General features: G+C 48.2%; 3 protein-coding genes across 3 annotated transcripts in view; 1 reads left to right on the forward strand and 2 right to left on the reverse strand.

Annotated features, from left to right (window-relative positions):
* ITPR1 (inositol 1,4,5-trisphosphate receptor type 1) overlaps positions 1-27067 on the reverse strand; it is a 183029-nt gene extending 155962 nt beyond the window's left edge. Inside the window, exons 1-2 of the mRNA XM_054387579.1 lie at positions 26976-27067; positions 23152-23222 (exon numbers count right to left, since the gene is read on the reverse strand). Of these exons, the coding sequence (XP_054243554.1) occupies positions 23152-23222; positions 26976-27067 (163 nt within the window). The remainder of the gene's footprint in view (positions 1-23151; positions 23223-26975) is intronic.
* Positions 27068-53671: 26604 nt separating this feature from the next.
* Positions 53672-79347, forward strand: SUMF1 (sulfatase modifying factor 1). The gene is made up of 8 exons (XM_054387372.1): positions 53672-53845; positions 57323-57397; positions 67784-67866; positions 69805-69927; positions 70833-70947; positions 72038-72151; positions 75882-75941; positions 78559-79347. The coding sequence occupies exons 1-8, from the start codon at positions 53672-53674 to the stop codon at positions 78667-78669; spliced, it is 855 nt and encodes a 284-aa protein (XP_054243347.1). The 3' UTR covers positions 78670-79347.
* Positions 79348-81192: 1845 nt separating this feature from the next.
* Positions 81193-84480, reverse strand: LOC128971857 (histone-lysine N-methyltransferase SETMAR). Its single transcript, XM_054387580.1, has 2 exons — positions 84142-84480; positions 81193-81990 (listed from the first exon to the last, which is right to left on the reverse strand). Exons 1-2 carry the CDS (start codon positions 84478-84480, stop codon positions 81193-81195), a joined length of 1137 nt encoding a protein of 378 aa, XP_054243555.1.
* Positions 84481-141714: the final 57234 nt, after the last annotated feature.

Here is a 141714-nt window from a genome sequence, read left to right on the forward strand (position 1 = left end):
AGCTCATCCAGTTCCAACCCCCTGCCATGGGCAGGGACACCTCCCACCAGCCCAAGTTGCTCAAAGCCTCATCCAGCCTGGCCTTGCACACCTCCAGGAAGGGGACAGCCACAGCCTCCCTGGGCAACCTGTGCCAGTGGCTCCCCACCCTCACTCTCAAGGTTTTCTTCCTCATCTCCAGGCCTGATCTGCCCTCTTCCAGCTTCAATCCATTCCCTCTTGTCCTGTCGCTACAAGCCCTTGTAAAAACAGTTTGCCTCTGCTCAAACTGCCCGCAGCAGCGCACCAGCCTGTCACAGCAGGGAATAAAACCCCCCAAGCACTTCTCAATCACAGTATTCCAGCTGAAGAACACTGAAGAGTTAAACTGGGCCAGCAACACTGACTGAAACTCCATCTATAGCTTTGGAGATCAAAAACGAAAGTGGAAAGAAGTCCCTAAACTACCAAACCAGCCCCTTGCAGGAAGAGCTGAAGAGCTCTGCTTGACCAAATAAGGCAAGTGGGAGCTGGAAGCCAAAGCAGCAAAGCCAGGCTGGATTAGAACAGCCAGACAGCTGGATAATAGAAACGTGGAGAAGGCAGCTCCACTAGACCGGATTGCCAAGGGGAAGAACAAACGTTCAGCGACCACGAGCGGAAGCAGAGCCTGCCAGGAGAGGCCTGGAGGCATTCCTCCCAGCCAGCACCAGCCACAGCTCCTTCCTACTGGGGTTTGCTGTTTAATGCAAGGCCATGGTATCATTCTGAACAGGCAACACCACCACCACAGATAGTGCCTGGAAGGGGATGCTGATGGGGGCACTTATCACCTGAGTGCAGGCAGCATACAACCCCAGAAAGATAAACCACAGAATGCCAGCACTGGGGGGGCTGGAAAGGACCTCTGGGGATCACAGAATGGCAGGGGTTGGAAAGGACCTCTGGGGATCACAGAATGGCAGGGGTTGGAAAGGACCTCTGGGGATCACAGAATGGCAGGGGTTGGAAGGGACCTCTGGGGATCACAGAATGGCAGGGGTTGGAAGGGACCTCTGGGGATCACAGAATGGCAGGGGTTGGAAAGGACCTCTGGGGATCACAGAATGGCAGGGGTTGGAAAGGACCTCTGGAGGTCAGAGAATGGTAGGGGTTGGAAGGGACCTCTGGGGATCACAGAATGGTAGGGGTTGAAAGGGACCTCTGGAGGTCAGAGAATGGTAGGGGTTGGAAAGGACCTCTGGGGATCACAGAATGGTAGGGGTTGGAAGGGACCTCTGGGGATCACAGAATGGTAGGGGTTGGAAGGGACCTCTGGGGATCACAGAATGGTAGGGGTTGGAAGGGACCTCTGGAGGTCAGAGAATGGTAGGGGTTGGAAGGGACCTCTGGAGGTCAGAGAATGGTAGGGGTTGGAAGGGACCTCTGGAGGTCAGAGAATGGTAGGGGTTGGAAGGGACCTCTGGAGGTCAGAGAATGGTAGGGGTCTCTTAAAGGTCTCTTCCAACCAAAACAATTCTGTGATGCTACACAGAATGCCCCAAGGCATTTGCATTGCCAAGGGAAGCACCAAAGAGGTATGGTAACACCTCACCCTGAATGCATGACCACTGCCACCACAACATAGATTCCTATCTGTCTCTCTGAACATTCTGCAAAGAAATACATTCAAAGTGCTGCATAAATTTGAAAAGTTCCCTTTTCCATCAAGAACAATAATTAGGTACTTTCAGTGTTGTAAGTCAGCTTTCAAGCTGCCTTATTGACAGCAGGATAACAAATCAATCAGTGCAGGGGAAAGCCAGACTCCAAGTGATGGATGGGCTGGTGAGAGCTATTCAATAACACCAGCTGCATGGCTGTCTGAACACATCCTACACTCACATCCACACACAGCCAGCAAAGACAGTCCTTAGGATCAGGAAAGCCACCCTTGCCAGAAGCCTCAGAGCAGCAACAGCCTTGGCAGTTGACAAGGCTGCACTGAAATCTTCTCTTAACACAGAATGGTTTGGGTTGGAAGGGACGTTAAAGATAGGCTGCCCAGGGAGGCTGTGGATGCTTCCTCCCTGGGGGTATTCAAGGACAGGTTGGAGGAGGCCTTGAGCAGCTGAGTCTAGTTGAGAGGTGTCCCTGCCCACGGCAGGCAGGTTGGAGAAGATGATCTCTGAAGTCCTTTCCAACCTGAGCCATGAAGCAGATCTGAGCTATGAAACAAAGATTATTTCAGGAAGTGGTAAATGAAGCCCAGCCACTGATGCTATCCAAAGGATTCCATGGAAGGTGCCAACTGCACTGATTAAATCTCTGGGTCTCATTCAAAGCTAAGTGGTACAAGCAGAACAAAACTCCTCTCGAGCCTTCTGAGGATATGTACACTGCACAAAACAACCCAGGTGATAAAGATGTGAAAAGATGATGATTTCCTGATGTAATTTCCTGAGCTTTTAGATCTGGATGACCACCTGGGATTTGCCTCACTGCCTTCCAATTTTACTTATTCACTGCCAGTGCTTTAAATTTACTTGTCTGCCACAGCTCTGGGTTTTGAGAGGTGAACTTCAAGATGCTAAGCACATCTTCTCTCTGCCCTTGACAAAGCATCCCAACAGCCTGCAGCTTCTGCAGTCAAATTGGATGTTCTCAGGCACAAATCCATTGTCCTCTTACAAGCATCAGGGCACTACTCATAACACATTAAGTTAAATGAACTTGGGGTTGTTCAGCCTGGAGAAGAGAAGCATCATGAGAGAACTTCTGGTGGCCTTGCAGTGCTTAAAGGGGACAATCAGAAAGCTGGGGACAGACTTCTGAGCAGGGCCTGTGGTGACAGGGCAAGGAGTGATGGTTTGAACTAAGAGAGGGAGATTCACACTGAAGAGAAGAAAGAAATTTTTGACACCAGGGGTGGGGAGAGGCTGGCCCAGGGAGGTGGGAGATGCCTCATCCCTGCAACCACTGCAGGTCAGGTTGCCTGGGGCTCAGAGCTCCAGTTGCAGATGTCCCTGCTGACAGCAGGGGAGTTGGACTGAATGAACTTTAAAGGTCCCTTCCAACCTAAAGCATTCTGTGATTGAACTCAAAGAAAGAAAGATTATGGGACTTAGCCAAAAGATATTTGGCTGGTACAGACCCTTCAGCAGTCAATAATATTTCCATGATCTTCTCCTGTTATAGAAACAGAGGACTATTAAAGACCTTAAGTGGTCATTAGTGCCTTGCATCCTCCTGTGCTGTGGCAGCACTGAAGCACTTCCACTTAGTAGTTTTTCCCCTCTTGGTCATTCAGACAGCTCTGTAGGCTTTTATAAGGTGAGGCCATTTAAAATATGGTTAAAAACATTACATAGATTCAATATTTAAGGAGAAACAGATGAGCTGCTCAAGAAAAGCACTGGAGAATTGTGTGCACAGCAGCAAGTTTCTGAGCCAAAAAAAAAAAAAAAAACAGGAGTAATTACATTTTTTTAGAAGGAAACATTCAAAGATTCATAGAATGGGTTGGAAAGACCTTAAAGATTATTCAGTTCCAACCCCCTGCCATGGGCAGGGACAGATCCCACCAGCCCAGGTTGCTCAAGGCCTCATCCAGCCTGGCCTTGAACACGGCTAGGTGTCAAGAGGGAGGGGACAGGCTCTGCTCAGTTGCACCCTGTGATAGGACAAGGGGCAATGGATATAAGCTACAGCACAGGAGGTTCCACCTCAACAGGAGGAGGAACTTCTTGACTGGGAGGGTGACAGAGCCCTGGAGCAGGCTGCCCAGAGAGGTTGTGGAGTCTCCTTCTCTGGAGACTTTCCAGCCCTGTCTGGATGTGCTCTGTGTGCCCTGTGCTGGATTCTATGGTCCTGCTCTAGCACGGGGGTTGGACTCGATCTCTAGAGGTCCCTTCCAACACCTAACATCCTCTGATCCTGTGACCTCCAGGAAGGGGGCATCCACAACCTCCTTAGGCAACCTGTTCCAGAGTCTCCATACCCTTACTGCCAAGAATTTCTTAATTTTGACTGTTGAGGCTGGAAGGGTGATTGGGAGGTCACAGCACACGACCCACCAGAGTAAAGATGTAACTTGCACTACTAGAGACACAGCCAAATACAGTGTTTATACACATCCTCTCCACTCCTTCCCAGTAATGTGTCTTGAAGGTTGTCATCAGCCAGCCCACGCTGCCTGCCAGCCCACGGCTGAGGACAGGAATGACCGCCACCAGCAGCAAGCCTGCAGCCTGCACTGGAGAGCTGCCCACAGAATGCTAATTCACTTCATCAACCTCAAGCTTCTTCCTGAGAAGAAGTTTTTCTTGTCAAACATTCCCAGTGTGGTACTTCTGCTAATAAATACATCCCAATAACTGCTGAGGAGGAGCCTTAAGCCATATGCTTGTTATGTATAGAAATCAGCTCCTTATTTTACTAAAAATATTTGAACTGAGGCTGCTGATAAGCTCCACTGGGATGTAGAATCTCATCCCTTTACCTCTTGCTGACCACTGAGCAGTTTCCCTCTGGGGCTGCTCTTCTCCAGGCTCTCAGCCTTTGCTCCTCACAGAGCTGCTCCAGGCCTCTCAGCATCTCTGTAGCCTCCACTGAAAACACTCCAAACTTTCTCTCCCTTGACCCAGAACTGGATGCAGTACTCAAAGTCCTGTTACATCTGTAAACTCTTTCCTCCCAAGCAGTGCAGAAGTCCATTTCCTCTCTTTAAGAGACCCACCCTTCCCTACCTGCCTTCAAAGCTCTTCCATAACCAAGCCACCCAACAGTCAAGAAGTTCCTAGGACTGTTTGCAGGAGCAGGCTTCATGCATTATCCTCCCTCAGTCTTCCTCCCAGTGTGGCCCTAAAGCAGCTGGTTGCTGCCTACTCCCACCCCACGCTCTCCTCCATGGCAACACTTCTGTGTATCAACAGGGGAATACACAGAAAGAAGAAGAGATTATTTCTGCGTCCTCACTTCTAGCACCAGCATGCTGCTGGTAATCAGGAATCATTGCAAAGCAAGATGTCCACTTCAGCAATTCAGGCAAGTTGCAAACGTTTTTTCATCCAGATGTTGGACTGGCTCCATCTGAATCTCAAAAGCCCAACCTGACAGCTGGTTGTGCCACAGCCCAGTAAGCATAGAAAACCCACACAGGATGCTGCCTGAGGAAGCTCAATCTCAGACTATTCAAGAAGTTCTCCTGTAGACCACTACATCTCATGGAAGGGCTACTCAATTCAACAGCTTCTCTTCATCATTGCAAATGTCACAGAATCATAGAATGCTATGGAAGGTTGGAAGGGACCTCCAGAGGTCGAGTCCAATCCCCCTGCCAGATCAGGGTCACCAAGGGCAGTCCACACAGGAACGCATCCAGGTGGGTTTCCAAGGTCTCCAGAGAAGGAAACTCCACAACCTCTCCGGGCAGCCTGTTCTAGTGCTCCATCACCCTCACTGTGAAGAAGTTTCTCCTCATGTTGAGGCGAAATCCTCCCTGTTCAAGTTTGTATCCATTGTTCCTTGGCTTATTACTGTGCACCACTGAACAGAGCCTGGCCCCCTCCACTTGATACCCACCCCTCAGATATTGATAGACATCGATCAGATCCCCTCTCAGCCTTCGCTCCTCTACCTGCTTGCTAACATCAATTCATAGAATGGGTTGGAAGGGACCCGACAAAATCAGCCAGTTCTGACCCCCCTCCCATGGGCAGGGACACCTCCCACTACACCTCATCCAACCTGGCCTTGGTCACCTCCAGGGAGGGCACAGCCACAGCCTGCCTGGGCAACCTGTTCCAGTGTCTCACCACCCTTACTTGTCAAGAATTTCCTCCTCATCTCCAGTCTCAATCTGCCCTCCTCAAGCTTCAATCCCTTCCCTCTCATCCTATCCCTACAAGTCAGATTGAATGTTTTGTTTGGGTTGAATCAATGAACACTATCAGCCCTAGAGAAGAGATCTCATCCAGGATTATACTGCAAGGCCAGCACAAGCCAGCATTGTTTCTGGACACTCACTTTCAAATGTAGAACAAAAGACTTAGATAAAATTAGTTTTCCATTGACAAAATAACGATTATCTATAAACAAAATGTTCTCCTTCCCACCTCCCAACATCAGGCTACCTTGCCTTGATGCTTTAAAAATCTTAAATATTTCAAGGATGCTTAAAATTAGCACAGTGCAAAAGATACTTCCAATGAAGTTCCCACCAATAAAAACCATCTTTGGAGGTGGGAGAAAAATAATCTTAGGGCTTCCAACACGAGCCACATGGTAACTGAAGAGATATTCAAAGTAGCTGAGTCACTGTGGGCTTCTGAAAGGAGCCTTAAACCACGAGGTGGAGGAAGGAACATTACTTGTCAGGCACTTCAAAAAAAAATCTCTGAAGGCTGAAAGTTTTCATTTCAAAGTTCAGGAGTTCAAGGCTGCAATTCCTTTCCTAACACTTTCTTTCCCCCTCTCTTCTCTTTATTTGTGAGTACTTTGCTCTCTAGCCCCCAAAGCAATCTATTCACTTCAATCCTCTATCAGCCCTAAGTTAAACCTTACACCGATGTCACATTGCTCTTTGGAGTAGCTAATTCTTTGGGATCTCACAGGATCCTCTAGGCTGGAAAAGACCTGGAAGTCCAACTACCAAGCCAGCACTGCCCAGTCCACCACAAACCCATGCCCCTCAGGGTCAGCTCTACAGGTGTCTCAAATCCCTCCAGGGATGGTGACTCCATCTCTGCCCTGGGCAGCCTGTTCAGGAGTTAGCAACCCTTTTAGAGATGAAACCTTTCCTTATGTCCAACCTAAACCTCCCCTGGTGCAACTTAAAATCATAGAATGAATCACATCATGAATCAGGTTGGAAGGGACCCTCAAAGGTCATCTTGGCCAACACCCCTGCAGCCAGCAGGGACACCTCTAACTAGATCAAGGGCAACGGTTTGAGGTTAGAGAGGAGGGGATTTAGATTAGATGCTAGGAACAAGTTCTGCACCATGATGATGCTGGAACATTACCTGCAACAGGTTGCCCAGCGAAGTGGTTGAGGCCCCATCCCTGGAATTATTCAGGGGCAGGCTTGACCAGGCTCTGAGCAACCTGATCTAGTGGAGGATGTCCCTGCTGACTGCAGGGGGGTTGGACTGGATGAGAATTGGAGGTCCCTTGCAACCCAACCCATCCAATGATATCAGAACTTCAGTGTTCTCAGATTCTTTTCAATAAAAGATTCCTGGAGAAGCTAGAATATTTTTCCAGCTGTATTCTGAACATTGAGCTACTTTCTCTTACTTAAAGAGTAAGAATCACACATGAATTTCCTATCTTCCCTAAGGTCTTATCCCTTTCTTCGGTCCTACCCCCTCTCCTCACCCCTTCTGCTTCCCATTTTATGGATGCTTAGCTTGGGGTAAAGAAGCAGCACAAGTGAATTGGAGCATCTCTCTAGACAGACTGAAATGAGTTTAGCCTCAGGACTTCCTCTCAATCCAACATTTCAGGCAGGCAAAGCACCAATTACATTTGGTCCCTTTGTGGCTTTTTCTGCCTTCAAGGTCTTGAAAACTACTATTGAGCTCTGAGGGTTGTGAAGACTGAACAACTATGGTGACATCTTTTGCCCTTTCAAGGTCACTTCAGCTAAATGCTGAAAACAAAAACAGGAGAAATCTTCACCTTTTTGTATCAGATCAAAATTAACATTCAAATGGCAAACAGAATATTAAGGTTAGAAGAAGATGCCACAACATATTAATGTCCCATCATAAGAAGGGCAGATCTGTTGGAGTTAGCCCAGAGGAGGCCAAAGATGCTCCAAGGGCTGGAGCAGCTCTGCCATGAGCACAGGATCAGGGAGATGGGGGTGTTCAGCCTGGAGTGGAGAAGACTCCAGGAGGACCTTAGAGCTGCCTGCCAATAGCTGAAGGGATCCTGCAGGAAGGCTGCAGAGGGACTTTCCGTGAGGGTGTCTGAGACAGGCCAAGGGGGAATGGTTTGAAGTTGAGGCAGAGCAGGGTTAGACTGGATCTCAAGAAGTAGTTCTTCAGTAGGAGGGTGGTGAGACTCTGGAATAGGCTGCCCAGGGAGGCTCCTGCCTGGGGGTGTTCAAGGCAAGGCTGGATGAGGCCAAGAGCAGCTAAGTCTAGTTGAGAGGTGTCCCTGGACATGGTGGGGAGGTTGGAGAAGATTAGCTCTGAGGTCCCTTCCATCCTAAGCCATTTTATGATTAGTGACTAACCATAAGTTATTGCAATTAAATGTACAATAATCACCTACGCTGCACTCCCTTCTCTTGCTATTTTTGTGTCCATACAAACACAAACAAGTAAACCCCTAGTAAGCAAACTAAGAGTAATAAGCTGTTAAACTCCAGAGTTCTCCGCAAACAAATTCTGATCCCACTGCAGAATTCTCAGCTGTCAAAGTTACTCAAACCTTCACAAAACAAAAAATATCTTTCAGCACATGACTGACAGCATATGGAAAATATATATTTATATTTGAAATTCATTCTTGTAGATCATAGCTGATGGATCTTCTCCTCATTGTCATCCTCCACGGCCAAGGCCATCTGTCTGACAAGGAGTGGGAGGCAATAAACTTTTAGCTTATTTTAAAAGCTGTCAATGATAACCAAGAATTATCTGTGAAATCTCTATTGCCTTCAGACTTTACCTTCCACTCCCCAAGGCATGAGCTCCTAAGGGTGCTGCCATTCCTATTTACAGTAACTTTGCAGCAGTAAAAGATGATTTTTGGGTGCATTTCCCAGTCCTGAGCACGCAGAGGGCATGCACTTCCATCTCCAGATGTTCCTACCCCAACCAGCAAAGAGCCAGTTTGTTTCCCAGGAAAATGTGGCAATTGAGTTATTCTTACAGTACCTCAAGTTATCAACTTTGATGGCAATCACAGGAACATGGGATATGTGATATTTTTTTTTTAACCAAAATGGAAAATGCACTTTTGAAAGACAGAACCTTGGAAGTCAACACAACCCCCAGAAACACTGCATGTGCACAGGTGCCCCAGGAAGCACCCTGGCTTAATACTACAGAACCATAGAATTGAGTTGGAAAACACCTCCAAAATCAAGTCCAGCCATCAACCCAACCCCACCATGGCCCCAAGTGCCATGGCCACAGGTTTCTTGAACACCTCCAGGGACAATGACTCCACCACCTCCCTGGGCAGCCTGTGCCAATCCCTGAGCACTCTTGCAGCAAAGAAATCGTTCCTCATCTCCAACCTAACCCTCCCCTAGCACAATTTCAGGCTATTTCCTCTCCTTCTACCACATGATACTAGGAAGAAGAGACCAATCCCCACCTCAATGTAGCATCCCCTTTTCAGGAAATTGTAAAGAGCCATGAGGTCTGCCCTCAGCCTCCTCATCTCTAGGCTGAACAAACCCAGTTAAGCTGTTAAGACCTGAGCACTGGGCAGAGCAGTGCTGCACTTGCTGCTATTGGGAGGAGTTTTGAAAAACACTGAAGCAAATAAATCCCCATCTGAGTCTTTTCTCTGGCCATGTTCTGTATCTCAGCATCATCAGGCTCCACAATTTCCCTTCAGAGGTCTGTAGAGAGGAGACTAAACATTTAACAATATTGAGATTGTTTCTTTGTGCTGAGCTCCTTCCTCAGTCCTGGACACTGCTGGGTCACCACCAACCCATATCACTGCCACTGGTATAAAGGTGAAGCTTGGGGAGGGAAGATTTAGACAGTAGCTTAGGAAGACCTTGTTGCCAGTGAGGGTGGGGAGACTCTGGAACAGGCTGCCCAGAGAGACTGTGGATGCCTCCTCCCTGGAGATGTTCAAGGCCAGGATGGATGAGGCCTTGAGAAACCTGGGCTGGAGGGAGGTGTCCCTGCTCATGGAACTGGATGACCTTGAAGGTCCCTTCTAAGCCAACCCATTCTATGAATCCATGAAAGTTAACTGGTGCTGGCTGGAGATCATGGCCTGCTCTGGTGGGGAGGAAAAGGCTTTTCCTTGTTAGAGCTAAGATTTTTCTGCTTTTCAGGATGGCTGCTCCCTCAACCCAGCTCTCTCACTTCCTCATGCCTACAAAGTTGTGTGTTTGTTTTTTTCCTGGTATAATTTTGAACCTCGATGAGTAAAAGGGCTGACATTCACCAAATGCAAGGTCTAAGTGCTACCAGATTGCTTTTGCAGAGCAAAGCTTTCTGTGTCCTTAATAAAATCTGACTGGGAGGTAATTTGTTCTCATTAAAGCGGGTGAGGAGCCTGTAGCAGCATTTTCCAGCAATGTCACGTTTCTCTGCTGTCAGTAAAGCCTGGAGGTGATTTCTTACTCTCACTGAGAGCTTACAGGAAGACTCTGCAACCAAATCACAAGGAGTTATGTTTTCATTGAACTTGTGGATTATATAATCAAAACAGATGATAATTGCCAACACCAAGAGCTCGGCGCTGATTACTTTCACAAATGAGGTCTGAAGGAAGTGTGAGCCCTAACACATGAGGATCTATCTTACTTGACTGAATAATAAGTGCTTCATTAGGATCAAATTGTCAAGCAACACTGCATTTAGTGTCACTCAGTCTCTAATGGCCATTCCAGAGCTTGACACATTCACAGTAGACCTGCCAATCTCAACACTTGGCTCTTCACAGCGAGCTAAGGGCCTTTGATAGGAGCAACCCAGCTCTGATTCCTCAGCATCTCTGTTGAGCTGCATCCTGACCAGCTGCAGGTAGAGGCACAAATGGCTCCTTCACCAGCTGGCAGAAAGCTTCCACCTGACCTTCCACCAAATTCCTGCCTGCATTTTGTCCTTTGCTGCAAGCACAAAAATCAGGAGTTTAAAAGGCCAAGTGTAACACCCAAAAAACAGCCTCCTACACCTGAGGAAAATCAGCACTGCTGTGTTTACAAACAGGGCTTTCTGCAGGTGGATTTACCCTGCTTGCATTTCCACAAAATGCTAATCCTGGAGGTTTTTTAACTCCTTACCCCAGCCACTCAGTTGGCAAGCAAGGAAACAAACTGATATTTTCCAGCATATTCTTACCGAACCAGTCAGTGATTTTTCAAGACCAACCCCAAAGCAAAAAAAAAAAAAAAAAAAAAAAAATCATTTCTGGCTCACAAAAAAAAACCAGAAAAAAGGCAGCAATACAGTCTTCAGAGTCAAGAACCTTCACCCACACCTGACTTGATTCTTAGCACTGAGATGCATTAAGAGTGAGGCCAGCAAGACAGGGGAGCTTCTCCTTCCCCTCCACTCAGCCCTAGTGAGACCGTATCTGGAGTGCTGTGACCAGTTCTGGGCTCCCCAGTTTAAGAGAGACAGGGAACTATTGGAGAGAGTCCAGGGGAGGCTACAAAGATGCTGAGGGGCCTGGAGCAGCTCTGTGAGGAGCAAAGGCTGAGAGCCCTGGGGCTGAGAGCCTGCAGAAGAGCAGCCCCAGAGGGCAGCTGAGCAATGCTCAGGAAGAGCTAAAGGAGCTGTGGGGGGCAAGAGGCTGGGGCCAGACTCTGCTCAGTGGTGCCCAGGGACAGGACAAGGGGTGATGGGCACACACTGGAACCCAGGAGGCTCCATCTGATTACATACTGAGAATCTTGTCAGAGCCCTGGAGCAGGATGCCCAGAGAGGTTGCGGAGACTTCTTGCATGGAGAGCTTCCAACTCCCCCTGGCCATCATGATCCTGGCAAGCTGCTGTGGGCTCCCTGCTTTAGGAGTGGGGTTGGACTGGATGATCTCCAAAGGTCACTTCTGACCCTCACCCTGCTGGCATTCTGGGACTTGTATCAAACATCAAAAGGTCTAGAGGAAGGCCTGGAGATACTTTCTACAGACAGCTCCCTAATCACAAGCAGCTTGACAGATGAGCACTGGCACCTTAATCTCCACCTAGCAATGGGAAGAATTCAGCTGGAGATGCTATTAAGGCTTCAATAACTGAACAAGAGAAATCACACTCAGGTGTTGACATAGTAAGCACTATACCTCATCTTGAGAGATGAAACCCAGTTCTGCACCAAGAAGGACAGAGTATTCCATCTCCAGCAGCAAGCTGGGAACAGAGGAAGCATCACCCACTGCTCAGTGAAGACAACTGGCAGGGTCTGGCTTTCCTAGCAGCACATTTTCATGGCTGACTGTGCTGGCAGCCTCACCATTTTTCTTCTGACTGCTCTCAGAAGTTCTTACAGCATTACTTCAACTGAGGAGATACCAACACTGCAGTCAGGACCATGGGGACAGGCTGAGACAGTTGGGGCTGTTCAGTCTGGAGAAGAGAAGGCTTCCAGGGCACCTGAGAAGCCTTCTAATACCTGAAGGCGGCCTAGGAAAATGACAGGAAAGGGCTTTTGTCAGGGGCTTGTAGCGAGAGGAAAAGAGGGAAAGGACTGAAGCTTGAGAATGGGAGATTGAGACTGGAGATGAGGAAGAAATTCTGGAGAAAGAGAAGCAGGGGGGTTGGAACTGGGTGAGCTTTCAGGTCCCTTCCAACCCAAACCATTCTTGTTCAAACCTCCACCAAGTATAAGCCAGGTATGGTTTCCTCAAGCTTACTAGAGATGACAGCTGGGTTTACAAAGGAGAAAAATGGAAACCATGAAGCCTAAAGATACTAATTGACTCTGAATTGGAAGATGTAAGAACATGGATCACACCTTCCCATGCCTGTGTGCTGTATGAGGAATCACAAGTTACACATCGCAGAAGCCAAGCCAGGAGAGCCAGGAGGAGCTGCTTGACAGCTCAGCTGCACAAGTGTCAGCACAGTCAGGGTGAAAAATGGTTTTCTGAATCAACCTGCACTCTGTGTGTGTGCTCCTGCACAGCCACAACAGCCCAAAGCACAGGCTCAGGATATTAAGTGAGTTGCATTTGGCTTTGACTAATTGAGGGACTTTAAAACTGCAAGGCACTGTCAGCTGAGGTTACAACTCAGGAGTTACTCTGGTAACAAAAACAAACCCCCCACCAAACTGGCAAGCAGAGAATAGTGGTACGAATGGGAAAGGACTTCTAAAGACTAAGTCTAACCCTCCTGCTAAAGCAGGGTCACCTAGGGCAGGCCACAAAGAAACTCATCCAGATGGGTCTTGAAAGCCTCCAAAGAAGATTCCACATCCTCTCTGGGCAGCCTGTTCCAGGCCTCCAGCATCCGCAGAGGTGGTTTAGATGCTCCTTATCTAAATCTTCTTCCTATGTATACAATATCTCAAGCCTCAACAGTAAAGGAACACCTCAGAAAGCTGATCAGCCATTACAGTTCCCACACTGCCAAGAAACTAACTCCAGGTTAGCACAGTTTGGTAAGGTCCTACCCCTCAGGCCAGGCCAGGGAGCCTCAGCATCACAAATGCACTCTCCAGTCAAGGCTTCTTCTGCACTGCTGGCAATGTTTTACACACCAGACCTGAATCTCCCTGAATCTCTCAAGTTCCTCAACACTTCAGACAACCAGTGAAAAGCTTAAGATGTCTACTACCCAGTACCTTAGAGGCTGCTTCCCTTACAGCTTCTTCCCTACAATCCTCATGACTTGTTCCATCTCTATATGAGCAAGACTGTCTGCAGAGCACTCAGGCTGTGCTCACAAAAAGCACACCACCAGCTCTGAAGTTTATTTGAAGGTCCTCTGGAAGTACTTGGTATTGATGACACTCACCAGCATCTCAATCTTCCCAGCTTCCAAAACAGACTCTGAGAGCTTTCAGAAAGGAACAAAGCGAAGCAAATTGAATGCAGAGAACAAGCCAACAGTGGAGCTATCCACAAATATTAAGCAAGCCACAAATGTTCATAACTTTGCTCTATTAGAAGATCTGCACCAATGTCACCCCACCCCCAGGATTCATCAAGGCATTTCACTCCCTTGGGCTCTTGTGACTAAGTATAATATTGCATTAAATATCCTGTTCATACTGGCTTATGTACCAGGGAACACACTAATTTTAGCCAACTGATTAGCTGTTTTTTTCTAACCCAATGTTATTGTAGCTAAGGTCAGATTTTGCACTGAAACTATGGCAACAAAGCCACAGTACGCTTTTGTCTACAAGGTTGGGGCTAGGTTTATTAACAGGACTGTTCTATTTAACAGCTAAGCACTGCCTTTTTGGCAAGCCCTTCCTCCAGCCTACCTGAAATACCCTGAACTTTCCACAAGGGAAAACAGCTCAGACTTGTGAGAGCTGTTGAAGGCAGAACATTCAAACCAATGCTTTGCTGCATTTTCTAGGACATGGTTGCTACATCTCCCCTGTTGTCCTGCACAGAAATGTCTCATCAGTACCCAACTACTACCCACACATCTCAAAAGAGCAAACCTTGAAAGGCACAGACCATAAAACTTCACACTAGGAGGTCATTAAATCCCTTCTCAATCTTTTGCAGGACCTTCACCAACAGATTGTGTTTTTCATACTATGTTTCAGTTCTGCATATTAATGGCCACTCTCTGTTTCAAAGGGGCTTTGCTCTGCCTTCATCTAGATGCAAAACATCCAAGATGAAAGCACAACCAGGAGCTGGCAGACAGCTGTCTGGCCACAGGACTGTCAGCATGCAAACTCAACCCAGATCTTCCCAGCCTGTGCCTTGAATTCCAAAGAGACCCAGCTCCTCTTCTTGTTGAGTACTGACATTTTTACCACCAACTTAAGTGGATCCTCCTGTAATCTGTGCCATGCAGACCTGGATGGTTGGGGTTGCAAAGGACATTCAAGATCATCCAGTCCCAATGCCCCTGCCATGCATGGGCAGGGACACCTGCCACTAGCCTGGGTTGCTCATCCAACCCAGCCTTCAACATCTCCAAGGAGGGGGCAGCCACAACCTCCCTGGGCAACCTGTTCCAGTGTCTCCCCACCCTCACTGTAAACACCTGCAAGATTACCACATTGCTTAGAGTCTCCAACAGCCTGACCTGGAACACTTCCATCAATCCCCACTGTATCTAACACCTTTCAGAAGTGTCTGGAGATGAGGTGTTCATGGTGTCCCTCTCAAGTCACCAAGGGCCTGCAGAGCAGGCAGTCCATGTTGTCTGCTGCCTGACCTGCAGAGGATGGAGGCTTGGGTGTGCTGATGTTAAGCATTGCATCAACAATTGATTAGTACCTGAAGAGGGCCTACAAGAAGGATGGAGAGAGACTGTTTACAAAGGCCTGCAGTGACAGGACCAGGGGCAATGCCTTCAAACTAAAGCAGATCAGATTTAGACTGGACGTTAGGAACAAGTTCTGCACCATCAGGGGAGCGGAACACTGCAACAGGTTGCCCAGGGAGGTGGTTGAGGCCCCATCTCTGAAGATATTCAAGGTGAGGCTCAACAGGACTCTGGGCATCCTGATCTAGAGGAGGATGTCCCTGCTGAGTGCAGGTGGGTTGGACTGGATGACCTTTGGAGGACCCTTCCAACCCAAACCATTCTGTGACTCCCTCTCCCAGGGGGTTTGCCAAGCTTGAGCAGATCTAAAGCATATTTGCCTACATGCCAACAACTTCTGACTCTTCATTTTCCTTTCTGAAATACCTAAATGCCACAGTGACAATTGGCTGGAACATCTGCTTGTACGTAGGCTGCAGTGGGCTCAAGATCCACATTTCAGAGGCAGCACTCAGGATTTCTTCACCCTATAAAGGGCAGCAAATTCAAATGTGTATGAGCAGTTGGTAGTTTTCTAGTACAGTTCTATAAATACCTAGAATCCTACTAAAGGATTCCTCATCAAAGCAACAAAAAAAAAAAAGTGGTGGGGATATTATAACTAGATCGTAATTCAGCAAGTTTGAAGGATTCTTCCCACACTAAATGGCCAATGCTTCCATTTCAAATAAAGAAATAAGAGGCACAGCAGCAGAAGGTATTTTCAGCATTGTTCTCTTCCATTGTCTCAACCCTAAAGTTGCTTTTGGTTTCACCAGGATCTTAGTATCCCCTTGAAAGGGGATAAGAAACTTTTTTTTTCTTTAAATGGCATTTGGCTCTTAAATTGAGGAAAAACAAGTTCAAGAGGGACTTCTGGCCCACTTCTTCATTTTGGCATTCAGCAAGTACATTTTAGTCTGCCCTGGACACCTCAGAATTGAAAAAGGCAACTTTTCTATTGCAACTCATGTTTTTCTCCTCAAGTTCACCATGCTAAGCTCTGAACTCAGCACTCAAACACCCTCAAACAGTTCTACCACCTGCATGAAAAGCAAATCCTGCTATCTTGTCTGCTAGTCTATGGATACCAGAATGAAAAAAAGGGCCACACTCAGACATTGGTTTAAATATTCCCTCAAGGAGTCTAGGTGATTTAATAATTAATACAGCCAAAGATTTCACCAGCATTAGAAACTCCATGTTCAAAGAGAAAAGGGAGCCTAAACTTGGCCATGCAGCCCAGGTCTACCACCCTTCTTCTCACCACCATTCCAGGAACATGCCTTCAAATCCTCTGCAAAACACCCACTTGATCTCATCTAATGCATGCAGAAAGAGTCCTACCATTCAGACTCCTTCATTTCAGAGTTTAAGCAGCAGTCTAAGCTGCTAAGTCTAAGACCCTCTTGCACCATCATGGATTTGGAGAAGCATGCATGGAGAGCATATGGAAAGCCACAGGATTTGAGGTTAAGCTTAGCAAAGCTGAACACAGGAAACTTCAAGGCTTATATTGCAAGATAGCAGCACTCATTTACCTTATCACCTGGATTTTACCTGCTACCCTTCTACATATCATAGATTCAAAGAATGGGTTGGAAGGGACCTTCAAGATCATCCAGTTCCAACCTCCTGCCATGGGCAGGGACCCCTCCCACCAGCCCAGCTTGCTCAAGGCCTCATCCAGCCTTGAACACCTCCAGGGAGGGGGCAGCCACAGCCTCCCTGGGCAACCTATGCCAGTGTCTCCTCACACCCTCACTGGAAAGAACTTCTTCCTCATCTCCAGTCTCACTCTCCCCTCCTCAAGCTCAAAGCCATTGTTCATCATCCTGTCACTCCCAGCCCTTGTCCAAAAGTCCCTCCCCAGCTCTCCTGTAGCCCCTTCAGGTACTGGAAGGCTGCTCTGAGGTCTCCCCTGAAGCCTTCTCTTTTCCAGGCTGAACAGCCTCAATTCTCCCAGCCTGTCCCCACAGGGGAGGTTCTCCAGCCCTCTGATCTCCGTGGCCTCCTCTGGACTCCCTTCAACAGCTCCATCTCCTCCTTGTGCTGGGGGCACCAGAACTGGATGCAGTGCTCCCAGTGGGGCCTCACAAGATTAGAGGGAGAGGATCACCTCACGTCCTCCTGGTCACTACATGGTACTAATATTGTTCCAGAACTAGCTGGCAAGGGAATCTGAGTATTTTAGTTTCTTTCTTATTCTCAAGCGTTTGGCAAAACTCTGCCTGTGACCCTTCATCTGGAAATTCCCTTCAGCTCCATTGTTATGCCAAACTATGCACAAGGCTGCATTGGCTAAGTAGATAACCCTGTATGTATGCACCATAACTCCACAGCCTCTCCCAGGGCTGCAGGAATGAAATGGTTTCCTTCATGTCAAACAAAACAGGAGTCTGCAGGCCTCAGTTCATCCGTGGCAGAGCTATGACCAACAGAAGAGAACGTTTCTATCTTCTGGACAAGCTGTATTGACTTGGATCAATGCTGAGCACAGCATGAATTTAAGAGAAAGCCATCAAAAGAAGTGAGCTGTGTGGATTGATTTATTTTTTACACCACAAGTTCTCTGTAGCACCCAGCTCATGTCTTATGTCAAAGCCTTTGAAGTACACCTCCATCTGAGACCCTCAGAGCCAAGCCCCTGCCACCACCTCCAAACAGGTCTGACCAGAGGCTCTGTGAAGGCAGCACCCAGAGCACAGAGCAAGGATTAGGATCAAAAGAACAAACAGAATTCAAACTACTCATCGTCTGCTTCACCATGAGGGTATTTTAAGTCTAAGATATGGGTTCATTCCTTGAACATCTTGCCAAAAAAAGAGTGTTGCCCAGCAACTACTAAAACAATGTTCTGCAAGGAGGTAGCTGCTGGACAAATTAACCCAGTAAGTCCCTTTTTTTCCCCCCTTCTGCTTCGTGCAGCTGTTGCAAAGGCTCTGGATCCCTGGCAGGCAGAGCTGCATCCCCAATCAGGAGCTGTAAGGCATTTCCTCAGAAGGCTGTCAGACAGCCTGCTTTGGTGTAGCAGCAGTGTCCCACATGAAGCAAACACAGCTGGCTGGGTGCAGCACTACGTTCTCATGCAAACCTGACCCAGAACCTCTGCAGCAGCACAAACTCACTAACAGAGCTCGGAAGCAGCAGCTACAGCACAAAATTATCAGCCTTGGGCTCTAGCTGCAGCTTTGCCAGGATGGTGCAGTCTGAGTTTAATTTGCCAAGCAGCTATCTGTCTGTGTGTGTTTAAGCAGGAATGATTTTTACTGAAGCACTTGGTGCCCCCAGCCTGGCTGGAGGGTCAGCTGCAGTTCAGCCTTTCCACAGAGCCATGCATATTAAAGGAATGTTCATTTACAGTCACTATGCAGATGCAGAGTCATCCTCAAAGATGGCAATTAGAGCAGTGATTCCAGCTTTGGAAAATACAGAAAAGGGCTGCCTTTTTTTTTTTTTTTCCCTCCTTCCTCTCTCACAGCAGTGCAGATAACCAAGGAGCTGTCACACACAGAGCTTTCTTTTTTTGGACACTCAGCACAAGAAGGATTTTTTCCAGGAATCTCATCTGTACACAGGATATTCAGACCAGTTCACTAAAACATTCTCAACAATTCTCATGTCCTCATGTACAAACCCTAATGACTGTACTCTGAAATCTTAATGTTCTACAAGGTAGTTTTAGAGGACTTCTGAATTAGTTGGAGCTGAAAACATGAAGGGCCAGAGAAACACTGTACATCACCCAAATCATCATGTTTAAAGCAGATTCAGAAAGACAGAACTAAAAAAAAAAAAAATAGAATACATATATACAAAATCCACTGAAACCTCTCACACCATCATCATCATCAACCTCAAACCACTCACTTCAGGTACTATCTACTTTGGATTGGGATGGGGAAAATAAGAATCATAGAATGGCTCAGGTTGGAAGGCACCTCAGAGATCATCTTCTCCAACCTCCCCACCATGCCCAGGGACACCTCTCAGCTAGACTCAGCTGCTCAAGGTCTCATCCAGCCTGGCCTTCAACATCCCCAGGCAGGAGGCATCCACAGCCTCTCTGGGCAGCCTGTGCCAGAGTCTCAGAACCTCCTACTGAAGAACTCCTTCCTCAGCTCCAGTCTAACCCTGCTCTGCCTCAGCTTCAAACCATTCCCCCTTGGCCTGTCTCTAGACACCCTCATGGAAAGTCCTTCTGCAACCTTCCTGGAGGATCCCTTCAGTTATTGGCAGGCAGCTCTAAGGTCCCCATGGAGTCATCTCTTCTCCAGGTGGAACACCCCCAGCTCCCTGAGCCTGTGCTCATGGCAGAGGCACTCCAGCCCTTGCATCATCTTTGTGACCCTCCCCTGGACTTGCCCATCAGCTTTACACCTTCCAATGAGTCTGTATTCTAAAGACTTACAGGCACAAAGGCATTTAATATTTCCAATAACTCCTGGAAGCTCATAGTAACTTGAAAGTGCTGGACTAGTATCTTCCTTCAGAGCTCTTTCCAACTCCAGCAGTTCAGTTTTTTTCCACCTCATACACCCTCCGAATTTACTTTTAGTTTAACATCTGATTTGTACTCTGACACTGCACTCCAAACCTTACCTGAACACTATCCCATCTTACTCTCAGCTTCCTCTTGTTGCACTTCATCCTTTCCAGGACTCCACCACCACTAAATTAATCTCCCAGCCTATTTTTTTCCACAACTTTTGTCAACAGAGCAAGGTGTCCTCAGGATACCTCTGGATCTTCTCCCCCAAGCAGACTGAAAGGTTCTATGACTCCCATCTCCACCTCCACTTGTGCTGCTGCAAACCATGCTGCTCAGCCCAGTTCATCCAAACATACATCGAGCTTCCCCCACTGCATTTTTTCCTCAGAACAACTCACAGCCAACAATTTTATAAGGAGTGACTTCCTAGCACACAAACCCCACCTCTGTTTCAGCTCTGAAATGCCTGCTTTTAGAAACTCCTTCCTCAGCAGGGACTATTTTCACACCACAAGCAGGTTATCAGCATTTAGTGACAGCACACACTCATGGCTGAGTATTGCTGTCAGCTGCCTTTTGCAGGCAAAAGGCTCTCTCCAGAAAGAAAGATGCTGTGTACACACCATCACTGTGCATAGCAGCTCTCTCTACTTCATGGGTCTAAAGCAGAGGAAAGAAAAATCACCACCCTCTAGGGCCAGGGCCTTCCTGCTGCCTGGAGATGCAACTGATGAAGTGTAGCCTAGGCAACAAGACTTTATAAAACCTGAAACACCCATGGTTAAGAAAGAATAAAGAAAGCAGGATGGATTAATTCCACCACTGGATAGAAGCACTTTAGCTTCACACTGAATTTTCTTGGAGTCATGTATGCATAGCTAAGCAGCAAATCTTGCTTCTAGATAGCTCTCAGCACTTTAATTAAGCATGAAAATTAGATTGACAACTGTTTTACATCTGCCTACAGAAGACAGATCTGCACAGAGCAGCTTCCAATTACATAGATTACAAAGATAGTGGCCAGAGTGAGATCCTCAAGACTGGCCTCAAAGTCTCAGTTCAGTGTTCCTCCCAGAACACGATTTCAGATATGACTGAGGTGTGTCTGGACACCTTCAGGAACAGCTCATTTCAACGAGGATTCAGACATAAGTATAAAACAGGTTACAGCACAGAGGTGGTTCTGCAGTCCTGGGTAAAGCTGTAGTGTTAGTCCCTTACCTGGGATTAATTCTGTTCCTGCTCTAGTGAGATTTGCAGGCATTACTCCTCAGTCCCCAGCACCAGTGGTTTGCACCTGTCTGCATTCAAACCAAGACCATGCTGCTCCTCAGGCTTCTAACTGCAGTGATCCTCTCAGCTGTCATGACCAGTAGGGACCACATGACATCACTGAGAACATACATGGGCACCACATACAAGCTGACTGGTTACTAGAACATCAACTGCCATCCCAGGCTGCTGCTGCACCAAAGCTACCTTGTGCTCTTGGTCTGCTGTGCCCATGACACTGCCCAGGGCAACAGAGGCTAAAAATCAAGGATGGTAAATGTAAACTGGGACTACTGAATTGCATCACCAGATTCATAGAATGGTTTGAGTTGGAAGGGATCTTAAAGATCATCCAGTTCCAAGCCCCTGCCATGGACAGGGACACCTTCCCTTAGTCCAGCTTGCTCAAGGCCTCATCCAATGTTGCCTTGAACACCTCCTTAGAGAGGACATCCACAGCCTCCCTGGGCAACCTGTTCAGTGTCTCCCCACCCTCACTCTCAAGAATTTCTTCCTCATCCCCAGTCTCAGTCTCCCCTCATCCTAGCACTACAAGCCCCTGTTGAAAAGTCCCCTCCCCATGGCTGCTTTATATCCCAAATGTAAATGTGGTTGTTTGGATAAATGCACCTCAGGGAAGACCTTGTGTTCCACTCACAGGGGAGGTATTTTTGCAAGGTGTCATAAAAACACCATGGGAGACTGAAGAGACCTGGCTGGAGCTCCTGAGACTTGCCCAGCCAAGCCTCTGGGTGCCTTTGCTTTCTAATAAACCAAGAGGCATGTTCCATTTGTGTTGAAGATGGTGTGATAAACTCCATTATTACTTGTTCTGAACACACTCATTGTGGAAAGCATTTTATCTGAGGCTACACTTCCAAAGCCTGTGTATAAATAACAGAAATGCCTGCTAAAATTTTATGACTTGTTGCCATTTCCCATTAAGCATAAAAACGTCCCCACGAAAGCTTTAGTGGAAGAACTACAAAGGTTGGAAAAGGTTCACACCATTCTTTCTGCATGTATAAATTATAAGTAACATAAGAACATTTACAATGTCTAACCACAATGTTTTATGTCAGACAAATGTCTCCCTGTACTTGCAGTTCCTAAACTGTGCTAGCAAGAACTGCCTTTCTCTCATTCTTTTCTATCTCTCCCCTCCCTGCCTCCTTCTACACCCAGCAGTTGGAGTTAAATGTGGCTTTGATCTTTCATGTGATGTTAACGTCAAGAAATGCCTAGAGTCAGGGCTCTATTTCACCTAACACCATGGTTCTTTTTCTGGAGAGCTTAGCATGCAATGCTGGAACTTCCCCAGGTTGCCTCTTCAGGATTTGAATCCTCAGCCATTGAGTTTTCCAGTACAAAGGGAGAAAACCCAACAATAACCCACAGATTTCAGTAAGATTGTAGGAAGTGCTTCATTGCAGGAGACATCTTTGTGTCATGGCAAAAATTCAAACACCCCAAATAGCAGCAAACAACACTAGCAGTGCAGAAGGTGGTATCTCAAGGCCAGTCCCCTACAGTTCTGGCCAAACCTGAAGAGAATTATGGTAATTCTGAGCCCCTGATAAAGGCAAAGCAAACCCAAGGAAACAAGACTCAAACAACAGTTGCTGCTACATCTGAGAACAGCAATGAAAGGTAGATCAAATGTTCAGAGAGTGTTTGGCTGAGCTCTGCTTTGGGTAAAAGATGCAATCAAGAGGTGAAACGAGGAATTCAAGAAGATTCTTCCAAACAACATCCCAGTTAGTACTTCTCTTCCTGTTTTTTTTCTTAAATCAGACTGAGCCAAGCTGTGCAACGAAGTAGGCATCAATTTCTTATCACTAAAAGCACGAGTTTCCTGGCAGAATGAAAGCAAAGTCAAATGTAGTTAATACCAAATGAGGTCAAACAAGAATAAGCTTTTTCACAAGCGTTTGCTCCTTTTTACTTTCCTCTTCTCCAGGATTGGTACTGGGTAACTAAACGACACACGATAGCATGGAGAGAAAGAAATGAAACTTAGATGGATCTTCTAAGCTTGGGCAGATGTGAAAGCCAACCTCAGCTGCCATCCCCTTCTCCACCTCCTCACAAAGCACTCCTTTTCAGTCACTTCACACAGGCATCCACACTTGCTCCTTCCTCCTGAGGTGCTCTTCACAGAAGATGGCAACAGAAAAACATCATACAGAAAGCGTGAAGGTCGAAAAGAGTTCCAGATGACTGCATAAAACGGAAAGGCACCACATAGCCAGAAGGGTAATGAGCTGCCTAAGGAACTTACCTCTGAATTTTTTGGGTGGGTTGTTAAGATCACCTGCTTCTGGCTGTACAACACACCGATCATCCACAAGGCTGCAAAGGAATGAGAAGCCAAATGAGGTTCTGCTCCCATCCCTCTCACACCCTCCTTAGCAAAACCCAAGTCGTTCACTTGCAGCATTTCATCCGAGTGGCCACTGCAGCAGAAGACATTCCCCAAATGCCAACTTATGCCAAACCTTTCTAAGAAGCATGCAGCTAATTTTTTTCTACTGTTGCCCAGAGCTATGCTCCTGGATAGGTGGGACAATAAATAAGTCATTGCTCCTGTGTACTGCATCATCTTTATGTCCCCTCCTTGAGGTGCAGACAGAACAGCCCATATTCTAGTTAGGTGACATAACAGCCTTAGAACAGAAATTGCCTCTTGGACAGATCTGGGGAATGTAGCAAATGCATTTATAAACAGGGTAGAGAACAGGAAAATGTGATGGCTGTGCAAAAAGGACACTGATCCTATGAGCCCTGAAATATTAAGGGCAGAAACAGCTTGCACAATAAAAAGTGGCTCTAAAGGAAGGCAGAAAGATACCCTCCTGCTCACCAAACACAGAGTAAGTCAAAGGATTGAACTAACTCCTCCTATTCCACCAGGAAGGAGGAGAACAGGACAAGTGAACCCAAGAGATTCCAATCGGGAATGCCAAGGCAGAGCTTCTTGTGGATGCACAGGATAAAGAAAATAGTTAAGAAGAAACAACTAAAGCAAATCTGCCACCACTGCTCTATCCTTGGCATGGATCAAGATGGAATTGCACTTTTAACCACACATTTCTTTCCAAATTGTGCAAGTCTGTTGTTTCTGCTTTGATCCTAAATGGCTCAGTTTGGCCCCCAAAAACCCAATCTGTCAAAGAGGCTTTCTACACAAAAGTAGAAAGTAAAACTCCCAAGGTCTGAAAAGGTTTAAGAGGTCCATTCTCATGCAGAATCAAGTTGAGAAAGATCGAGACCTAGAATATGAGAGTTGTTCCTTGCAGAGGCTGGTTACATGCAGGGAGCATCTTGAGACAACAATTAGGGAAAATAAAGTGCAGGAAAAATTCAGGGATCAGAGAGACTAAGTGGACTCAACAGTTCTAGGCATCTGAAATTTGCATATGCAAACATTCAGAGTAAATTGCTTTTTCCCCATGGATTTTCTCCCTATTATTATATAGCCATATGTGGATGGTAGGGTTAATATTGGAGCTGACTGAAATGTCTGCTTCTAGTGAACAAAGGGCCAAAAATAAAACCCCCAACTCTCCAACCAAATGGGTTCCTCTGATCATCTCCCACAGAGATAACCTCAGTGCAATATATCCCTCTTGTTCTGAGATTCAATTCCAAGGAAAGAGGAACTTCCCAAACTACTAAGAAAAAAAACAAAGAAAAGAAATTTAGAGGGTGAATTCAAACTAAAAGCAGAGAAGAGGATATATCGGACACAGGTAATCATCATGATGACAGCACTGAGTTTGGGAAAACAGCAAGAGTAAAGTCTTGATTAAGCAACAGTCATGTCATAGGAATATTAAATAGCAACACTCTTCAAAAGGTTTAGAACACCATTAGAATGTAGAGTGGGATCTGTTTCTCAGCCATTAACCACATGAACAAGTCATTACACATTGTTATGACATAAGACTGTCAAAACTCCACATGGTATAGAGCACAATTACACCCCAAAAAAATAAAAAAAATCATCTTTCCTTTGCTGCTTTAATTTTCTCCAGGACAAAGACTAAATTAAATATGGGACAAAACTAATTGGATTATGGAGTCTTAAGCTGATAATGCATTTCATGTTTCACATAGCAATTGGGATTTCTGGCTTAAATTAGGCTCAGAAGATGTGTGGCCATTATATAATGCAGTTACCTTAAAACAGCACTAATCAGCTCAAAGAGATGCTTGTAACACTAAGGGATCTTTAGACCTGCCATGAGACCATCTTGTCAAGCCTAGGAAAACAGATAAGCTTATAGGGCCTGTAATGTCTAGAAGGACTACCCATGGTGAAAAACCTCTGCTCAGCAATGCCATCAACAGCCACAGCCACTGCAGGATAGTTCATCATGCACCGTATGGGGATCGACATCACATCACAACTTTCTACTGGGGCTGGAATCATTTACTGCCAAACTTGCTTCAATATTGGGAAGGGGAAAAAAACACAAACAAACAAAAAAAATAGACAAATGTATCATATTGCTCAGGTCATTGTGCCAGTAGATAGTATTTGGCCAGTTACACAGCTGGTTGAGTGCTGCAGAGTGCAGTTGGCATATTTGACCAGTACCTGGGAAATGTGTCAAATACTTTGCCAAATACTATTCGACCAACCCTACTTACTACATCCCTTGCTTTTAGCATACCTTCTTTCCCTTCTGGCAGCATCCCATATTTTCTTCTCTTTCCTATAATAGATCATGGTGCATCTTCAGTGTCTGCTTCCTTTTCTGCCCCCTTATTTTCCACAATCCTAATAGCTAGAGGACTAAACCTACAAGTTAGTTCGGAGTCACTCGGATGAGATTCCAGCCCATCGTTTCCTGATGAGACACTTACCAGGATGCTGTCTCTGTACCCTGCTTGGAAGCTCCATTTATCAGATGCATCTGGACAGTAGGCATCAAAAACTGTGCTGTCATTGTACCCCCCCGAGGCCCTTAGGGCTAGTGGAAATGAGAAAGAGCATGTTGTGTGCGTGCCCACTCACCACGCCGGCAAGCTTCCTGGTTGCTGCTCTGCTACTCATTCAGTACTGAAGTCCCACAGCAGTGTGTCATGCATGCCATTTCCCTCCCTCTAATTTCTCACTGCTTTGAAAGGAGGTGGCAGATGTGCTCTTGCAGCTTCTCATCCAACCCCCTGCAAGGTCTTCCAAGTCAGTACACAGCTCCTCTGCCAGCCTCTGATGATCCAAGAGATTTCTCCTCAGCAGCAGAATAAAACATCCCCTGTCACTCCTCAGAGCTGCAGTTCAACTCCATGGCTTTTCTCTGCCAACTCTTGCTTCTCCTAGGTGAAGGGCTGCTTTTGGGTTAAGGAAGTAGTATGCTCCTTGTACTGCTTAAGAGGCACTCCCCTGCAGAACACCCACACTGATGTGTCTGCAGAAGGAAGTGCAAAGGAGCTCTGCAGGGAAGCATGCCAGGGGCAGGAGCCAGCCAGGATGCTGGCTATTGGCAAAGCTGAAGGTTCAAAATAGGTTCTCCTTGGACTGAAGAAGGACACTTTGTATGAGAAACCTCAAATATTGTCAGACAAAGCTAGTCAGAGTGGTAAGCTGGTGGTAGCCCCATTTGGGAAGGGGGCCAATGAGAAGCCCAATTTGCCTTGGGCCTTCTTTTATATGTGTTTTATTTTACTTTTTAAACTATTGACATCACCTATGCTACATCTTTTTTTCCAGTCAGCAAACTGCACTGGGGTCTATTCACTCCTGACTGGGAAGGGCAGGGAGGGACAGGACGGGACACACAGATGGACACGGGACAAACAACAACATGAAGACCATCTGCTTGCTTTCATTCCCTCTACCCAACACCTTCACTTGACAATCTTCTTCCTCCCCACCAAGGACATCCAAACCACACCACAGCCATCGATGCAGTCTTCATCCTCCTGACATCTATCTGGCTGTACTGACTTGAAGTCACTTCAATTCAGGACCAAATGTGTACATAAATCCACCCTGCTTTACTCAGTCTTTCCTGGGAGCCAGGCTCAGGCTAGCTAGCTGAGTTCTGCTAGGCCTTCCCAAGGATGTTTTCAGTACAAAAGAACAGCTCCTCTTACCCCAAAGTGCTAATAAATCCATTTGTTGAGCCCTCTGCATAGAGAGAACAAATATCTCCAATATGAAGGAAGCTCGACATCTTGTCAGTCATCTCTGGCTTACTGCCCCTAGAAGAACAAAGCACAAGGTTAGCATTCAGCAGGCACAACTTCTCAGCACAAGCTACTGGAGGTTACAACAACAGGACCCTTTGCTTTTGTTTCTTCGTTTGTTTGAAGAACTGAAGGATTTCTTGTGCTGGAATGCCAGGTATCAAAGAAAACACAGCATGGCAAAATGCTTGCTTAGAAAAATAAACTGAAGGACAAAAACAAGCAGCTACTGGCATCCCCTTTGGTGTGGGACTGCTTTATGAGTAGCTGCATCCATCCCAGCAGATGCTCACAGCCATTTCAGTCCAGGCATAAAAATCACAGAATTGTTTCAGCTGGAAGAGACCTCTAAGATTATGTTCAGCTGTTAATCCAACACCACCATGGCCCCAAGTGCCAAAGCCACAGACTTCCTGAACACCTCCAGGGATGAGGACTCCACCATCTCCCTGGGCAGCCTGTTTCAATCCCTGACCACTCTTGCAGCAAAGACATTCTTCCTCATCTCCAGCCTAAACCTCCTCTGGCACAATTTCAGGCCGTTTCATCTCATCCTGTCACTTGCTACTTGGGACAAAAGACTCACAACCACCTGGCTCCAGCCTCCTCTCAGGGTGCTGTAGAGAGCAATGAGGTCTCCCCTCAGCCTCTTCCTCTCCAGACTGAACACCCCCAGGTCCCTCAGCTGCTCCTCACCAGCCCTGTTCTCCAGAGCCCTCAGCAGCTTTGTTGCCCTTCTCTGGACACAGTCTGGCACCTTAATATTTTAACTTCTGAGAGGGAAAGGGGGAAGGAAGGAGGGTGGCCTGCCTAAGACATTATTTGTACCACCTAAAATCACAACACATTTTTTGCCAGGCTCTTTGTCAAAACCCAAGGTATTTTCTAGGTCCTCTGGTGTGCTGGAGTGGAGCTGGTGGGAGCTGGAAGGTTAAAACATTGCCATGATTCATGTCAATATTTTTGGGACACATCAAAAAATATTGACACAGCCAACACCGAGGCAGCCACCTGCTTACAGCTGCACTGCCAAAGACAGCATTAGGTGAAGACCACCAACTACACCTGACTGAAACAGTACTTTGCACATAACATAATCATTAAGATCTTTCACAGTCATCTACTTTAAACCATGTACCAGGCAGGAACACTTCAGTCCTGCTTTTCGAAAAGATTGCCTAAAAATCAGGCTGAGGAGACAGCCACTTGGGTCTTGTAGCTTCCAGAGCATTCAAAACTTACCTACATCATCTTTCAAACCCCAAATTCTAGATCAAGGGATACCTGGCATTTAAATAAATATAGACAGTTGCTGTCTGACACAGCAACAAAGAGAGAGACAAAGAACATGAGTCCAGATAAAAAGAAGCCCCATTGAACAGATGTTCAAAGGCATTTCCAAGGCCATGTTCTGGTTTCTTGGAGATCCTCCTAAGCCAGGCTTTTTGATCACCAAGTTCAAAACGTCAGAAGAGCTTTGCTTGAGGTTTCAAGCAGCAGGCAGCAGCAGAGCTCTTCCAAGATGCTCCTTCTCTGCAAGGTGGCCTGGCCAGTTAACACTGCCCCAGAACAGCCTCCCAGATTTAAAGGAAAAAGAAACTGAAAACCCTTTCACCCTTTCCATCATCACACCCAACTCACTTTTAAATGTTCTACCACCAAGAGAGCTGAGCAGCAGGAAATTATGCTTATTATGGAGCACAGCCCTAACATTGTACAGGGGATAAATGTTCCCTTTCACTCAACATTATCTCGTTTACCAGGAGAGTAAGGGTTGAGTTTATTAAGCAAGGCTGAAGCTCAACAAGGACAGATTCATGAAGATTTAAAAGACATTGATAATGCATTGCAGATATGAAAGTGCAAGCAAAAAACCTGAATCTTCACTGCCTCTCCCTCAAAAATCTTACTGGGGGTGGCAGTAATACTCACAACAGCTTCCATTATTGTTACCTCAAAGCTCATTAGAGACTTTCTCATGCCCATAAATCCCTGTGCCATCTGTAAATTTAAAACAAATTCAGGGAAAACAACAACAAAACAAAGAACAGGTCAAGTTCATGTGCAGGGAAAAGGAGTCTCAACTCCTCTGAAATCAAATCTGTGTGCACACAGAAGCAACCCATTTAGCTTCAGGTTGCTTGTTGGATGCCAAGGCCTTCAGCCCCTGCATATGTTAGCCAGCCCATTCCCATTCTCTCCTGATAAGCAGAGCTGGGTTTCTGTCCACTTATTTTAAGATGTGTACCACAAAACATGCAGAAATACACTGAGGGACTGAATTAACATCACCAGAACTTTCCTTTACTTCCCAACTTGCATGGTAGTTATGAACCTTGTACTACAAACTTTAAAGACCTCAGCCAAGCCTTAAATTAACAGAGCCCAAAGTAAAAAGGCAGCAAGTCAACAAGCAATGCAGATAGTTCCAACTGACCCCTTTCTCCAACAGCATTTAAAGTATCCCGTCTGGGGTGTGAAGGAGATTCCTGGACTACATTTTTCCTTTGGAAGAGGCAGATGTTTGCCACAGCTGTTCCCAAAGAAGGTGAAGGTCAAAGTTATTGACTTCTATTAAAGAGGAGAAGAATTTTTTTCCTGGCGTGAAAAAGAAATTACTTCAGCCCATTGACCAAAAACCAGGCCCAAGGATGGGCACTGGAATCATCTCCCAAGGGTAGCAGTGGATTTCCCTACATGGAGCAGTCCAAAGACTCAGCTTAACACAGTGCTGGGCTACCTGTTTCAACTCCACCATCACTTAAAAGGTTGGAGCAGATGATCCTTGCTTGGGGCCCCTTCCCAAGTGATTAATTTCTACATTACCTTCCAAAACAGAGCCTCAATTTTCTTGGATGTTCTTGAGTGAGAGAGATCCTGACATACACCACGATACTGTAACCCCAACATACCCAAGTAGTGCAAACCCCTAGAATGAGCCCTATTGCAATTCATTGGCACTTCCATGACTGAGCTGCTCAGCAGTTTCCCCTGTAAGCATTTCATGGTTATGGGCAACAGCTCACTTTAAGCCTAGACGTAGTCCAGGCACACAGCAAGATTTCATTTCATTGCTGGTCTCTTCACCAGATCCTTCTCAATTTTCTCTGGGCAAGCTTCTAAATCCATCACTAGGGTCAGATTCTGCTGCTGTGCAGCTCAGGGTGCCTGTAGCACTGCTGATCCCTAGCCTCCCTCTTTGCCTAACAGCAGAGCTGCGCTCCTCATGATTCCTGCTGGTCACCAGCTTTGCTTGAGTTAAGACTTGAAAGGGTTGATCTGGCTACAAGAATCTTAGTTTTTTTTAAAGCTTTTCTTAAGCGTGCAACATTTAGCACCTAAACCCTGGCTCATCCCTTGCCTGTATTCTTCCCGAATCTCCCATTTTACCACCCATCAGCAGGATGTTATCTCCACCATGACGTTATCTCCACCGCAGCAGGATATACTTGGAGCGTGCCTCCAGGCTCTGCTGACGCACACTGCCAATTCCAGCTCTGGGGGGCCTGTCAAATACCTGCTCCTCCTAGGGCTTGCCCACAGCCACAACTGCACCACCTACACTGCAGAATGAATCTGACAAGGAGCGACTGGGGGAGCTGGGGCTGGTTAGTTTGGAAAAGAGGAGGCTGGAGACCTCATGGCTCTCTACAACTACCTGAAAGGAGGTTGAGGAGAGGCTGGTGCTGGACTCTTCTCACAGATAACTAGTGATAGAAGAAGGAGGAATGGCCTCAAGCTGCAACTGGGTAGGTTTAGACTGGACATTAGGAAAAAAATATTTCCCAGCAAGAGTGGTCAGGAATTGGAGGTGGTTGAGTCACCAACCCTGGCATGTGGGTGTGGTGCTTGGGGATATGGTTTAGGGGTGAGTACTTGTAGAGTAGGGTTATTGGTTGCCCTTGGTGATATTGAGGGTCTTTTCCAACCTGAATGTTTCTGTGATGTGTCCATCTTCTTTAATAGCCCAATACCAGAAGTCAGGTCACCCAACATTTATCTTCAACTGTGCTGCTTCTGAGGTTGGCCAATGCTCAGCAACACGCTGGACTGGCAGATGGGAGTGAGGCACTAAATGACCCAACTGATCTCCTTACACACAAGATCTGAAGAGAGTAATTTCTCAGCTGATTAAGTTTAAAGCTGCTTTCATAGTCTCTTCACAAGACTCTTTTGACACCTGGAGACATTCAAAACCTGCCTGGATTCATTCCTGCATGATCCACTCTAGGTGATCCTGTTTTGGCAGGCAAGTTGGACTCTATGATCTTTTGAGGTCCCTTCCAACCCCTAACATTGTGTGATTCTTTTCCCCACCTAACAAAATTGCTCAACTAACTGATCAATTATTTGCTTGAGGTAGCTGATAATTTAGTGTTCAGACTGGCTATTTTCCACTTCTGATGGAAGATATGAGGCAAAAGTCCATCTAGAAAGTTTTCAATAGCAAAGTTCCCAGGTACCCAGTTTGAAAACCTTTTAAAACCATCTCTGTCAACATCTGCTAATCCCCCTGAAACAAGACCTCTCTATGGGCATCTTCAGGTGGAGAACCCAGAAGTTGAAGCACTAAAAAAAAAAAAGAAAAAAAAACAAAAACAAAAACAAAAACTATCAACCTTGGCACATTTATCTGAAGTTCTCAGCACAGGCAGACCACAGGGACTTGAGAGAACAAGTTCCCTCCTGGACACGTCAGCCCAAGCATCCTTGCTTGTCCACTGGACCAGGGAGAGGACGCTTTCTTTCCCACATCACACTGGCCAAAGACATGAAGATGACAACCAGAAGCCCTCTGGAAGCAGAGGGATTCTCACCCACACTCTCAGCACCTGGCTCCTGGGGCTAAAAGCACAATCCCGCTGCTCAGAAAGCAGTGGCCCTCACAACCATCACCCTGCAGTCTGTTTATTTTAGATACACCAGTGCCAAGAGCAATCAATGAATGCTGGAGGGGAGAGCACTAAGAAAACCTTTGCACAATCCCAGCTTTCATGGTTTTTCCACAGGAGGCCTGCAAGGAACCCACCACCTTCCAGCTGCAACACAGTCCTCTCCAGCCCATGAGCATCGCTACCCTGTTCTACTTTAACAGTGGCAGGGGGGAAACAAGAATCCCTCTAGGTAAACTGACTTGACAAATTGAAGATAAGGAAGTTCCCTGATAAGGGAACAAAGGCAGTCTGGTTATACTAGCTCCCAAATGTAGCCAAGTCAGGTTTCTGCAAACCAGCATTATGAGGTTTAACTCAGGTGACAGCAGAAAACACATTCTTAAAAACCTAGAATGGCTCAGGTTGGAAGGGACCTCAGAGATCATCCACTCCAACCTCCCTGCCACAGGCAGGGAAGCCTCTCAACTACACTTGGCTGCTCAAGCCCTCACACAACCTGGCCTTCAACACCCCTCAGGGAGGAGGCATCCACAGCCTCCCTGAGCAGCCTGTTCCAGAGTCTCACCACACTTATTCTGCAGATGATCTCCCTAAGACCCAGTCTAAAATAACCTTTTCCCGCTAAACTGAAGACTGACAGATTAAATTTTTAAGAGATGAAATAGGAACCAAAAGGGGACTGCGCATTAGGAAGCACAGTGTCTAGGACAAAGGGGAATGGTTTGAAGCTGAGGCAGAGCAGGGTTAGACTAGAGCTGAAGAGGAAGTTCTTCAGTATGAGATTGGTGAGACTCTGAAACAGGCTTCCCAGGGAGGTTGTGGATGCCTCCTCCCTAGGGGTGTTCAAGGCCAGGTTGAGTGAGGCCTTGAGCAGTTGAGACTGGTTGACATGGCAGAGAGGTTGGAATAAATGATCTCTGAGATCCCTTAATCCCTAATGTTCTATGACTCTATGCTAAGTAGACAATATCTACCCACAAACATCAAAAAATCACCTGAAACATGAACATATTCTACAGCATTTTTCAAGCCTTGACAGCTTGCATTTTGGTGTTAGTGATGCCTTTCTCATGTACATTAGCCACATAAAACTCAGTGTATCTTTAAATGTTTTATACACTGCCTATTTGCACAGGAAAACAATGCTAAGTCTCTGCAATTCAGCAGGTTTCTCTATTTTTGGAGGTAGCTTCTTCCTACCAAGGTACTGCTTTTCTAAGCCACTTGACAGTCACAGCTCTGCTTTCTGGAATTGGAGCTGAAAATGCATAAGCCTAAACCCAGGCAGTGAATAAAGCCCAGGAAAACTTTCTATTCCTCTGAGGAGTTTCAGGACGTGCCTTTCCCCTCCTACTCCACTCTGCCTTGAACACAAATCTCTATCACAAGACCGTGGGTTTGGTCCTCTGACTGAACAGAAAGTGCTGTAATTATGGGGTTCATTTGTCATTATTTCCTTAGAGATTCTATGCAGATCCTCAAAACGAGCTGCATTTCAGAGAGCAAAACCCAAATGAAAAGAACCCATCCTGAACTGCAAGCCAAGCACTTCAAGAGTGTTTGTACAAAGCCCTTTACCACCATCCCTCTCCAAACCAGAGGTGAAGTTCTGCAGACCCTCCCTCATAACTATTTCAGGCTTTCAGCAAGATTGAAAGGACTCAGGTCACGTTTTAGGGCACAAACAGATTTTATGCTTAATCTGATGGCCCTGGACAGAACCATATGAATGTTAGGGGTTGGAATGAACCTCTGGAGACCATCTCCCTGCCAAAGTATCCCCTAGGACAGGTCGCACAGGTACATGTGCAGACCAGAATAAGGTTGATAGAGTCACTGAAATTCAACTCTGAGATGTTTCAATCCATAGAAAGAAATCCTTTAGAGGGTGGAAAGACACTGGACCTGGTTGCCCAGGGAGGCTGTGGATGCCCCTTCCCTGCAGGTGTTCAAGGCCTGGCTGGATGGAGCCTTGAGCAAGCTGGGCTAAGGGAAGGTGTCTGTGCCCATGGCAGGGGGTTGGGACTGGATGATCCTTAAGGTCCCTTCCAACTCAAACCATTCTATGAATCTATAGTTTGATAAAACTCCACTGCTTAACAGTAGTTGGAAGTAGAATTAACAGTGCAAAGCCTTAGAGATCAAACTGACTGCTCAATACCTTGATGAGACAGCTGCTTTCCCAACAACCCAGAATAGGAAATGCAACTGCTCTGTAAACATTTCACACTAATTTCTCCCATCACTCATCTAAATCTCGATTGCTTCAGAGCAATGCTGAAAGTTTGCTTTCCTTGAAGAACAGAGAGTCAAGGCCCCTGTTTGAAGTCATGTTCCCCCCTTACAGGGACTGTTGGTGACAACATTTCTACAGCCTGCTATTCCTCACCTCAAACAACTGAACTCTGCAAGGCTTTTCAAACTATCTGAAGCTATTTTGTTGTTGATACCACATCTCACATGTCTGCTTTGTGTGGGATTTTAATTCTTCAACCTCTGACTGCAAATTCTATTTGTAAAAACAAACGAGACCAAATATGTCTTATTGCCCACGGTTTGATTTCCAGCAACTGGGATCCAAATTGCTTAAATCTTTTTAAGATGGTTCTAATGTTTGTTTTGAGAGAAGAAAAGAAAAAAGGAAGGAATAAAGCTCCTTGCTGTGCCTCACAGTGCCATGATGTACTCAGCTCTCTATTATCACATTGTCACTGTGGTTTAGTGTTCCATTAAATAGAGACTGGCAATTTTAGATGCATTGTCACAGAAATTGGAGCAGCACTTTCGTGTCAAAGCCTTCTTCATTACTGAGGTTGTTTAGGGAAGATTAGAATCTCAAATCATACTTGGAATCATAGCATTGTTTTGGTTGGAAAAGGTCTTTAAGATCAAGTCCAACCACTAGCTCTACCGAGCCTGATGCTAAACCGTGGCCCTCAGAACCACATCTCTGGGGCTTTTGAACACCCCCCAGGGATGGGGATTCAACCATCTCCCTGGGCAGCTTGTGCCAGTCTTCTGAGAACCCTTGCAGTGAAGTTTCTTCTTATATCCAACCTAAACCTCTACTGGTGCAACACAAGTTCATTTTCTCTTGTCCTATCACTTGTTCCTTAGAAAAAGAGACCAACCCCCACTTCACTGCAACCTCCTTTCAGGGAGCTGTGGAGAGCAATGAGATTTTCCCTCAGCCTCCTCTTCTCCAGGCTGAACACCCCTAGTTCCCTCAGCTGCTCCTCACCAGCCCTGTTCCCCAGACCCTTCACCAGCTTCACTGCCCTTCTCTGGACTTAATGGCTTGAAATTCATTCCTGCAGACAAGCAGCTCTGACATGAAAGATTAATTTTGCTTCAGTTTAACAGAAAAAAGATCAGAGTTTGATAGTAGAGACAACAAAACCAGAGACCTACTTAATGCACAAGCTATTGCCACACTTGTGAAGAGCCATCCACAGGCTAAGTGATATTGGGAACATGACATCAAGACCTGATCAGCTGAGAACCCACAAGACCAGGCAAGTCGGAATCTTTGAATCCAATGGAGTTGGGTCCTTAACAGTAGTAAATTCGGCCAAGCAAGCTAACAATGTTTTAAAAGCACCCAAACCCTGACTCCCTAGATGCAAGTCAAAGCCTACTCCTTACATAATTTGCTAAGCCCAAACTTTATAACAAGATTATCTGGCTGAAAATTTGTCCCTATGGGCTTGACCCAATGTTTCTCCTACCATTTCCCTGATGATTTCCATGGTTTCTTGGATAACAGCCACCCATTCTGTGTCTATTTTCACAGATGCACCTAACTTTTTGAAAAACTGCAACCCAAACCTGATGTTTCCCATCCTTATTCCATAAAAACGGAAGGTTTCCTCCCAGAGGGCTGTGAGAAAGAGGCAGAAGAATCCCATTAAAAGAGGCAAAGTCAGGAGGAAGTGCTCTATTTAAAAGATCCTCTGGTGAATAATCACTCTTCTGGGGCTGCAGGACAAACTGCTGTCATTTGCAAAGCTTCTGACTTAGCAGATCTAAAAGGAGCTCCTTGCACAGAGCAGGGAAAGGCAAAGAGGAGGGATTTTGGGTAGCAGAGGCAGCTGGGATCAGCACCATGCTCCGAGCAGACTCACTCCTCAGCTCAGCACCAAGGCCACAGCAGAGAGAAATCCTGCACTTCTTAACCATCAATGCTGGGATTTTTTTAGGCGGAAAACAACAGCACAGGGCACCCATAGCCAGGTGTTCTCAAATGCTGATCCTCAGCCTCTGGAGTCATGCCAAACCCACCTGGATGCCATCCTGGGCAACCTGCTGAGGGTGACCCTGCTTTAGGAGGGGGCTGTACTGGATAAATGGATTGGTTTAGGTTGGAAGGGATCATTTAGTTCCAACTCCCCCCCTGCCATGGGCAGGGACATCTTCCACTAGATCAGGCCTCATCCAACCTGGCCTTGAACACCTCCAGAGAGGGGCCATCCACAACTTCCTTGTGCAACCTGTTCCAGTGCTTTCCTGCCCTCACTGTCAAAGAATTTCTCCCTAATATCCAGTTCAAATCTGCAGCTCAGGAATCAGGGCTGGTTTTGAGCAGGTTCAGCAGTGCTAATTTTATGCACATGTAGTTAAATTTTAGAGATTACACATTAAAAAAAAAGAAAGAAAAGAAATAGCAGCATGGTCCTTATCTACCACACGATCTTGTTTTCCATTTACTGCAACCTTTCATGTCCAGGGGCCTTGCTATCTGCAGACAAATTGTCATCTGATGAACCGTTAGATTAAAGAGGAGAACTGCACTTTCTCAGAGAAAGTATTTTTCCTCCCAACACTAAGAAGGCAGCAGATTTTTTTTTCCCTACAGTTTGCAGTCTGAAGAAGCAAGATGGAGGCTGTGGGAGAGAGGAAGGAAAGAACAGCTCAGAGCTGTGACCTTCTCAAGGACAAGCAGTGGGTCAGATTCAAAGCCCAGATTTGAATCCAGGTCTCCTGAATCCCCATCCACCACCCACACCGCCCCACTTCTCCCAGGAGGAAAATCACTCTCATTGCACAGCCAATCAAGCATTTCCCTTTTTTCTTGAAGGAAGCTGGAAGAGGCCTGTAAATTCTTACAAGATGATGGCCAAGTTAATTACGTCCCATTCATTTGTCCCATTCATTTCCTACATCAGTTACCACTCCACTGACAGTTAAATTTCAGTTTGTTTGGGTTTTTTTTACCATATCACTGACAACATTATTCAGAAATTACGATTTCATAGGTGTAGAAAAAACAAAGAAACACCAAAAAGCAGCTTAAGAAAAAGGGAGCAAGACGAAGTAACTCATGTTGTTAACTCAAACCTCAATCAATCCCCAGCAGAGGAAAGCAAACGTGCACAATGTCTTTTTCTCCTCACAAGGATGCCTGCTTGGGTTTTTTATTTTCCCAGACAAGCTGGTTACAGAGAATTCAGGTCAAAAGTAACAGACTCATAACAATGTGCCAGGCAGAAGTCACACTTCGACAGGAAGATCTTACACAGCAGCCATCAGACTGATGGGAGAAATGGATCCTATTGACAGGCATCTGCAGAAAGCTAGAAAATGAAAATCTATTAAAGATACTGTCAGGGGAAGGGAAAAAATAGTCATATGTCTTTCAAATCAGCATCCTGACCTGACAGCATTTAATTCCATTAAAAGAAAGAAGCACATCTTGAAGTTAATATGTACTGAAGTTGGTACTTACTGGCTCTAACTCTGATAGGAGAAGGCAGCATAGATGTCAGCCTCTGGATGAGGCCCCTACAAGCACACAAAGTTTTCCAGCACATTTCTAACACACAAAGAGAGTTGGAAGAAGCCAAAAGAACCAGGGCAACCAATGTCATGGGGAAAGAGAGCAAGCTTGCTTTGGATCACCAACTGGAGTTTGGCCGAGGAAGAAAATCGGCCAGGGAAGAAGAGGGCACAGAACAGTCCCAGATTAAGTTTGCATGGCCATGTACCTACTAAGGCATCACCACTGCACAGGTTGCTCCTACAGCCTCAGTCCACAGATGAAGCCTCCAAAATTCCTTCCTCAGAAGATACACACTTCAACAAATGCAAAATTCCCTAAATTTCCCAAAGTATCTTCTTTCTATCCATCTCACTAGCCTCCATCTGCTCATCTCCCTTGGACTCTTCTTGCACAACACTTTCAACTTTCCCATGCCCTACACCTCCCATTTCTCCCTTCACCAATACTGCACCTTGGTGGAGGTTCTCTGTCCTCCATGGTGTCACCGGCGTCGTTTTCCAGGACTGGGCTTTGCACGATGTCTCCTAGGAGCCTTGGGTCCCCACTGGCAATAACGTTAATGCTCTTCTGCCACTAGCAACTCTCTTCTCTTGAAGGCTTGTAAGTCTTCAACACCTTTCCTCTGCTAGCAACTCTTCTCCTGAAGGCTTGCAAGCCTTCAAGACTTTCCTTCCACTAACAATTCCCTTCTACTGAAGCCTTGTAAGCTTTCAACACTTTCCTTCCACGAACAAGTCTCTCCTACCGCAGGCTTGTAAACCTCTTGTCTTCTAGATGCAGCAACCCTTCCCAGGGCAAGCTCACTGCTCTTCCCTCCTAGACACCTCAGCAGGCATCCAGGTCTGCAGCCTAAAACTTAAATGCCTGTGAGAAGCAGCCAAAGAGGAGGAGCCACCTCCAGCACATGATTAGCACATGTGGAGAACCACTGGTGACCAGAGGACCTACTTTGAGCCCTGCTGATCTAAAAAAAACATAAACCCAATGGGCTGGGCTCCTTCACAGATGAAGGCTCCAGTTCCCAGGCTGACTTGTACAGGTTGGCCCCTCAACAGTAATTTTCTAGAATGCAAACAGGAGTCATTCTTCTGAAGCAAAGGTCCAAAATAAAGAGCATTAGCAACTGAACCTACTTAACCCTTACAGAGGAGTGGCCAAGGATTGCTGAGTTCTTTGAATAAGTTTTCAGTTAACCCTTTAGATCAAGCAACCCTGATAAGGATCCACATCTCTCCCTGGAGTGGAATGCAGGCACCCAGAGGTGCGCTATAAACCTCAGATTCATAGAAGAGTTTGGGTTGGAAGGGACCTTCAAGATCATCCAGTTCCAATCACCCTGCCATGGGCAGGGACATCTTCTACCAGCACAGATTACTCAAGGCCTCATCCAACCTGGCCTTGAACACCTCCAGGGAGGGGGCATCCACAACCTCCCTGGGCAACCTGTGCCAGTATCTCCTCACACTAAAGAATTTCTTCCTAACCTCCACTCTCAATCTGCCCTCCTCAAGATTAAATCCATTCCCTGTTGTCCTATTACAAGCCCTTGCAAAAAGTCTCTTCCCTTCCCTCCTTTGTGGGATATTGTTGTGAATGTGGATAGGATGAGCCAAGGTGCACAAGGAATGTCTCTATAGCTTTCATACTAAACAATTCCCATAAATTAAAAAGCAGATCTATTGAAAAGCAAATCCAGAGCCTTTTTTTTGGCCTACTGATCAGGCATGGCTGGTGTCTATCCACACAGACTGTCATCTGACTGCAGACAGCATGCACATGGCAGGGATGAGGAGAAAAGGAACTCTGTGTACATCATGATGTTTGGATCCAGAATCCAAGCCTCCTTCCTGACATCTCAGCATCAGATTGCTCCAAAAGCAGAAGCATTATCTAACACCCTAACCCAGATGTGTGTTTCATCTGCAATTCAGTTTTCCCAGAGCTATTCCCCATCCTTGGATAAGCTGAACAATCAGTGAGCTGGGAACATTCCTCCTGCAGCACTCCTCACCTTGGCATTCCAGCCACATTGCCACAAGCCATTAGTCAGCAAAACACCACACATTTACATGGCATTCCTCATGCATTTTCCTCTCTTAAAGAGTTAATTTGCTCACATCTGACTTTGTACTCCATACAACACAGTTAGGAAGGAAAAATAAGTTCTGATCTAAGTTTTGATAGGCTTAACCAAAACCACAGCTATGAAAACGAAACTCAAAAGTTCAGAATCCACAGCTGAATCCTGCAGCTTTCCTCATTTGAATTATAGTTCCTGTAATTCCCATTTTAACTTTCTTTTTTCCACCCCAAAGGAATTTGGTCTCATAAAACAACTACTCTAAAGGCTTGGAAATGTTCTCTCTCAACAGGTACAGAAGCAGCAAGAGAAACACACGCTTCCCATGGCTGCCTCTGCCAAACCAGTGAGCACTTGCAGCACCCTGGAAAGAATCAAAGAACTGTTTGGGTTGAAAGGGACAACTAAAGGTCATCCAGTCCAACCCCTTCTGCAGTCAACAGGAACATCCTCCACTAGATCAGGTTTCCCAGAGCCCTGATGAGTCTCACCTTGAGTATCTCCTGGGATGGGGCCTCAACCACCTCCCTGGGCAATCTGTTCCAATGTTCCACCACCCTCATGATGCAGAACTTGTTCCTAACATCCAATCTAAATCTGCTCTTCTATGGTTTGAAACCAGAGGGTTCTGCCTCTACACCCAGCCATCACCCATCCGCACCAAGACAGAGAATCAGCAATAATTGCTGTATTGCTTTTGTAGCACTTGTTTGGAACAGAAATCCAAAAGGAATCTTCAGCTAGCCCGAAGCTTGTGCTGTTTGGCATCCTGCCTCCCACAGCAGCCTCTGGGAGATGCATAGGGGAAGAGCACAGGAATCATTTTGAATAGCTACAGACACAAGATTCATAGAATCACATAATGGGTTGCATTGGAAGGGACCTTCAAGATCATCCAGTCCCACCCCCCTACCATGGGCAGTCCCACCAGCCCAGGTTGCTCAAGGCCTCCACCCAGCCTGGCCTTGAACACCTCCAGGGAAGGGGGCATCCACAACCTCCCTGGGCAACCTATTCTAATGTTTCACCACCCTCAATGGAAGGAATTTTTTTCTATTATCCAGTCTAAATCAACCCTCCACAAGATCTGGCTTAGCAGCCCAGAAATACCCTTCCAGCTTTTCAAGTCTAGTCCTTTAGAGCACCCAGCACAGGCCAGTATAAAATGCTCAATGGCTTTTAACTCATCTTTACTGACACACACACAAAAAAAAAAGGCAGAAAACACACTCCAAACCACTGAAGCAACAAAAACTAGTGAAGGTGCTACCTCAGCAGCAGAAAGAAACTCATCTGGAACCTCCCATAATGTTGATTTCTACAAAACCAGATAAATACCACAGCTGCATTGTGACAGCAGCATCACATTTACGTAACCTTCTAGCAGCACACCATTTTCTGCCTCTAAACCTCTCTGGTCTCCATAAGCTGCTTTGGTGAAGCTGCCTTCCCTCACACTCACCCACGGGCGAGCCAGCAGCTCGTCTACCAGCTACTACAGAGCCATTACCCTCATCCCACCTCCCACAGGATCCTGAAATTCCTCTTGTCTTTAAGACACAATCCTACAACTACAACTATCTCAGATTTATGGGGTAATCACGTCTCAAAGACTCCCAGTACACTGCTGCTTGACACTCCAGATACTCTTAAGGAGGATGCTGTGCACTGAGGAGTTACCATGCACAGCATCACAGGGGAGCAGCATGGTCAACAGAACCACCACAACAGGCTGCACCTGCTCTTCTCACTGCTGCACCAAAGGGCAGGTTCAAGAGCTCCAGACACCTGGGTCCTGTTTTAAGCTCACTTTACAGCACTGAAAGACATTTCACATTAAACCATCACCTTACAAGCAGCAGTTAGAAGAAGGTTCTACCTCCAGACTGGGTTTTTGGACCACACCAGTAGGTATCTGATCAGCCACTGGGATTGTTACCTTTTTCCCCTGACTGACACACACAGAGCACTGGACAAGCTGGAGTCTTGTTTGCACATTTGGTCCAAAATCTGCCACCCTGGCAGGTGACAGGTCATCCACTGCCATGCTGCAATGCTCATCCAGCACTGCCTTCACAAGGAGGGTCACTGAAGGGGACCTACAGGAAGGCTGGGGAGGGGCTGTTTAAAAGGGCCTGTGGTGATAGGACAAAGGACAAAGGTTTGAAACTGGAGCAGGGAAGATTTAAACTGGACATCAGGAGGAAGTTCTGCACAGTGAGAGTGGTGAACTACTGGGACAGGCTGCCCAGAGATGTGGCTGAGGCCCCATCCCCAGAAACATTTAAGGCCAGACTTGATGGGGCCCTGAGCAACCTGATCTAGTTGGTAACATCCCTACTCCTTGCACAGAGAGTTGGACAAGATGACCTTTGAGGGTCCCTTCCAACCTGATGCATTCTGCAATTCTATGAAAATTAGACCAACACTTCACACCACACAGCAGCATGGCTTCAGTCTGCAAGGCTTGCTGTGAATTCCAATAGCATATGTGAGCAGCCAGGACTTCACCTGAACTTTAAGTTTCCTCACCTGAACTTGATTTTCCACTTGTTTGCCCCACACAAGCGCAGATCTGTTAAGGTGATGAGAGGATTGATGTTGCCATGAATAATAAGATCTTCTTGCACCCCTGGTTCATAACTAAAGGCCATAATTATCATTTCCACCACCCTTCAACCTGCTCATCAGTCCCAACACATCCTCCTTCAGCCAGACCTGCAGCCCCAACAGAGCTCATCCATTTAGTGTTCTTCACTAGAGCCTCTTCTACCTTCCAGTGCTGGTACTGAGGACTAGCAAATGTCAGAAAAAAACAGACCATTTCCCAGTCTTCACCCCAGGACTGCAAAGGCAAACAGAAGTTACACTCTTGCTTATTTACTTCCTAATTTATGAACCAGATCACTCCCTATTCCAAGGCCTAATCAAGGCTGCAAAACAAGCAGATGGGGGAAAGCACTCATCTAAGCAAACATTTTAATCTCAGGGTGGAATAAGGTATTTTAACAAGAAAAAAACATTGACAAATAAAGAAACAGCTTAAAGAGCACTTTACACATAATCAGCCCAAACAGCTGACATGACAGCACTCCTCTAACTCTTCTAACACTGGAATTGTGGGGTTCATTTCCATGAGGACCCTTTTTGGTTTGGTTTACACACTTGAACCATTTCAGTCTGCAATCTATCTCACATTTGTTTCATCAAGTGTCCTGTTACCACGATTTTTGACCAGCTCAAAGCTTCCAAGTTTTCTCCACTCACTGAAAAAGCAGCACTGGACAATTGAGGCCTTGCAATAAATGTCAGCTTCAGGCACCAGCAAAACCACTCAGCATTTAGAACCTAGAACATTTGCTGTGTGAGGAAACTGACTTCAAGTCAGTGATGATGATGATGCCATGACTGAAACTGAAGTTGAGTGTTCAGATACACACCAATACATCAGTGCCTATTAGCACATTACCTTATCCACAGAGAAACCAGTGAGGGAAAGAAATGGATACTGGTTTCACATCACACCCCACACTCACACAACTGAGCCCTGCAAGGAAAGCAATTTAGGTATGAGCCTTTGGACTGGGCTCCAAGGCAGTGACTCCCTTGGCCCCACAGGTTTGGAAGTCCTGGGATACCAGGCAAACTTCCGAGCGCAGGAAACGAAACTCAAAGGCAAATAACAAAGTGCACACTGAAAAAATAAAACACATGTGCATGTAGTGGTCCTCATGAATAAAACAAATAGCTACCATGCACACACTCTACTCCGTGGATGACTTAGATGCACTAAATCTTCATAAGGAAGGACCTGGATTGTATTAGCCACGTTTTCCCTTCCTGCTGTGCAAGCAGCAACACCACAACCAGATACAACTGCAGCTGAGTAGGTACATGCAAGCTGCTGCACGGTGCAGGAGGTGGAGACGTCTGATGCAGAAGTTCAAACCATTCACCTGTTGGATTTATTTTACACAAACTGCTGAGAGCCAGGCTGAGCCCACACGGGGCAAAGAGGGTTTACACTGGAGGGGAAAGCTTGACCCAAGCCATCACTGCTGCACGGAGCCCATCACTGCCTGCGGCTCTACAGCCAAGGGCAAGGCACCAAGAGCCTGCGGAGCAACAGGCAGCCTCTCCGCGCAGCCAAAGGAACCACAAGGCATCCTCAGCTCCCAAAACCAGCCAGCAGGAACCGAGTTTTTTAGCGTGAGGACATCAAGCCGCTCCAGAGCAATGGCACATCCCACGGACATGGGGAACGCACATGTGCCCCCCCCCACCTCCGGCTGAAGTCCAGCTATTGTAGTCCAGGAAACAGCCAAATATTTGGCCTGTCAGAGCAGTTACCAAGACCCTCAGAAACATCCACCCACAGTTGCCCAGCCTGTGACCATTTAAGAAGAAGCTCGCCCGTGGCCAAGTCCCCATCAGCGCTCCCAAGTGTTTACATAACGCGGAACGTCCCTCACAGCCGTGCCCCGAGCGCGAGGGGAAAACGCGGGCAAAGTTGGCAGCGAACACGCCGCTCCGCCACCACACTCCGAGGGTCCGCGCTCGCTCCTCCGCCCGGCACAGCCCTCTAGCAAGCACTGCAGAACCGGGCTCTGCTCCCCTTCCGAGCTGCCTGGCCGGGCAGGGCTCTGCCCCGCGTCCCGCGAGCTTTCCTGCAGCCGGGCATCCCCGCCAGGCATCCCCACCGAGCACCGCTCCGCCCCAGCACCGGGCTGCATCCCCCGTGCTCCCTTCCGGGCCCCGCAGCCCAGCGGCGGCCTGGGGAACGGGGAGCTGCCCCGACGGGCTCGCCGTTCTCCCTCCATCCTCCTCCTTCCTTCTGCCTCTCCCCAGCCGCTGCCGCAGCCTCTGCCCCTACCCTACCTGTCTCCGGTGACGGCGGGACGGGCTAGAAGCGGCTCGTCAGCCCCATAACGGCGGCGCGGCGCTGCCCGGTCCCGTTAGGTCGGAGACTGCGCCAAGCTACTTCCCTCGGCCAGGGCCAGCTCAGCTGCACATCCACATGGTTACTGCGCTCCGGGCCGGCCGCCGCCGCTTTATATAGCGGTGCGGGACATGCTGGGTAGCGCAGTCCTGCCACCGCCGCGAGCCACCTCGGGGCCCCCTGGCGGGACTGCAATTCCCGGCGTGCACCGCGCCCGCGGGGCGGGAAGGGACCGAGAGCGGGCCCGGGGCTCTGCCGCCGGGGCTACAGAGGGTCCTGGCCTCGCACAGGTCTGTGTAGTCAAAAATCTTCTACATCTGTGGTGTTGAAACTCTGTTTCGTCCCTGGGAGGCTTCGTAAAGAGCCCTAGCAGCAGGCGGGTGAAGGGAGATGGGTGGGACAGCGCTGTCGCGGCGCCCACCTGCAGCTCAGGGGTAGCGGGACAGGCTGAGGCTGGAACCAGCCACCCAAACGGCCACAAAATCGAGCCAGGAGGAAGAAATGTCTGGTAAATGGAGATCTTATCACGGTATGGGAAGCGGAGAGATGATGTTTAAACCCTTGTGCTTAAATAGAGGGGATTGAGGGTGCGCCAGGATACCGCTACAGGCGGCTTTCACTGCTGGGTAATTCCGTTAGGGAAGGTAAGAGCCTTTGGCTGGGAATGGTCAGCTGGAGGGAGCTGTGAGGTGGGGTCCGCTGGCTTTTCTGCAGAATAACAGCTTAAAAGTTTGGAAGCAGTGAGTTTTCTTCGATTTCCTCTTTGGTAAGGCTACCTGGCATCGGAGTGTGCTGACAGTAACTCCTGTGACTGACAACAACGCAGGCCACATTCTCCAGTGGTAATAAGTCAATAATAGTTCCTTTTATTCTTCCATGATGCAATTATGTGCCCTTTAAAATCTCAGTCAAGGTATCTTGTCCAAGATTACACTGTGATTGCCATGCACTCAGTAGGGGGCACACAGGGTGGTGTGGGGCACACAGCACCTTGCAGAAGGGGATGTGATGTTTGTGCTGCAGAACTGCTGGTCACTTTAATTGTCCTGAGGTGAAGAAAAGACTTCCCTCCCCTCACTTCCACCCGCACCTACCTGCTGATAACAGATAGGAAATGGTGTGTGACTGCTGCTGCTGCTGTGCTCATGCCTCGTTTGCCTCCCTGCAGCAGCGCTGCTGGAGACAGAACAAGTCTGGATCAGCCAGAGGGTGGGATTCAAAACATCCTACTGCTGCACTGGTTCTTCATTAACTAGTAACATCACAGCAGTTGGAATTGTGGCTATTAAGAATATGAAGAAGCTGAAGTCCATGACTTAGGATCTGAAGCAAAGGTCACTGAACAGAGAGCTGTGGTTTCCATTAATGGCTGCAGTACTACAAGCCATTACTCATCAGAAATTTGGCAGAGTAATGGTCCCTAATACCATTAGGTAACCCTAATGAATTCTCCTGTAATCAAATCTAATCTCTGGATGAGTTCAGTAGGCTGAGGGCAATGAATGGGTAGTATGTCTGGTGCATGTAGGCAGAGACATAAAGATTGTCACTAGAGCCAGTGGCAAAGAGCTTTGCCAGCTGTTCTGTTCCAGTTCTGGGCTCCCCAGTTCAAGAAAGACAGGGAGCTACTGGAGAACTTTCCATCCTAAATAGTCCAAAGAAGCCAACAGTTAACTGCAAATTCAGCAGCACTGAACAAAATAATATTGTTCTTATTCATGGCAAACAACTTCAAACTTCATCTTAACGTCTTTCATCAATGTTAAGTTCAGATCATTACCACAGATCTTTCCTGTGAGGGTGCTGAAGGCCTGGAGCAGGCTGCCCAGACAGGTTGTGGAGTCTCCTTGTGTGGAGAGCTTCCAACCCCTCCTGGGCAAGCTGCTGTGGGTGCTCTGCTTTAGCAGAGGGGTTGGACTGGATGATCTCCAGAGGTCCTTTCCAGCCCCCACCACGACCACACTTTAGCAGTTATGCCTTGAAATTCCTTCATTACTGAGTGCTAAATCAAGAGCAGCAGCAGCAGTGTGTAAGAAATTTCATGTAATGAAAGCCTGAAAGCCATACTTGGGGGGGAGGAGTCCCACAGAGAGACACTGAATCCCTAGCCACACTCATCCTGACCATGTGAAGTTCTATGAATATGGGCTGCAGAGGAGACCTGGGGACACTCTGCTCTACCCCAGCCTCCAAATCCTCAGTTCACTGTAAAAATCTCTCCATGCATCTCTCCATGCTTCTGTTACTGCACTCATATCTTCTGTCCTGCAGCTCACCGGTCCTCTAATCTCACAGCCTCTCCACAAGGTAGAAGATCAATATTTTCTCTCTCATTTGCTTCTGGGTCTTGGTCTGTGCTTCAAAGGCTGTGAAGTTTGTGCTACTGAAAGCCGTTCAGCCAAAAATATCAAACAAATAGTGCAGAGAACTTGCTAGAGTTGAAGGAGTTTTGGCAAAGAAAAAAATTCATCATGAAAATTTCAAATAGTGGAAGATGTTTCTACTTCTCCTTGGGAAGTTGCTTTAGGATGCTGCTGCTGCAGGCACAGGGAGTTCCTAAGGCTCCTATAATCTTGAAGTTCTAAGAAGAGATGAAGTGGTAGGGCAGCCTAGCAATGAAAAGTTCACACTCAGAAGAGCTGCACAGTTCTTCACTGCATTACTAATGATGTGAACCACAGCAGGTAGCCTCTGAGATGTGGAATAGAGTCCTGTTTGCTCAGTAGCAAACAAGACTGGGCTTAGATCATGCAGACATATACAGAGGGGGCCTGAGGAATGAGAACTGTCTGAGAATTCAGAGCAGAGAGTGACAAAAATACTACTTGGTGAATCCCACTTAAGCCTTCAGAGTGGCCTGATGTTTAGCCCAATCACATCTGTGATTTCAGACAGCAAAACACCTTGCAAGAGATTTATTATTTTTTTATATATATATTTATATAGTTATATTGGAGAAGTTAATTTTCTCCTTTTTGAACCTTATTCTGCTCCATCACTACCTTATTTCACAGAATCCCAGCATGGTGGGGGTTGATCTCTCTGGAGATCATTCAGTCTTCCCCCCCTGCTAAAGCAGGGTACCCACAGCAGCTGACCCAGATCACAATGTCCAGGGTGGGTTGGAGGCTCTCCATACAAGGAGACTCCACAACCTGTCTGGGCTCCAGGCCTCCAGCACCCTCACAGGAAAGATCTGTGGTAATGATCTGAATTTAACATTGATGAAAGATGTTAAGATGAAGTTTGAAGTTGTTTGCCATGAATAAGAACAATATTATTTTGTTCAGTGCTGCTGAATTTGCAGTTAACTGTTGGCTTCTTTGGACTACTTAGGATGGAAAGTTTCAGCTTTCTAGTGGGTTTGCACATTTTTTTGTCCCTTCTGTTGGTTCAGCTGCACAAGCAGCAGCCCCTGAATTAAAATTAGAAGAGATTCCAGGACTCTAAGGATCAAGCTGCCTAATCTTGCTTGTGGCTGGTGTTCATGATGAGGCAGATGATCAGAAAAGCTGTCCATGGCAGCACCAGGAGACGAAAAGCACTAACAACAGGGACAAATGCTAAGCAACCTCTCAGCTGTTGAGCTAAGAGCTGCAAAGTCTCTCATCTCTGCCATATTTTGTGAAATCAGTGTCTTAATCCTGAAGCACAGGGGAAATATTGAACCCTTTGAGCTGCCTGTGAACAGATGACTTAAGAGCACAAACGTGATCAAGAAATGACACCAGAAATGTTCTCTGAAGTCCTCAGCATTACAGACTTGAAGTTGGCTGTTGCTGAGAAGCAAATTGTAATTATTTCCTCTAGTCTCCTGAAAGGACAGAGGAGCAAAAACCTTCCCCATGGAAGAACAGGAATGATGCAGGAAAGAGTTCTAGGAAGATAAGCAATGAAAACGAGTGGGCAGGATACACCAAGAGAGCTTTCCCAGCTGGAAATCAGCAGACTTTCTGGAATTCCATCATTGCCCATTCAGAATCCCGTGGCTTCTGGAAGTTATCCTGGCAGGCTGGGTTTGGTTCTAGAAGCCTGTAGGTTTTGCTGCCACTTCAGAATATGGCAGTGGACATTTGGAAGGAGAAAAGAAGTTACATTTCCTTGGCAGTTTTATAGAGATTCATCATGCATGGGGCTAAGATCAGGGTTTCAACAGCAGGGAAAAAAAAAGAATGTTTCCTTTTGCTGACCCTGAAAGAGAAAGGCTTGATTATGTAATTAAATCTGCATTCTTTTGTTTTCCTGCACTCTGTTGCTTCCCTAAGTATGTCAGAGAGCAAAAGGGACTAATAATGGGGAATTGAAATGCATCCCTGTGAAGACTCCTGGTGCTCATTTTTACACCCAGGAAAATTTCATACTGAGTGATGTTCCCTTTGCAGAACTGATACAAACCAAACAAAAATCCATCTTTCACTGTGACCATGCTGCCTTTTCCTCATCCCTGTATTGGAAAAAGTATATTAAATGTTGTGAATTAATATCCCACACAATGAGAGTCTAAAAGAAGATCCATCCTGCTAATAGCCTGGAGAGAAGCTCCCACACAAAAATTCACGTGGCAGAGAACCAGAATCCTTCATAACTGCACTGAACCACAGGAAAAAGAAAGGAAACCAAGGGCATTGCCAGTTCCCTGATGCAAAAGGGAACCTGCAGCTTGCAGTCCTGCTGCACAAGTTTACCATGAGCCAGCAATGTGCTCTTGTGGCCAAAAAAGCCAACCGTCTCCCAGGGTGCATGAAGAAGAGTGGCCAGCAGGTCAAGAGAGGTTCTCCTTCTCTATTCTGCCTTAGGGAGGGCACATTTGGAGTGCTGGGTGCAGTTCTGGGCTCACCCAGTTCAAGAGGGACAGGCAACTACTGGAGAGATGCTGAGGGGCCTAGAGCACCTCTGAGGAGGAAAGGCTGAGAGCCCTGGGGGTGTTGAGCCTGGAGAAGAGCAACCCCAGAGGGGATCTGAGCAATGCTCAGTAAAGGTAAAGGGCAAGAGGCTGGGGTGAGACTCTTCTCAGTGGTACCCAGGGACAAGACAAGGAGCAGTGGGCACAAACTGGAACTCAGGAGGTTCCATCTGACCAGGAGGAGAAAGTGTGAGGGTGCCTCTCCAGTGATGATTTCCCCCTTCCATGAGGATATTTTATACCATGAAGATTGATTGTGTCACATTTAGTAAAATCCTTTTTTAAGTGTGAAAAATGGAAACCCCAGGACAGGCAATCAGAAGTGCCCATGGAATGTACCATGTTCTTCATGTTTTTCTAAGTCTTTATTCTGAAATGATGTTCAGTTTATCATCTGTTCAGTTTATCTCTTACAGCAGCCTTCCAATAGCTGCAGGGATCCTATAGGAAGACTGGGGATATAATAATAGAGGGATTTTTCCTGAGGGTGTCTAGAGACAGGACAAGGGGAATTGGTTTGAAGCTGAGGGAGAGCAGGGTTAGACTGGAGCTGGGAAAGAAGTTCTTCAGTACAAGGTGGTGACACTCTGGAATAGGCTGCCCAGGGAGGTTGTGGATACCTCCTGCCTGGAGGTGTTCAAGGCCAGGTTGCATGAGGCCTTGAACAATCTGGGCTAGTTGAGAGGCATCCATGTCCATGGGAGGCAGGTTGGAGTAGATGATCTCTAGGGTCCCTTCCCATCTAAGCCATTCTGTGATCCTGTGACGAAGAGGAGATGGAGGAAGGCTTGTCGATGCTCCTACATTACAGACTGCTTTGAACACAAAGGTGTCAGCACTGACTATTTGGGCTTTAGAGCTGTACCTTGTACCAGTCTCTGACATTATTGCTCTCTACATGCTCTTGGCTGGCCTTCAGCTGTGGTTTTATTGCAGCAATTTGCTGCAGAAGAGAAAGAGCCAGGTTAAAACACACATGAGTATTGATGGCCTCAGCCAGACACCGAGGCCTCCAGAACAAGCTACGACAGATTTCCAAGAGAGGTTACAAAAGGGCTACTCCTCTCACTTCTCCTGAGCAAAACCTTCTCGATTTAAGGTTCCCCTTACAATGACTGTGCATAAATGACACCGTAAGCCAGCTCTGAAGACCTCTAGTTGCAGTTTTGGACCTCTCAGCATGGGCATATTTAAAGGCAGTGTCTGCATTTCCCTATGTTTCTTCCCTAGTGGAGGTGAAATGAGCAGCAAACAAGTGCACTGTGCCGAGCGATTATATTGATGTGAAGAAGTTAACTTTGGGAGCTCAGACTCATTTTCCTTCATGTGATGCACACATTTTCCTCAAGAACTTTAACTGCAACGAGCAGTGGACTTGAGTTACCCTGAGCACCACACACATGAAATGCTCCCTGTTAGGAACCCAAGTGCTGGGCACAGTGTCTCTGTCTGGGCTTTATTTAGGCCATGTTTGCTTCAGCACCAGTTATTTTTAGATGATGGAAAAGCAAACTTCAAATCCCACTCAGGAATGACTACAATGAGGCTCAGGACAGCAGGGCTACCCTCCCAGGGTGTGCCTGGTGGGGATGTGTGTTCCTCACTCCAGTGATCCCCATCTGCTCGCCTGCTCTTCTCACAAGACCTTTTGTTCCTCTTGGAGGCGAAATACAAACTGGGCAAGTGTGTGTGGGCAGAAGGACAAGGGAGGGGATTCTTCCCCTCTGCTCCACTCTGCTCTGCTGAGACTCCCCCTGCAGTGCTGGGGCAGCTCTGGAGTCCTCAGCACAGACAGGGACCTGTTAGAGTGGGGCCAGAGGAGGCCACAGCCGTGATGGGAGGGCTGGAAGCCCTCTGCTATGAGGCCAGGCTAAGAGAGTTGGGCTTGTACAGCCTGAAGAAGGCTCCACAGAGACCTTCTGGTGGCCTTTCAGTGCTTAAAGGAGCCAAGCAGAAAGCTGGGGACACACTTTTGAGCAGGGCCTTTTGTGACAGGACAAGGGCTGATGGCTTGAACTCCAAGAGGCATTTACAGACTGGAGAGAAGGAAGAATTCTTTGACACTGAGAGCCCATCCCAGGTTGCCCAGGGAGGTGGTAGATGCCCTATCCCTGGAGCAGTTCCAGAAGCGGTTGTTTGGGGCTGTGAGCAATCTGCTCCATTTGCAGGTGCCCCTGATGAGTGCAGATCACCTTGAAAGCTCCCTTCCCACCCAAGCCACTCTGATCTAGGTTCTTTATGTGATGTGATGTGACTGGCCCTGCCCGGCGAGCGCTGAGGCTGAGTTACACCTTCTGCTCTGAAGGTCCCTGCTGGGGCGCACTCCAGCCGCCTGAGGGCAGGGCCAGCAGCCCCGGAGCCGTGAGGGCGCCGCGGGGTCAGGGCCCGGGCACGACCCCGCCGCAGCGCTGCCCCTTTAAGATGCGGCGCGTGCGTCACGTGGCGGTGGCCACCTGGTGCCACCGCCAACATGGCTGCGCTCGCGGCCCGCCCGGCCTGCTGCCTCCTCTTCCTCTGGCTGCTGCCGGGGCTGGCAGCCACCGCCGCGGGGCAGGCGGCTCCCGGCGGGGACTGCGGGTGCAGCAGTAACCGTGGCGGCGGCGACGGGCAGGAGGCGGCAGCGCGGCGGTACTCGGCGGCAGCGGCGGCCGGCCTCGGAAGGAGCGCTGTGCGCAGGCCGGTGAGCGGCGGGGCGAGGCGGTTGGCGCCGCGCCTTCAGCTGAGATGCTGAGCGGGTGGGAGAGTGCGGCGGCCCCCGCGGGTTGGGCTTGGCCGGGTCGGGTCGGGCCGTGAGGTGTCCCCGGTGGCGCTGGGTGAAGCGGGGCCTTCTGCAGCGCTCGGATAACGGACAACCACGAGTTTTTGTCTGCAAACTGGAACCAAAGCCACTTCACAGCCCTATTGGGTGAATTCCTAAGAACTCAGTTTGGGCACGGACGCTTTGCTCAGTCCTGGATGCTCTGCTTGGTTCCGTCTTACTTTTCCTACTCAGAGAGCCTCAGCATCTCCCAGCTATTTGCTGCTCCTGGAGGTGAAGAAACACCTGGGTGGTGTTGTCCTTCCCGTCTCCTGGTGGCCTTCTTTGTGTCTCCACCTGTATCTGCCTTGGCCACCTCTCCCTGTGCAGAGCTGTGACAAAGCAAGTCCCGGTGTTGTCAGCAGTGTGCTTGGGCAGGCCTCCCCACACCTTTAACTGCTCATCTCTGGGAACATGTGTGCTGGGTACTCACCTGAGTGTGGCTGTGCCCACTAAAGCTGAAGGAAATTGTGTTCTGTTCCTCTGGAAACTGACTGAGGCCTTAAGGGGGAAACAAATTACTGAGATAGTTAAGGTGTTGTCACTTGTCCTTTACTTCTGAAGCTTGAGGCTTTTGCCCAGGGCCAGCCTTCCACTCCTCTGGAATAACTGACTTGAAAGTTTGTCTCATCTCTGGTAGATGGAGCTGCAGGTGCTGTGTCTGCCTGCCAGTTATCAGCATGGCTGGAAATAAAATGCTTCATGTGCCTCTTACTGAGTGAAAAATCCACCTGTTGTTGGTGTGCAAACAACCACAGCCTTGTGCACAAAAGAGACCATTACAATGTCATCATCTCCAGGTTCTTCACTGATACATCAAGCCCTGCTAGGAACACAGTGAAATGCCAACATTGCTCATCTGGAGATGAATAGAGAGGTCTCTGGGTTGTTTCTTTGTTGTTTCTTGTCTCTCAGGTACAGTGAGGAACACGTTTCTTCTCCTTTTTACCTCAGTAGAAGCTGAGAATGACACAGATTCCATGTAGAAAGAGCTGCAAGTGAGAGTTGTGTTCTCAATTTAATTTCTCCTTGCTCTTGCTTGCAAGCAGGTGGTGATCAGGATGCCACTGTTACATTTTGTTGTGTTGCTTTTGTCAGTGAAATGCTGCTCCAAGCAAAAGCACCTCTCAAGATGAGGTGGAGGAGGAGGAAGACCCAGAAGAGACTGCTCAGTCTTTCATGTTCCTAACCTTTTGGGTTTTCCCTGCAGATGGTTCCTATTCCAGGGGGAGTGTTCACAATGGGCACTGATGAGCCTGAAATACATCAGGATGGAGAGTGGCCTGCTAGGAAAGTCCACCTTACGAGCTTCTACATGGATCAGTATGAGGTCAGCAATGAGGACTTTGAGACATTTGTCAACTCCACTGGGTATGTCACTGAGGTAAGGGGGAAGGATCTGCAGTCTGCTCTCATCTGACCTTGTGCTGGCAAAAGCCACTTGGAGTTCTCTCTTATGAAGGATGTCACAACACTTGGCTGGGGTTTGCATGCTAGAACGAAGTAGTATATAGAGAAAAATTGTCTTGCCTTGCTGCTCAAGGGTCTGAAAGGGCTGAGATGTAAGGTATTACATTTAGGAAGTGTTTTGATCACAGAATCATAGAATAGGTTAGGTTGGAAGGAACCTCAGAGTTCATCCAGTTCCAACCCCCCTGTCATGGGCAGGGACTCCTCTCAACTAGACTTGGCTGCTCAAGGCTTCATCCAGCCTGGCCTTGAACATCTCCAGGGAGGGGACATCCACAATGTCTCTGGGCAACTTGTTCCAGAGTCTCACCACCCTTATATTGAAGAAGTACTTCCTGAGATCCAGTCTAACCCTGCTCTGCCTCAGCTTCAAACCATTCCTCCTTGTCCTGTCTCAAGACACCCTCATGAAAAGTTCATCTGCAGCCTTCCTGTAGGATCCCTTCAGCTATTGAAGGCAGCTCTAAGGTCCCACCAGAGCCTTGTCTTCAGAACAAGCCCAGCTCCCTCCGACTGTCCTCATAGCAGAGGTGCTCCAGCCCTCTGGACTCATTCCACCAGCTCTGTGTCTTCTTTCTGCTGGGGACACCAGAACTGGAGGCATTGGAGGTGAGGTCTCAGCAGAGCGGAGTCAAGGGGCAGAATTCCCTCTCTTGCCTTGCTGGCCACACTCCTCTGGATGCAGCCTAGGATGCAATTTGATCCTGATCTAATATTCAGGATCCCTGAACTAATATTTCCCTGTGCTGTGGGTGAGGCAGCCTGAGTGAACCTCCCAGATGGCTGAACATGTCTGTACAGGTCTGGGGGTTGGGGGGGTTTGTTTGGTTTTGTTTCTGTTTTCTGGGGGTGTTTTTTTTTATCTTTGTCTCCTCTTTGTGCCTGTACAACTACGTTGTTAGATCATTTTAGAGGCAGAAGGGATTTCAGCCCTGGGACAGGTGAGGACTCTGCAGGCTCGTTCAGCACAGCTCCTTGCAGATGAGCTGAGCAACACAAAGCCCTGCTGTCTGAAGAAGACATAATAGCAAGTCTAATAATAGTTTTGTGCCTGTTACTGGGAACAATGGATTCAGAAGGAATATGTTAAGGTTCTTGCAGGAAAGAAGCCTGAGGCTCTGATTCTTTCTGACAGTTGACTGCTCCTACGCTACTTTTACACAGCCCTGACAGCCCTTTGAGGGAAATAAAAGCCTTAGCAATGATCAGGTCTCAAAGGAGCCACTTTGAATTCACTTGATAAACTGGATCTCATTTGGAAGCCAGGCTCCTTTTGGTGGGCTGAAGGCTTGCTTTTCTCTGTGGCACTCTTTCTGTGTGGAAGTTATTAGCTCAGTGGTTATGAAACAGGGCTGCTTAACAGCTCGGAGTTTGAGCAGGGCTTGCTTGTTGCACACACCTTCTGGAAGGAGCTTTTCTGCAGCCTGTTTCAGAGTGCTGGTGTAGTCTGGGTGTTCCACTTAAACTACTTCCTCTCCCCCCCTCATGCAGGGCCCCCTTTCAAGCTGGAAAAATAAACTCAGAATTAGAGTAAACAGCAGAGATTCTGCAGGATTTTATTTTGAGGGATGCAGCTGAGCTGGTTTTTGTGTGTTTAAATAATGTCCACATTGCTTGCTGTGGGTAAACAAAGCCAAGTTACACTGAACTCCAGTGGCAGCTGAAACCTGAAATAAACTGGAAAGGTGAAGAAAAAAAAAACAACAACAATCTCCAGCCATCTTGTGGAACCAAAAGTGTTTTTTAACAGACTTAAAAAACCCCAAACAAACAAAAACCCCACTTGATGGAGGTGGTCAGACTGAAATCTGGGACACTTTAGGTGATAAGGTTGGAAGGGACCTCAGAAATCACCTATTCCATCCCATCTGCCATGGGCAGGGACACCTCTCAACTAGATTCAGCAGCTCAGGGCCTCATCCAACCTGGCTTTGAACATCTCCCTGGGCAGCCTATTCCAGAACCTCACCGCCCTCACGCTGAAGAACTTCTTCCTCAGCTCCGCTCTGACCCTGCTCTGCCTCAGCTTCAAACCATTCCCCCTTGGCCTGTCTCTAGACGCTCTCCTGAAAAGTCCTTCTGCAGCCTTCCTGTAAGGATCCCTTCAGCTATTGGCAGGCAGCTCTAAGGTCCCCCTGGAGCCTTCTCTTCTCCAGGCTGAACACCCCCAGCTCCCTCAGCTTGGCCTCACAGCAGAGGTACTCCAGCCTCAATCTTTCATATTGTGCAGGGGAGGGCAGAATAAGAAGTTTTTTCTTCTTCTCTTTGATAACCTTGTTTGTGTCATTGCCTGGGTCTTTGAGAATGGGCAGGTGAGGAAAAAGAAATTCTTTACAAGGGTTTGTTGTGATAGGACAAGGGGCAATGGATTGAAGCTAGAGGAGGAGACATTGAGACTGGAGATGAGGAAGAAATTCTTGAGAGTGAGGGTGGGGAGATTCAGGAACAAGCTGCCCAGGGAGGCTGTGGCTGTCCCCTCCCTGGAGGTGTTCAAGGCCAGGAGGGATGAGGCCATAAGCAACCTGGGCTGGTGGGAGATGTCCCTGCCCATGGCAGGGAGTTGGAACTGGAAGATCTTTAAGATCTCTTCCAACCCAACCCATTCCATGAATCTATGAAAAACTTTACCTCTTTCTTTCCTGCAACAGACCAGTCAGATGCTCAAAACTTGCCATTTCAGTGGTAACTGGGATTCTTCTTCTAACTGTGCTGCTTCTAACTGTGCTTCAGCTGGTGGTGATCACTCAGCCTCTGAATGCTTACAAAAAGATGAAGGAATTGAGAAGGGCAAACGTGCTGAGTTCTGACAACGTGTTTTGACTTCCCTGGTAGATCAATCCCCTTCACCAAGGGAGGAACAGAAAACCCTCCTGTTGGTCTTGTGTCTGCATTGATATTATTTGTGATTTTCCTTCTTTTGGCTGTCTGTCATGCTAGGTTTAATGATTGGGTTACTTTTAACTCAACTATTGTTGTTGTGACAGCACTTCACAATACTGCACGTGGTGGAGCAGCAAATGACAAGGCTGAAGTCTTTTATTGTGAGTTCCCAAGGAAAAAAATAAAAAAGAGAAATTTAACAAGCCCTTGAAGGATAAATCAGTGAGTGTAGCATTTGAAAGCAGTAGGGACAATCAGAACTGCATTTCTAATTAATAAAAGGAAAAAAACATTTGCAGTAGCTCTGTGAGCTGCCATCTGGCCAGTGGCTGTTGAAGATGAAAGCTATCCAGAGAGAAAATGCCACTTCTGGTCCAGAAGAGCTTCCTTGAAAGAGAACTGAGAATTCCTGCTAGAATTTCCTGAGCTCTGGTACAAAGAAGCAGGAAATATGAGTGGTGTTTGGAGAATAACATTCCTGTGATAATGAAGTTAAATTTTCTTTCCCCAGGCAGAGAAATTTGGTGATTCCTTTGTGTTTGAAGGAATGCTGAGTGAAGAGGTGAAGGCTGACATCCACCAGGCAGTGAGTAACCAGCAGGGCAAATCCTACCTGGCAGTCACTGGGGGATATCTGAACTGGGTGATGGTCCCAAAACTGGGCTCAAAAATGGGGTGGGAGGGTACAGTGAGGTAGGGGTTGGTCTCTTCTCACAAGTAGCAAGTTCTAGGATGAGAGGAAATGGCCTGAAATTGCACCAGGAGGGGTTTAGGTTGGACCTTAGAAGAAACTTCCTCACTGAATAGGTTCTCAACACTGGCGCAGGCTGCCCAGGGAGGTGGTTGAATCCCCATCCCTGGAGGTGTTTCAGAGGCAGGGATGTGGTGCTGAGGGATGTGGTTTAGCACCAGACAGTTGAGTTAGAGGATGGTTGGGCTTGGATGATCTTAGAGGTCTTTTGCAAGCCAAGCAATTCTATGACTCTGTTTGCTTCTCTGGCCCCTGTTCCTCCTTTCCTGTTGGGAATGTGCCTGAGCCTCTTTTAGGCTTCATTTACCTCCTTAACCTTGCAGGTCATTTAACCTTCCAGCTCCTGAGAGTAAGCAGATTATTTCTCGTCATCTGCTGGGTGAATTTACCTGCTTGCAGCAGAAGTTTGAACAGAATGACCTCCTGAGGTCCCTTCCCATCAGGATTATCCTCAGGTCTGAATACATTGCCAGATCCCTTTAACAAGGCCTCAGAAATGCAGCTTTCTGGTGTGCATAGTGTGGTAATTTTGGAGGGGCTGTGGATCCAAGTCTAGATGGGAATTTCTTTGCTTTTTTTGTTTGTTGTTTCATCTCAGTGAAACCAACATGGTCTGAAAGAACAGAGGGAAGCAGGATGCACACAAGGCAGGGATGAGGTAGCAGCAGGACTGAAACTCCAATAGTTCAGTTAGACATAAGGAAGTGTGAAGCAAAACTGTACCTCTAGAGGAGCACAATTTTTTCGTGCTCCCTTTTGACCTTCTGATGCCATTCTGCTGAGGTGGGACAGTCCGAGATGACTTCATTGCTTTTGGTTAACCACAGGGTTTTACTTCTGCTCACCATTTGATCCAAAGGACAACTTCAGTTTAGAGGATTATTGTTTCTCATGACAAAGAATCAGAGAATGGTTTGGGTTGGAAGGAACCATTAGACAGCAGCTACTCCCACTACCCTGCCATGGGCAGGGGTGCCCCTCAACTAGACTTGGTTGTCCAAGGCCTCATCCAGCCTGGCCTTGAACACCTGCAGTGGGAGGAGGCATCCACAGCCTCCCTGGGCGGCCTGTGCCAGAGTCTCACCACCCTCCTACTGAAGAACTTCTTCCTCAGCTCCACTCTAACCCTGCTCTGCCTCAGCTTCAAACCATTCCCCCTTGGCCTGTCTCTAGACACCCTCAGGAGAAGTCCCTCTGCAGCCTTGCTGTAAGATCCCTTCAGCTATTGGAAGGCAGCTCTGAGGTGCCCCTGGAGCCTGCTGTAAGCCCAGGCTTGGCTGTTTGTATAAACACTCTGAGTTGGGAGCCACTTCCCTGAGCGTGTCAGCCAAATTTTGCAGCCTTGGCTGTAATGTTAACAGAACAATTCTGCCAGGGGGCTGGAGTGGAGCCCAAACTGGTCTTTTTGGCTACTTCTCTATAAAGCTTTTCTGTATCTCACAGACTGTATGGGGTTGCAAGTGACCTTGAAAAGTCTTACCCCCGTGCCAGAGTAAGATCAGCAAGGGCAGCTTACACAGGAATGGATCCAGGCAGGTTTAGAAAGTTTCTAGAGAAGGAGACTCCACAACCTCTCTGGGCAGCCTGCTCCAGGCCTCCAGCACCCTCACACCAAACAACTTTTTCTTCATGTCCAGATGAAACCTCCTGTGTTCCAGTTTGTGTCCCTTGCCACCACTGAGCAGAGTCTGTCCCCAGCCTCTTGCCCCCCACAGCTCCTTTAGCTCTTGCTGAGCATTGCTCAGCTGCCCTCTGGGGCTGCTCTTCTGCAGGCTCTCAGCCCCAGGGCTCTCAGCCTTGGCTGTATCATTGCCATTAACACAGCCACTGGTGTGTTACTGGTGCTGAAAATCCTTGCACCAAAATGATTGGAGAAAAGGACTTCATTTGTATTTTCCCTTTGCCTTAGTGGCTCAGATGTGTTTTGATAAGGCTCTTCTCCAGGTGAAGCACAAGGGAGCTAAATGCAAATGTGGATATGGGGGAAGAGCAGCAGGAATGTGTTTTGGAAGCAGCATTGCATATGTAGTGAAAGAATTGGGGGAAGGTGAAGAAGTGAAGAACTCCAACTAGAGGATCCATACCAGCTCCTATGATGTATGAAGAGTCTGCTATGGATTGTCTGGAGGTTCTGCTCTACTTGGCCACTTTGGCATCTCCACTTCTTAAACCAGACACATTTATTGCAGGCCCTCAGAGGAAGCAGCCAACAAAGTAGCCCAGAGGTGGGGCTGATGAAAGCTGCTGCAGGAGCAAACCAGCTTAGCACGTAGAATAATTGTTGGAGCTGTGGGTGTGCATTTCCTGGCGCTGAGGTGGTCTCCCAGATAGCCACTGCTGCAGGAACGTAGGCTGGACCCAAGCCTCCTCTGGAAGGGAAGCAGTAAAAAGGGGTGTAGCAGCCAATGACTGAATTGTTCTAGGGTGCTGGGAACTGGAGTTGTAGTTTTGGCCTCTCAGTTTGCCTTGGGAAGGTGGCAGGGAGTGAAAAATGTGGCACTGTAACAGCTGAGGGTGCTGCTGGTAGAACTGGCCAGGAGCTGTTGTAATCCAAGAGGATTTTTCTAGGGTGAGGGTGGAAGGTCCTTCCAAAGCAGCAAGTTGTGTGTGGGCTTAACAAGGTTTGATAGCTTCATGTATTAAAATCCCTTCTCAGACTTGCAGATCAGAACAAAAATCTAATTAGTGCTTCTATGACAACTAACAAATGATGGCCTTGCTTGGGTGCTTGGCCCTTGGCTTAACTGTCCTGGGTAACACATAGCCTGGAATTGCAACATCTTGGCACCCAGGATTAATTTGGTTATCTTTTTCTTTTAAGAGAGTTTGGGGAAATAGCTCAAAATGTAGATATTTTGCTTCTCTTCCTTTCTGGTGAAATGATCTTCCTCCTCTTTCATAGGCAGTAGAGAGGGGGCAGATACCTGCCTGCTGCTGTTATCCCCTGCCACTGTAAAACACCATTGGGATGCATCCTAGAGCAGAAAGCACAGGGATTGTGTCTGTGAAATGAGAAGGTGCTGAGGTGGAAGAGGATTTGAGAGCTTTTACAAGAGTTTCTCTTGCTGTGAAGCTGCCATGCCAAAGGTAAACTGGGCAGCACTTGGCCAGGCTGGAGGGCAGCACTTGGCCAGGCTTGATCACTGGGGAGCAGCAGTGACATTTTCCTTCTTGGCTTGGAGAAAACAGCAAAATTAATTGTTGCTTCTAAGCCAGATGATTCTGCAGTGAGGAGCTCAAAAGCACACAACTTTGTGTACTTCATGAGGGTTGAGGAAGTTTTGGTCTGAGAATGCCATGAGATTGACTCACTGGCAAAGCTGAGCAATGCTGCTAAGGTGCTGTGGTCAGACCAAAGCTGTCAAGTGCTGCTTTCAGCTCTGTTTGTAGGGAAATACAAACCCACAGCTCTGCAGGCCATGAGCCCAGGGCCAGGACCCCACCTGGAGCGCTGCATCCACTTCTGGTGCCCTCAACACAAGGAGGACCTGGAGCTGCTAGAGCAGGGGATGTTCAGCCTGGAGAAGATGAGGCTCCAGGGAGACCTTCCAGTACCTGAAGGGGCTCCAGGAGAGCTGGGGAGGGACTTTTGACAGGGGCTGGGAGTGCCAGGATGAGGGACAATGGCTTTGAGCTGGGAGAGGAGAGATTGAGACTGGAGATGAGGAAGAAATTGTTGAGAGTAAGGCTGGGGAGACAGGTTGCCCAGGGAGGCTGTGGCTGTCCCCTCCCTGGAAGTGTTCAAGGCCAGGTTAGGTGAGGCCTTGGGCAACCTGGGCTGGTGGGAGGTGTCCCTGCTCATGGCAGGGGGTTGGAACTGGATGATCTTGAAGGTCCCTTCCAACCCATTGTAGAAATCTATGACTTTAGCCCTTGACAGCAGTGCCTCCAGCCCATCCCTCCCAGGGCACAGACAAGCATTCTGCATTTCAGGTGAGCACTGCACATGGCAGGCAGGGCAGCAGCAGTTGTGCTTGCAGCAGTTACTATGGAGAAGGCACCTTCTGGCAGCAGGCAATAACCACCTGCTTATCTCTGCACTGGGGGGAGCAGGCAGGTTAGTGTGGGGTTTGTTTGACACTGGGCAAATGTCAACATGCACGAGGTGCAGGAGCTGACAAAGACACTTAGTGCCACTTGAAGAGGAAATTTAACCTCTACTCTGCTTGGCTTTTGCTTTTCCACACACCTTTCAGAGAGGAAACTGGAATGCAAAGGGGAGCCTATGTACTGCAGACCCCAGTGCTTCAGGCAGCCCCTGTAAGAGGGGAGACTGAGACTGGAGAGAAGGAGGAAATGTTCTACCCTGGGGGTGATGAGAGGCTGGCTGAGGTTGCACAGACAGATGGGAGATGCCTCATCCCTGGAACCATTCCAGCTCAGGTTGTTTGGGGCTTTGAGCAACTTGCTGTAGTTGCAGATGTCCCTGCTGACTGCAGGCAAGTTGGACTGGATGAGCTTTGAAGGTCCCTTCCCACCCAAACCAGTCTGGGATTCTACCAGGAACTGGGAAGATAGAGCTAGTAACTTTTGAGAAGGGCTTGTAGTGTTAGATGAGGGGGAATGGACTGAAGCTGGAAGAGGGGAGAGCGAGACTGGAGATGAGGAAGAAATTCTTGAGAGTGAGGGTGGGGAGACCCTGGAACAGGTTGTCCACAGGGGTTGTAGATGCCTCTTCCCTGGAGATGTTCAAGGCCAGGCTGGATGAGGCCTTGAGCAACCAAGTCCAGTTGAGAGATTGGAGTAGATGATCTCAAAGATCCCCTCCAACCCAGAGCATTCTGTGATTTTATGGTCTCTGCTTTGCCTTGAGCCTTGCAGTGGTGTTCACTTCCACACTATTTACACTACAAGGTCTCCCTGACTCACTTCAGCTGTTCCCACCTCTACACCAACTGTTGCTATAGAGATGAGGCCCCACACAGAAGCAGGGCAGGTTTGTGCTGTTCTCAGAGTGCTGATCAAAAGGAGAAGCAGAGCTGCAGCCTGGCACAGCTGAACAGGAAGCCTGCATCTGCCAGAGGGTTCTCCTTGCATCTGGAAAATGGCTCTCAGCTCCAGTGGGGACACTACACAGCTCTGCCTTGTTTGAAACTGCCCCTGGTGCTGTGGTGTGGATCAGACTGGGGCTAAGCTGTGTCTCTGCTCTCTGACCCAGAGCAGCACTTCACAAAGGTGGTGCCAACAGCCAGCCAAAAGCTGCTGAGAGCTGGGCTGTGCTAATGCAGTCTCCTGGAACAGCAGCTGCTCCTTGACATTGGGACTGCTGAATCACGATCCCAATGCTTGAGCCACCTATTCATAGCTGTGGTGCACTCCTGGGAGCAGGGGCAGGTTAATGCCAACCATTTCCTGGCAGAGTGGGCACTGTCAGTGAGGGGCTGTGCTGGTGAATGCTTGGAGCTGCCTGTGGAAGGTGGGAGAGAGAACTCTGCCCTGAAAGTTTTGAGAGGTGTTGGGAAGGTACAAGCTAAAAGGAAACCACATCTGCAGTATTGTGTCCAGTTCTGGCCTCCTCTGTTCAGTGAAAGGTGGCATATCCCAGCCTGCCTGGAAAGGAGGATTGAAGACTGAAACCTTGGAGTGCTCTGCATGCTGATGGTGGGAGGGTGGGAGCTGCACTGCTGCCAGCTGCTTCAGCTGAGTGGAAATATTGTAGGCTGGAATTAGCTGTTAGGATCTTCCCATTATTCTCCTGTTGTGTCCTCTTTCCTTCACTCTGCTCTGAGCCTGTGCTAAGCAGAACAGTGAGTTCTGAAAGTTTAATCCTGGAGCAGAGAGTTGCCTAATCCCAAATTTATGCTGGATCAGACCAAAACAAACCCTGAGCTTCTCTGCCTCCAAAATGTGCTTTGCTCCTCCTGCATCCAGCAGTTGTGGAACGTTTGTGGGGCAGTTGTGTGTAACCCTTTCTCCTAAGTGACAAAGATTCATGGAATGGGTTGGGTTGGAAGAGATGTTAAGATCATCCAGCTCCAACCCCCTGCCATGGGCAGGGACACCTCCCTCCAGCACAGCTTGCTCAAGGCCTCATCCGGCCTGGCCTTGAACACCTCCAGGGAGGAGGCATCCACAACTTCTCTGAGCAACCTGTTCCAGTATCTCCCCATCCTCCCTGTCAAAAATTTCTTCATTATCTCTGGTCTCAGTCTCCCCTCCTCAGGCTTCAATCCATTCTCTCTTGTCTTACCACTCCAAGCCCTTGTAGGTGTTTGAGCTGGGCCCTCCTCCATGTCTCTCCAGCAGCATGTGCTGCTGCTTTGCTGAGTGGATCCCTTGCCAGTGCACAGAACAGTCTGGAGTGAAGCATGAGAAGGCTGAGCATTGTGAGAGGAACTAAGCTCATTAGTGGCAAGGGAGGGCTTGGCTGTATTAACTGTGATGTTGTAATATCTTTGTCTAATTAGCTCTTCTACTAACTAGATTTAGAGCAATTAAAAGCTTTAAAGACTTCTGAGAAGTTTTTTTTTGACAGGACTGTAGATTTCAGGTACACAACTTTCTCACCTTGGTGCATGCTGGATGGGGTCACGGGCTGACTAGGAGAAGTTTCCAGTTCATTATTGAAGGCTGTAAGGAGTCTGCCACTGTCCTGCTGGTATCTGTGTAGCTTCTCTGAAGAAGAGGGCCTGCAAGAAAGCCAGGAAGGGACTTTTTACAAGGGTTTGTAGTGGTAGGATGAGAGGGAATAGATTGAAGCTGGAAGAGGGGAGATTTAGTCTGGAGATGAGGAAAGAATTCCTGAGAGTGAGGGTAGGGAGACACTGGAACAGGCTGCTCAGGGATGCTGTAGATGCCTCCTCCCTGGAGGTGTTCAAGGCCAGGATGGATGAGGCCTTGAGCAGCCTGGGCTGGTGGGAGGTGTCCCATGGCAGTGAGGTTGGAACTTGGATGGTTTTTAAGGTCCCTTCCAACCTGTAGGGTCCTTCCAATAGCTGAAGGGATCCTACAGGAAGGCTGCAGAGGGAATTTTCATGAGGGTGTCTAGAGACAGGCCAAGGGGGAATGGTTTGAAGCTGAGGCAGAGCAGGGTTAGAGTGGAGCTGAGGAAGAAGTTCTTCAGTGTGAGGGTGGTGAGACTCTGGCACAGGTTGCCCAAGAAGGCTGTGGATGCCTCCTCGCTGGGGGTGTTCAAGGCCAGGCTGGATGAGGCCTTGAGCAGCTGAGTCTAGCTGAGAGGTGTCCCTGTCTGTGGCAGGGTGGTTGGAGTAGATGATCCCTGAGGTCCCTTCCCACCCAAGCCATTGATGTATCTCTGAGTGTTCTGCAGAGGCTGGCAGGCATGTGGTGAGCAGCTCAGCAGAGCCAGGAGCTGTGCATGCATGGTGCTGTCATGCAGAGAGACTGTTTCTCTGGGTTTGAAATAAACCATTCTGATTGAAAGCATCTGGTTTTTTTCTTTTGCTTAACACAAATGTTTTCTAACATTCAACTCTTGCACGGTCTAAGTCTTTGCAGTCTCCTGCAGAGAGGTGTGGGGGCTTTTTGTTTTTGTTTTTGTTTTTTTGTTTTTTTAATCCAAAACTCAGTAGTTTCATTGACAAAAATGTGTTGTGCTTAGAAACCATCAGGATGAAAAAGATTTCATTTTTTGTGATCCTTTGGATTGATGGAGAAACTACTGCAGCTTTTTTTCTTCTCCTGAAAGAGCTGTAAAGTTCTAACTTGGGATTTCTGCCCTTTCTTGAGGATAGATTAAAGAGTAAAGCTTGAAACAGACAAGGAATTGGTTATATCAGACACATTCTAAAGCTGCTGCCTGTAGCAGCTGCTTAGCAGCTTGGTCATTCTGGAGCTTTAGTGCTAGGGGAGTTGAGCATCTCTGTGAATGAAGATCCCAGCTTTGAGTCTGATCCCATCTGTGAATAACAGCTGCTTTTCAGTAAGAGGTCCAACACTGCTCAGGAGTCTTTGAGGAGCAGGGGCTCTCCTTGTGGTGAGATTGTCACTGGCTTTGTTGGATACTGAGCCAGAATTAGGTGGTGGTGGTTGTTGTGCTTGTCCTGCTAGGGAGCTCTCTTTGGAAGAGAGAGCAGCAGCAGCCTGTGTGTGGATGGCTTCCCAGCCTGGAGGAGTCCTGCAGCATTGTTAGGGTTTCCAGCACTCTTGCCTGGAGCTCACACAGACCTGGGGGCTCTTCAGCTGAGCTCAAGTCAACAACTCTGCAGCTTTACCCTGGGATTGCTATTGATTTACAGTGAGCTTTAAGGGAAGGTACCCAGGTGTGTGTCCTGGAGGCAAAATCTCTCTGCATAGTGATGGGAGAAGAGTGAAAAGCTGTCATGGGAGCTGTTAGAGCACAGACTTTAAAAATCAGATGGACTGTCTTGGTGCATCTCTTCAGTATCTCCAGGGATGGGGCCTCAACTATCTCCCTGGGCAACCTGTTGTAGCTGTTGCACTCTCAGGGTGCAGAGCTTGTTCCTCACTTCCAATCCAAATCCACTCCTCTCTAACCCCAAACCATTGTCCCTGGTCCCATCACCACAGGCCTCCACAAACATCCTTCCTGCAGAGCCCCCTCAGGTACTGGAAGGCTGCTGCCAGGTCATTGTGGAAATGCTCTCTGTACCAGGAGTGTTTTGGAAGCAAGCACTCAAACTGCTGGAGTAAAACCACTCTTGCTGGTTAGCATCAGTGTTTCTGCCCCAGCTTTTACAGATTCATAGACTGGTTTGGGTTGGAAGGGACCTTAAAGATCATCCAGTTCCAAACCCCCTGCCACAGGTTGCTCAAGGCCTCATCCAGCCTGGCCTTGAACAGCTCCAGGGAGGGGACAGCCACAGCCTCCCTGGGCAACCTGTTCCACTGTCTCCCCACCCTCACTGTCCAGAATTTCTTCCTCATCTCCAGTTCTCTGCAAGCCTCTGTTCTTCAGAAAAGCATTTCTGAATCAGAATAGTTCAGTGTTGTGTGCACTGACCCTGTTCAGCTTTGAGAGGAGCTCAAGAGAAGAAATCCTAAATCATTATTCCTGGAAGAGGTCCTTGGCATGGCAGAACCAAAGCTGTGGCTTTTGGTTGGAGAGAAGCACTCCATGACTGCATTGTTACAGAGAGTTTTGTCTGCTACATGTTGCTCTTCAAGCCAACTGGAAATAAAAAAGCTTCACTTCACTTCTAGGGCTCTCCTGTCTCCACCTTCTGGAAACTGATAGCAAATAATTCAAACTGAACTTCCTGAGTTAATTACCTGGAAAGCAAACATGTGGCAAGATGCAGGTTTTTACCCTCCTTACAGGATCTCATCAGGGTTTTCAAGACTGGCTTAGCTCAGAGCTCAGCTAGACTCAGCTGCTCAAGGCCTCATCCAGCCTGGCCGTGAACACTTCCAGGCAGGAGGCATCCACGCTTCCCTGTGCAACTTATTTCAGGGTCTCACCACCCTCATACTGAAGAACTTCTTCCTCAGCTCCAGTCTGCCTAGAGTCCAGGCAGTCCTCTGCCAGTCCTCTGCCTCAGCTTCAAACCATTCCTCCTTGTCCTGTCTCTAGACACCCTCATGATGCAGCCTTCCTGTAGGATCCCTTCAGCTGTTGGAAGGCAGCTCTAAGGTCCCCCTGGAGCCTTCTCCAGGGTGACCAACCCTAAGAGAAGAAACTGTTTCTTGTGTTAGACCTTCAGGTGAGAAAAGTGACCCTGTTATGTCCCAAATGATCTCTGGTGAACCAAAGAGGGAAGGAGAGGCAGCCTGAGGGCAAGACTTCAGAGAAGTGCTCAGGATTTGGTCTGCCTCTTGCTTTTTTGGGGGGTAATATTTTTCTTTGTGCCCTTCTGTAGCTTGGGCTGTTCCCTGTTGTAGCATAGATTAAAAATGATCACCTGGGTTTGTAGTAGTGACAGGACAAGGGGTGATGGCTTCAAACTGGAAGGAGCTGGGTTTAGATGAGACTTCAGGAAGAAATTCTCTACAATGAGGGTGGGGAGACACTGGCACAGGTTGCCCAGGGAGGCTGTGGATGTCCCCTGCCTGGAGGTGTTCAAGGCCAGGCTGGATGAGGCCTTGAGCAAGCTGTGCTGGTGGGAGGTGTCCCTGCCCATGGCAGAGGATTACAGGAACTGGATGGGCTTTAAGGTCCCTTCCCACCCAAAGCAGTCCATGAGCTGGCTGCATGAGCTCTGGGTGAAAGCTTTGCAGCCTCTTATCACTTGGTGCTTCTTCAGAATGGCCTTCAGCTGGGAACTGAAACCTTCTGCCCTGGCTCTTCTTGTTCCTGTTTAGGTTGCAGCTGCTCCTTGGTGGTTGCCTGTGAAGGGAGCCAACTGGAAGCACCCTGAGGGGCCTGATTCTAGTATCTCCAACAGGTAGGTCATAAATTACCACTCAGTAAAGCACAGTGCTTGCAAATACCCCTCTAAGCTTACACCAGGAGTGGGGGTGCAGGGAAGAGGTTTTCAAATAGGTGCCTCTTTGCTGCTGCTGCTGTGGCTGTTTGTTTTCCCATCCTCAAGCGTGTTACAGGCACTGCTCAGTGTGCTCAGTGGTCTTGAACCATCTCAAGAAGGTTTATGAGCATGTTCCACCTGAGGCAAAACAGTGAAACAATTTCTTAGCCTGAAGAAGAGAAGGCTCCAGGGAGGCTTAAAGCAGCTTTCCAGTACCTGAGGGGCTCCAGGAGAGCTGGAGAGGGACTCTTGACAAGGGCTGGGAGTGACAGGATGAGGAGCAATGGCTTTGAGTTGGGAGAGGGGAGAGTGAGACTGGAGATGAGGAGGAAATTCTTGACAATGAGGGTGGGGAGACACTGGAAGAGGTTGCCCAGGGAGGCTGTGGGTGCTTCCTCCCTGGAAGTGTTCAAGGCCAGGCTGGATGAGGCCTTGAGCAACATGGGCTGGTGGGAGGTGGTACAACTTCAGGCCATTTTCTCTCCTTCTGTTACCTGATACTAGGGAGAAGAGGCTAACCCCCACCTGGCTCCAACCTCCTCTCAGGGAGCTGTAGAGAGCAATGAGGTCTCCCCTCAGCATCCTCTTCTCCAGGCTGAACACCCCCAGCTCCCTCAGCTGCTCCTCCCCATCCCTGTTCTCCAGACCCTTCCCCAGCTTTGTTGCTCCTCGCTGGACCTGCTCCAGCTTCTCAATGTCCTTCTTGGAGTGAGGGCTCTAAAACTGAGCCCAGGATTTGAGATGTGGCCTCACCAATGCTGAGGGACCTCTTCCATTGCAGCTCTTTCTCTGCCTTGACCTCTGTCCATGAAGTTGGCTCTGGCTGCCTTACTCTAGTTAAAGTTTCAGAACTCCTGTTTGAAATGAAATCAGACTCTCTAGCCTAGATCTAGTAGGTGCTGGCATGGTTTTGAGTCCTCTGAGGCCAGGGCTGTGTTAGTGTAACATCCTCTGATGGTGAAGTGCTCAGTAACAAGTCCGTTGTCTGTTCTCCAAGGGCAGTGGAAGAATTATCTGAGGCAAAAATAGAGAGAGGAGCAGGAGGAGTTGTTAGGGGGAGACAGGAATTTAGGTCACAGCCAGCAGGAGAGAGCTGGAAACCTGCCATGGAGGTCTGATCTTGTGGAGGTGTGGTGCAGACTGAGCCTAGGACAACTGCTGGTCATCTTCCCATGGAAGTGCCCCACAGGCTGGTTAAATGAGGCAGGGCAGATGAGTTTAATAGGAGGTCCTCAGTATCTACTGGACCAACAGCCTCAGCTCTTGAAGTATCTTGGGCTGGCAGAGGCTAGTCAGAAGCATCTTCCTCCTCCTCAGCTTCAAACCCTGCTCTCCCTCAGCTCCAAACCATTCCCCCTTGTCCTGTTTCCAGATACCATCATGAAAAGTTTCTCTGCAGCCTTCCTGCAGGATCCCTTCAGGTACTGGAAGGCAGCTCTAAAGTCCCCCTGGAGTCTTCTCCAGGCTGAACATCCCCAGCTTCCTCAGCCTGGCCTCAGAGCAGAGGTGCTCCAGCCCTTGGATCATCTTTGTGGCCTCCTCTGGCCTCTCTCAAACAGCTCTGTTCTCCTTATGCTGGACTTCTCTATGTCTCATTATGCTTTTGCTTACAGCTCCCTAGAGTTAATTTTCTCCTCCTTGTTCCTGTCTGCTGCTGCATTTCCCTGCCAGCATCTTTCTGCCTTGCTCTCAGTACCTCATTGTGTGTGAGAGCAATCCCATGTCCTGTCCAGCTGGATCTGAGCTGGGAAATGTCCTCACAGCCCTTTGTGGCCACCTCTAAAAGAGCTTCTGCGCTACAGCTGTGAGACTGCTTGCCTCTGCTGGTGCTCTCATCCTGTTGCTGTTGTTCCCCAGGATGAATCATCCAGTGCTTCATGTCTCCTGGAATGATGCTGTGGCATTCTGCACATGGGCAGGGAAACGACTGCCCACCGAGGCTGAGTGGGAGTACAGCTGTCGAGGGGGCCTGGAAAACAGGTACCTGGCACAGGGGTGGCCCTGGGCACTGGTCAGCACTGCTGTGTGCCAGGGGAGGAGGAGTTCTGGGGGGTGGGACTTGTTACCCACAAAGTGTCTTCCTTGTGCAGTGAGTATAGCACTGCCTGACTCTGGACAGAACCCTCCAGGGCAGGGAATTTCCCTGCCTGTTGTAATCCAAGTGATGGGAGAAGGCAGAGAGGCCAAGAGAGCAGGAGAGGTGGCAAATTGCCATGACACAGGACTGCTGCTGCTGCAGGAGGTGAAAGGTGCAGAGAAGGAGCTTAGTGCCAAGGCTCAAAGAGGTGCAAAAGAGCTTAAGAAGTGACTTCACCACATCACTGCCCAGCAGCTGTGGGGACACTGGATCCATAGCTGACTGTGGGCTTGGGAAGGAGTCAAAGACAAGAGGAGTAACAGGCTTAGGTCTTCTCCAACCTGGGGCTGTTGAGCCTGGAGAAGAGCAGCCCCAGAGGGGATCTGATCAATGCTCAGCAAGAGCTGAAGGAGCTGTGGGGGGCAGGAGGCTGGGGCCAGACTCTGCTCAGTGGTGCCCAGGGACAGCACAAGGGGCAAGGGGCACAAACTGGAACCTAGGAGGTGCCACCTGAAGAGGAGGAAAAACTTCTTTGTTGTGAGGGTGCTGGAGGCCTGGAGCAGGCTGCCCAGAGAGGTTGTGGAGTCTCCTTGTGTGGAGAGCTTCCAACCCCCCCTGGGCATTGTGCTCCTGGGCAAGCTGCTGAGGGTGCCCTGCTGGAGCAGGGGGGTTGGACTGGGTGATTTCCAGAGGTCACTTCCAACCCTACCATTCTGGGATTCTGTAGAGAGAGGAGGAAGGGTGGTGTGGGGGAAGTGTCTCACTTCATTGTGGTGTTTGGGAGTTGCTCTTTTGTGTCTCTGAACAGGCTTTTCCCATGGGGCAACAAGCTTCAGCCAAAAGGTCAACATTATGCCAACATCTGGCAGGGAGTGTTCCCAACCAACAACACTGCAGAAGATGGGTACAAAGGGACTGCACCTGTAAGTGGGTCTCAGAGTCAGTTAATCAACTTAGCTCTTCCTCTAATTGAGGTCCTGGTGGTTTCCATCCCTATACTCTTTCACCTTTTGGTTTTTAAAGGTACAACAGATTTTACTTCAGGCTGAAGTATTACCAAGGGACTCTTTTTAAAAGCTAATTGCAAAATAATGATTGCATTCGTTTGAACTTCTAGCTCCTCTCAAACTGACCTCTTTCCCCCTTTTCCAGTCACTTTTGAGTCAGAAGCTGAAATACTTTCTGCCTGCACTTCTGCCAATACAATTTTTTAGCTCTCAGTTCTTGGTAACTGTTCCCAAGGCATAAAAAATGTGCAACAATTTAAAAAAAAACATAATAAAACTTCCCCTTTTGGAAGGGTTGCATCTGTCCAGTATGGCAAACAAGGGAGAGGGCTTTTAAAGGCACTCAAGAGTGTGAATGAATTATTAAAAGGTAATTAAAGGAAGGCCAAAAGGTTTCATCAGCAGAGAAATCTGCATGAGTTGATGGCCATTCTTCATAGATGCATAGAATGGTTTAGGTTGGAAGGGACCTTGAAGATCATCCAGTTCCAAGCCCCTTGCCATGGGCAGGGACACCTCTCACCAGCCCAGGCTGCTCAAGGCCTCTTGGTTTTCTTTTAATGGGAAGAAGAATCTGGAAGCTTTAAGCATGGCCATGGAGGTCAGGTCACAAATGCTGTGTGCAGATCTGTGTCTGGTCCAACAGGAGCAGTTCCCAGAACCAGTGGGATGCTGTGTGCCATGATGGAAGTGTGGTGCTGAGAACATAGCGGATGGATTCCCTGCTGACTGCAGGGAGGTTGGACTGGATGGCCTTTGGAGGTCCCTTCCAACCCAACCCATTCTATCAGAGTAGTTCTTGCTTCCATCCTACTGTGTTTAAATGGAGCATGAAAAGTGCTAACAGCTCTGCACTACTAATTTGGTGTCTGCTTTTGAGACGTGAAGGCAGAAGCTCCTGGAGAGCAGAAATGGACCTTCAGCAGCCTGGTCTTTAGGGCTGAACCCCTCATCTCCTGCAGAGTGGCTCAGAGGACTGGTCCTTGTGTTCCCTTGTCTCCTGCAGGTCACTGCTTTTCCTCCCAATGGCTATGGCTTGTACAACATTGTAGGGAATGCCTGGGAGTGGACATCAGACTGGTGGGCTGTCCATCATTCCACAGAGGAGCTTCACAACCCTGTAAGTGTTTTAGTGGTGTCACATGAAGCAGAGAATCTCCTCTTGCTGCTCTGCTCTGCTTGCTGTTGGGAACATCCTGTGCTTTGCTCCTCTTGGCTATGGCTGGGCTGTGTTCTGGTGCAGTGGAGCTGTCACACCACAGCTCATCTGCACATTGTAGAACTGCTGTGGAGCAGTTCTCTCTGGTTTAGTTGGACAGGCCTCCACAGCTGCTTGGCAGCTGAGTCCTTCCAAACTGGCATCACAATACATAAAGCAAGAATTTCCAAAGCAGAGGAAATAGTTTCAAGCAGGAAAAGGAAGGGGTTTGTTCATGTGTGCTGCTACAAACTGTGCTGCTTTATTTCTCCTGCCAGAGAACAAGACACAGAATCACAGAGTGGCAGGGGTTGGAAGGGGCCTCTGGAGATGATCCAGTCCAACCCCCCTGCCAGAGCAGGGTTACCCAGAGCAGGTCACATAGGAACACATCCAGGTGGGTCTTGAAAGTTTCCAGGGAAGGAGACTTCACAGCCTTTCTGGGCAGCCTGCACCAGGGCTCCAGCACCCTCACACCAAAAAAATTTCTCCTCATGTTGAGGTGGAACCTCCTGGGTTCCACCTTGTACCTGTTGTTCCTGATCTGGTTGAGGATGCCCTGCTGACTGCAGGAGGGCTGGACCTAGATGACCTTTGGAAGTCCCTTCCAACCCAGACTGTTCCATGATTCTTTGTGTAGTCTTTCTTGGGTGTGCTGGACATCACTGGAGGCTTTTCTGGGAAGTCAGCAACTGGAAGTAGCTTGAGGAACTTGCTAAACCTCACAGAGGTTGACATTCTGCTGTTCTTCCAGCAGGATGTGTCTAGCAAGAGAAGAAGTCAGAAGTCAGGGTCCAGATAGCTGTAGGTCTGCACTAGCATTTCCAGTAGCATCTGGAGAGCTCCTAATCCAAACCTAATTACATAATAAGATGAAAAGAAAGATGGAAATTAGCAGTCAGAATTTGGAGTCTGAGGCAGAGCACTTCAAAGTGAACTCCAAAGGGTTTTTCTGCTGAAATGGGTAAGGAAACTGAATCTCATCATGTGCAAAAGTGTCCCAGCATAGGCAGGCTGCAGTTACCTTCTGAGACATGAGAGCTGATTAGCACCAGAACTATCAGAGCCAACCTCTTCAGTCTCTCCAGAGTCCAAGTGAGCATAACCTAGATATAGGAATTATTCCAGAGGGGCAGAGCTCAGACAAAGTTTTTTTAACAGATTTAGTTTAAAATCCAAAATCTTCAAAGCAGTTTCCTGGTACTGGAGAGGTTCTTGGGATCTGTGGCTGGCTACAAGCAAGGGATGGAATTTTTGCACGCAGATTCTTTTTACTTTTCCTTAATTGATCATCTTGGATTCACAAATAATAGTCAAGAGTCACAAGAAATTTCAGACACCTGAAAGTACTTTGGAAGTTGTTTGCTATTTTTTAGGGCATTTGATGTAAATTAGCCCAGCATGGTAGGTTTGGATGTGACTTCTGGTAATCATCTCCAACCTCCTTGCCAAAGCAGGGCACCCACAGCAGCTTGCCCAGGAGCACAATGCACAGCTGGGCTTGGAAGCTCTCCACACAAGGAGACTCCACAACCTCTCTGGGCAGCCTGCTCCAGGCTCCAGCACCCTCACAACAAAAAACTTTCTCCTCCTCTTCACATGGAACCTCCTGGGTTCCAGTCTGTGCCCCTTGCCCCTTGCCCTGTCCCTGGGCACCACTGAGCAGAGTCTGTCCCCAGCCTCTTGCCCCCCACAGCTCCTTTAGCTCTTGCTGAGCATTGCTCAGCTGCCCTCTGGGGCTGCTCTTCTGCAGGGCTCTCAGCCTTCCCTCCTCACAGAGGCTCTTTTTCATCTGGTCACTGCATTTGATCTTGTCCATGTATAAGTAGCTGAATACAACTGTGGTGACCTCAGGTTGTCCCAGCCTCTGTCTTTCCCTTTGCAAAACTGCAGAGCACAACAGGGAAACACCAACAGTAAGAGAATTAAATGCAGCCCATGAAGAGCTGTCCCACAGGCAGGGATTGTTTCTCCATCTACTGTCTGGTGGTTTTTCTGCTTTTCACAGAACCCTGCCAGTTGTTCATAGATTCATAGAATGGTTTGGGTTGGAAGGGACCTTCAAGCTCATCCAGTTCCAACCCTGTGCCACAGACAGGGACACCTCCCACCAGCCCAGGCTGCTCAAGGCCTCATCCAGCCTGGCCTTGAGCACCTCCAGGGAGAGGGCAGCCACAGCCTCCCTGGGCAACCTGTTCCAGTGTCTCCCCACCCTCACTGGAAAGAATTTTTTCCTAATCTCCAGTCTCAATCTCCCCTCCTCAAGCTTCATGTTTTGTGATGAAGTCTTCACCTGCAGTGTAAAGATTTCTGTCAGGAGGATTCTGTTGTGTCATAAAACAGCTGCTGGGGAGCACTGTACCAGATTTTGGCAGGTGGCAAAGCATTTCAGTGCTGCAATCCTGCTTCAGAGCCTGAAGTGGGGCTGAATTTCACTTTTGTTTTTGTTACCAAACAACTTTCAATGCTCAATTTTTGCCTGGCAGAAGACATTTGCAATTAACAATGGGAGTTGCAGAAGCTCTTCTGGTTTTTCACGTATTTCTTTGTTATGTTATCTCTGGGTAACTGCTCAAACATCCAGGAGTCTTACAGCAGGACCATAAAGCTTCTTATCCTAAATTGGAGTTTACAGAAGTTACTTTGGAGCTAACAGCAGAGATTGTAGCTGAGTATTTGCAGATTTTCCTGGGAAATCCTGCTGTGCAGCCCCATTGTTCTCTGCTTTGTCTTATTCTCATGTAGCTGTTTTTAGGTCACTTTTCTACTGGCTGGCTCTCCCCTGGCTTCCCTTCAAATGAGATTAGCAGGCTACTTGAGTTGATTGTGTTTGTTAGAGGCTTGTCTTGGAGTGCAAGTGTTGTGAAGACAGTTCCCAGAGGCCCTGGAAATGGAGGGAGTCTGTCCTGTGGAGGGGCAGCCTGGCGTGGAGGCAGCAGACACTGCCTCTGGGTGTGGTTTTCCTTCAGTATTTGGAGGGTGTTCCGTGCAGTCAGCTCTGGGAAATGTTTTTTTTGGCCTGTTTCATGTATGTGAAGCTGCTGAAGTGTCAGTGTGGTGAGCTTTGGAGGCCATGGACTCAGAGAGTGGGTTAGGTTGGAAGGGACCTTAAAGCTCAACCAGTTCCAGCCCCCTGCCATGGGCAGGGACACCTCCCACCAGCCCAGGGTGCTCAAGGCCTCATCCATCCTGGCCTTGAACACCTCCAGGGAGGGGACAGCCACAGCCTCCCTGGGCAACCTGTGCCAGTGTCTCCCTACCCTCACTGGAAAGAATTTCTTCCTAATATAATTTCTTCCTGATACAAGGAGTCCCCAGGCAGGCAGAACCAGTGGATGCACTCAGTACCACAGAGCCATGGATGGTGGTGTTGGGTTGATGGTTGGACTTTGGTGATCTTAGAGGTCTCTTCCAACCAAACCACTTCTGTTATTACCAGATGCTTCCCAAAGCACAAAGACATCAGCTCCAGTGTTCAGTGCTTGCAGCGGTCTGCAATCCTTTCCCAGCAGCATTATTTGAGACAGACACAGCTGAAATGTGTTCCCTTGGGATATTGATGGAATATATCTGCATCTCTCTGTTCCTACAGCTTGTTACCTTCAACCCTGTTGTTCTTCTTTAAACACTGACAGTGTCCTCTCCTCCACAGAAAGGGCCTGCATCGGGGACAGACAGAGTGAAGAAGGGGGGGTCCTATATGTGCCATAAGGTAATGTTCCAAGGCCTCTTCTGGTCTTTTCATACTCATCGTTCCTCTGAGTGTCCCTCACTTGACAATGAAGTGATCTCCTGACGGAGTTTCCTGGCAGCCTGGAGGCTTGTTAAGGGATTTAAAGAGCAATAACTTCTGTTACTAAGGAATTCTTGTTCATAGACTCATAGAATGGTTTGGATTGGAAAGGAAGTGAAAGATCATCCAGTTCCAACCCCCTGCCATGAGCAGGGACACCTTCCACTGGCCCAGGTTGCTTAGGGCCTCATCTGACCTGGGCTTGAACATTTCCAGGCTTGGGGCCTTCACAGCTTCTTTGGGCAACCTGTTCCAATGCCTGACCATGCTCATGGAAAGAATTTCTTCCTAATGTCTCACCTCAATCCAGCTTCTTCCAGTCTGAAGCCATCACCCCTCGTCCTGTCACTCCCTGCCTTTGTCCAAAGTCCTCCAGCTCTCCTGTAGCCTCTTTCAAACACTGGAAGGCTGCCCTAAAGTATCTCTGCAGCCTTTTCTTCTCCAGGCTGAACAACCCTAACTCTCCCAGCCTGGCCTCACAGCAGAGGGCTTCCAGCTGTGGCCTCCTGACTCTGCTCCAACAGGTCCCTGTCTGTGCTGAGGACTCCAGAGCTGGCCCCAGCACTGCAGGGGGGGATCTCAGCAGAGCAGAGGGGCAGAATCTCCTTCTTCCTGCTGCCCATGCTGTTGGGGATCAGCCCAGGAAATGGTTTGCGTCTGGGCTGTGACTACACATTGCCAGCTCATGCTGAGCTTCTCATCAGCCAGCACCCCCAAGTACTCCTCTCTACCCATTCTCTGCCCAGCCTGGATTTGTGCTTGGAGCTGTCCTGACGCAGGTGCAGGACCTTGCACTTGGCCCTGCTGAGCTTCATGAGGCTGGCATTGGCTCACCTCTCAAGCCTGTCAAGGTCTCTCTCTGTTTGGCTTGGAATTCAAACACAGAAAGTGCTTTACCCAGTGTGAGGCTTTGAGCTGTAGAAGTGAAACTGCTGTGTGCCTCCAATTCCATTGTCCCTGTGTGCTTGATGCCACTTGCAGACAATGTGGATGGGACGTTTCATTTAGCAGAAGGGACATCAGGTGTCTGCAGAATGATCGCTGGGAGGTGAATCTCTCCACTTGCCTGCCAGCAGATGTGAAGTTCCTCCTGAAAGTGTGACCAGCCCCATGGTGCAGCAGCCACGGCTCCTGTGTGGAGCTCTGTGTGCTCCTTGCAGGGCTCCTCCTCATCAGAGCTTGGCCTCTTCTGCTTCCCTTTCAAAGCCTGCAGCTGCCAAATCATCCTCATAATGAGATTAAAGTTTGGACAGTGAGATCCCATTCTCTCCACTGATTCCCTTCTTAGGTGAAATCAATGTCAGCTGTTAATTAGCACTTCTGATTAAATTAACAGTGGAATAGACTCTTGTTCAGCGATGAATAACGTGACCCATTTGGAAAGCTGGGGAAGATTCTGGGCTGTCCTAGTCTCTTTTCTAGGTGATAAAACTGGGCTGTGGAGCCAGACAAACCCCACTGTTAGTGCAAGGGCTCTTCACTGGGTGCCTTCAGTCTAGTCAGATTCATCTGATCTGCTGCTGGGTGACCTCTCTCAGCTGGAGGTTCCACCTTTTTCAGGTAGGCTCAGCAGCTTTTTATTTTCCAAAGAGTTCAAGGAGTGTTGGTCTGCCGGAGGTCAGGGAGGCTCTGTAGAGGGATCTGGACAGGCTGGATCAATGGGCCAAGGTCAGTGGGTTGAGGTTCAACAAGGCCAAATGCCAGGTTCTGCCCTTGGGTCACAACAAGCCTGGGAAGGCTCCAGGTTTGGGGCAGGGTGGCTGAAACCTGCCCAGCAGGAAAGGACCTGAGGCTGCTGGGTGACAGCAGCTGGAGATGAGCCAGGATGTGCCCAGGTAGCCAAGAAGGCCACCAGCAGCCTGACCTGGATCAGCACTGGTGTGGCCAGCAGGACCAAGGAAGTGATTGCCCCCCTGTACTGGGCACTGGTGAGGTGCAAATCCTGGGTTCAGTTCTGGGGCCCTCACTCCAAGAAGGATATTGAGGGGCTAGAGCAGGTCCAGAGAAGTGCAACAAAGCTGGGGAAGGGCCTGGGGAGGAGGTTTCCCTTATTTCTAGCAGCGATTTTGATCTGCTCATTCAGCTGTCCAAATGTTAGAAATGTTTTGCCCAATTAACCCAAGAAACTCTTGGCTAAGGCTCCAGGGAGACCTCAGAGCAGCCTTCCAGTACCTGAAAGGGGCTGCAGGAAAGGACTTTTGTCAAGGACTTGCAGTGACATGACATGACAAGGGGCAATGGCTTTGAGCTGGAAGAGGGCAGATTCGGACTGGAGATGAGGAAGAAATTCTTGACAGGTAGGGAGAGACTGGCACAGGTTGCCCAGGGAGGCTGTGGGTGTCCCCTCCCTGGAGGTGTTCAGGACCAGGCTGGATGAGGCCTTGAGCAGCCTGGGCTGGTGGGAGGTGTCCCTGCCCATGGCAGGGGGTTGGCACTGGATGAGCTTTCAGGTCCCTCCCAAGCCAAGCCATTGTGTGCAGGTAAGGAGGCAGCAGCTGTGCTGTTTGTGCTCTGAGGTCTCTGCTCTCTCCTCCAGGCTTACTGCTATCGGTATCGCTGTGCCGCCCGCAGCCAGAACACTCCTGACAGCTCTGCCTCCAACCTGGGCTTCCGCTGCGCAGCAGACACCGTGCCAGAGCTACCCTGACCAGCTGGCTGCCACACCAAGGTGTGGAGGGCTCACTGCCACCTCAGGCTGAAGAGATGTCTGGAGTGTCACTTGTTGGTGACAGAAGAGACAAAACTCCAGTGCTTGAACTTCCTGCTGAGGGGAAAACAACACAGCACAACTCAGCGTCACTTGGAGAACCTCCCTGGGTTTGTCTTTGGGGAACCTGGCCCTGGACTTCATCCTGACCAAATCTTTTAATGGTGCATTGCACTGGTTGGAGCCAGAGTACCCTGCAGTGATCTAGCACTCAGCTGTGAGCAAGCTGAGTGTGTTGGAAAAGGTTCATTAATAGCTCCTTTAGAGAAGTTATTTATCAAATAGTTTTATTTTTTAATTAAATCACAAATAATTTTTTTCATGGTTTGAATTTCTACAGGGACTTAATTTTCTAGAGAGCTTTAAAATAAATCTGAAGCAGTTAAATCCTAGGCAGCTTTAAAAGACTGAAGGAGTCAAGAGTGAGGACTGGCAAACAGCTGTCCAGGCAGGCAGTGAGCACAGCACTTCTGTTGCATTCCTGCTGCAGGGAAGATCAGGTCCAGAAATGATTTTTTTGTTCTGGTGAGATAACTTGCTCCTCTAGAAAGTGCCTTCTGCAGCTGAGGGGGAATAATCCTCAGGGAGATCATGATCAGAAATGTTATACACAATAGAATAAACTCTAAGGAATTATTTATGCTGCACTTCATTGATGGTGGAACACTGACAATTTCATGGCTGTGGGGTTGGCTTCATTTGGGTACTTGCACAGCTGCAAAGAAAGCATCACAAGAAACTGAAGGTAACCAAAGGTTCTCCTTGAATCAAGATGGTTAGAGTGAGAAGCTGGCAGAGGTACCTGTGAGTCCTGAGGTCTAATAAAGTGAAGTTTGTTTTTAAAGGAGAGGAGTTTGAGCAAGGAGGAGAAACTTCTGCTATGTGAGGGTGCTGGAGGCCTGGAGCAGGCTGCCCAGAGAGGCTGTGGAGTCTCCTTGTCTGGAGAGATTCCAGCCCCACGTGGACAGCAAGCTGCTGTGGGTGCCCTGTTTTAGCAGGGGGCTTGGACTGGATGATCTCCAGAGGTCCCTTCCAACCCACTCCATGCTGGGATTCTGGGATTGCCCTCATGCTTTGGAACTTGGTGACAACATATTTCATGACCCTGAGTGGCCTTTCAAGAGCTCTCTTGTTGTTCTATGCTTGGAATTCTGTCCTAGCCAGGTGTCTGATAGCAGTTCAGTGGCTGGAACCAGCCTCTGTTGGCTGGGACTGCAAGGGTAGGATTGCAGAGAGACAGAGGCTGAGCTGTGTTCTCTGCTTCAAGGCTGGTGATGCAAGGACCAGATAGCACTCATGGTGTTTGGGGGGGTCGTGTTTTGGGGTTGGTTTGTTTGAATCTCCACTTCCTTAGCTACTCCAAATCATGCCAAGTGCACATTCCTGACAGGAAGGTAACACACCCTGCTGTCAGCTTGCAAACCCATCTCATCCTGAGGAGCAGGAATACAGGTGGTGTCCAACTAGGGTGAAACTTTTTCCAGGAGGGAAAGAGGAAGTAGATGATTCCAGCCCTGCATGCTGCTGGTGCCTGGCACAGTGCCCTTTGAGGGCAGAAAACCAGATCAGGCTCTGCCTAGGACAAAAATCCTCACAACCCTGGTTGTGTCTGGTATCCAGTGCAGCATGCAGAGCTGGAGAGGTTCTGCTGTAGAAGAGGGCACCCTTGATCAGGCAAGGAATGAAGTTAACAGCTTGTGAACTGCTTTTGCCAAGCAGATGAAACCCTCTGCAAGCTTTTTGAACTGACAGAAGTGACCTTAATGACCAACCCTTGCAACAATCACATGATAACCTTTAACTAATACCACAGCCTCATGTAAATTCCACCTAATTTTGCACCTAAACATGAAGAGAAAGTTGTTTGGTGTGAGGGTGGTAGAGGCAGGCTGCCCAAAGAGGTTGTGGAATCTCCTTGTCTGGAGAGCTTCTAGAACCAGATGGGCATTGTGCTCCTGTGCTCATGTGGGTAAGCTGCTGTGGGTGCCCTGCTTTAGCAGGGGGGCTGGACTAGATGATCTTCAGAGGTCCCTTCCAACCCCCACCACACTGAGATTCTTCTCAGCAGCAGAAGCATGAAGGCCATGCATGAAATGTGCAGCAGCTAACACTGAAGCTTGTCAAGTACAGGTAAAGACAAAATCAGACTTTGTTTAGCAAAGAGCAGCAAAATGTCCTTTGTCCCTTGTCATGATCAGGTTAATCTTTCAGGTCCAAATCAAAGTTGTTTTTTTTTTCATTAAAAAATGACTTGCCAATGACCTGCAGCACAGCATATCCCCCCCAAGACCCTCTACCTCGTGTGTGTTTGGTGAAAGGTTATGAGACAGTTGAAGTTCAAACTATACAGAACAATGGATGTTGCAGGAAATGAGTCTCAAAAACTTCTTTCAGCTGTCTCTCAAAACCATAGGTGCTTCCTTGGTGGAATCCATTTACCTTCCAGAGAACATGGTTCAGAAGCTATGGAGAACTCCCTGAGCAAGGCTCTGGTGTGGAAAAGAGGGAGTTGTCCCAAGGCAAGAAGGAAGCACAGGTGCGGGAACCACAGTAGCAAGGCTTCCTCAGGCCATCAGCTTCCTCTGGAGGTTTCTGTTCTCTGTCAGAGTTTGGTAAATTATGGAATCTTCCAGAATAATCATAGGAAAGTTCCTCTCCAGCAGAAATATCAGTGGCTGCAAAAAGGGCCAGCCTAGGCACCATTGAGTCAACCCGAACTGGCACCATGAATAAATTTGGCTCACAGGAGTGGTTCAGGAACCTGCCGACGTTACCAGTGTATGTGGGGTCCACAAATGTCTCCAGGACCCCACCGCTGTGGAGGTGCTCCCTCACCACTATGACATAGTTGGAGTCCTTTGGGGTCTGGGCCTGAATTCTTCTACGTGCCTCCTTAAAGCCCAGAACTTCCCCAGCATACTCACAGACGAAGCTGCCCTGAGCTATGAATTCCAGCGTGCGAAGCCCCCACCCTTTCCTTTCAGTCTTGAACACCTCCAGCCTGAGCTGCAAACCCCTCTGGACAAGCCTGTTCTGGCAGGATTCCCCACACTGGCACATGGCATTGCATTCAAACACAGGCCTGGTGTAGCCCTCCTCTTGCTCTGCAGCCCTGAGGCATGAGTTGCTGTAGTTTTCACCGTGGCGAAGGCAAGAGCAGGTGGCACGCAGGCAGGAGCTGGTAAGGCAAGAACAGCCTGGGAAGGTGATTTCAGTGGGGTCAACGTCTCCATCTGCTCCAGCCACGTTGTCTGGGCTGTACTAGGAAGAGAACAAGAGTCAAATCATTGTCATAATCAAGGCTTCCTTCCAGTCAGGGTTTTGGGAAGCTGCTGTCAGGCAGAATGGTTGGACTGGTCACAGCATGAACAGAACCAGTTCCCTTTCTCCCCCAGGCAGTTAGCAGCTCTCTGATTATGAACATAGATTGATAGCTTCATAGAATGGGTCAGGTTGGAAGGGACCTTAAAGATTATCTCATTCCAACCTCCTGCCATGGGCAGGGACACATCCCAGGTTGCTCAAGGCCTCATCCAGCCTGGTCTTGAACACCTCCAGGGAGGCATCCACAACCCCCCAGGGCAACCTGTTCCAGTGGCTCCCCACCCTCACTCTCAAGAATTTCTTCCTCGTCTCCACTCTCAATCTACAGATCAACTTCCTCAAACCTCCTACCTATGAGTCTAACATTTTACAAAATACAGATCAGATACTCCTTATAGCTGGAAACCAGATTTGATAGTGACTTTGGTTCTCAAATGAGTCTAACAGCCAGAAATAATTCCTTAGCAAGAGAAAAGCTTTTCATATGGGTGCAAGACAAGACAAGGGGGAATGGTTTGAAGCTGAGGGAGAGCAGAGTTAGGCTGGAGCTTAGGAAGAAGTTCTTCACTACAAGGAGGGTGTGACTCTGGAACAGGTTGCCCAAGGAGGCTGTGGATGCCTCCTCCCTGTGGGTGTTCAAGGCCAGGCTGGATGAGGCCTTGAGCAGCTGAGTCTAGTTGAGAGGTGTCCTGGCCTATGGTGGGGGGTTGGAGTGGATGCTCTCTGAGGTTCCTTCCAACCTGAGTCATTCTGTGATTCTCAAAAGGACACTGATGCCCCCAGCAGGTGAATAATTATCAAACCTCAGACTGTCACGACATAAAAGGTGCTGGAAGCCTTGCTGAATCTGGAAATCCAAACATAAATGCAGCTAGACAGCCCTGTGTGTATTTTTACTTCTCAGCAGCCAGCCTGCAAAGCTTTATTTAGAACCCTGGAGTAAGTGCTGTTACTAAATATTAGCATTTCACAGGCGCTTCTGTCTGGTAGCTGCTGGGTGTTGCCAAACATGCCACTTCATTCACAAGTTCCCTTTTTCACAAACATCAGCTTCCCCGAGCCCTCTGGCTTTACTCTAAACCCAGCTTCATCTCCCTTCTCTGTTCCCATCTGTTCCTATTCACTGACTACAAACGTTCTTATTTCTCTTAAATACCAGCACAGCACACAGTATAGGAATTTAGGGTCTGTTTGGAGTAGGTATTTTGTTTTTTTCCCCCCAGGCTTACTAGAATTTCTTCATTCTGTTTTCTAAAGACCCTCTGACATCACTGAAGGCAAACAGGTGGACTTCCAGGAACTGCAGGTTGCCCAGGGGAGGTGGTGGAGTCCCCAACCATGGATGTGTTCAAGAAGTGTGGAGGTGCCACCCTGGGACATGGTTTAATAGCCATGATGGTGTCAGGTTGACCTAAGATTGGACTCAATGATCTTAGAGGTCCTTTCCAACCAAAACATTTTATGATTGTAATCCACAAAATGTCAAAAACTGGATTATGCCTGAGAAAGTATGAAAAAAAAGTCACCTCCTGTATTTATATTTTCTTGTCAACTACTTCAGAGGGCTGTGCAGAGGAAAAAACTGCCAAGCATGTCAAGCTTTTACTTGCAGCCTAGTTTAACCCTGCCCCTGATGCTGACACCTTGTAGCACTCCTCCTAAAAGGCAATGTCTGAACTACGAGACTGAAATTTACGAAATGCCACAGATGGAGAAAAAATTGGGTGTCTATGATCCTGAAGTGCACGGGGAAGAAAGAGCCCAGAACGAGATCAGGACTAAGAGGTTGGTTGAGGAGGGGTAACGAGCGCCACAACCCATCTGCTGCATCTTGGGAGCGAGCGGCTGGCGGTGTCCCGGACGGGCCGCCTGAGGGGAACGGACCCCTCTGGGCCGCCTGAGGGGAACGGACCCCTCTGGGCCGCCTGAGGGGAACGGACCCCTCTGGGCCGCCTGAGGGGAACGGACCCCTCTGGGCCGCCTGAGGGGAACGAGCCGCCTGAGGTGCTCAGGCAGCGCTGACCACTTTTGCTTTTCCTTCTCCTTCCACTTCTCCTTCCTCCGGTCTCCCCCCACTCCAGCCCCTACCTGAAAGGCCGGCGGGGCCTCCCCTGGCGGTGCCACTGCCACGGCGACCGGCTCCAACCCTCCGCTCAGATCAGTCCCGGCCGCCATAACTCCAGCCCCGTCCCCTGCCCTGTGATGATTGGCTGTCCGGGCTGAAGCCTCTCTCTGATTGGCCAAACGGGAGAGACGCAGTGCGTGCGGGCGCGCATGCGCTGTGGCGAGGCGGCGCCGTGAGCCGCAGAGCTCGCCAGGTGCTGTCGGGCCGGCGCCATCTTGTGTCTCTTGCCCTGCGACGCTCCCGCGGTGGTGGGCGACCGGGGGGGCTCCGCTTCTCTGTGCACCATGCTTCTGAGGCTGCATTTGGTCAGGGAGTGGGGGGAAGGCAATGGGGCTGCTGCTGTGGTTTGCTCTCTGCGGCGGAGTTGCTCCTCCAGAAAATGAAGCAGCTTGGTGTGGCGCCTGTGAAAGCTCTGCAGCCGGAGCTCTTTTATGTGTCAGTTGCAAACCACCGAGCTGCTTCGGTTTGGCGTCTGACTGTAAATCCTTGCTCGTTTTGAAGGTAGTAAAATTTATGAATGGGTTTTATAGTTTTGTTTGGGTTTGGTTTTATTTTACTCTTCCTGGCTATTTTACACTTTTAGTTAACCCTTATATATCTTCAATAATGTGATTTGGAACGGGGGTGAGAAATCTCCTGGTCAGCTCTGACAAGGCCTAGGACTTGTGCTAGGTGGGCAGTGGGGACAGCAGCCACTGCATTCTCGCTGGGTAGAAAAGGATTTGGCAGGTTTTGAGCCTCTAGCACTGAAGAGCAAGGTCCAGGGTTTGTGCCTCCAGGTTTTATACCTCCAGCAATGCAGAGCAAGGTCTGGGTTTATACCTCCAGGTTTTATACCTCCAGCAATGCAGAGCAAGGTCTGGGTTTTCTATCTCCAGGTTTTATACCTCCAGCAATGCAGAGCAAGGTCTGGGTTTATACCTCCAGGTTTTATACCTCCAGCAATGCAGAGCAAGATCTGGGTTTTCTATCTCCAGGTTCTATATCTCCAGCAATGCAGACCAAGGTCTGGGTTTATACCTCCAGGTTTTATACCTCCAGCAATGCAGAGCAAGGTCTGGGTTTTCTGTCTCCAGGTTCTATATCTCCAGCAATGCAGACCAAGGTCTGGGTTTATACCTCCAGGTTTTATACCTCCAGCAATGCAGAGCAAGATCTGGGTTTTCTCTCTCCAGGTTTTATACCTCCAGCAATGCAGAGCAAGGTCTGGGTTTTATATCTCCAGGTTCTATATCTCCAGCAATGCAGAACAAGGTCTTAATCTTCACTTGGCTACTTTGTCAGGAGGTAGTTGAGCCAAATTAGTTTTGTGGATGAAGGGAGGTACCTATGTAACCAAGCTCTGGCTTGCTCTACTTTTCCAGCACTCTGGATGCTGTTTTCCTAAAGCAGTCATCACAAAACTGCTTCTGTGCTGTGTGGTAAGAGCGGGGCAGTCACACTTGGCCTCTCATCTGTGCTCTGTGAACAGCACACAGCTGTGGCAAGGAGAAAGGAGGCACACTTGGATTCTTCATGTGCTGCTGGTTCTACCAGTTTAGGGTTTTTCCCCTCCAGTCGGTTATTTTGTGCCCCAAGGTTGAGGAAGCTCTTAGCATCTTCTCAGCTTCTTTCCCCCTGTTTGTCAGCCATGTGTTTTCATTTGAAATCAATTATCCCATCCAAATGAGCTCCTCAGAACCTCTGGGCCCATGCTCTGCGCTCCTCCACAACCTGTTATTTATATTTTGCTCCTTCTTTCTGCCACATGCAGGAAATGGGAAGATGCTCCACCTGTTGTGTCCCCTTCCTCCTTCCTGTGAAGAGAAGCTGAGCCTCACCAGGAGAAGTACAGGTGAAATTGGATAGTGAAGTGTTTATTTGAGGATTGGGCAGTTAATGAGGTCAGCAGAATGGATGGATGAGTGAGGTTGGTTATGATTGCACTCAGCCTGGAAGAGAAGGGAGTGGAAGAGAAACTTACTGAGGTCAATGCTTGCCAGTATAATTTTGGAGAAGCTTTTGGGCAGTTTGAAGCTTAGGTCCATGTACCTGTAGCATCAGCACTTTGTGGACTCAGTGATCTTTTCCAACCAAAATAATTCTGATTCTAGGATTGAATGGAATGAAAGTGGTAGAAAGCTTTAAATACACCCAGCCTGTCTCAGTTTGTCCACCCAAGCAGCAGCAGAGCTGCTTCCCATGGAAGCCTCAGAGCCTGGATAGTTGATGCTTTCCTCCTGTGAGCCCTTCTCATTGTTGGGAAGGTGGAAGATTGGGTTTACGAGATGGATGCTGAAATGTGGAGTGATTGCAGGTAATGGTTTTGCAGTCAGGGCTTCCTGTTCTTATCAAACTGACCTTTAGATCAAGACACAGACAATTTGGCTGCTAATCCTTAGTGCCAGATGGAATTCTTCTCCATTTTGAGCTGACAGCACTAACGAGTCGTTACTCTCTACTACAAAGAAACAGATTGCTTGCATCTGCAAGAGATGGGGCTTTGGAAATCAGCAAAAGGTCATGGAAAATCTCATGTTTTCCACTTCCTCCTTCTCCCACTCAGGGTTTCTCTTGCATTGAATGGGTTGAACTGTTGAGATGTCTAGGTTGGGTGACAAAATTGAGTCAAGGGATTCTGCCCCTTGAGTCTGCTGTGCTGAGACCCTGTGTGTGACAGCACCACGCCACAGGGGTCTGCTGCACACCTTTCTGTGTTTTGGAGAGTCTGTGTGTTTGTGGCCCACTTGCCAAAAGGGTATAAATGAACCCCAGCTTCTGGAGTCCACAGGTTGTGTCTAGCACAGAAGTCCCTGCTGGGATGTACTTCTGCCACTGAAGGGCTTGGACTGTGCCTGTGAAAGTATCACTGGTTCCAAGATCCAAGGAGTGGGGATAGCTTTCTTTTTCTATGACTTTTTCATTCTCTCTCTTTCTTTCCCCTCTCCTTTTTCTTCTTTCTGCTTTCCCTCTGCTGCAGTCCATTACCAAGAGTTTCCCTTGGCCATAACCAACCCAGCTCATCAGCCCCTTGCTCTCAGTTCACTTTGATTTACTTCAAGGGAAGTTTTGAATCTTAGCACCACCTCCCTCTCTGCTCAGGCTTGGCACCAGGTCATGACATCATCTCCAGCAGGTCAGTGGCCATGTACTCTCCATCCTTCTGCCAGTCTGCTCTACCTCTATTAGAATATTGATCTGCAGAGACTGAAGTATAAAGAAATCCATATCCCATTAAGTGGAGCAGAGTGACAGTGTTCTCAGGTCAGGCAAGTTCAGAGCCTTGTGTTTAGACACCAAGGTGGTTGGGTTTGTTTTCCACATGGTCTTGACTAGGCAGAGAAGGTAAAAGCTGCAGGTAAAAGCTGTGAGGGTTTGTTCACCTGCATTCATGGCTGGAAGTCTCATTTACAAACAAGCCCATGTGAAAAGTGTTGGCAGTGCAAAAAGGTTCTGAGAGTTACTGTGACACTGGCAGTTTAATGGCTTCAGCAGTAAAGCAGTAGAATATAAATGCTCTACAGAGCAGAGGCAGAACAGACAGACACGAGCAATCTGATCCTGCATACCAGTGTCTGCTCCTAATTGCTCACAGTTGTGGGAAGTAAACATTTTGTTTTTCTTTTGTCAGAGATCAAAAATGAATCAAGGGCTGGAGAACTCTGCTGTGAGGACAGGCTGAGAGAGTTGGGGGTGTTCAGCCTGGAGAATGTTCCAGGGAGACCTTCTGGTGGCCTTTCTGTGCTTAAAGGGGCTGAGAAGAATGCTGGGGACAGACTTTTGGGCAGGGCCTATTGTGACAGGACAAGGGGTGATGGTTTGAATCTCAGAGGGAGATTCAGACTGGAGAGAAGGAAGAAATTTTCTGCACTGAGGGTGGTGAGAGCCTGTCCAGGTTGCCCAAAGAGGTGGGAGCTGCCCCATCCCTGGCACCATTGCAGGTCAGGTTGTTTTGGCCTCCGAGCAACCTGCTCTAGCTGGGGATGTCCGTGCTGACTGCAGAGGTTTTGGACTGGATGAACTTGAACGATCTCTTGTGTCCCAACCCAGTCTGGGATTCTATGGATATTTGCCACATAGAGGTGGTGACTGCAGCTCCCTTGTCTCCCCCTTGTTCCATGCACAGTCATCTGCTGTTTGATGATGGGCAATCAAAACAGACATTTTTCTCTTTCCTACCTTTGAACCAGACCAGCACACAGCTCTGTTAAGACATGCCCCTTGTGCTGAGGTGTGATTCCTCTTCATGCACTGAGTTGCTGTTGCTCTCTTAAATAAACAGACTCCTTGACTTGCTTGGCTGGAAGCTGAGTTTGTCCATTCATTTATATTTTATAGCTTGTGAAGTACATTAAAGTCCCCTCTGGGTTGAGAATTTGGAGTGATGAGAGGCACTGAGCAGTGACTTTGGCTGGCACACTGCCTGTTCTTGCATGGCCAAGCTCCTTCTCTCTGAGTCGCACCTGGCCCTCACTGAGTCTAGAAGCAGAATTCTGAGGGTCACTCCTGAGCCTGGGGCTGCTGTCTGCTGGAAGTGTCTCCTGCTGTGTGCTAATGAGCTGGCTAAATCTGCCCTAAGTAAGTGGATGCTGGGATGAAGAGTCTGATAATCAGGTTTATAAATCCAAAAGAGGAGAAGCTGAAGATTTAAGTGTGCGGAGAAAGCTGACCTTGGAAAATCCTAGGTATGGCAGGCTGCATCCAGAGGCCTGTAGGCAGCAGGGCAAGAGAGGGGATTCTGCCCCTTTGCTCTGCTGAGACCCCACGTCCTCCAATACTGCTTCCAGTGCTGGTGTCCCCAGCAGAAGGAGGACACAGAGCTGTTGGAGAGAGTCCAGATGAGGCCATAGAGATGATCCAAGGGCTGGAGAACCTCTGCCATAAGGATAGGCTGAGGGAGCTGGGGGTGTTCAACCTGGACAAGAAAAGTCCCCAGGGTGACACTTTAGAGCTGCCTTCCGGTACCTGAAAGGATCCTACTGGAAGGCTGCAGAGGGACTTCTCCTGAGGGTGTCTAGAGACAGGCCAAGGGGGAATGGTTTGAAGCTGAGGCAGAGCAGGGTTAGAGTGGAGCTGAGGAAGAAGTTCTTCAGTGTGAGGGTGGTGAGAGTCTGTCACAGGCTGCCCAGGGAGTATGTGGCTGCCTCCTCGCTGGGGGTGTTGAAGGCCAGGTTGGATGAGGCCGTCAGCAACCTGGGCTAGTGGAGAGAGGTTGGACCTAGAGGATCTCTGAGGTCCCTTCCAAGCTGTGCCATTCTGTGAGACTTTCTGCTTGCTTTTCCTTCTCATCCCTTCCCTCAGAAAGGGAACTTCTGGAACGTTTTGTGACTTTGCCTCATCTCTGTACCCCCTAAAACATGGTATTGTAAAATTGCTGAGCAAGTCTCTTCATTTTTGGCTTCTTTTTTAACACTTAGATTCTTGCTCTTGATTTCTCATTGCTTGTGTGAGTAAATCCTCTTACTGAAGTGGTTCTTTCTAGTGGTTTGCTGTCAGTTCTATGGCTGCGTTGCACTGATTCAAGCTGTCTTCAAGCACACAAGCTGTAAGCAAGAGCATCAGTCGTGTTTCCAGGCAGTGTGATCTCAAAAGCAATGTGTAGACATAGAAGGAAATGTACAGATTCATCTTGGCAAGGACTGTGGTGATCTCCCAAGCCATAAAGCTGAGCACGCAGAGTCCGTTGTGCTGCATGGGAAATGAAGTTGGTGCACTCTGACATTGTAGCCTTAATCAGGTTTCATCTTGCTGGGTCATCTCTCCCAAGAGCTGTTGGAATGCAAGCCATCTGAAAAGGCACACAAGCTGATGGAGAACGAGTCAGGAACAATCATTTTTATCTGTAGTGAGTGTTGGGTCCAGAGTGATGGATTGGGGAAGAAGTCCTTCAGTACTTGTCACACAGGACATCTTGCTCTGCAGCCTTGGCTTTATGAAAGGATTTGGCAGTGATAAAAATGGCTTCAGTTGGGTTTTAGGTTATTTGTTGTTGTTTTGCCAAGCGATATTTCCTTAATATATTACAAAGTTTTCAACCTGATGATTCTGTGCTGTTTATCATAGAGTGGCTTAGGTTGGAAGGGATCTCAAAGATCATCTACTCCAACTTCCCCACCATGCCCAGGGACACCTCTCAGCTAGACTCAGCTGCTCAAGGTCTCATCCAGCCTGGCCTTGAACACCCCAGGCAGGAGGCATCCACAGCCTCCCTGGGCAGCCTGTGCCAGAGTCTCACCACCCTCACACTGAAGAACTTCTTCCTCAGCTCCACTCTAACCCTGCTCTGCCTCAGCTTCAAACCATTCCACCTTGGCCTGTCTCTAGACACCCTCAGGAAAATTCCCTCTGCAGCCTTCCTGTAGGATCCCTTCAGCCATTGGAAGGCAGCTCTGAGGTCCCCCTGGAGTCTTTTCTTGTCCAGGCTGCACAACCCCAGCTCCCTCAGCCTATCCTTATGGCAGAGGTTCTCCAGCCCTTGGATCATCTTTGTTGCCTCATCTGGACTCTCTCCAGCAGCTCTGTGTCCTCCTTCTGCCCTAATCCAGTCCTCCAACTGGAGGCAGGATTGGAGGTGAGGTCTCAGCAGAACTGAATCAAGGGGCAGATCCCCTCTCTTGCCCTGCTGCCCACACTTCTCGGGCTGCAACCCAGCACTCAGCTGCCTGCTGGTCTGCATGAGGGCAGTTCAGAGCTAGCTTCAACTCGCTCTGCACCCAGCCTGGATTTGTGCCTGGGGCTGGCCCAACTGTGATGCAGAACCTTGCTCTTTGACTCATTGAACCTCATGCAGTTGGCACTGTCCCACTCCTCAAGCAATTTATGCCTTCACAGAGGTTGTGTTTTACCTTTCTTTGTATTGCCTTGCTGAGAAAGATGTCTCACAAGAGTATCAAAGGGCTACCTGATGTTCCCTTGCTGCTCCATAACCAGGCTCTGGTTTAAATGCAATCCATAATTTCTGCCTTGTTGTTATGACAACAGAAAACATAAAGGTGAAATTCAAATAGGAATGTAAATTAATATTAACTGGCTGTGCTGCAGCAGTTAAATCACTGGATGATTATAGACTAATAAGTCAGAATGACATGCAGTCCAGCAGAATGCTTTTGAGGAGGGAGGAGCAGTAGAAAGGAAGAATTGATGGGCCTTTACTCTAGCCTTGCACTGGGGTAGTAAATCAATTCCCCTCATCACATTATATGAACAGATTGATGAGTCTGCCTGCATCTGGGGCAATTAATAAGTCATCTTCTGCAGGACTAAGAGATCTACTTTTGCACTCTAACCTTTAAATACAATTTATCTCCAAGGCATCATGCTTAAAACTTTCTAAATGTTGCTTCTGGAAGAAAATTTGAGGGGAAAAAAGAAGAGAATAATGCCTTTCTAAATAAAAGAAATGAGTACACACAGCATTCCAGTTGCTTAGAATTTAATTACCTTTCCAAGATATTAATTTTGATTCATTTTCTCAATTTGTAGCATAATGTTCTCTGCAAAACTCTTTCTGCCTGTGCTAGGAAATGAAAACTTTCCATCTACCTCTTGGTCTTTCTGAATGCTTTGCAGCTAAATGAGATCCAAATAATGAGGGGGGCAGGAGAGGAGGTCTGATTCTGCAAGTGTTGTGTAAGGGACAGCAGTGCCTGTGCCAGCTGCAGGTAGCAGGAGGCATGACCTCCTGGATGCACAGGCGGTGAAGGAGCAAGTGTGATCTCTGTGCAGTCCTCAGTCACTAATTTCTCCTGAGAGTCATGGAACTGTAGAACTTTCCAGGCTGTAAAAGACCCCCAAGGTCATCAAGTCCAAACATGAACCCAACACTACTAAGTCTGCTGCTGAACCATGTCCCTCGGCATCATATCTACACATGTTTTCAAGAGGCCTCCAGGGGTGAGGCCTCAGCCACTGCCCTGGACAGTCTGTTCTAGGGCTTGACAACCCTTCTGGGGAAGAAATTGTTCCTAACCTCCAACCTAAACCTCCCCTGGTGCAACCTGAGGCTGTGTCTTCTCATCATGTAGCTTGCTGCTTGGGAGAAGAGACCAACCCCCACCTGGCTCCAGCCTTCCCTCAGGGAGTTGTAGAGAGCAATGAGGTCTTTCCTCCACCTTCTTTTCTCCAGATTGAACACCACCAGTCCCCTCAGCTGCTCTTCACCAGCCCTGTTCTCCACACCCTTCCCCAGCTCTGTTGCCCTTCTCTGGACCCTTTCCAGCCCCTCAATGTCCTTCTTGTAGTGAGTGGCCTAAAACTGAACCCTGTATTCAAGGTGTGGCCTCCCCAGTGCTGAGTCTGGGGCAGGGTGATCCCTACCCTAGTCCTGCTGGCCACAATTCTTGGCACAGAGGCTCTTGTAGCTTCTCTCCTTAAGTTCTTCAGAGCTGGAACTGTGAATGTTCACTGTGGAGTAATAATCTGGCATGATGCTTGCAGGTTCTAAAGCATAAAAGAAGGGAATGAAGAAAGAAAGTGCTGAAACTGAGCAAGGAAAGGTTCATTTTCTGTGCAGGACTTTGAAAGAAGGTAGGATCTGTCTAGATGTCATCCTCCTCTTGGTGGCTATGTTTGGTACTCTGCTTTCTGCTTATCAGCCCTTCCTGAGCCGGGGACTGGGTTGATAGAGGGGTCAGAAATGAGCTGTCGAGCTTGTGACTTGCTACAGGAACAATTTTCCATTACAGTTTTTTGGGATACACACAGAAGTGAGTTGCTCTTTGTCTGGGAAGGAACTGAAATTGCCACCATCACCAAATGTTTGAATGTCATTTGCTGTCCTCTGCTCTTTCCTGCTGCAGGGGAGTGGAGATAGCAGCTACCAGAATGGGAAGGGAGGAGCAGGGCTGGTTTGATAAGGTCAGCACTGTTGGCCTTCACCAGCAAGAGCACTCTGTGTAAAAGCCATGTTTTGAAGACGTTTGTAAGTCATCTCCAGCCTGCTGTCAGCCTGCTTTGCTGTAAGGCTGCCTGCTTTGAAGTGCTCGTCCCCAGAACCTGAGCAAACCACAGTGAGGCTGTGCTGTACCAGTCAGTTACATTGGGCTGGTAGTGACAGGATGAGAGGGGATGGTTGAAGCTTGAGGGAGCTTGTAGATGCCCCGTCCCTGGAAGTGTTTGATAAGGCCCTGAGCAATCTGGGCTAGTGGAAGGTTGGAACTGGATGATTTTGAAGGCAAATTCCAACCCAAAGCCATTCTGTGAAGTGTTGGGAGCATGTTCTCTAGGCTTTGCTACCATGGCACAGCCTAAGGCAGCTTGGGGTGCTGAAGGAGCCCCATGGCTGCTTCTTTGCCAGGGATGTTCTTCCTTAGGGATGTGGTGGAACTTTCCCCATTAATTAGCTGTTGAGCTCAGTGAAGAGAAAGGTAGAGAGTAGCCAACCTGCTTGCCTGCAGAAAGTCCTTAGCTGTGCTGTGTGATCACAGAGGTTTCATTCCCCATCTTCACTACCAGTTTGATCTCTTCCCTGGAGAGAGCTTAACTAGGTGAGTGAGTGTTTGAAGCAATGCTCCAGATGGGTTAAAAGCACAAACAGCTCTTTGTGTGCTTCCAGGCTCTGGCATCCCATGGATTAAGAATTCCCCGTGGGTGTTCTCCAGCTCTGTTAAGGATTTCACAGCACATATTTCCAGAGATACAAATCAAATCTACCCCCAGATCTAAATGTGGAGATCCCAGTTGTTAGGCTGAGATCTCCATACAGAAAGTGAACTTCCTGGGGATTGATCACTGACCATCATCAATCCTGCCTTTGCCACTAACCTCTGTGACATATCCATACCACAGGCCACAGCACAAAGTGCTGAGCAGGCAAAGGTGAAGGAGGCAACACTCTGCTATGTGAAAAGCAGCTGAGCCGCTGGGGAAATGAGCTGCTCTGTGTTTAATTTAGCTTTAGTTTGTTCTAATGCCATTTGACTCTTTGTTTTGAAGAGGTTGGGGAAGCACAGAGGCAGTTTCATAGTTCAGCTGTCTCATGCAGACACAGGAATCAGCATCTTCCTTTTCCTCAGAAGCAGTATTGAACTGGTAATATGTACAAACTAGTAGCTGACAGGCATGCTTGAGATAGTGCATTTAGCAACAACCTGTGTTCAGTCAGGCCTTGGTTTTTCACCTTTCCTCCTGCCTTCTTGAAGTGCTTCTTGATTTATAGTTATTTCTCTGTTATCACATGGCTGAGAATGCATCACTTCGGTTCATCGCAGAAGTCCCTTAGTGAGAAAGAGGTAGAAGATCTCTACTTGGCTGAAGGAAAGGTGCTTGCCTCCTCAGGGCAAACCAGGAACTGATTTCACAGAACCCCAGCATGGTAGGGTTGGAAAGAAACCCCTGGAGATCATCCAGTCCAATCCACCTGCTAAAGCAGGGCACCCACAGCAGCTTGCCCAGGAGCACAATGCACAGCTGGGCTTGGAAGCTCTCCACACGAGGAGACTCCACAACCTCTCTGGGCAGCCTGCTGCAGGCCTCCAGCACCCTCACAGGAAAGTTTTTCCTCATGTTTAGTTGGAACTACAGTGGATTTAAAAGCTGTAATAAGTTTCCATGTCCAAATCTATTTTTACTCTTATAAATTAAGAAAATTAATTGGCTGCAGCTGGTGTTCCTGGTGCCATGGCCACTGAGAATTTTGATAGAGGTCAGGATGTTTCTAGAGTCAGTTTGGGAATGATTTAAGAAAACCCAACCCAATTCAAACAACCAAGTCAGAAAACCTTCTGTCTGTATTATATTTAATGACCCTCTTTAGGAGGAGAAGCAGAGACTGTCTAGTCCCAACCTTTCTGTAGACCATTCACCATAGTGAGGTCATCAGTCACCAGAGTGCAAGTGCTGATGGAAATATAATGGTATAGATTAGCTAATTAAGGATTTGTACCAACATTCTTACTGACCCTTCCTCCTGGGAATTTTGGCACACCTAGTAAGGCGTAAGGAAGAAGCTCTTTACTATGAGGGTGGTGGAACACTGGAGCAGGTTGCCCAGGGAGATGGTGGAGGCCCCATCCCTGGAGATACTCATGGTCAGGCTTGATCGGGCTCTGAGCAGCCTGCTCTAGTTGGGGATGTTGCACCTTACTGCAGGAGGGTTGGACTAGATGAGCTTGAAAGGTCCCTTCCAACTCAAACAGTTCTGTGATAAGGGAAGGCTGAGGTGGTTTCTTGGCCAGGCAGCTGTGTGGAGTTGCTGTTGAGGGTACTCTGTGAAACATGGCAATAATGAAGAGCAATCTTGCTTTCAAAGGATCATTGGTGACCTTTAGATTCGAGCTGGGAGTCTCATCATGAACTGCAAGCAGGGGATCCATGACTTCTTTCCCTTTCCTTCTGAACTGAAAGGTTGTTTTCTCTGAAATTACCAGTTATTACAGAAAGGTCAAACTGATGGAGCTGCACCTGGGGTAAGCAGACACTGACCTTGTTTGTCTCAACACAGTGTTCACAGCTTCGTCATCTAAGGATGACGCTCTTGTCGCTGTTTCATAACGTGCTGCACCCAGACAGGTTTGATGGGCTGGCTCTCAGCTGCTGCACATCTGTTCTCCTTGCTCAGGTGGGGTAATGGAAAATGATCCTGCTGCAAGCTTTGGTGCTTTGCGGGAGCTGTTCCTCACCTGCTCTTTGTGCAGCCTGCCTAACAAATAGCGCTGAAGGCTCCCCTATGGCTGTCACTCTGTGTGTGCTGTTGGGGCCACCAAGGCTTTGTCATGTTGCAGAGAAAGGCTGAGTCCTCTGGGATTGTTAACCATTGAAGGGAGAACTTATCACCATGTAGTCCTTTCAGGGGGCTGGAGAGAGCCATGAGGTCTCCCCTCAGCCTCCACTTCTCCAGGCTGAGCAACCCCAGTTCCCTCAGCTGCTCCTCAGCATCCCTGTTCTCCAGACCCTTCATTGCCCTTCTTTAGACATGCTTCAGCCCCTCAATGTCCTTGCAGTGAAAGGCTCAAAACTGAACCTAGTATTCAAGGTGGTGAAATCTTGAAATGAGGAGAGTGGTTGTGATCTACTCACATAAGCTGGCTATAAAAATGAATTCTCTGTTTTATGGAAGAATAAAGTTTTTTAGACCATATTTCAGCTCTCAGCAGTTGGGTTTTCAGGTGTGTCTAACATTAAATATAAATACTGAGATTCAAGGAAGTAGGCTGGGTACAGACTGGGCTCTTGACCTGGATCTTCAGTATTTGGTTAGTAAGAGAAATGTGCCTGTGTTTATATATTTTTATAGCTTTTAGTGTCTTGTTACTGTCAGTTTAATCCTGAATTGATCTGAATTGTTATCCAACCATGTGCCAAGAGATGGCACTGCAGCCCTGCTCAACCTGAGGTGGAGCTGGGAGGAAACTCCAGAAGCTCTGACAATCCAGAGCCGCCTTCCCTGTGGTTTTTGGTGGCCTCTCCTAGAACAGACCGGTAGAGTTATCAGCTTGCTGCCTACATGCTGTGGGTTGAGAACACAAGCAGAAGTGAGGATGATTGCCTGCTTTGCAGTGCTCTGTTCAGATCTGGAGAGTTGTACTCCCAGCCTGCACACATTGTAGATCTCTAAACTCTGCCTTGGTTTCTCAGTCTCTCCCCAGAATTCCAAAGGCAGCTCTCAGACTGGAATCATAGAATGGTCTGGGTTGGAACGGACCTCCAAAGGTCATCTAGTCCAACTCCTCAACTAGATCAGATTGCCCAGAGCCCCGTTGAGCTTCATGTTGAAGATCTTCAGGGATGGGGCGTGAACTACCTCCCTGAGCATCCTGTTCCAGTGTTCCACCACCCTTATGGTAAAGAACTTGTTCCTAAAACATAATTTCCAGCTGGTGCAGATCTGCTGACTGTTGTGGTGCCGCACTGCTAGCTGTGGGATATTAACAATAATAAATCCTAGCCCCCTAAATATGAATCCCCTGCTAGGTGCTCTGCATATGCAGGTGAGGCAAGGCTTGTAGAAAGAAGTAAGCTCTGATTTCTCAGGGTTACAAGACCAGGCAAGCTCTCTGCTATGAAAGACCTTGGAGTCCTAGTGGACAGCAAGTTCTCCATGGGACAGCAATGTGCCCTTGTGGCCAAGGGGGTCAATGGTACCCTGGGGTACATCAAGAAAAGTGTGGCCAGCAAGTCTAGGGAGGTTCTCCTCCCCCTCTACTCTGCCCTGGTGAGGCCTCACCTGCAAGGCTGTGTCCAGTTTGGAGCTCCCCAATTCAAGAATGACAGGAATCTGCTGGAGAGCTACAAGGATGCTGAAGGGACCTGAACATCTGTCCTATGAGGAAAGACTGAGAGGCCTGGGGCCATTTAGTCTGGAGAAGAGAAGGCTGAGAGGGGACCTATCAATGTCTGTAAATACCTGAGCAGTGGGTGTCAAGGGCCAGACTCTTTGTGGTGAAAGAACAAGCTGGAAATCTGATCTTTGAGAAAGCCCACAAAGGAATGGACCTTGATCTGTGTCAGCAGAGGCCAGTGGAGCTTTAATGTGCTGTACTGTTTTTTTTTTTTCCAACCACATTAGGAGATCTTGGAGAACTTTACAAGAGATGTGAGTGAAGGAGTGGGGAAGTGAGGTCCAAAGGACAAATGACTCATTGAAGTCTGCCTAGCAGGACTTCTTCCATCTCTGTCCTCTGGCCAGACTGCCACAGCTAAAGCTGAGCACTCAAGCCTGCTCCTGCAGTGGTTGTCCTTACCCCTGGGCTCTGGCAAGTGCTGTTTTCCACCTCTGTGTTCTAGCCAAACACCAGTGAAGGCAGTGGGAGTCCTTCCATTGTTTTTTGGTTAGGCCTGGTTTTGCAGTGGGGGTCCCATAATCCTCAGCATTAATAATCCTTGTCATCCTTGTGCTGTTCAGGGGCTTCTTAGATCAAATATTAACTAATTTCTCATTTCTTGGGAAGGATGGGCTGTGTTCTGTGCCAGAAAGCCTGCTCAGGCTGTGGTGTGTTATCAGATGGAAACTGGTATACAATGGGCAATCTGTGATCCCACTCCGAACTCATATTCAACTGTTGCTTAGCATTCAGCAGCATCCCTGCTCAGGATTATCTCCACATATGCCAGCGTTGCAGCATCTGAATGATTCGAGTGTGTGCAGGGTAGAACAGAGAGAGAAAGCCTTTTGTTGCTGGCGAGCTGAAATGGTGAGGATTAGTGATTGTTTGGAGGAGATTTTTGTGCACTTACCTGAACAACCCATGAAGTTGGCTACTGAATTTGTGGTTTGATATGTTCCCAAACCTAGGGTGGTGGAATGCTGCTGAATAAAGTGAATTGTTTACAGCAGAAATTTGTTTTGATAGCAGAGTACTGAGAAACTTCTAATATTAAGGCGGGGGAAGCAATTCCCATTGGTAAGAAAACTAAATGCAATTACCAAGGCTTTTTGCACTCTGCCAGCACTGGATATTAATTCCCCCTCTCCCCAACCTCCCTCGCCATCCTGAAAAGCACTTTCTACTTGACCCCTTTCCATATATCCTCATGGACTGCACTGCTCTTGATCTTGAATAAATTTTTAGGCCACAAACTCTGATTTGTTGCCACTGCTGGCACTAACTCTGTGTCTCTGCTGCACTTCCTTGGTTAAAGGGCTTCCAAAGGGAGTGTGTTCAGCCATGCCTTTATCTTCCATCCGTGCCCACAGGATTTTGGGGGGTTCTTTGAGATCCGTCCTGCTCACTTCAGAACTTTTTGCTGCAGACAGCAGTTAAGGGGTAAAAAAACCCTCACTGGACCTAGTTACAGAAATAAAGACTGCAAAGTGTACACTGGGGGAGATTCTTCTTGCTGGAACTCTGCATTTTGATTCCTGATTGGCTTTGTCTTTCCATCTGTTCCTCTCATCTGTAGCTCTTCCACTGTCTCTCACCAAAGGCTGCTCAGAAGCTGGTAATTGCTGGTGTGTTTTCCTGTCTGCCAGACTGTTTTGGGGCTGGCTGCTGACTGGTTTCCACTGCACTGATCTGCTTTGTTCCCCTGACTCAGATCTGCTGCTTCATCCCTCTCTTTCTCTGACACAGACACTTTTCCTCCCAGTGAGAAGACTCCTGACAAGATTTTTGCTCTTGTGTTCTGCCTTCCCTGTGTCACTCAAAACTTTGTTTTGTGTTGTTGTGTGGCATAATTTAGTGTGATTTAGGTTGTTTTCTGCTATGATTGAACCACCTTTTCTTTCATCACTCTGAATAATTAGTTGAGCAGTACTTTGAGCTGTGTATTTGAAAGATTCTCCCTCCTCTCCTTATCTCTGCCTTTTTATTGTGAGAGTCAAGCAGATTGAATTTCAGGGTGGTATAAATGCAGAGCTGTGCTGGTTTCTGTTGGGTTATACTGGAATCCCCACTGTAACAGAGATTTATTTTCTTTTATTAAATGCACCACAAGTTTTAAAACAAGAAGCCTGGCAGTGTCATGAAATCATGGAATGGTTTGGGTTGGAAGGGACCTCAGCTCTCATCTATTCCAACGTCCCCACCATGGGCAGGGACACCTCTCAACTAGACTTGGCTACTCAAGGCCTCATCCAGTCTGGCCTTGAACTCCCCCAGGGAGGAGGCATCCACAGCCTCCCTGGACAGCCTATTCCAGAGTTTCACCACCCTCCTACTGAAGAATTTCTTCCTCAGCTCCCGTCTAACCCTTGCTCTCCATCAGGTTCAAACCATTCTCCTGTCCAGCGTCTAGACATCCTCAGGAAAAGTCCCTTAACTCCAGTCACCTGAGGTATTAGGAAGAAATTCTTGACAGTGAGGGTGGGGAGACACTGGAACAGGTTGCCCAGGGAGGTTGTGGATGTCCCCTCCCTGGAGGTGTTCAAGGCCAGGTTGAATGAGGCCTTGAGCAGCCTGGGCTGGTGGGAGGTGTCCCTGCCCATGGCAGGGGCAGGTGGAACCAGATGAGCTTTAAGGTCTCTTCCAACACAACCCACTCTGTGAATCTATGAGAAGGATGCACACACTCTGTGTTAAAGGAGCTTAACCAAGTAGTTCATATCCAAGCTTCAGGTTTTATTCTTTTATTTCTTTAAAGGAGGCTTCAGGAGGAAGCTTCAGACTTCTTACATGAGGATGTTTCCCTCCCTCTTCTCTCGTGCCTGCTTCCCATTGTTTTCCCAGTGGCTTTAGGAAGTTAATTAAATTTTAACTAACTTTTGTATTATCACATTTGGCACACAGCACTGTTGACAATACAAACAGAGCAGCCATTGTTTAATACACCAGGAAAATAACAAAAAGGGGGAAAGAAACCTGAGCTGGCTTCTAGTGGCTGCAGCGAGCGCTGACTTTGTGTTTTTAACTTCCTGTAGAGCAAACCCCAGCAGTGCCAGTTTCTGATACCCCCAGGCTTGCTCCAGTTCTAACAGCCCCAGCCATTAGTCCCAGATTCAACTCCTGTGTCCTGCAGCTCCTCATGTTGCCAGTCCCAGCATCACAGAATCACAGCATGCCAGGCTGGAAGGGACCCCAGGGATCATCTGCTCCAACCTAGGTGATAGTGGAGTTGAAATGAGCTGGCCCAGCGCCCTGTCAGGCTGAGTCTTCAAGCTGTCCAGTGTAGGGAATCCACTGCTTCCCTGGGAGATGATTCCAATGTCTTAACTGTTCTCATGGGGAAGCATTTTCTTCTGGAGTCCAGCTGGAATCTGCCCAGCAGCAACTTGTCCCCATCATCTCTTGTTTTTTCCATGGGACTGCTGGTAAAAAGGGAGTCTCTATTGCCCTGGTAGCCACCCTTTATGTACTGGTCTCCTCTAATCCTTCTCCTCCCAGGTGTGCTGGTAGGTCAGGCTGACTGGCAGCTCCTGGCTCTGTGGCTGCTGGCTAGACTGCAAGGTGCTCAGTCTGCAGAGATCTCTTGTGGTGGAAAACAGCTCAGGAGTGGAGCAGAGCCAGACCTTGGAGCTCTTTGCCTATTTGCACATCACTTTGTGTTTCCTGCTCTTAAATGTTCTTGGCCTTGCAGAGCTGCTTCTCCAGGTACTCACTGCCAAGGCAGAGCATTTCTTTTTGCAGGAGATCTGTTTTCTGGGAAATACAATACAATAAAGCACAGCTCTTCCCAAGGGAGTAGCTAGTAAAATGTAATGGATCTGGGCTTTTTTTTTTGGCAGGTTAGAATTTATGAGCAGTGGCACTTTTTGGCTTCAGAAGCTCTTAAGTGAATCTCTGGATACAGAACATCTTGGAGCTAAGCTGGCAGAAGAGAGAAGTGGTTGGGTTTGCCTTTATTACTGGGGTCACAGCTGGGGACTCCTCAGAAGAAACAGTAGAGTCTGTCCTTTGCAATCCGGTGCTGCAGCTTTGCTGTGCTGACAGTGTCTGCATAGCTTTGGTGTCAAAGGGTGCAAAGAGCCATGTTCCATAAAATGGATCTGCTTCCTGGGTTTGTGTCCAGCACTCAAGTGCTTTAGAAATGACAAAATAGTTAAAAATTATTGGGATTTGCCTCTGTAAAAGTGAGAAATAGACCTTAGGTGACAACAATGGTCTTGCCTTCACAGTGATCTGGAGAATTACCCAGGATCACATCCAGGTAAGACTCCTGGAGCAGGCTCCACAACCTCTCTGGGCAGCCTGCTCCAGGCCTCCAGCACCTTCAAACCAAAGGAGTTTCTCCTCCTGTTCAGATGGAACCTCCTGGGTTCCAGTTTGTGCCCCTTGTCCTGTCCCTGGTCACCACTGACAGGAGCCTGTCCCCAGCCTCTTGCCCCCCACTGATTAGCTCTTGCTGAGCATTGCTCAGCTCCCCTCTGGGGCTGCTCTTCTGCAGGCTCTCAGCCCCAGGGCTCTCAGCCTTTGCTCCTCACAGAGCTGCTCCAGGCCCCTCAGTAGCTTTGTAGCCTCCCCTGGACTCTCTCCAGTAGTTCCTTGTCTCTTGCAAACTGGGGAGCCCAGAACTGGACCCAGTCCTCCAGATTTGTCTTCATTATGGCAAAGGAGAGGGGAAGGAGGAGAATTTCCCTTGCCCTGCTGGCCACACTCTTAATGCACCGCAGCAGCCCATTGGCCTTCTTGGCACATTGCTGGCTCATGGTGAACTTCCTGTCCAGCAGCACTCCCAGGTCCTTCTCCTCAGAGCTGCTTTCCAGCAGGTCACCTCTCACCTGTACTGCTGCAGGGGTTGATCCTGCCCAGCTGCAGGACTCTACACCTGCCCTGGTTGAACTTGAAGGTAGCATGGAACATGTTATGGTGTTCAGTGAGCCAAAGGAAGCGTTGGGGTTGTCTTAGAATGTATTTTTGGTTGCTTTTTGTGTTGTTCTGCTGTTACCTTTGCTGTGATGCACTTTACCACTACCACTTTCACATTTCTTTGCTGAAGAATGACAGAATTCAGGAATCTGACAGTCTCTGAGGTTCACAAATTAGTGTTTCAGTATCCACTTCTGGTGCACACTGATTTGATTTTGTCAGACTGAGGACACTTGATAAACTGGGTCATCTTTTTCTTCTACCTGCACAGGTTGTGTGAGTCCTTAGTTCCTCATTGGAGGTTTTATAACTGATGCTCAGCAGTGTAATGTGCAAAGTACTTAGAAACATTTAAACAAATTGGGAATTGAATTCCTGAGACACTGGACATTAAAAATGGAATTATTTTGTGTGAGATATTTTCTCTTCCATGAGGACATCCTGAATTTCTGCCTACTCTGCATGTTTGGTAGGGAAGATGGTTTTAAGCATGTTATTTTTGAAATCTGTCAGCTTCCATTGGCACAACAGAACATAATGACATCTCCTGTGACATGATCTGCAGGCTGAAATCCCTTTAGTAATCATTGCCCTAATGGGGCAGCAGCAGTTGTAGTTCAGTAAGTTTTTTAAACCCTTATAATAAGGGATGTTGTCCTGGTGTAAGCCAGAGCAGAGCTGGGGCTGCTCAGGGCTGGGACTGCCCAGCTCAGGCTCTGCTCAGGGAGGTCCTTGCTGAAGCTCAGGGCAGCTTGGCACAGCCAGAGGCTGCTCCTAGCAGGGAGAAGCTGATGGCAGAGTTCCTGCCAAGGGCTGGGATGCACAAAGCCTCTGCCTCAGACTTGCTGCTGGCCACACCAAGGGCACTGCCACAGCTTGTGCCACACCTTGGGGGGCAGGAAGGCAGAGGTGGCAGCTGTGGGGAGGAGCAGCCAGGACAGGGGAGCCTCAAGTGCCCCCCAAGGGATTGCAGCCCCTGCAGGGCATCTTCAGGATCCATCTGAGGGATCCCCAGGGCCAAGCCTCTTCTCCCCTGGCTGCTGTCCTAGCAAGACTCTGTCCCTTCTGCCTTCCATCCCCATCAGTCTCACTTCTTCCCTTTAGAAAGGCAGAGCAGTTCCTGGAGAGCCTCTGGCTATCAGCTAGTGGCCAGCCCAGCCCTGCCCCTGGACAAGTTTTGGTGTCCAGTTTTGGGTTCTCCAGTTCCAGAGAGACAGGGATCTGCTGGAGAGAGTCTAACGGAGAGCTGCAAGAATGATGGAGGGTCTGGAACATCTCTCCTTGTGAAGAAAGACTGAGAGACCTGAGGCTGTTTAATCTGGAGAAGGCTGAGAGGGGTGTCAAGATGAAAGTGCCAGGCGGTTTTTCTTGGTGCCCAGTGATAGGATAAGGGACTATGGGTACATGTTGAAACACAGAAAGTTCCACCTCAGCACAAGGAAAAACTTTGGTGTGAGGGTGGCAGAGCACTAGAGGAGGCTGTCCAGAGAGGTTGTGGACTTTTGTTCTCTGGAGACTTCCAAACCTGCCTGGATGTGCTCCTGTGTGACCTGCCCTAAGTGATGCTGCTCTGGCAGGAGGGCTGGACTCAATGATCTTCAGAGGTCCTTTCCAACCCCTAACATTCTGTGATTTTTTTGATCCTTCATGGCTTTGACATGAGATGTGCTGTAGCTGCAGTATTCTGAAGCTGTCTCCTAAGCTCAGCTTGGTGAAGATGATTAAAAAGGAGGGGTCTGCAGGTGAGGGGTAGAGTGTTTTGCTCTTTTAAGTTTGGGAGGTGAGATAAGCTCTGTCTTTGCTCCAGCATGGCTTCAGAGCCTGTGACACTGTCCTTCCTGTGATATTTTGCCTCTCTTATGTGCCTTTAAGAGTAGAAGGAAAATCAGCAGCTGAAAAGCTGCTGAACGGAACATTCTTTAAACTGCTGTTCTGTGGCTACAAAATAAAAAAAAAAAGACCCTAAGGTGACCTGCTGTTGTTTGCTTCCTGCTCCTACAACTTATTGAAGCTGTTACTGGTGTTGGGTGGTGTTTGCTTAGCATAACAGCAACACTCCATGCTTCCCACGGCCAAGTAGAGGAAGGAGAGAGGGAATATTGAGAGGTGAAAGCAGCTCTTCCAGAACATGACCTGGGCTGTTTGTAAACAGTTCTAACGATCTGCAGTGCTGAAGGTGTTTCCTGACAAGTTGTCCAGGGCAGAGGTGTGAGTTACTAAAACGACTGAAAATAAATCTGAGGAAGGCAAATTGTAAAAGTTGGGTGATGCTTTAAAAAGAGAAACTTAGACCTGAAGGGGAAATAAAAAATATAACTGTAGTGCTGTCTTTGTGATAAGGTCTCTGAGCTTTTCCTCCAATAGTTAGCAGGATATAAATACATCAGTTCAAAGAAACGTGCAGATCTCCTCTCACAAACAGGATTATCTGGAGGCATTCATCTGATCTGCAGGCATTGTTCCTGGTGCATCCATGGTTCCTTCCTCTCCCAAAAGGGTGACAAAAAGGCTTAGCTGTGACCTGGTGTGGTGGTTTACCTCTGGGTACAGCCCTTCTAGGGGTGGAAGAGTTTTGCTTTCTGAGCTATCCTGGGAAGTGGTCAGTAACTAAACCAGAGGAAGAGTTAATTGCCAAGCAGTTGGTAATGCCATTAAAAGTGTGCCCAGGGGTAAGAAGAGCCACATGAGGTATGGAGGAGGTGAGGACATTTTTCAATAGGGCTCTGTGTGAAAAGGAAGAGAGGAGCTTATGTAAATTAAGTATGAGAAAGCAAATGGTTGTAACTCAGTGGTTAATTCTGGAATGAGTTTATTTCTCATGGCCTGTTTACAAAAATGGAGAGGCAGCAGTGGTCCTACATGCTGGTGCTCTGGTGCTTTGCTTCTGAGATTCATCCACACCAACCCCTGGAGAAAAGGCTTGAACCTGGTGATCCCTACAAAAAAGCTGGGCAGGGATTTTTGACTTATAGTGTTAGGATGAGGGGCAGTGGCTTTGAGCTGGAAGAGGGCAGATTGAGACTGGAGGTTAGGAAGAAATTCTTGGCAGTGAGGGTGGGGAGACACTGGCACAGGTTGCCCAGGGAGGCTGTGGCTGTCCCCTCCCTGGAGGTGTTCAAGGCCAGGCTGGATGAGGCCTTGAGCAAGCTGGGCTGGTGGGAGGTGTCCCTGCCCATGGCAGGGGGTTGGAACTGGATGATCTTTAAGATTCCTTCCAACCCAGCCCATTCTGTGATAACCTTTTCTTTGAGAGGGTGCCTGGTTACACTGATTGGCTCAGATGGGGGCATCCAGGAGCTGGCTTTAGGCTGATGTCCTGCTGCAGTAGGGCCATGGTAACAGCAAGCTCTGGGCAGGCTCTGCAGCTCAGCCAGCTCTGACATCAGGGACAACCAAGTCAGCTGCTTTAAAACTAGCGCAGAACTGACATGGTTTAAGCAACTGTGGTGGAAGATGGCACCACTGAGATGCCAGCTGAGATCTCTTGGAAGGATTTGTGTTTTTTATGAAGTCCACATCCCTTCACTGCCTTCAGATACGTTTGCATTTTTATTCTTGCCATGTTTAACAGCAAAAAGGTGAGGATATGGGCAAAAAAACTGATCTCTGATAGGCTTGGCTCAGTTTTAATTTCTTCCTAATGTGCATTTTAGTCTGGGTTTGATTTAACTGCTTGAGAAAGATGCTGGGACATTGTTCATCCTAGGTAAAAATAGCCCCATTCTGTCAGCTAGTCTGTATTTTAATAAGCCTTGTGCTAAGGGTGTGTGTGTCTCACAGCATAGCAGAGGTGACCTAAGAGCTTTGTGGGTAATAATTCATATGCTGCAATAATGAGTTTTCTCCAGCCCTCCTTGCTGCTTTCCATCTGCCTTAGATTTTTCACTAGGTAAAAACGAAGGAATTTTTATAGATCAGAAGGGGAATTCTGCTTTTTGCCAGGAAGGACAAACATTTGCTGTGTGATGAGACATGAGACCTGCTGTGGAGCTGAAGGTGTGCATGCTGCTTGGTAGAGAGTGCCAGGGAACTGAGGCCTTGTGGATGTGACCAAAAGCACTGGAATTTGCCCTAGATGTGGAGATGGGTCCTCGTTCAGGCAGTGGGCTCACAGCTGACTCCAGCCTCAGCGTGGTGTGCACTGCAGCCTTCCTGAAAAGGTTCAAGTCTCATTGCTACAGCTGCAGTTAGATGAGAGCTGAAATAGCAGTGAAAAATCTGTTTCACACACTGAAATAGCAGTGAAAATCTGGGCACTCTGGCTGCTGGGTGCTGCTGTGCTGGTACAAGGTGAAGCACAAAGCACTGGAGACAGGGCTGATGGGACAGGCTGGCACTGTGGGCAGCTTTGCCAGGGCTCTCCTGTAAACACTGAGCTCTGCCAGAGCCTGAAGGGGTGAGGAAACAGAAACCTTGGGAAAAATGGAGCTGTGGTTTGCTCAGGTAGGAGTTTGCAGGAGACCTGCACAGCTGCTGGGAAAGACTGCAGAGAGCCAGCAGATGCCTGGTCTACAGAGAAGTGATGTGGTACTCTGGAGTAAAGGGACACCTCAGTTAAGGTCTGTGCAGACACTGCTGTGGTTCACTTTTACTGACACTGGTTCATTTGAAATATGAAGGAAGGAACAAGTGTAGCAGAGTTTCATTGGACTGTTCCTTCCATCCCAGCTGCTTTAGTTTCTTTCATCCCCCATCAGTCTCTCTCCCTTTTGCCCTCTCTCTTTTGAAAGGCAGAGGACTTCAGAAAGAGCATCTGGTGGCCAGCCCAGCCCTGACCTTTGACACTGAGACCTGGCTTTAGGAAGCCTATCAAATATTTTTAAGCGGTCAACAAAAGGTTTTCATCCACCCCTCCTAGTACAGAGTAGCTGGCAGAAGCCCTTTGAGTTGCAAGACAGTAGCTAAACTTCCTGCCACAGCACAGAAAGGCAATGAGGATGTGGTGGTACCAAGAAGTTTGTTTGCCAGAAAGAGCTTCATGTCCTTTCCTGATTAGAGAGCAGAACAACTGATGGCTGAGGCTGAGCCCCCTAATAGGCTGCTGTCAGCTTGAATATGTCACCTGCTTGGACTTTCTTTCATTTTCTGTTGCAAGCAGTGCCTCAGATCCTGATAATGAACCGAGAGAAAGGCAGAGTTTGATGAGGACTACATAGAAACTATTTTTAAGTGACTCAGTCAGCAAGGCTAAGAATAACCAAGCAGCTTTTGGGCACTGAGGTACCCTTTTAGGTGTTTCTAAAGAGTTTGGGGACTTCAAAGTTTATGTGATTCTTTTTTTTTTTTTCTTCCCCAGTTCATAGATTCATAGAATGGGTTGGGTTGGAAGGGACCTTAAAGCTCATCCAGTTCTAACCCTCCTGCCATGGCCAGGGACACCTCCCACCAGCCCAGGTTGCTCAAGGCCTCATCCAGCCTGGCCTTGAACACCTCCAGGGAGGAGGCATCCATGACCTCCTAGAGCAGTCTGTTCCAGAGTCTCGCTACCCTTACACTGAAGAACTTCTTCCTAAGCTCCAGTCTAACCCTGCTCTGCCTCGGCTTCAAACCATTCCCCCTTGGCCTGTATCTAGACACCATCATGAAAAATCCCTCTCCAGCTTTCCTGCAGCTCTCTTCAAGTATTGGAAGGAGGCTCTAAGGTCCCCCTGGAATCTTCTCTTCACCAGGCTGAACACTCCCAGCTCCCTCAACCTATCCTCATAGCAGAGGTGCTCCAGCCCTTGGATCATTTAGGGCTAGCCCACAGCTAAGCTTTGGACCATGTCTCATTGTGTCCTCCCTGGGGAGGCAAAGCAGAAGCTGGGTCTGAGTGCTCTCTTTCAGCCTCGGTTCCTACTCCTCAGCTGTTGTGTGTCTTACATGGAAAGTTGTCTGGTGGAATATTACAAAAGAAATTAATTTTATTTATGACAAGACATTCCCAGCACTCCAAATGCCAAGGGAAGGATTATGAAGCTTGCTTTTCCTCATTGTTAATGACTCTGAAAAGGTGATGGGATTAGTTATTTTAGGAGCATGAGGCAAGTGTTGGGTTTATTAGCTACTGGCAGATGGTGACGGTGTAATGAACGTGGAGGTAGAGACAATTCAGTCACAGTAATTCAAGAGACAATTTTGGTCTCCAGAGGCCTGCTCAGCATCTGTGAGAGAAGCTTCTGATCACCTCAGGAAATTCCTTTAGCCAGGATGGATTGGGTGATTAAAATGAAGGTTGGATTCTTTTGTATTAGTTATGGTAAATTTGGGGTGGTTCTTGTGCTTTGTGGTGTTGGATGAGCTGAAGAGCAGTGAGGGAAGAAAGGCACCCTAATTTTCTGTGCTAGTCGTGTGACTCTGCGGAAGAGCACATCAATTGGGATGCTTTATCTGGAGATCTTCTTCCCTTCAGTCAAGATCAGTGCTTGGTCTTGTCCATACCACGTTCCCTCCATCTCTTCCTCTATCTACCACCCACAAAAAATCCCAAGACACATCGTTTTCTGTGTACTTGTTGAGCTTAGCTTCAGTGCTTCAGAGCTTTCCTCTTCAACCCACTGAATCCTTCAATCTCCTTCTTGTCTCAGTTTTGCTGTGGCTCTCTCTCCCTGGGCTCAGGAGCCCCTCTGCAGCCATACTTCACATGAATTACAGACCACACCTTTTTTGCCAACCCTTTGCTGTAATTAAGGGTGAACACTTCATTTCCTTGAAGGATGGAAAGCTCTAATCCACTTTCAAACCTTATTTTTGGTGATGGTCAATAGCCCAGCATTATTATGTCGTGGGTGGGGAGAGTTACGGTAACTGAACTCCAGTTCCACTTCCTCCAGGGGTTTTCTCTGTGTTGCTGGATGGGTCACTGCAAATAGTTTCTTTCTCTATAAAAAGATGATGCAGATTTGCATTTGTGGAGTGCAGAAAGGGACTTTTAGAAGAATAATGTGTGTTGCAAAGCAGCATTAGGATGATTAAAGATGAGAGATGATAATCTTGAAAGCATCTAGCTAGAAATATTCAATAAAACCTTGGTGTGTAGCTCCAGAGGAAGAGGATTTCTGCTTAGTCTGGTGACTCCATTAGTTTAAAGACTATTTCCATGTACCCAGCAAAGATTATGCCCCCAGAGCAGATGTAGAGTTTGGCCTCCTGCTGAGGTGAATCATCTCTTCAGAGCTTGAGTTTGCTGGCAACAAAAAGAAGGAAACAGCTGGAGAAAGCCAAGAGAGGCTTTTGGGGGTAGGCTTCCTATGGATTATTCCCCTAATTGCTGCAGCTGAGCTCACAAGAAGAAAGGCAGAGCCAGGGGGAGGTGGAGTGATGGGAAAAAAAGTGTCCTTTCTGTTAGCTGATTGTCAGCCTTCACACCATTGTGCTGTGAGGGCTGAAGCTTTGCTTCTCAAGTTTATCATTTAACACAAAGGAAAACATTAATTTTTAATAACAATCTCTCCTTGCAACCTTCCACACTCTCAGGGTGTAGGGTGTTTAATTGCTACTGGGTAAGGAAAATCCAAACAGCAAGAATATCCAAAGCCAGGCCATGAGAGACTTGTTAAGGCTTTATCAGCTCCTGGCTCTTTCAGTGTGATTTGGCAGCTGGTTTGTTGTCACACAGGCCAGAGGGCCCTTATTTTGGAATAGTTTGTGCTTGGTAGCTCCCTAAAGGAAGGAGGATTAATCAGATGTGGCTTGTTATTACAGGCAGAGGCTGCCTTCATGGAATCAGAGAATCCTAGAATGGTTTAGGTTGGAAGGAACAAGAGATCATCTACTCCAACCTCCCCACCATGGGCAGAGATACCTCTCAACTAGGCTCAGCTGCCCTTTCAGTGAAGAAGTTTCTTCTAATGATAGATTCACAGAATGGTTTGGGTTGGAAGGGATCTTAAAGATCTTCCAGTTCCAACCCCCTGCCATGGGCAGGGACACCTCCACCAGCCCAGCTTGCTCAAGGTCTCATCCAGCCTGGCCTTGAACACCTCCAGGAAGGGAGCAACCACAACCTCCCTGGGCAACCTGTTCCAGTGTCTCCCCACCCTCCCTGTATAGAATTTCTTTCTCATCTCCAGTCTCAATCTGCCCTCTCTCTCTCTAGGTGTGACTGATATAACTTCTCCAGGGTTCAAGTCCTTTTTCCAGGTGAGATTTGCCTGTGAAGGAGCTGGGGGTGTGTGCAGATGCAGAAGCCTGAGCCATAATGTGGGGAAGTTGTGTTGCATCCCATACTGCTTTTGGGGAATGCAGAGCTCTGGGCTCCATCCTGGTGACTCAGTGCCTGAGCCTCGTTAGCACAGCAATGTGTTAACCAAAGCAACCTGATGCATTTTTGCACTGAGGACGCTGTGATGTGCTGTGCTGTCTGCCCTGCTTCTGCTCCTTGCTCTTGTCCAAACTCAACTGCAGAGAGCAGCTCTGCTGAGCTGGATGTGATTAGCTTTTCAGAGCAGACAGCCTCTGGCAAACTCTCAGGAGGTCTCAACCCCTCTGAAAGATTTGGTTGCATCTGTGCTCTGCTCAGTAAATGTCATCTCGGTGGTGACTCTGGTGTGCCCACAGCCACGCTGCTGCTGGCAAGGAGTTGTTCTCTTTCCCCTGTGCCTTCCCTGCTGTTTTCATTAGGTCTGTAATGTCATTTTTTTTCAGCTAGATGATTATTGTCTCACTGTTTTTGTGTTAATATTCGAGTTCAATTCATTTGCAAACCTGATAAGGAGCTGCAGTTCACTTCTTGAAGTAGTGGAGGGGTTTAAAGAGCCTTCTGTGCTCAGAGTTAATGACCATGGCTGCTTGGGAGAGTGCTTAGAAAGCTGAGTTCTTCAAAATGTCTCTGGTGCGTGTGCCCAGGTTAACTGGCAGCACTGTTACTGGTCAGGTTAGACCCTGCCATGGCGTCAGGCCCTCGTCAGTCCTGTCCAGACACAGGACAAGGGGCATTGGGCACAAACTGGAATCCAGAAGGCTCCATCTGGCCATGAGGAGAAATTCCTTTGCTGTGAGGGTGCTGGAGGCCTGCAGCAGGCTGCCCAGAGAGGTTGTGGAGTCTCCTTATGTAGAGCCCTTCCAAGCCCAGCTGTGTGTTGTGCTCCTGGGCAAGCTGCTGTGGGTGCCCTGCTGGGGCAGGGGCTTGGACTGGGTGAGCTCATAGAATTGTAGAATGGCTTAGGCTGGAAGGGACCTTAGAGATCATCTACTCCAACCTCCCTCCCTGCTTGAGAGTGGAATGGAGGGAATCCCTCCATCTTCAGGATGCTTTGGTAGATGACAGCACTCTTCATCAGTGCTGATAGGTGCCCTCTTCCTCATGTTTTTAATAGGTGTAGGCTGTTCCAGACCCTTCACCAGCTTTGTTGCCCTTCCCTGGACACACTTCAGCCCCTCAAATGTCCTTGGAGTGACAGGTCCCCTGGTATTTGATGTGCAGCCTTCTCAGTGCTGAGTCCAGGAGGACAATCCCTACGCTGGTCCTGCTGGCCACACCATTGCTGATCCAGGCCAGGATGCTGGTGGCCTTCTTGGCCACCTGGGCACACCCTGGCTTATCTTCAGTTACTCCTGACCAATAGCCCCAGGTCTTTTTCTGCTGGGCAGTTTCCAGCCACTCTGCCCCAAGCCTGGAGCATTCATGGGGTTGTGTGACCCAAGTGCAAGGCCCAGCACTTGGCCTGGTTGAACCTCATCAGTTGCCTTCTGCCCTTCAGTCCAGCCTGGCCAGGTCCCTCTGTGCAGTGTTACAATTTTATTCTTCATTTGTGCCTTTATTACAGCCATTTTGGGTACAAATCCCTCTTCTCCTCCACTTTCTGGCCCATTTGCTGTGTATCTTTGGGATTGCTTTGTACAAAGAGTTTACTCAGTGCTCAGAGTCCTATATACACATCATTAATTTCTTCTAGTATGGGATTTGGTCTCAATTCTTCCTTTTCCTGTAATATCCAGTAAATATTCTAAGCACTATGCTAACGATTATTTCACAGAATGAATTTCTCAATCTTTTCTACTGAAGATTCTACTTATTAAGGAAAACTTAAGGCTTTGAGAGAGAAGTGATGGAAAAGAGTGATTATAGCCAGTGGGGTAGAGGACTCCTGGGATGGACAAAGAGAGCCAGAGCAAGCCTGGATTCTAATTTTGTCTCTCTTGAATATTTATTTATGCAAAAAAAGAACAGGTTCAGTAGGAGAAAAGGAACAAGGTCTCCTCTCAAGTATGCTGGGGTTCACCTTTGAAGTGATGGCAGCCAGTGAGAAGGAAGAGGTAAAGCAGAGCCAGTGCAGTGCTGGGATGTGCTGGTGCTGCTCCCAGCTCTCTGACCAGGAAATCCATGGAGTGCTTCACCCAACAGCCTGGCCTCACCGAAGCAGTGCACAAACCCTAACTGTGTGACCCATCTGCCAGGGGAGGGTGGCAGTGACAGGAGGCCCAGCAGCAGCAATGGCACAAGAATAAGAGCTGGGCTTGTGAGGCTTTGAGCTGCTGCTGGGGCTGGCCCTGGGAGCAAGGAGAGGGGAAGGGAGCCCAGTGCTGCTGTGATCAGACCCTGCAAAGGTGGGGCAGGGGAGGGCAGCAGCTCTGGTTGTGGTGGTTCCTTGAAGAATTCTCCTCTCATGGTTGTGCTGAAGGAGGCATCCACAACCTCCCTGTTCCAGTGTCTCCCCACCCTCACTAGAAAGAATTTCTTCCTAATCTCCATTCTCGATCTCCCCTCTTCCAGCTCAAAGCCATCAGCCCTTGTCTGGTCACTGAAAGCCCTGGTCAAAAGTCCATCCCCATCTTTCTTGTAGATCACCTCTCAGCCTGTCCAATTAGGGGAGGTTCTCCAGCCCTTGGATCATCTCTGTGACCTCCTCTGGACTCACTCCAACAGCTCTGTGTCCTTCTTATGCTGAGGACACCAGAACTGGAGGCAGTATTGGAGGTGGGGTCTCACAAGAGCAAAGGGACAGAATCCTCTCTCTTGCCCTGCTGCCTTGCCTCCTCTGGACCCTCTCCAGCAGTTCCCTGTACTTCATGTGCTGGGGGCATCAGAACTGGACACAGTTGTCCAGGTGGATTCTCACAGAGCAGAGGGGCAGAATCCCCTCCCTGTGCTGCTGCTCTCCCTGCTCTGGATGCAGCTCAGCACACAGCTGCCTGCTGGGCTGCCAGGGACCATTGCTGGCTCCTGGGTAGTGTGTCCCCAGCTGACACCCCCAAGTCCTTCTCCTCCAGACTGCTCTCTGGCCACTCCTCACCCAGCCTGGGTTTGTGCTTCGATTTGCCCCTGCTGAGGTGCAGGACCTTGCATCTGGCTTTGCTGAACTTTGTGAGATTGGCTTCCATATTTCTGTGCTGAGTCACAACCATGGCAGCTTAGAGGTAAAACAATGTGGTTTTTAATCCCAAACCCTGTTTAGAAGAGCCTGTGAGTATTCCCTAAATCTGCCTCTTCTTTAGCTGCAGCCCCCAGTGAGGGAATGCAGACAGTTTTACCATCCCTTTATGTAAGCTTTTTGTCACTGAGAAGTTAGGTTTATGTAATATAGTTAAGGCAGATTTAGGGGACACCAATAGCTCTGGGAATGACCCAGGGCACAGAAAGAAACTTCAGCTGAGGAACTATTTTTATTTTAGTGTCTGGAGGAGTTTTACACCAAGCAGAGACTTATACCTTCAGCTGGTAAGAGTTACAGCAGCGTATTTCTGGCTGTAGAGTTAATGAGGTTGCTCAAGTGCATCTCAATTCCTGTGTCAAATTAGCTGAATGTTGTCACCCAACATCCAGCTTAGCACTTCCCACTGGAGCTACTGGTGCTGCTTTGGATCTGGAACCGTCATGGTTTGTTTCCTGGGCCAGGCCAAGTTGTGCTTGGTGCCCTGCTACCAGAGGAGATGGCAGAGCACCTTCAGAGGCAAAACTTCAGCCTGGATTCCAGCACAGCAGGTTGGCTTAGAAAGTGCTTTCTCATCTCCGGATACCTGGTAGGTACAACGTATCTGTGGTCCTTGGGTCCTCCTGTAATCAAGGGAACTTGGTCTAATTTAGTTATTGGATAGCTGCAAGCTGCAAGGGAGGAAAAGGTCTTTGGTTTCTGGTTCATGTGTGTCACTGTAAAACAGGAGCTCACTTTGCTGCAGCAGGGCTGAATTCTATCATCTTTCCTTCTCCCAACACCCAAAGCTGCTGGGGATTCAATGTGGCAGGCTGGATTTGTGAGGTAAAAATCAATTAAGTCTCTGAAGTGTGGCTGAAGGTGTGAGCACTTTTGAAGTCTCAACAGAAGCTCCTTAATGTTGTTGTCTTGTGTGGCTGAAGCTCATTCTCACTGCTGCTCTGGGGGGGATGTGCTTGTGGAGAAGGATGGCTGAGTGTCCCTGGCTTTGGGGCAAGCTTGGCAAGAACTGAGGCAACTTAAGGCTACAGTAGGGCTATGAAGCTGCTGAGGGGCCTGGAGAATCTTTGTGAGGAGCAAAGGCTGAGAGCCCTGGGGCTGAGAGCTTGCAGAAGAGCAGCCCCAGAGGGCAGCTGAGCAATGCTCAGCAAGAGCTAAAGGAGCTGTGGGGGACAAGAGGCTGGGGCCAGACTCTGCTCAGTGGTGCCCAGGGACAGCACAAGGGGCACAAACTGGAACCCAGGAGATTTGATCTGAATATAAGGAGAAATTTATTTGTTGTGAGGGTGCTGGAGGCCTGGAGCAGGCTGCCCAGAGAGGTTGTGGAGTCTCCTTGTGTGGAGAGCTTCCAACCCCCCCTGGGCATTGTGCTGCTGGGCAAGCTGCTGTGGATGCCCTGCTTGAGGAGTGAGGTTGGACTGGATGATCTCCAGAGATCCCTTCCAACCCTTACAATGCTGGGGTTCTGTGATGTCACTGCAACTGGGGTTGTGCTGGCTGTCTCAAGACTGCTCAGGGATGATGAAAGTTGTGATTATTAAAAAAGAAGCACTGAGAAAGTGGATTTCTTCTTCCTTTCTGTTCTTGTGGACCAGGGAAGTGACAGTTATTCCCTTGTGAAAGGCAGATCTTGATGCTCTGTGCACAGGGGATGTGTGAATGCAATGAAATAAAATATCTGAGCCCATGCAAGAGTGTTGAAGGTTTTGGTGCAGTTCATCAGTCCTTGGTGAGAAAACAGCTGCAATATTGGCAAAAATGGGGCAGTGCATGGCTTTAACATCAGCAGTAAGTTTTGACACCTTGGGCTGAGGAATAGGATCCAGCTCTGAACCTTGGAAAATATTCTCATTTAGGATAAAACTCCAATTAGTTGTCTGATTCTTTTTTCCCCTCTGATGAGTAGTTGTGTGAATTTTGATGTGATCATAATTTTTGCATCAGATGATTCTGATGCTTTACTCTGCTCTGGTAAGACCTCACTTGGAGCCCTCAATATAGGAAGGCCATGGACCTGATGGAGCAGGTCCAGACAAGGGCCATGAAAATTATCAGGGAGCTGGAGCACCTCTGCTATGGGAACAGGCTGAGGGAGCTGGGGGTGTTCTGCCTGGAGAAGAGAAGGCTCCAGGGAGACCTAATAGCAGCGTGCCAGTACCTGAAGGGGCTCCAGGAAGGCTGCAGAGGGACTGTTCCCAAAGGCCTGCAGGGACAGGACCAGGGGCAGTGGTTTGAAATGAGAGCAGAGCAGATTGAGATTGGATGTGAGGAACAAGTGCTGCACCAGGAGGCTGCTGGGACACTGCAACAGGTTGCCCAAGGGGGTTGTTGAGGCTCCATCCCTGAAGATACTGAGGGTCAGGCTGGACAGGGCTCTGAGCAAGCTGCTCTGGTGGAGGATGTCCCTGCTGACTGCAGGGCCTTGGTCTGGATGGCTTTTGGAGGTGCCTTCCAATCCAACCCATTCTACTATGATTCCATATACTGGTGGATGAGGAACCTGCAGTGCTGCAGTGGTGGCTGCAGGGGCTCTGGCCAGGGCACCCCAGGGTGCTCTGTGTCTGCTCTGCTCCCTGAGCTGCTTTCCCTGGCTCCCCTTTCTCACAGAGGTGCCATTTCTCACTCCTTTAAAAGCTTGCTCTGGTTTTTCCACTCTGTGCACTAAATCGTTTTATTGATTCCCCTTAACTCCAGCCTTAGGTATACAGGGCTATGATTTTGATGACTGCAATAAAGCAACCACGGAGACTAAAACCTGCTTTCAAAATTCTCACTACCTTGATCTCCACAGATTTTTCAGGTCTGAAGTGCATGATAAGTCTGAATTAAATTCTCATCCCTCGTGCAATTGCCTGTTTAGGCAGGCATCATATATTTTTATTTATTCTCTGACTAAAAGGGAAGTGATTTAGAGAAATGATCGTTTTCCAGGGGGGAAAAAGTACATAGAGTTGGTAGAGCAAGACATGCTGTGGAGGAATTGTGCTCTGGGTATTCAAGAAGGCTGCAAGTCAGGGTAAATGAATGGATTGCACAGAGAGGAGCTGTGAAATGTTGTCAATAACAAAGAAATCTTATCTGTGTAGAAAGATCATCATCTTGAGACAATGGCAGAAGCTGTCACAGTGTCCAGGAAAGGCTGAGTGAGCTTAGGAAATGAGAAGTGAGGCTGCTGCTAGGGGTGATTTGATTGGGTTGAGGGCTGAAAGTGAGAGGCTAAAGACTTTAAATCTTTAACCCCCCTCTGGTTTTGGAGCAACATAAGGAGCATAATCTGAAAAGGCAGAGCAAATCTTGCTGAATCCTCCATGGCAAACAGGACATGGTTCAAGATCCTGCTGAGAAGTTGATCATCATGTTATTTAAATTTGATCTCCTGACAGATGCAATAAATCTGGCACAGGAACATATTTGATTTCCAAACCCACACCTCTTGAAGAGGCTGTGTAAAAATCATGGTAAAGGAAGAGCTGGCAGATAATGCTGTCAGACAGACTGACTGGGAAAGGACCCCAAAAAGCTGAAGTGAAAGAGACTGTTCAGAAGTGGACAGCACAGCAAAAGGAGAATGTAAAGAATGTACCTTCTGATGGATTGAAATGCAACACACAGGAAGAGCTAAAAATGAGATAGAATGAGAGCAAATGGCCTGAAGTTGTGCCAGGGGAGGTCTAGGTTTGCAGAAGTGCAGAATGGCAGGGGTTAGAAGGGACCTCCAGAGATCATCCAGTCCAACCCCTCTGCCAGAGCAGGAACACCTAGGGCAGGTCACACTGGAACACATCCAGATGGGTCTCTTGAAAGTCTCCAGAGAAAGAGACTCCACAACCTGTCTGGAAATCCTGGTCCAGACCTCTAGCACCCTCACACCAAAGAAGTTTCTCTTCATGTTGAGGTGGAACTTCCTGGGTTCTAGTTTGTACCTCTTCTTTCTTGTCCTATCACTGGGCACCACCACAAAGAGCCTGGCACCTTCATCCTGACACCCACTGCTCAGGTATTTACAGACATTGATAGGTCCCCTCTCAGCCTTCTCTTCTCCAGACTAAATGGCCCCAGGCCTCTCAGTCTTTCCTCATAGGACAGATGTTCAGGTCCCTTCAGCATCCTTGTAGCTCTCCAGCAGATTCCTGTCATTCTTGAATTGGGGAGCTCCAAACTGGACACAGCCTTGCAGGTGAGGCCTCACCAGGGCAGAGTAGAGGGGGAGGAGAACCTCCCTAGACCTGCTGGCCACACTTTTCTTGATGTACCCCAGGGTACCATTGACCCCCTTGGCCACAAGGGCACATTGCTGTCCCATGGAGAACTTGCTGCCCACCAGGACTCCAAGGTGGAGGTGCTTTCAGGCACATAGTCTGTACTGGTGCCTGGTGGGGATTGGATATCAGGAAAAATTTCTTTCCTGCAGTAGTGGTCAGGCATGGGAACAGGCTGCCCAGGCAGGTGGTAGAGTTGCCATTCCTGGAGGTGTTCAAGCACTGTGTGGACTTTGGGACATGATTTAACGGCCACAGTGGAATTGGGGTGAGGGTTGTCTTGATGATCTTAGAGGGCTTATTCCAACCCAAACAATTCTGTGTTTCTGAGTGATTTGCCAGCCATAATTAAAAGTAAACAACCAAGCACTCTGAAGCCTGCCATTTGACCCTGGCACTCATCCTGCGCCTGCAATGAATACAGAATGAATAGGAAAGTGCTAACCAAAGTCACTTTCCAGGACAGCAAAGTGGTAGGAGAAGAGTCCAATGCATTATTTGCCTTGGCACACAGTGTGGAAAAGCTCAGAGAGGCTCTCTATCAGCTCCCTGTCAGCTCCTTTTCTCGTGGGAATAGTCTCAGAGCTGTCACAAATTGATGTGTCAGTGGATGATGGTCAAAAGAATCAATGAAGGAAGAGAGTGACAAGAACAGATGGCAGTGGCTGTGCTGGAAAATGGACTGAAAGCTGGAGCATTGACTGTGGAGTAACCTGGCATTTAAACCTGCGTCAGTGGTATGGAGACCAAAGGGATGCACTTGATGGGAGAGAGTAGGAGAGGTGGTGTGGGGAACCACAGGTAAGGAAGTGTGGCCTCTGCACCAGCACACTTAGAGATAACAAAGATTGTGAGACCTGCTGGGGCTGCACTTGGGTCACAACAACAACCCCATGAATGCTCCAGGCTTGGGGATGAGTGGCTGGAAACTCCCCAGCAGAAAAGGACCTGGGGCTGTTGGTTAACAATAGCTGAAGATGAGCTAGCAGTGTGCCCAGGTGGCCAAGAGGCCTGGATCAGCAACACTGTGGCCAGCAGGAGTGGGGCAGTGACCATGCCTCTGTACTGGGCACTGGCGAGGCCACACCTTGAATCCTGGGTTCAGTTTTGGGGCCCTCATTCCAAGAAGGATATTGAGGGGCTGGAGCAGGTCCAGAGAAGGACAACAAAGCTGGGGAAGGGTCTGGAGAACAGGGCTGGGGAGAGCAGCTGAGGGAATTGGGGGTGTTGAGCATGGAGAAAAGGAGGCTGAGGGGAGACCTCATTGCTCTCTACAGCACCCTGAAAAAAGGTTGGAGCCAGGTGGCGCTTGGTCTCTTCCTGATATCAGGTGATAGAATGAAGGGAAATGGCCTGAAGTTGTGCCAGGGGAGGGTTAGGTTGGAGAGGAGGAACAATTTCTTTGCTGCAGGAGTGGTCAGGGATTGGAACAGGCTGCCAGGGCGGGAGTGGAGGCGTTCAAGAAATGTGTGGCCATGACACCTGGGGCCATGGTTTAATGGCCATGGTGGTGTTGGGTCGAAGGTTGGACTCAAGGATCTTAGAGGGCTTTTCCAACCCAAACTATTCTATGATTCTAATATCATGTAGCAGGACAATAGAACTTCTCAAAGAAGTCATACCTGACAAATCTATCTGCAGGAGTCAGTGGCTGTTTGGCCAGGGGCAGGTTGGTCAATATATTGTATTCTGCATTTTTCAGGGGACTTTCATCAAGGTCCTTTGGGGGGAAAAAAAAAAGTCATTTTATTTATAGTGTAAAATGGATTTGTAACTTGCTATCAGACAGGAAACAGGAGGTAAGAATAAAGGTTTTTTGATTTGAATTGAGGAAGGTTTCCATTAGTCAAAGAGATTGATTGTTGTAGTTGTGCTGGTCGTTGGAGCTGCTCAGGAAGAGGGATGACCAGAGGGGTGACCACATGTAGTGCTCTGCAGACAGCATGAGGAGAGGAGGCTCCTGAGGAGTCAGTGTACAGCATTTCATCCACCACACAGCAACTACTCAGTGAAGGGACACCCAGAAGGAAGCAGTCTGTCTCCCCATAGCATGGAATTACATCGTGGAGCTCATCAGCACAGATTTGAACTGCAGCTGTATTCAAAAAGAGACTCACACATTTTTTTGGAGCCTGAATCCATTGGTGAATATTAAGCTAAGCCATCTGGGTGAAGTCTGTGGCTCAGAAGCTCCCCAGCGTGGGGATTTTGCCATCTTTGTCACCAAACTCTCCAGCTGGCTGTTGCCAGACAGGGTGCTCCACCTGGGCAGCCTCCTCCCTTTCCTGCTCTGTCACCTCTTAGGGCTTTGCTTTAATACCTGGCAGTGATTCCTGGAAAACCATCTTTGGGCAGGATGATGTTCATTTTGAAGCATGTTTTCTGTCAGAATGAGCTGGCAACTCCAAGCTACTCTTAAATGATTTTTGTTTGTGTGCAGAGGAGAGGGTAAACTGCTTCCCCCCACTTCCAGGGAACACATGTCCCTGGATCTCTTCTCCTGCACTCACCCAATGTGCTTATTTGTGCTGTAGACAGACATGGTGAGTGCTTACCGTGGTGCTACTGACCTACCCATACCTCTCTAGAAAGGTTTCCTTATTGAGCAGCAAGTATTTGAAGCAGCCAAAGTGTTTTCACCTCTTCTGGAAGAATCATAAAATAAGAGGTTTGCTTCCCTTGAAGGAAATTGTGCACTTTGCCTTAGCTGGGCAGGCAGCATCTTCTTCTTCTTCCTCCCAGCTTTCTCCTTCACCTGGAAGTGACATGTGGCACATTCTGCACAGTCCCCAGTGCCAGGCATCCTGCAGTCAGGCAAACACCTGTGCTGAGTGGCTCCTTTTGCAGCCCATCTGCAAGGAAAGGTGACCATGCCCCACTGACCAGTGCTGGAGGGAGCATTGGTTGTGCCTTCTGATGGCTTGTTGAAAGGAATAAAGATAAAGCTGGCTGCAGCTGAGAGCTGAACACTCAGCTTCTTTTCTGCTCCCCCCCACATTCTGCACAGACAGAGCCATTTTTATTTAACCACTGCACGTATGGTGCTGATGGGATGTGAGAGCAGCAGAGCTTAGCAGTGAAATATGGAAAGCAGCACAAACCAGCACTGGAAGTCTCGTTACAGCTCGTTAGACTGGTTTAGTGTCACTTAATGACTGGACTCTGCAACCACTCAGCAGTCTGCTGTAACCTCCTGCCACTAGAACTGGGAGTACTGGTGCTGAACTGGGTGTTAACCTGTGAAAAAGGAACTTTCCATTTGGTGTGGCTCTAATAGGTTAAATATTTTCTGACACAGAAATTAACAGCCTTGTTGAGGGAAGGATTGCTCTGCTATTACTAGATCTGTATCCCCCCTTTCAGTCAAGTTTAGCCACCTTTGTTTTGAGCTGTGGGGATTCAAGGTGTAGCTGCTGTAAGTGATGCGAATTAAGACTGCTGAGGTTGGCAGCTCCAGCCTCACATGGAACCAGAGAATTGTTTTGGTTGGTTAAGACCTTCAAGATCATTGAGTCCAACCACTAACATGATGGGCTGGGTCTTGAAAAGGAACTGTAGCCGTTGAGACTGAAAAGTGTGTAAGGGGGAGACAGGGAACTACTGGAGAGAGTCCAGTGGAGGCTACAAAGCTGTGGAGGGGCCTGGAGCAGCTCTGTGAGGAGCAAGGGCTGAGAGCCTGAAGAAGAGCAGCCCCAGAGGGCATCTGAGCAATGCATATAAATATCTGAAGGGTGGAGATGATGAAGCTGAACTCTTCTCAGTGGTGCTCAGCCACTGGGCAAGGGGCAGTGGGAACAACCTGGATTCCAGGAGGTTGCATCCGAAGAGAATGGTCTTTGTTGTGAGGGTGCTGGAGGCCTGGAGCAGGCTGCCCAGAGAGGTTGTGGAGTCTGTCTGGAGAGATTCAAAACCCCTTGGCCATTGTAATCCTTGACAAGCTGCTGTGGGTGCCCTGCTTTTAGCAGGGGGATTGGACTGGATGATCTGCAGAGGTCCCTCCCAACCCTCCCCATGCTGGGATGCTGTGAATTCAAATAGCAAAATAAGTTGCTATGTTTTGGCAAAAAGTGAAGAGTTTTTCCTTTGATGTTCCCAAACCAGAGTTGTTGAATTACCTCGGTGTGGGAGCCCTTCTATGCTGACCAGGGGTCTGTTCCTTAGCTCTGTGGTACATTGATGTCTTGATGTGATATGCAGAAGTGTGCCCACCTCCTTCCCTTCCCTGTGAGCAGCAGGAGCTGAAGCAGTGGACAGTTCATATGAGAACTGTGCAGCCACCTCAGCACTTCTTCTTCTCACTCCCACTGGGTTTCATCAGCACGGAGCACTGCAGCTTGGGTCTGGAGTCAGGTGGGGAGGTAGCTGTGCTGAGCTGTGGTCCCAGAGCAGTGCTGCTGAGCAAGCAGGGGTGCTGCTGGGCTTGGAACGCATGGCACAAAGCAATTAAGCAAAGTCAGTGTGAGCAGGGAGCAGCAGAGCAGGATGCAGTTACTACTTCACTGTGGGGCTGGAGGGGCCAAGTGTGCATGGGGGTATAAAACCCACCACAGCTGCCTTGAAGTGATTCTTGCCCAACTCATCATAAAGTGTGTTTAAGGTTGATCCCTGAGCATTTAAAACTTCTCCAAGAGGAAGGCTTTATCTTAACACACAAGAAAATGCTTTCTGTCTGTCCCTGTTTGTCCTTGGATTTTCAAACACACAGGAGTGTAAAAGGGTTTGGTTATCAGGGATGGCTGATAGTCCGTGTGTCTTCTACATGCAGTTCTCTCCTCCTAATCTTCACTCCTACTTTGGTTTAGAATTTAAAATTAAAATAATAAATCTGTTAGCGTTTTTTTCCTGACCACTTCAGGTATTGCATTCCTAGAATGCAGTCCTAGTTTATTGCTGTAAACTATTTCTACTTCTTTCTCACTCTTTTTTTTACATCTGGAAACCTTAGAAAATGTAAAGGATTTCCTTTTTAGGTGAAGGCACATGTCCAGTCATTGAAAGTTTTACAGTTTAGTAGATTAGGATATTAGGAACAATTTCTTTGCTGCAAGAGTGGTCAGGGATTGGCACAAGCTGCCCAGGGAAGTGATGGAGTCCCCATCCCCAGAGATGTTCAAGAAACCTGTGGCCATGGCACTTGGGGGATGTGGTTTGATGACCATGGTTGTGTTAGGTTGATGAGTGGACTTTATGATCTCTGCCAACCAAAACAATTCAGTGATTCCCAAGAAAAAAAACAACCAACAACCTGAAAAACCTGGGAAAAGGAGAATCTGATGTGTTGGCTCTTTGTGCTGTAATTGCACTGCACTGGGCACTGGGGCTAGTTCTAATGAGTTAAATTCTGCAGCATCTCCTCAGGGACAGCAAGAAGCCCCTCTGTGACTTGCTGTTTGCTTGCCAAAATCCTCTCAGTCACCCTTCCTCTTGATCATCTGCCTGCTCTGTCCCTCTTTCCCAAGGGATCAGCTAATGGGAGGGAAAATAAACCAGACACTTCTTCACCTTCCTGAGGATGTTTGGCACAGAGCTGACACAAACCCACCTTCAGCTTGTGATGGCCTGAACCTGCAAGCAAATAACTGTCCTGGAGAAGTGATTCCTCTTCATGCAGTTGTGCAAGTCTTTCTGTGTTCAAGCTGACTTCATTTTTGAAAATAGATGTACACAAAAAATGTAATCCTGCTGTACTTTCTGGCTTAATGGGCCCCTGCTCTGAAGCAGGGTAGCTGTGCACATCCATGTAATTAACTTTGCAACTGCAGAAACTTGGTGTCAAGTGAAGAAGACTTAAAGAGTTGAGAAACAAAGGCAGGGCCCTCTGGAGTGATGTGTGTTGTATGCAATTAGTGTGGATAAGCTGCCACACTTTGGCTTCTAATTCCTCATTAAAATTGTCTCTCTTGCTTGCTTGGTGCTCAATTTGAGTATCACTGCATCACGGTAACGTGCTTCCAATTTGATCTGAGCAGGAGAAAACCCAGACCTGGTGGCAAAAGCTGCTATTAAACCATCTGACTAATTCTAGGTTTAGAATATTGGTGGTTTTTTTCCCCCCCTCTTTTTCTGCCCTAAGAGGCTTGTATTTTACCTGACTTCAGACTTCTTCCCCAAAGCTAAGTGAGATTTACCTAGCACAGTGTGGAACAGCTTCTTTTAAGGTGCAGAAAGTCATTAGCTGTCTCCTGCTGAGACCTTGTTTTGAGAAAACTCAATTACAAGCCACTGAAGTTCAGCATGAGGAAGAGGCAAATTAGTGTTTAGGATTTTACTGTTTCCTGCTTAGAGCTCTCAGGCTTCTAGGCTGAGCATGTTCCATGACCTTCGTGAGGCAGTTCTGGGGCTGGGGCAGGAATGGAAGTGAAAGAGGAAAAGCTGAGAGAGCTGGAGTTGTTCAGCCTGGAGACTCCAGGGGGACCTTAGAGCTGCTTTCCAGTACCTGAAGGGATCCTGCAGGAAGGCTGCAGAGGGACTTCTCCTGAGGGTGTCTAGAGACAGGCCAAGGGGGAATGGTTTGAAGCTGAGGCAGAGCAGGGTTAGAGTGGAGCTGAGGAAGAAGTTCTTCAGTGTGAGGGTGGTGAGACTCTGGCACAGGCCGCCCAGGGAGGCTGTGGCTGCCTTCTGCCTGCGGGTGTTCAAAACCAGGTCAGATGAGGCCTTGAGCAGCCAAGTCTAGTTGAGATATGTCCTTGCCCATGGTGGGAAGGTTGGAGTAGAGGATCTCTGAGATCCTTTCCCACCTAAACCATTTTATGGTTCTATGAAGACCCCGTTAGAACACTGAACTCACTAGTTCCTCAATCCTCATAGAATCATAGATTCATTTTGGAAAAGGACTTGCAGATCATCAAGTCCAACCATTCTCTAACTCTGCCAGGTCTGGTGCTAAACCATGTCCCTCAGCACCACATTTCTGCCTCTTAGAAACACCTCCAGAGATGGGGCTTCAACCCCCTCCCTGAGGAGCCTGACACAGTAAACTGAATCCCAGTTACTAAATTCTCAGGCATCCACTGCCTGCTGCAAAAGCAAATTATCCACAGGGTAATTTTGGACTGAGCAATCCAAAATGCCAAATACTTTAGGGTCTCTGGAAGGATGTTTGCTTGCCTGAGCAAAAGAGATGTTCCATGGGACTGGAGGAACCAGATCAGTATGCAGTGTTGAGGATGGGGTCTCACTACAATTAATGAAGCTTTATTGTTTTGTACAAACCCTATCGAGTTAGAAATGTTTCAGGGCTTTGGGGACTATTTCATAGCTGGAGTTTCTGCAGATTTTATTAGGTTAAATATGTATTTGTCCAACACAACAGAAGCAGTTAGATAGCAAAGGATGTTTTTAAAAACCCCCACAAAAAGGAGTTGGAGAAGACCAAGAGGCCTGTCCTAGGTGATCCTGCTTTGGCAGGGGGTTGGACTCAACAATCTCTGGAGGTCCCTTCCATCCCCTAACATTCTGAGGTTCTCAATATCCTAAAGAGTGAGGGACAAGAGGATGGGACCAGACTCTTTTGAGTGGTGCCCAGGAACAATGCAAACCTACCATGAACTTCAGAAAGTGCCATCACTGGGCAGAGGCTGAGCTGAGAAGTCAAATCAGTGAACACAATCAGTTTTACTCTGGCTTAAACCAGGATGCTAGGAGAATAGGGTAGAAGGAGGCCTATGGTGATAGGTTGAAGGGCTGTGGTTTGAAATTAGAGAAGAGGAAATTTAGATTGGATGTTAGGAACAAGTTTTGCACCGTGAGGGTGTTGGAACACTGCAACAGGTTGCCCAGGGAGGTAGTTGAGGCCCCGTCCCTGGAGGTATTCAAGGTCAGGCTGGACAAGGCTCTGGGCAGGCTGCTCTAGTGAGGATGTCCCTGCTGGCTGCAGGGGGGTTGGACCTTTAGTGGTGCCTTCCAACCCAGACCATGCTATGATTCTAAGTGCTGTTGGCATTTCATACTTTCAAGTAAGACATAAGCAGAGCAAGTCAGAAAAGCAACAAAGCGTTATTTTGGGTAGAATTCCTGCTTTTTATTTAAATGGCAAACACTGGCTTGCTCATAAAACTTTTGCAGCCAAGACTTTGTGCCTTATGCGGTAGAAAGACTTTTACAAGGAAACTGTGATACACAATACTTTAATAAACTAAACTCTTGGCTTCTTTAACCTTCAGCTGTAGCATCTATAATTACAATTCCTCCTAAGCATTCCTTAAACAGATAATTTTTTGAGCAGTCACCAAAAAGCAGTAATGGGTACTAAAAATGAGGGCATTAGCACTCAGGCCACAGTGAAAGCATCATTAAAATGTGAGTTCTAAGGTACTCTGCTTTAAATTTGCCTCATTACATCTGCAATTAGGGAATAAACAAGGAAATCACCATCATTTTTTCTGCAGTTTCTTATCCTGAATGCCTTTTTAATTAATGGCTAAGAGAAAAAGAAAAAGCAGTGGGATAAGCCAAAGTTTAACAAGCAGAACCATTCTTTAGAGTGATCAGTGGTGATGGCCTGCTCATGGTCCTGTCCTCTGCTGTTTGCTATGGCAGTTGTGCTGCTGAGAGCCAGAGCAGAGCTGCTTCTGCTCAGGGTTGGGACTGCCCAGTTCAGGCTCTGCTCAGGGAGGTCCTTGCTGAAGCTGCTTCAAGCAGGGAGAAGCTCATGGCAGAGTTCCTGCCAAGGGCTGGGCTGCACAAAGCCTCTGCCTGAGAATTGCTCCTCGGCATGACAAGGGCATTGCCACACCTTCTGGGGCCAGGAAGGCAGAGGTGGCAGCTGTGGGGAGGAGCAGCCAGGACAGGGGAGCCTCAAGTGCCCCCCAAGGGATTGCAGCCCATGGAGAGGCATCCAGGATCCAGCTGAGGTATCCCCAGAGTCAAGCCTCTTCTTCCCTGGCTGGTGTCTCAGCAGGACTCTGTCCCTTCTACCTCCCATCCCTGTGCTTCTCAATCCAGGTCCAGAATCCAGGTCCTGAATCTGGTTCCCATCTGCTGCTGTGTCCAGGCTGGGACTTGGCCCAGTGCCTGTCCCCAGTATCAGTGGTGCCAATGGTGCCCTCCTTGCCCTCAGGGCTTGGGTTGGCTCTTGGTTTGTGTCTCTGTCTCTCTATCCCATGGCATTGTTCTTCTTTCCATCCCAGCTGGTTGAATTTCTTTCCCACCCCATCAGTCTCTCTCCCTTCTTCCCTTTCTCTTCCCTTTGGGAAGGCAGAGGGGTTCCTGGAGAGCCTCTGGCACTCCTCTGCTGTCCAGCCAGCCCTGGCTCTTGGCAGCAGGAACACAGTGCTGTGCACTGCCTGTGGTTTGTCCCCTGGCTGGGGGCAGGAACACAGCATCGGCATGGGGAGGGAACATCCTGCCCTTGCCTAAGTGCAGCATCCCTGCTCCTAAGGGGGAACAGGAGCAGCCCTCTGGAGTTAACCCTGCACACTTTGTTCTGCTGAGATAAGATGTTAATTAAGATAGCAGTCACTGAGGGGCTGATTGTAACCTATATTTGTGGTGCTGTTTGTGTGAGGTGTGTGATCCATCATTGTGGTTCCATCAGGACAGAGGCATCAGCTGGGGTTTGCCATTAACAGAAAGCAGCAGCAGAATGTGTTCTGGAGCCAGAGCTGCTCTAGAAGAGGAAATGGTGCCAGACTCTTTCTTTTCCTTCCTCCCTGCTAACCCTCTTCAGGGTTCACTTGGAATGTCAGTGTTTCACTGCAGGTCTTTTGTTGTTACTTGGTGCTGGTAGCTACCATTTATTTCATGGCTCTTAGGCACTAAGCTGACCACTCTCCTGGCTTGCAGAGCTTGCCATCCCAGCTGAAAGAGTGGAGCTGTCATCTAACTGGTGAGAGAGCTAGAAGGTGCCAGACTGAGGAATGGGAGATGAGCTTCCATGAATTCTTGACTTCTTCCATGAAGTCCTGTGTAGTAGGATGTGGTCAGGGTTTTTTTTTTTTTTCCCTCAATGCAGTAATCCCAAACTTCAGTGTGGTTCTCAGTTCTCCAGTCTGAGTGGAAAGGTCTGTGGGGAACTCCCATTTCTGGGGTGTCTGCTCAGTTCATTTGTGTGAGGTGCAGGCAGCTCATTGCTTTATCTTTGATGCATGAAGAAGAGTGTGGCCAGCAGGTTGAGGGAGGTTCTCCTTCCCCTCTGCTCTTCCCTGCTGAAGCCACATCTGAAGTACTGGGTCCAGTTCTGGGCTCCTCAGTTCGAGAGACAGGGAACTGCTGGAGAGAGTCCAGGGGAGGCTACAAAGCTGCTGAGGGGCCTGGAGCAGCTCTGGAGGAGCTCTGGGGCTGAGAGCCTGCAGAAGAGCAGCCCCAGAGGGCATCTGTGCAATGCTCAGCAAGAGCTAAAGGAGCTGTGGGGGGCAAGAGGCTGGGGCCAGACTCTGCTCAGTGGTGCCCAGGGACAGCACAAGGGGCAATGAGCACAGACTGGAACCCAGGAGGTTCTGTCTGAGCAGGAGGACAGGGCCAAGCTCTGGAGGAGAAATGATTACCAAAGCTAAATGTAGGCCCTAAGGTGGTTAATGCTGCTGACAGAAAGGGCCAGTGGAAGATTGTGCAGTTGGAAATAGGTGAGAAATGGTCTTTGTGTAATTAAAAAGGTGACCTAGGTACATTATTCTGAAGTGATGGAGAAACTTGGGTGATTTCTTTGCAGATAACAAGCTGAATTTATTTTTCTAGCTAGTCATGTTTCCTGGAGATGTTTATCTTGTAATTGTGTTTGTCTGCAGTGCTCAGATGGATGGCAAACTGATCCTGCTTAGCTTTTGATGCCTGTCAGGATCAGGGCATTAGAAGGTATGACTGACATGCTGATTTCTCAGGTATTGCCTTGCCCCAAAACAAGAAAGTCAGAGATATTAAACAGAAGGAGGAGTTGGCAAATACAGCTGAGCTGCCAGCTTGGGAGCATCAAGCAACTGAGCAGTGAGGGTATTGTGAGATCTTTTTCTGTAGCTTGCATAGGTATCAGGATAGATCTAAATCTTCTCCAATGAATAGATTAAGCCTCCTTCATCACCCCTAAAGTACAGAATGAGGGCAGTGAAAAAAGAGCAGTTACTAAAGCAGAGACCAGAATACCTACTTGTCACAGAAAGGGCTCAATAATTTTGTTTCTTTGCTACAGGGAAAAAAAAACAAAAAACAGCAAAAGGATGTAAGCCCAGGTACTAACTTTAAATTAGCTTCACTTGCTGATGCCTTAAGACTGGGGATTAGTGAATTTAATTAAGGGAGCCAGGAAACATATTAAGATAATGTTGGGCCTTAAAGTAAACCCCACAAAGCAATGAAATTAAAGTTGGTGGTTTGTGATCTGTCCAATAACATCCTGTTCTTACTGTGCTGCAGCACAGGAGGCTCTTCCAGCTCAGCTCCCCTCTCTCTAGGTGCTTTTGGCTACTTTCTTCTAATAAATATTTTTAATTTTTATTTTAGTGGATGAGTGACCTTTATAAGCTGTTCATGAGTTGGGGCTATTCAGCCTATAGAAGAGAAGGCTCCAGGGAGACCTCAGAGCAGCCTTCCAGTACCTGAAGGGGGCTGCAGGAGAGCTGGGGAGGGACTTCTGACAAGGGCTGGGAGTGCCAGGATGAGGGACAATGGCTTTGAGCTGGGAGAGGGGAGATTGAGACCCGAGATGAGGAAGAAATTCTGGAGAGTGAGGGTGGGGAGACACTGGAACTGGTTGGTCAGGGAAGTTGTAGATGCCTCCTCCCTGGAGGTGTTCAGGATCAGGCTGGATGAGGCCTTGAGCAGCCTGGGCTGGTGGGAGGAGTCCCTGCCCATGGCAGGAGGTTGGAACTGGATGATCTTGAAGGTCCCTTCCAATGCAGCCCATTCTGTGATTCTGTGGTGTAGAGAATGATCTGCTTGCTTACAGCTCTTGCATATGGACTAGGATCTATTTCACCCAGTCAGGGTACAGCTGCTGTGTCTGGGAAGGTCAGGTCATGTTGTTGCACTTGGTGCTGTTACAGCCCAAGCCTCTCTTCAGCTTCTTGGCTACAGTGGCAAAGCTCTGCCTTGGGCTGGTTTGTGACTCCAGCAAAGAATGTTTGGCCTTGTGGTGAAGACAGGTTTCTGTTAGTGTCGTGCTGACATGGTATATGAGGAAAATCTAATTTCAGTCCTCTTGTGCTGCTTCCTGTTCAGCCTGGATCGTTATTGGGTTTTGTGCCTGAGCTTTGCATTTACTTCTTATTTTTTTAAGAGACAGACTCAAGATTAAACCCTTTTAAGAGCATTTTTATGAGGAGTTCTAATTCTTAGTCTGTTTAGTTATGAATTATGTAATGCTGACCTTTCTCTTGCCTACAAAGGGTGAGGATTTTTTTTCTTTCACTTGGTACTGAATCTGCACAACTCTTACAATCCAGTTTGAGCTGAAGAGCAACAGATGGAACGTAAAATGCTTTCAAAGAGAAACCAATTTATTTGACTTGGGTTGTCCCTAACCATGGAATCATGGAATAGTTTGGGTTAGAAGGGACTTTTAAAGGTCATCTATAGTCCAACCCTCCTGCAGTGAGCAGGGACATCCCCAACTAGATTTGCTCAGACCCCCAAACAACCTGACCTGCAATGGTTCCAGGGATGAGGCATCTTCAAACTCTCTGGGCAGCCTGGGCCAGCCTCTCACCACCCTCAGTGTCAAACGTTTCTTCCTTCTCTCCAGTCTGAATATCCCTCTCTTAGTTCAAACCATGACCCCATGTCCTGTCACAACAGGCCATGCTCAAAAGTTTTATTATTTATTTTAAAGCCTTCTTTTTATTGTTGGCTTAGCAAGCATCACCTTTTGGTTTTTTTTTTATTCCCTTTCTGGTTGGTGTCTTCTACAGGACCTCTTGATGCTATGCAACTTGATTCTTGTGGTATGCAAATTTCTTGTCTATTTTCACTGTATATTTCAAGATAATTCATTTGGGTTTTGCTTTAGTTTGTTCTAGATAATTAAAAAGTGTGGAGCAGCTCTGTAGTTAAGGTTGTTGTGACAAAAACACTTGGGCCCGCCAAAAACCCAATTAGCCAGCCTGGCAGGGAGTGTGGTAGAGTGAAGGGATCATCCCATGCTGGGCCAAGTGATTTTCATTCTTCCTAGAAGCCCTCCTGGTTTTCACTCCCCAGATTAAAATGCAGTTGGAGACTGAGGTTTCTGTGCTAGAGCTGAATAGTCAGATGCTTGGATTTCAGGGGTGGAGCAGCTGGAGTATGACCAGGTACTTACCACAGTATGCACCAGAAAGCAGTTCAAGTAACTTGTCCAGAGCAGTCTGTGCAGTGTCTCAACTCAGGAAGTAACATAACAATCAAAAATATCAATGAACGTTCACAGCCTAACATCATGTCACAGAATCACTGTGGCTGAAAAAGACCTTTTAGATCTTTACAGTGACAGTGGGGAGACACTGAAACAGGTTGCCCAGGGAGGTTGTGGATGACCCCTCCCTGGAGGTGTTCAGGGCCAGGCTGGATGAAGCCTTGAGCAGCCTGGGCTGGTGGGAGGTGTCCCTGCCCATGGCAAGGGCTTGGATCTGATTGATCTTTACGGTCCTTTCCAAATTGAAGCATTCTGTGATTCTATGAATGAAGTCCAACCGTTATCTAAGTGTTCCAGGGCCATTACTCCACCACGTCCTTGAGCACCACATCTAGACAGCTTTTAAATACCTGCAGGGATGGGGATTCAGCTGCTCCCCTGGGCTGCCTGTTCCAGTTTTCCTGTTTCACATTTGTGTGTTTCCACATCCAGCTCTCCATGCTCAGGATGCTTCCCTGGACTTATCTCTGGATGTTAGTGTCTGAGTCACCATCCCTGAGGGCTTCTGCCCTCCTTCCCAGTGCTGTTACAGACCACTGACTTGAAAACATTTCAAACGCTGCAATGACGGAAACTCCCCAGTTCAAGAGGGACAGAGATGTCCCAGGGAGTTTAGAGATGCACCTGGGGCTGTTTAGCCTGGAGAAGAGCAGCCTGAGAGAGGATCTGATCAATGTTTGCAAATATCTGAAGGGTGAGTGTCAAGAAGGGGCCCAGGCTCTTTTGATGGTGTCCTGTGATAGGACAAGGAGCAGTGGACACAAACTGGAACGCAGAAACATGAGGAGAAACTTTGATGTGAGGGTGCTGGAGCCCTGGTGCAGGCTGCCCAGAGAAGTTGTGGAGTCTCCTTCTCTGGAGACTTTCAAGACCCATCTGGATGTGTTCCTGTGTGACCTGCTCTGGGTGATGCTGCTTTGGCAGGGGGGTTGGACTGGATGATCTCCAGAGGTCCCTTCCAGCCTCTACCATTCTGTGATTCTATGGGTGAGGAAATCTCTTGTGGTCTTTCTGAACACCATGAGAGTTTTAAGGGTTAAGGCAGGAAATATCCCAAGGGTTGTTCTAAACCATTGGAGGAGAAACATTTACCCATTCTCAGCATTGAAGAGGAACAATAAAATTTTATAAGGTTTCAATAAAAGGAGGCCAGCAGCTAATGCTAAAAGCTGGCATTTTACCAACCTCCAAAAGCAGATCAATAAATAACCATCTGAAACTGCAGCAAAAAGGCTTAGCAAGGTGTTATCAGTAACCTGCCAGCCAGGGGAAGGACAGCAGAGCTACCATGTCCCATGCAGATGTTCTTCCTCCACTCTAGCAGTTCTGTACACCCAGTTTAAGCAGGTTCTGTTTCTGCCTTTGGAGATGACAAGTTAGTACCCACCTGACCTCCTGGGGAGCATGTTTGTCACAGGGAGATGGGAAGCTACAAGCTGCTGGAGCCTGGGAGGGTGTTTTGAGGAGGCAGCCAGAGGTGCTACTCTATTCTGAATTCCTTAAGTGTCCACTGCTGACCACTGCAGGAGACTTGCTGTTGTGCTGGGCAAGCACTGGTTTGACTTCAGCAGAGGTTATCCCAGCTCCATCAAGATCAGACATGAGCACTACAGCTGTCAGGACATCTAAAATCCCAGCATGGTGGGGGTTGGAGGGGACCACTGGAGATCATCCAGTCCAAACCCCACTCCTAAAGCAGGGCACCCACAGCAGCTTGCCCAGGAGCACAACACACAGCTGGGCTTGGAAGTTCTCCACACAAGGAGACTCCAAAACCTCTCTGGGCAGCCTGTTCCAGGCCTCCAGCACCCTCATACCAAAGAAGCTGATGAAGAATCCAGTGATGAGAAAGAGGAATGTTGGATGTTGTCTCCAGCAAACAAGGCAGGGTCCGGAGGACTCTGCTTGTAGAATCTGCTACTTAGAGCTTCTCACCTGCTGCCTTGACTGTGCAGCTCTAGCCAAGGATCTTGTTTGGAGTTGGTAGAAGGAAGGTAAATGAACAAGGGACATACATGGTATCTCCCTGAGGGGGAGACCTTCTTGCTCTCTACAGCCATCTGAGAGGAGGTTGGAGCTGGGTTGGGGTTGGTCTCTTTTCCATAGTAACAAGTGATAGCACAACAGGAAAAGGTCTCAAGTTGAACTGGGGAGGGGCAGAGGTTAGGTTGGATATCAGAAGAAACTCCCTCACCGAAAGAGTTCTGAAAGACTAGAGCAGGCTGCTGAGGATGGTGGCTGAATCCCCATCTCTGGTGGTGTGCAGAAGCCACAGAGATGTGGTGCTGAGGGCCACGGTTTAGCACCAGCCTTGGCAAAGTTGGAGAACAGTTGACTGGGTGTCCTTAAAGGTCTTTTCCAGCCCGATCAATTCTATGATGAGGCTTCTCTACAAGTATTTGTTCTCTGACTGCTGTAAAAGACCTGAGGTGGAGATGGAAAGCCACACCTCTAACCCATGAACCAGGACACGTTCTGCACTGTGGTTCAGACTTTGCCTTGTGGAGAAGTCAGCCATCTGAGGTGCCAAACTCACCAAGGTGCTCTGAACACCAGGCAAGGCTGTGCTCTGCTCTCTGCAGGGCTGTGTAGCAGGGGATGCAGGTGACAGCCAAAGCGGAATTGATTCAGAAGCAGTTAATGCTACATAGTGTTGGTGCAAAGTGAACATTGCTGAACCTGACCACATCTTTATACAAACCAGAGCTGAGATCCTTGCTCTCCTTCTACCACCTGGCCCAGCTGCTACAATAATGCAGAATTTTCTCCTGTATTATGACTTGAAAATGAAAACAAATGAAGGGGAGCTGTGCAGCAGTCATTTCTATTCTCTGCTATCCATTCCCATGTCAGGTCTCTATTAGTCATCATCAGGGGTGGTGAAGGCAGGGCTGCTGCTTCTTATGCTTCTGGGCAGCCCTAGCTCATTGATTGTGAGAAATCATCAGAGAGCTGAGACTCTGCTTACTCCTCTGACTGTTTGCTTGCTTTGTTGCTGATTGAATCAGAAGATAAACAGCCCAATATTTCCAGTGGAAGGATTGGGTTTATAAATCTGCAGTTTGTCCCTCTCTTCAAATTGCATATTTTGGAAAGGTAAGATTGCGGATGGGGTAAGCACCATGTAGAACAACTTGTTCAATCATCCCTTCTGCTGATGTTCTGCTTCAGAATTCTCATTTCTTTATGGAGTGCAGGTGCCTCCATTGTCCCTCACTCCCACTTACCAGCTTGGAGAGATTTCTGTTCAGGTACAGAGTAAGTGGCAGAGTAATTTGGGATAGAAATCAGACATGTACTGTCCTTTACAGAAATCCAAAGTACCTCCCTGCACCTAGGGGTTGCTGGAGGTTTCACTGTGGATTTAGTGTGGCAATTCTCATTTCACATGTTGGCTTGCTGTTAGATTCTTGTCTAACTTATTGATTATTGACCCAGCACGTTGGCTGTGGATGCCTGGTTTGCTGGTTGTGAAGCTATTTAAAGGTGGGGTCATGGTGTGAGCCAGAGCACAGCTGGGTCTGCTCAGGGCTGGGACTTCCCAGCTCAGGCTCTGCTCAGGGAGGCTCTTGCTGAAGTTCAGGGCAGGAATTAATTTATGTAGACTGGAGAATGGTGAGGAGAGAAAACTTAGGAAAGAGTTGAATATAAGGTGCTGAATCAGGTCATGCTTTCAGGGAAGAGGCTTGTAGAGGAGCTTGTAAGAGCAGCCAGGTGGCTGCAGCAAATCCCCCCTCTCTCATTCTGTTTTTCAAATCTAACACCTCTGTGGGCAGTGGAAAAGTAGTCAGTGCTGTGCTAACCATTTGTACTGGCTTCTTCTGTCCTGCCTCAGCTGGCACAATGGCAACTGCCTTTGTACCAGTTCACTGGAGAACCCTGGAGCACACTTTAAGCTTTTTTTTTCCCCCCAAGATTACAACACAGTAATCTCCTTCATCTGCTTTGGAGAATGTGGAGCCCTTTCTGTGCCACAGCAAACCCAGTCTAAAAGCCAATCCTTCACATCTCAGAGAAGGTGTTCAACACACAGCCTGGGGTTATCTCTCATCAGATGATATTAGATGAGGCATCTGTTGCCTAAGCATGAGGAGTAATCAATCCCTTTCATCTGGTGGTGCTGCTGCTGCTGCCTCCTGCACGGTGAGTGAGAAGTGAGAAGATCAGTTCAGAACAGGGAGGTTTGCAGCCATGCACACTCTGTTGCAATTATTACACTTAGGTAGAAATATTCTTCTTCTCCAAACCTGCTGTTTGGGCCACTCACTCCAAGGGGCTAGAGAAGGTCCAGAGGAGGGCAACAAAGCTGGAGAATAGGACTGGTGAGGAACAGCTGAGGGAGCTGGGGGTGTTCAGCTGGAGAAGAGGAGACTGAAGGCAGACCTCATTGCTCTCTACAGCTCCCTGAAGAGGTTGGAGCCAGGTGGGAATTTGTCTCTTCTCCCAAGGAAAAAGTGATAGGATAAGAGGAAAGGGCCTGAAGTTGTGCCAGGGGAGGGTTAGGTTGGAGATGAGGAAGAATTTCTTTGCTGCTCAGGGAGGTGGTGGAGTTCCCATCCTTGGAGGTGTTCGAGAAACGTATGGGGGGGGACATAGTTTGATGGCCATGGTGGTGTTGGGTTGATGGCTGGACTCAATGATCTTTGAGGTCTTTTCCAACCCAAACAGTTCTATGATTGTAAATTTTAAGAGATTTAAGAGACGTTTGAAGGAATTTAAAGAGATTTAAGAGAAAGGAATTGTAAAATCCCTTCTCATGTTTGGGGCTAGTGGCCAAAAGGAAAGGTTCAAGCTCCATGCACTGATCATTTCCAGGTATCTGAAAGTGCTTCTTCCCTCCAGTTGTCTGCCTGGAGTTTTGTTAATTTTCTATTTATTCCTCTACTGTTGAGCTTCCACCAAAACAAAGTTCTCCTGCCTGGTCTGGAGGGTGGAATGGACTTCTCCTTGACAAAGCTGTGATGGCATGAAAGCTCAGGACAAAGAGGACAGCAAAGGACAGCAAGGACGTCTCCAGGGGCATGAGAATGAGCAGAAGCCTGGCAGCCCTGCCCTGAGAGGAAAGGCTCAGAGATGGAGGTGTTTAGCCTGTAGAAGAGAAGGCTCAGGGGAGAACTTCTCACCATGGAGCAGCACATAAAGGGTGGCTACCAGGAGGATGGAGACTCCCTTTTTCCTAGGAGTCCCATGGAAAAGACAAGGGGGAATAGGGACAAGTTACTGCTGAGGAGATTCCAGCTGGACTCCGGAAGAAAATGTTTCCCCATGAGCACAGTTAGAGACTGGAATCACAGATTTACAGACTGCGTGGGGTCGGAAGGGACCCTCAAAAGTCATCTTGTCCAACTCCCCTGCGGTGAGCAGGGACACATCTCCTCCCTTGGACAGTTTGAAGACTCAGGTTGACAGGGTGCCTGGCCAGCTCACTTCAACCATGCTATCACCTCGAAAGGTTGGAGCAGATGATCCTTGGGGTCCCTTCCAGCCTGGCATGCTGTGACTCTGCAACAGAACGTCCCACCAGAAACAGGCTGGGTCTGTCTGGCTGGGAGGCATGTGGGGAGAGATGACAGTGCAGAAAACAAGAGCAGGGACTCTCTGCATCCTGCTTCTGTGCCAGTTCTGAAATCCACACAGGAGACAAACAGTGAGGCTGCTGCAAGTCCTTCTGCCCAGCCTTAAATAGGACATTTCACACTAGGAACACAGCTGTGTCAATCAGGGCTGCTTCATTGTTCAGCTGCCCTCAGCTCACAGGCTCTGGTGATTGCAGTCCTGTGTATCTTGGCTAAAGGCCACGTGGTATCTCCAATGCCATCTCTACAGCTCACAGACCTTTTTATAACCTGCCCAATTGTTATCTGTCTAAGAAAGTTACAGGAACAATCTATATATATATTTTTTTTTAAGTGCTAATGGGAGTAATTTGAATTCTGGTAGGCAGAGCAGAGCAATCTTTCAAAGAGTGTTATGTTCAGAGATGTTCCAGCTCTGGTCTGAAGTCAGCAGGAGCTGATGGTAAGATTCAGATGGCAGTGAACTACAGAAGAGGCCTTTGGACAAGGGCAGCAGTTGAGACAGTGACTTCAATCTGCTTTCCAACTTCCCCTAAATTTGGAATGATTCTTTTTGCATGAGCCTCCCTGCAGTCTCTCAAGTTCATCTGAGTGTTGGCAGACTTCATGAAGAAAGTTTGTGTTGGGGACTTGGGAATGTCTGTATGTTTAAAGCTCCCTCAGTCTCTGTTGAGAAGCCCAGGGTACTGCAGAGCAGAATGTTTCATAGATCCACAGAATGGGTTGGGTTGGCTTGGAAGGAACCTTAAAAGTTATCTGGTTCCAAGCCCCCTGCCATGGGCAGGGACACCTTCCACTAGGCCAAGTTGTTCAAGGCCTCATCCAATCTGGCCTTGAACATCTCCAGGCTTGGAGCCTGCACAGTCTCCCTGGGCAACCTGTCCCTCGTCCTGTCACTGCAAGCTCTTGTCAAAAATCCCTCCCCAGCTCACCTGTAGCCCCCTTCAGGTACTGTACATGCAGGGAGGTTGGAAATGAATGATCTTTAATATCCCTTCCAACCCTACCCATCTGTGAAACTATCTTCATCCTTCAGCTCCATGTTACACAGAATTACACAACCTTAGGAGTTGGAAGGGACCATCCCTTCCAACCCCCCTGCCAGAGCAGGATCACCTGGAGCAGGTCACACGGGAACACATCCCAGTGGGTTTTGAATGTCTCTAGAGAAAGAGACTCCACAACCTCTCTGGGCAGCCTGCTCCAGTGTTTCGTCACCCCCACAGTGAAAAAGTTTTTCCTTCTGTTCCTGTGGCACCTCCACTGCTCCAGCTTGCCCCCATTGCCCTTTGTCCTGTCAGTGGACATCCCTGAGCAGAGCCTGTTCTGCCACATGCACCTTTGCTGCCTGTGTTCTGTGGCAGCACAGAGCCTGCAAACAGTCAGCACTTGGCAGGTGCTGCTCTCATACAGAAGTGTAGGGCGTCTGCACTGTGTTGGTCCCTTCCCCATTTCTTTAACAATCAGGTTCACACTGGCAGGAAAACTTGAGAGTCATGAGAGCCATGAGCCATGAGAGAGATGGTAGATTTAAACCTGAAAACCTTCCAAAGAAGAGATCTCAAAGTCATGGCATTTAGTAAAGCATAAAATAGCTTTGCTTTCACCTCTTGTCCTGCTTTGAGTTAGACCAGGTCTAGGTCTCTTCAGTGATTTGACTTTTCAGCTCAGACTCTTCTCATTGAAGGCACTTTCTGAAGTTTCTAAAGCTGGTTTAGTTCCTTTCCTACCCTGTCAGACTCTTCCTTCTTCCCTTCCCCTTCCTTTTGGGAAGGCAGAGGGGTTCCTGGAGAGCCTCTGGCATTCGGCTGGTGCCCAGTGACTCCTACAGAACATCTTTCATTTGGCTGGAGTCCATTTCCCTCTGTAGTTCATTGGGGCAAAGAAAGGGGGTTTATTTTTAGGTGTGACAGCAGGATTTCTTCTTCTTCTGTTGGCTGGTTGTGCAGCTGGCTAAGACGCTCCTGTTGTTAGAACAAACCTCATGCAGCCTTTCCCTGTGTCAGTAGGCACAAGGACAGCAGTGGGACGAATCCTGTGTTTGAGCAGAAGGGGAAATCAAAAGCAAATCCTTGATGACTTGACAATTATTCCAGCAGGGATTTAGTGTGTGTGAAAGCCTGGGCACATGGGACTATCAATAGCCATTAGATTGGGAGTGAAGACAGAAAGGGATTTCGATTCCAAGGTAGTTTGAAATAAATATATGGACTTTATTTGGTGGCCAAGAGCTGCCGGTTGTGTTCAGAATGTTTCCTCTTACTGTGCTGATGCCTTCAGGAGAAGAAGGACACTGAGGGGCTGGAGTGGCTCCAGAAGAGCAACAAAGCTGTTGAAGGGTCTGGAGAACAGGGCTGGAGAGGAGCAGCTGAGGGAGCTGGGGTTGTTCAGCCTGGAGAAGAGGAGGCTGAGGGAGACCTCATTTGCTCTCTACAGCTCCCTGAGAGGAGGTCGGAGTGAGTTGAGGGTCGGTCTCTTCTCCCAAGGAGCAAGTGACAGGGCAAGAGGAAATGGCCTCAGGGAAGGTTTAGGTTGGCCATGAGGAACAATTTCTTCCCTAAAAGAGTTGTCAAGACCTGGAACAGGCTGCTCAGGGCACTGGTGGAGTCCCTGTTCCTAAAGGGGTTTCAAACTGTGCAGATGTGCTGCTGAGGGCCATGGTTTAGTGATGACCTGGCAGTGCTGGGTTAATGGTTGGATTCAATGATCTTAAAGGTCTCTTCCAGCCTAAACAACTCTGTGATTCTCTTGTTGATCAACCTTTTCCTTAGAAAATAATCTTCATTTTAAGAAAAAAAGCCAGATTGCAAGGTCTCATTTCACTGCCAGTTTCCATTTGCTGCCTCACTCCTAGTCTACTGTTGCTTTAAAACAGCAAATTGTTTTAACAGTGTCAGTTACCAGGGTTGGTGCTGAGGTTCAGTTGGGTTTTAATTCTTCACTCAGCTGTGAGTTAGCAGATCTGTTTGCTCACCAGCCGCTGAGCGTTGTGACCTTGAGCTAAACAGCAGCAAGGGCTGAATTTCTTGAAACATAGTCTCTAATTGGAAGAATTTCTGTTCTCTGCTGCCTGCCTCAAGGGTGCTTGAATCAGGCTGCTGGAAAAACACATTTCTTGGGCATCGCTGCTGTGAGGAGCAAAGCCAAAACCTCATGAATAAAGAAACTCTCTGACCTTGGCCGCTCATTGGAAAAGAAGCATCAAGACAATTTTCAGGGGATGAACTTCTGCTCATGGGTTATATCCCAGAATTTCTGTAGAGCTGGCAGAGTGGTGGGGACAACTTCAGCCAAAATGGGGCTGATGGGAAACTCTCTGCTCAGGAATCAAGGCAGAGGACTCTAGTGTGCTCCTTTCCAACACACCTTACAAGCTGGTGGTCTGTCTCCCAGAGACACACAGGAGATAAAAAGAGACCTTGATTCCTGGTTGAAGCAAAGAGAAAATCAGTAGTAATCACAAACTGTCTATAGTGTGTTGGCCAAGCAGTTCTGGGGGAATCCCAGAATCCCAGCATGGGTAGGGATGGGATGGGGATCATCCAGTCCAACCCCCCTGCTCCAGCAGGGCACCCACAGCAGCTTGCCCAGGATCACAATGACCAGGGTGGTTTGGAAGCACTCCACACAAGGAGACTCCACAACCTCTCTGGGCAGCCTGCTCCAGGCCTCCAGCACCCTCACAACAAACAAATTACTCCTCCTGTTCAGGTGCAACCTCCTGGGTTCCAGTTTGTGCCCCTTGCCCCTTGTGCTGTCCCTGGGCACCACTGAGCAGAGTCTGTCCCCAGCCTCTTGCCCCCCACAGCTCCTTTAGCTCTTGCTGAGCATTTATCAGATCCCTTCTGAGGCTGTTCTTCTGCAGGCTCTCAGCCCCAAGGCTCTCAGCCTTTGCACCTCACAGAGCTGCTCCAGACCCTTCAGCATCTCTGTGTTCTCCACTGGGCTCTCCCTAGGATCCACCTAGGAGGAGGCTGCTTGCTTCGTGCCGCGGAAGCTGCAGGGCACGGTGCGGTCATCTGTCCCTAATGCAGTTAGCTAAGTTGGATTTATTTGCATCCTTTGCTGGCTCAAGGCCAACACATTCTCCTCTTTGGTAGATAAATTCCACACATTTGTGTTCTACAGAACTAAAATCCTTCCCCAATAAGGACGTTGTTTGGTTTTTTTTACCATCAGTGGCCACTGAACATCTTCTCTCTGTGTCTTGATGTGAAAATGTAAGCAAAAAACACTGAAATAGTCAAGGGGCTTATGCTGGTCTTGATTTACATCAACACCTGCCTCAGTCTGTGCACTGTAACAACAAAGAGATTGAGCAGCAACTTGTTGGATCCTCTGTAAGCTTGTGGCAGGGAGATTTGTTCAAATTCTTCCCACTAAAGAAGCATCAAAAATGGCAAATCCTGATGTGGCAAGAAAAGCTTCAGCAAAAGAAAGCCAGGAAAATACCCCTAAACATTTTGGCTTCTTCCCATGGCTGTTCAAAATGTGGTGACACAAGAGCTGGGTGGGTTTTCTGCCTGTCTGAGGGATGACCTGGAGCTCCAGCTGTTAAACCTTCCAAGCAGCTGAACAATGAGCAGGGTTCTCTGCTGTCATTGTTAGCAGGTTACTCTGATGCAGCCATTCCCTCTGGTTTCATAATTGCTGGGATAATCTCACCTCATTGCTTTCCAACAAAGCCCCCTAGATTGACACTTCAACAAATTGAATGTTCAGGGTGGAATAAAAGCTGGTGACAAAACCTGACTGCTTTGGGTGGAGGGAGATTAATGGTTGGAATCATTTAGCTGCTGTTTCAGCCACTCTGAAAACCAGAGCACAGAGTGAGACCGATCTTGAGTTTATTTTGCCCCCTTTCACCCTGCTTT

The sequence above is a fragment of the Indicator indicator genome, chromosome 15 (assembly GCF_027791375.1).
Source record: "Indicator indicator isolate 239-I01 chromosome 15, UM_Iind_1.1, whole genome shotgun sequence".
Taxonomy (NCBI): Eukaryota; Metazoa; Chordata; class Aves; order Piciformes; family Indicatoridae; genus Indicator; species Indicator indicator.

Excerpts from the sequence above, each read along its gene's own strand:
- SUMF1 (XM_054387372.1), top strand. The coding sequence starts at position 53,672 with ATGGTTCCTATTCCAGGGGGAGTGTTCACAATGGGCACTGATGAGCCT. Across the intron at positions 53,846-57,322 it reads CCACTGGGTATGTCACTGAG|GCAGAGAAATTTGGTGATTC; the intron begins GTAAGGGGGAAG and ends TTCTTTCCCCAG. Across the intron at positions 72,152-75,881 it reads CAGAGGAGCTTCACAACCCT|AAAGGGCCTGCATCGGGGAC; the intron begins GTAAGTGTTTTA and ends TCTCCTCCACAG.
- LOC128971857 (XM_054387580.1), bottom strand. The coding sequence starts at position 84,480 with ATGCAGCCTCAGAAGCATGGTGCACAGAGAAGCGGAGCCCCCCCGGTC. Across the intron at positions 81,991-84,141 it reads AGGCCCCGCCGGCCTTTCAG|TACAGCCCAGACAACGTGGC; the intron begins GTAGGGGCTGGA and ends TTCTCTTCCTAG.